Source organism: Prinia subflava, unplaced genomic scaffold (assembly GCF_021018805.1).
Source record: "Prinia subflava isolate CZ2003 ecotype Zambia unplaced genomic scaffold, Cam_Psub_1.2 scaffold_73_NEW, whole genome shotgun sequence".
In the NCBI taxonomy this organism is placed as follows: Eukaryota; Metazoa; Chordata; class Aves; order Passeriformes; family Cisticolidae; genus Prinia; species Prinia subflava.
In genome coordinates, this window is record NW_026961080.1 from 5,611 (window position 1) to 149,789 (window position 144,179).

General features: G+C 39.2%; 1 protein-coding gene across 3 annotated transcripts; it reads left to right on the top strand.

Annotated features, from left to right (window-relative positions):
• Positions 1-13,367: 13,367 nt before the first annotated feature.
• On the top strand, positions 13,368-86,192 carry LOC134546434 (solute carrier family 12 member 7-like). Of its 3 annotated transcripts, none has more exons than XM_063389237.1 (24): positions 13,368-15,868; positions 30,071-30,165; positions 32,256-32,378; positions 34,831-34,977; positions 35,827-35,881; positions 38,135-38,265; positions 41,690-41,931; positions 44,238-44,449; positions 50,666-50,833; positions 53,261-53,359; positions 54,021-54,078; positions 57,139-57,313; positions 59,195-59,313; positions 59,996-60,094; positions 61,962-62,081; positions 63,759-63,863; positions 65,960-66,128; positions 67,843-68,038; positions 72,914-73,083; positions 73,234-73,365; positions 75,498-75,605; positions 81,066-81,247; positions 84,650-84,879; positions 85,025-85,221. In XM_063389237.1, the coding sequence occupies exons 1-24, from the start codon at positions 15,757-15,759 to the stop codon at positions 85,030-85,032; spliced, it is 3,255 nt and encodes a 1,084-aa protein (XP_063245307.1). In that variant the 5' UTR covers positions 13,368-15,756; the 3' UTR covers positions 85,033-85,221. The 3 variants fall into 3 exon arrangements, with proteins under 3 accessions (XP_063245307.1, XP_063245309.1, XP_063245308.1); XM_063389238.1 differs by lacking the exon at positions 85,025-85,221 and adding an exon at positions 85,233-86,192 and having other exon boundaries at positions 13,371-15,868; positions 84,650-84,783; XM_063389239.1 differs by lacking the exon at positions 50,666-50,833.
• Positions 86,193-144,179: the final 57,987 nt, after the last annotated feature.

The window sequence follows — 144,179 nt, forward strand, 5'->3', positions numbered from 1 at the left end:
ATATTCTTCCACTACTTGTTTAAGTGATATGAAAGCACAGAGAATTTTAAATTGTATCAGTACCTCTCCTACAGAGTAAATAAGTTGTGGTTTTGATCAGATTTTCCTCTTGGCTATTGTTACTATAAAAGCAGTTGGAAGTATAGGATGTAGAACTGTGGTTCATCTGCCACTTTAACTATAGACCAAAAGAGGTACTTTTTAACTGAGCAAAATAATGGTAACAATAACCGTTGTTTTCCAGAGAGTCTCACAGGACTTACAGAAGTGAGGGATCTCGTGTACATATCTTAATTTGTGCAAAAGAACTACCTCACAAATTGGGGTAGTCTGTGCATAGGAAGGCCATATTGATTGAGATCTCTTTGTCTGAAGATCCACTGCATGTTATATCATAGGGGGGAAAAGTGTTGGGGTATTTTTAAGCCAAACAATCTCCATAAATCTCCCAAGACCTCCTTCCTCCTTTCACATGATCAAAATTATCACAAGGTTAGGGAGGTCAGGAAGTTACTTAAGGCAGGAAATTTTTGTGGTGTTTTTGTATTACAGGTGGTAACTGTCCACAAAGACATTTTCCCAGCTGTGCTTATCACATGACTCTGCAGCGAATGTGAATGTGAATGTGAATGTGAATGTGAATGTGAATGTGAATGTGAATGTGCATGTAACTTGCCCAAGCTGCAGACTGATGTCTGGGAATGTTTGCAGAAGCACAAGGCCCTGGCTTTTACAAAACAGTTAATTTGGCTATGATTTTTTCATAAGAAATGAAAATTTTGCATGGAAAACATCAAAGATGAAAAGGCTAAAAAAGTGAAACGTGTTATGGATAGAACTGTAGCCTAAACAAAAACTGTTTCAGTCCTGTGTCAAAAGAAATAAGAGGCAGGGAAGTGCTGTGTTTTTGATGATGTGAAGTGTATGCAGAAAAGTGGGACTTCCAACCCTTATCTAGTCCCATTTACATCATACTCAGGTCCCCCACTATTTCATACAACCTCATAAACCACCTTCCCCTTTCCATTCTTTGATGTAATACAGAGATATTGTTCTCTTAGTCTATAGATCACCCCTGCAAAATGTCTATAAAATGTGTTCAAAATGTCTTTTGAATTCATTTAGTCATTACTTTGGCTCTGTTTCTTGCTGTTTGTTACTGGGCTCCAAAGCCAGCTGAGGTCGTCACTGCTTCCTGTAAGGCATGTTCTCCGTTGCCTCAGGTTGTTTCTGCTGTATTAGTTCCTGTACCACACAATTCAAATCATAGTTCACAACAAATTAAAGGTATATCCATTACAATCTCCATCCCTAATCCTGTTGGGCCAGGTTATAGTGTTTAACATTGCAATGAACTCTTCCCCTTGTCCCCAGGCTGGCTAACAATGAAGGATTCCCACTAAAGTCCATTGTTAGTGTAGCCCACATCACAGCCCTGCATGGGCTGCAGGAGATAGCTGCTTCACCTTGGCCTTCATCATGGGCTGCGAGGGAATCTCTGCTGCCCCTGCTCCAATTTGGGACTGCACCCATGGGAGACAGTCCTGAAATTTCTCAAGGCTTTTGCACAGGCTCCAGTTCTTTGCAAACTGCTCCAGCAGGGCCCCCTATGAGGTCACAAAGCCTTGTCAGCAAACCTGCTCCAATCACAGCATCTCATGGGGCACAGCCTTCTTCAGGCATTCACCTACTCAAGCATTGGGTCCTCCATGGGCTGCAGGTGGGTCTGTGCTCCATCATGTACTTACTCATTTCATAGTCCATTCAGCTTAAGTTCACACTAGAATTCCACCTGTCCAGTACAGCAACACAGAAAGAGCAGCAACACCCTGGCCATCTGCCAACCCAGGCACATCACCAGGGCTGTTATCAAAATGTTCCCAGGCACAATACAGGGAGATGATAAGCAGTACAGCAAGCAGCAAAAGCAAAAAACAACCACTAATGAGCGACCACTAGACTAATATACAGCCATGGAAGGGAGCCCCATGGCAAGCATAGGAGCCTGCTGATTACTAGCTAAACAGCACTAATAGCTTTTAATTTAGCACATCCCAATCAAATCTGTCATTATCTTAAACACTTTGTGCCCTATCTTGAGTGCCAAAAAGGACTATTGTGGCTTAACCCCAGCTAGCAACCAAGCCCCACACAGCATCTCACTCACTCCCCTACCAGTGGGATCAGGGAGAGAACTGTAAAAGGGAGAGACAGGTAAAAGCTAGAAAACTCATGGGTTGACATAAAGACAGTTTAATAGGGAATGCAAAAGCCATATATGCAAGCAAAACAAAACAAGTAATTAATTCACATCTTCCCAAAGGCAGGCAGGAGTCTTGGTTTGAAAGACAGGTATCTGCTAGGAAGGGGGCAGGACCTCCCTAGAGATGGAGAATTCAAATCCCCTCCCTCCAAATTATTCCAATCCAGAAAATTAAAGGGGCTTTCAAGCAGAGGTATGGGAATAGGAATAACAGTTCTTTACTAGTATATATGACAAAACAACAAACAAACAACAACTATAGCATTAATAATAAAAAGAACCAGGAACCTTGAGGGCTTTCTTTCCCAAAAACCCAGGGCAGTTTGATCTCATGCCCCTGCAGGACTCGAGAGGCCAAGCTGGAAGGGTGGAAAGTCTCGGGCTGGTGGATGAGATGAGGAGCTCTGCACTGGTAGCTGGAGTGGCAGGGGGTGTCCCGGCAGGGCTGGGCAGTGCAGGGCTATAGAGTAGCAGGAGAGCCTCAAAGATCCGAACAACCAGCCGTGGTGGGGGCAGGGCTGGAGAAAGTGAGCTCAGGATTCCTGGATACACGAGCAGATGATGGTAGATTTCCCAGGACAAGGCAGAGTGATGGCCATGAACTCTTCCTGCAGCGAGGGACAGCTTGACTGTCCTCCTTAATGCCGATGCTGAGAGCAAGAGAGAGCAACTGCCCCCCCAGCTCTGTCTTTTACCTTTCCCAAAGCTCGCATTATCTCTCCCCTCTGAGGGGAGCTCCCTGAGACTCAAAAACAATGGGTGTAGCCTTGTGCTGCCATGTCCTTCAACTACTCCCTTTGTTCTGGTTAGGTACAGGTAGTGTCGTTAAGATTTCTTAGCAACTTATGGGAAAAAATTCTGTAAGTGAAAAAGAGGCAAATCTAACCCCCAACAGCAGGTGTTCAGCCATCTCCACGAGAGCAGGGTCCCGTCATGCATAATAGTTACTTGGGAAGACAAACATCATCACTCTAAACATCCCTCTCTCTTCCTTCACCCTCTACTTATATAATAAGCATTATGTCATATGGTCTGGAATATCCCTTTGGTCATTTTGGGTCACCTGTTCTGGTTATATCTACTCCAAATTTCCCATGCACTTCCAACTGCTTTGCCAGCATAGCAATACAAAAAGCAGAAAAGGCCTTGGACCTGTGTAAGCACTGCTAAGCAATAACAAAAACATGTCTATTATCACCATTGTATTCAGCACAAATCTAAAACATAGTCCTATACCAGACATCATGAAAAAAGTCTATCCCAGCCAAAACAGCACACAAGATGTGCTTCATAAATAAAGACATATTGCCAGCTGTGCTTATCACATGACTCTTCAGCGAATGTTAAAAGAAACTAGAGACAGGAAAGCGCTATGTTTGTAATGATATGAAGTGCGTGCGGAGAAGTGGGGTATATGTTCCAAATGATACTTTTGCAATGGAGTTAGCAGCAGGAACACAGTAGGATGCTGTCTGACCTGCCTCTGTCCCTCTCTACCCCAGCTTCTACTCTGCTAAGAAACTTGCAAACTTCTTAGCTAGCACCAAAATACCCATGATCTCCACCTGTACATTCTCCTAAATTAGGTATTTTTCTCCTGTCTTTGCATTTTAGTGTGCAATGTGGCCTGTATCTTGCTGCGCCAGGAACTGCCATGGTCATCCTGGCATCTTGGGTCAGGGTACGCAGGGTGTCTTGATCAGACTCACAGGACTAGCCTCTTTGCATGGGGCAGAGCTTGCTTGGGGGTTACTTGGTGGCCTTCTAAGACTGGGGCATAGTCCTCTTGCATGTTCTAACTTGCTACTGTTCCCATATGTTTTTAAGGTTAAGGGAACTACGTTATAGACTTCTATTATTACTGCTAATATTACACTAATTTAACAGAGTAAAATCTGTAGACAATGGTCTTGCAACAGTGTCACACACACACACACACAAATCTACACATTTCAGGAACACCAGAGGAAAGGCATAGATGCAACGCTTCTCCCTTTCTTCCCTGCCCTCACTTGGATCAATGGTACATTCATTCCCTAGCTTTTCCAGGTTTCCCAGTCTCTCAGCTAGAGAGAAAGTCATTCATTTATGTCCATTCAAGCCCAAATACATGCTATATAATTATGACAATTCGTTCCTCCCAGTCTAAATCTATGTAATCTTTCATGTGGACAGTTTATTTCATATATGCTCTTTCATCCCATTGTGAGGCTGTGTCTTCTTCACGAGTTTGTGTTTAAAGAGGGATCTAGCAGTGGTTTCTGAGTTAATTGTGCAATTTCTGGCTCCTTTCTCTGATATGACTTGTCTGTTTCCATGGGTTTGACAGGATGAACAATCAGCTCTGACTGAGGAGGTATTCCAGTCTCCTTATTCAAATCCTACAGGAATTATAACTAGATTCATATATCAGGGTGCTTATATACACACTTTACACACTTTATAAATTATATACATATATATAGGGTAATGAAGTCTACAGTGACAGTTATTTTATATATTTAAGCCCTTAATATTTAAAGGAAAAATGCATTCTTACAGGCAACAAAATGTCTAATGTGGGATTGATTTAAGACATTTTTTCTCTCCATATATAGGGTTTTTTATGTACCAGAGTGATGAACTGAAAGTTAGCACATTCTAATTCAAAATTATGCATAATTTCCTTGACTGGGGCTATTTTCTTGATTCCAAAGCAGATCATATTTCATGAAGATTTACAAGGCTTTTTTCAGCCCACAGTCTTTTCATACAGTTTCCCAAATTTCCATTTAGAAGACATCTCAAAGTATAACGCTTTACAGGATGCTGCAACTCAGATTAGGACTTTCTTTTGCATTACAGCATAACTTTTATTCCTATAAGATAAAACTTGTTAAGGTTGCAGGTTTCTCTCTAAAGAAAAGCTGAGAGAACAGGTTGTTGTAGAGATGTTGACAGTTTTTCTAAAATCAATTAGCATTTCTTAGTCAGCTTGCAGCCCACAGTCTCTAGGTAAGTGTGATCAAAGTCCGTATAGCAGGCACAACCTAATCTGTTTTCCTGGAATCCACCACGGTAGTATGTGTCTTTGAATGACAGTTAAATTTAAAAAAAAGATATCTTTTAAAGCCTGGCTCTTGTTCCTATGTTCTTTGATCACCAAAAGATGGCATTTTCCCACCAGTTGCTTCTCTGTTTCAAACCTGGGTGAAAATTTTCCATTAGTTCTTAGTTGGAAAGGTGCTATTTAAGCATGCTTTACTTCCTCAGGCTATGCTGAGAGGTACTGTGCAACTATATTCCACGAAGTGATAGTATACAACAGTATGGAGGCACTGAGGCATGACTTAAAAAAAAAAAAAAATCCAGAGATTACGTATTCCCAAATATTCTGAAAATGATGATTTTTAATAAACTAAATCTAATACAAGTTTTTACACTTATTTAGTTGAACACAATTCTACAAAGACAATAAACTTATGGTAGTTAGTATTGCAACATGACAAAGTGTATCATAATTTTAGTCAACATTCAAATTTGAAGCTGTTACAGTTTAAAGAAAGGTTAGCAGTTTTCTATTGGTTTACAAGATCATTATGTTGAATAGCTTCCCCGATACATAAAATATATTTGCTGTTGTTATTGAGAAATAATTGGTCAGAAATAGCTTGTTTGTGTAGACTTACTTCACTTCAGACAAAGCAAAGAAGGTCCTAATTTTGCTCATGTCCTCTGAGGGTCCTCATTCAGCAGACATATTAAAGAATATGTAAATTACCAGTCACCAGTCAGTTAATTAAAAACAGAAGATGAAGCCCTAGTTGTACTATAATACCATGCTATTTGGAGTACTCCAGGAAGATTCTAAGTATTTATTGGCTAAAGAGATTCAACTGTGCTGTTTGCCATGTCCCAAAATAATAATGAGTATGCAAGAAACTACTCGCCACCCTTTCTACTGAGAATGTAATACTGTCCAGCAGAGAACTCACTCTTCCAAGGAGTGCCTATCAGTGTTGCTGCTAGTGATGAGGGCTCTCTCAGGGCAGAGGGACGCCTAGCATTGAGTTGAGCATAATTTCCCTTTGGAAGAAAAGCATTGTAATTGGATTATGCAGGGTTTTTTTGCCAAGTACTCTATATCAGCAGAATAATAAAACACAGTTAAAGCAAAGTCATATTGAAACAAAAAATATTAACTTCTATAGTATCATCTGTCTTGGTTTGAGGGGAAGTGAGTTTTCCAGGAAGTTGTAGTCAAACCAATCAGTAGTCAGGTTTGAATGTTGGCACCTGGAGTGGCTACTGAGGGGTTGGACACGCCTCTGAGAACACAAGGGGTTAAAAGCAAAGACTCCCAGAGGGAATTAATTCCTCTTTTGGGTTCCGGTTTCAGCAGAGAAGCATCTTCTCCTCCTCCCCTGCCCAGCTTACAAGGCTGGGTGGGGGAGGGGAACCATGCGGCCAGGCTGAGGTAAGCCAGTGTCCCGGCGGTGGGGGGAAGAGAGTGAACGGGACTGGAGCTGAGCTGGCCCCATCCAAGATGGAGGTGTGGAGAACTGTGGAGGTGTCTTCTGTCCCATCCCCCGCCCCTCCCCCAGGAGAAAGTACCCAGCTGCGTGTGGGAGTTGCAGAGCCTGTGAGTGCCTGAGCCTGCAGCCCTGCCGGGAGCCAAGAACTGTTAACTCTTTCTGAGGCAAAAAGAAAATTTTCCCAGACATTGATTCTCGTTGCTAGTAGTTTGTAAGAAGAGAGAGACACTTGGGACTGAGATGACAAAGGAAGATGAAAAGAATCCCAGAACGAGCAGTAATGAAGAGGAGTGGCTTTTGGGCTGGACTTTTCTTGCATAATGTTAGCCATAGACTGAACTTGAGTCTCTTTGGAACGTAAACTGCATTTGGGTAGATGCAGCCGGCTCAACTTTGCTGCAGTGACTGACACTGTAAGAGTAGAGCAAACAGAGAAGAGAACATTTCTGTTCCTGGAAACCCTCAGCCCCAGGGGAAAGATGGGGAGAGCTCGGCATGCAAGTGTCCTTAAAAGAGCCCTATATGCAGCTTTGGCCCACGGACAGTGGTGAGAGCACTGGACATAGAAAAGAGAGTGTCACCACGGCAGACTTCTCTGGGTGGTGCCATTGGTGCCATGGAAACACATAAGGGGTAGACCTGTGTTTTCTAGGGTGCAGTCTGTGGTGCGAGAGAGACTCTTCTCTCCCTTGCTGAATTGAAGATTAGGGGTTTTTTGAGTAGTGATTGTTTGATTTAGAACCCAGGGGTTTGGTTTATAGAGGGTAACATGTAAGGAGTGGAAAATAGGGGGAGGAGAAGAAATATTCTAAGAGGTTTTCATTTCTGTTTTTGTGTGTTTAAGGTTTTTTTCTTTTCTATTTCTGTTCTTATGTAGTTTAATAAAGTTTTTTTGTTGTTGTTTTCAAGTTCTAGGCCTGCTCTGCTCTGTTCTTGATCACATCCCACAGTAGTTGTTAGGAAAAAACACATATTCATGGGTGCATTAGCATCTGGCCAGTGCCAACCCATGACATCATCTTACTCATTTTACAAAGTATTGTTCTTTAAGGAACTCTTTATGTTTTTTATTATGATTCTATGTTCTCACTTATTCAGCATTATGAAACTAGTTTCACAATTCATTTAAATCTTGGCAATGATTAACCTACGGTGCTTACGTTGCAAGTCAGCTCAATTGTGTCTGCTAGCAGATGCCATTGAGAGGACGGAGAGGGCATTTATTTTGTCAGAGAACAACTTCAAGAGATACAATTGTTTTCAATACTTTCATTATGTTTTCCCTCCCTCAGTTTTCCTTCCCTCACAGTCGTGGTTCAGCAGTGATGAAGAGGAACAGGTGCATGTCAAAGTCATGGTGGTGTAAGCAAACATTTTTTTTCCTACTTCAGCCTGTAGAGAGGTTTGCACTGCAGTCTTTTTTAGTCAGTAAAAGTGGTTTCTTTAATCACTTCTGTAACTAATAAAATTTGCTTCAGCTGACACAGAGACTGTGCAAGTCAGAAAAAGAGGAGATGTAAAGAGGACAAAATTGTGGAGATGTACTCTAAGAGTGCATCTCCACAGTTTTGCTATCTTTTCCACAGAACAACCTCTCTGCTCAAGGAGTAAGTGAAATGGTATGTCAAGTGGATAGAAAGGGTCAGGATGGAAAATTAAATTCTGCAAGTGATGTTGAACAATGCAACAAGAATGAACAGAAATTAGAGCTCACAGAGTTCTAAGACAGCAGTGCTGTTACAGGCACCATAACACAGGCTTAGCCTTTTTCATCGCAAGAGATGATTTTCATTCTGTTTTATCACCAGGAAACATAGAACTTGTTTTTATTAATATTCCACTAGTGTTTCCTATATTGCATAGCAAACTGCAGGAGCTAGGTTTCATGACATTCCCATTCCACAGAATACTGACACAGTGAGGCAAAAGTAGAAAAAAGGGAGCAGAAGTAGAGGCTGCAGGTAACAGATATTTTACCAAGCTTCCTAGTTTCCTTCTATTTTTCTTCTTTGTTAAAAAGCAAATTCTGTTGTACCTGGTTGGGGTGGGCTAGTGGTTGCATTTTTACAAAATCAGAAACAAGTAGTGTGTGAAGAACCTTTGGAGGTCATTTAGGGCAGCCTATTACACTAAGGGCGAACTTCAAGGGTAGAGCAAGTTATTCAGGACCTCATTCAGAAGAACATCAAGGAACACTCTGCCCTGTCTACTCCCTTTGAGAGGGAAGCCAAACCACAGTAACAAAAGCTAGTACAGTAGGAGATTTTCCAGCCACTGGTTCCAAGTGAGACAAGCAGGCCAGGCTCTGGATAACAAAGTTCAAGGTGAAGCCAAGCTGTGATGGAACTTAAGGCAAGTACATCTATACCACAGATCACATTAGGACAGAAGGTCCAGGCCTAAATTTAAAGGAAGTCCCTAGATCCAGGGACAGAGAATGTGAAGGTAGAAGTGTCTCAGGTGAGGCTGGTCAGTGCAACTTTGGCCTACTAGTACATTTAGGGTCTTTGAGAACAAGTTTTAGATATCACTAAGATGGAGAAGGATAAAAACAGTACCTTTCTTTGCTAGTTTTCTTCATAAATGAAGATACTAAATCACATAAGATTGCTCTCCAAATAGAGGAAATCCAGCTGTGCTGGAACAAATCAATCTGAAGTCACAAACTAAATTTGCCTACTATGGCCCTTTCAACAATCCTGATGGACAATTAAGCAACATCATATGGCACTCTGGAGTTAAAATATGTAATGTGGTTTCTTTGCATCTATTTTTTTCTGTAACTTCTAATCATTGATTTTTGGTACTGGTGCTTGGGACAATCTTTATCCCTTACCTTTTGAGGAGTTTGTCAGCTTATCTGTCTGCTGTCTTGCACTTTGGAAACTTCTTCTGTTGACCACTGTAAGTTACTGTCTAGAAAGGCAGAATGCCTATTCCAGGTGCCAGTGTCAGAGAAGCCTATGCTTATTGCTGTTTTGTTTATCCGTCTCATCTTTACAACAAAATAGACAATATACAGGTTTTCATAGAGTAAACTGAAGCCACAAATTTAAGAAATGCAGCTGTCACAGCACCTTTCGAGTCTACCCAACCTCATGGACTAAAAAGCACCACAAACTATCACCATGTAAACTTATGACAGGCCCAACTCAGTCTGAGGATTTCTACAAAAATCAGCCATGAGTTTTTTGCTTTAGCAAACCAATACCACTCTTGAGTTTCATTCTTTTTACAGAAGCCACAGGAACTTACTGAAAGATAAAATTGTCATGCAAAGCCTGCCCATGAGCTAACAACATTGCTCTGCTAACAATTCAAGTAAAAGCAAATATGTGCATTTAATGAAAAGTGGCTCATTAAAGGATTACGAAGCAAATTTCAATCTCATTAGAAACCTCTGTGGTGATATCACCACATGCTCTAGCATATCATTACTCAATAAACATGTGGCATTGTAAATATATGTGACACCCCTAGTTTTCTCAGCCTTTTGTTAGCAAAGAATCATATATCTGCTGAATAGAGGAATAGTTATTCAATCCAGTTGTGTTCCAAGCCCTTTATAAGTAAAACAGCTTGGCAGTAGTTTTGCAAATATTGGTCAATAATTATACATACACAGGTTTTGGTTTTGTGATGGTATCCTAACATGCTTCATACTGTAGTGGATACAACATCTTAAATAACCCATCAAAGGATTCTCCAGAGTGTTCTCTTATCAATGTGTTTGTTATTTATACAAGGAGTCAACCACACTGTGTTATTTTAGTAGCATTCCACCTTCATGTCAGTTTGTGCTCTTCTATCAGCTCGCTCTAATCCTGGAAGACTGAACCAATTTTAGTAATGGAGAGGTTATACAGTGTTTCTGGAGGTGCTCCTGGGTATTCCATATTCACCAAACTCTGTGAATACACTACTATAGTGTTGTTCAACCTGCCTAAAAAGTAACAGTTTGCTACTTGAATTGACTGTTGGCAATGACTAATTTCATTGGGTTTTCATAGAATTCTATTTCCATGTGCTCTGAATGCAAGACAAATATGCAATCTGATACTTTGCTTCAGGTGTGTCTTAATCACCATAGATATGAAAAGGCACTGCAGCATCTCTGCATGCTGTAGGCATGAACACTTGGGCAATTGACACTCTCTAGCTCTCACAAAGTTAGTCCATTGCAATGTGTTAAGATGAACTGTGTTCTGGAAGACAGAGCTAAAAGACTGTAAGGAATCAGATAATGGGAGGTTATGATATGTCTCTTCTCTCATTGAGGAGGCACAAGTAGGTAGCAAACTAAGTCTTAAAAAAGTATCACTTGGCATGGTGCACGGGACTCTGAAAAACACTTGTTAGACAGGAAATAAAAAGCACAATGCAGCTGGCTTGCATTTTAGTCATAGTAAAAGATACAAATTCCTCAAGAGTCAGGAGGATCTGGCAAAGGTAAAACTGAAAAGGTGTCAGACTCAATTTTGGTTACACTGTATCTTTTTTGGAGTTACTGCTGTATTTATGACTGCACTATAAAGTCTTTATCTTTTCAATTTAGATTACAAACATTTTCTGCCATTACTTGCTGCAATCATTGTGACCCACAGACTTTACTAGGAAATCTACATGTCTGATGGAAAGCAGGTCTGAGAAAATCCTAATCCTATTCGTCCTTGCTCTCTATCTTTTATTTTCTTTCTGCTTCTGCTAACAGCTTGAGATCTTCCAGAAAGCAGTTTTGAAATACATGGGAAGTATATGCTGTTAATTCCGTAGAAATTTGCAACAACTTTCCATTGGAACCAAATCAAATGCCTTGGCTATTTTTCATGTGGACTGTAACACTTTAACTGTTCAGATACATTATCTTGTTCCCCCAATATATACAGATGATGATCATATTTCCTCAAAACAAAATTATCTTTAAGCCAGTTAGCTCAGCTTTCCTGACCCATTCTTTTTCATCTTTTTAAGTATTAATGACTCAAAATTGACAAGGACAGTCATTCCCTCTCTTGGAATCTTCCCATTTTTCAAGATTTCTAAAGATTTAGAGGTTTCTAAAAATGCAACATTCCTGAGTCCAAGAAGTCAATAGCTAGTTTATTTTCAGTTTCACATGCCTAAACTGCATTAGTCCTGATGACTTGAAAATTTGTAATATTAGTGATTTTTTTCAGTCACATAGACTGTGAAGCATTCTTCTTTCCTTCTTTGCTATTTCTGACTTTGTTTTTTTCTGTGACAATGAATATGTTTTTTTTTTTCCTTTCTAGTGATTTACTTCTAATATCTCAATAACATCAAAGACAGTACAGGTTTTTAAGGTATTGGTGTCTTAGTGATATCATTAACTTCCTTAGACAGATGTCTTGTTTTAAATCACAACGTTATTGTTAGCATTAATTTTATCCTTTTACTATTAGTGGTATATAAACTAGTTTTCTATATGTATCTTAATATGTTCCAGTTTTTAGTTTATTTTGGGGGGGTATTGTAGAATATTCATCAAAATCCATCTTTTTTAATAAGAGGAATGACTTCTAAAGATCCATCTGGATATTTTTGTTTGAATTGGTGCTGTCTTGCTGCATTCCTATCTTTCCAAACAGATATATGGTGATGGTATAGAACTCTGTGTTTTCAGGGAATATCACAAGCTGAAAGGTTTTCCCATTTTATTTTTTTTTAACAAAACACTCTTGTAATATGATTCCATCATTGTTCTTTTTAGACACAGATCTATACAATGTCTTAATTTTATTCTATTTTGCTCTTTTTAATTTCATATGTCAAGAAGCATACCATTAGAGTAGTCTGTTGTTAGACCTGGCATGCATCACAACACTACTTATCTCATGCTATTTCAAAGAAAATTACAAATAAGTGTACGAATTGAGTTACTATGCCCAGTCAAAGGTTGTCATTGTGCAGTAACTTTTAAAGAGGTTCAAATCCCACAGTTCTTGCATTACAGGATGACCTTCTAATGGGGGACAACCTACAAGCCCATAAGAATTTATCATATTTGCTCCACTGCAAATATGATAAATTCTTATTATATTGCCTGTGCCTATTTTTCATCAGGGGGTTCTCCATGGTTATGAGAGGAAACAGAACAGAGTTGGAAGAGGAAGTTCTGCCTCCGATCACTAAAAAGTGGTTTGGCCCAAAACTCTTTCTTTGGCTCTTGGTGATTTTAAACAAAAAATAATTGTATCAGATTGGAGTAAAATGAAGGCTGCAGTCTTAATTTCTCCACACTCAACCTTTTGTGCATGCAGTATGATACAGTTTTCATCTTTATTGTACATAAGTTTCTTTTGATAACTTCTCAAGGCAGCAGACAGACATTCCTGTAAAAATGATAAGCTATTGAAAATTTCTTCTCAATGTTCATATATGATCCCATACCTAATACACTGCATACCATTGTTGTGCTTTCGGTGTCCAGGACGCACAGCGGCAAGGGGGCGCGACACTTTCCCCCTGGGGAGTTTGTGGCTCCCCACTTGGTGACTCCAATGGTCTCAGTGGTCGCTTTCTGGGGCACAGAGATGAGGCAGAGAACGAGACAGATTCTTGGGGTGAACTCAGGAGGTTTATTGAAGGTATTGACAACTGAAAAGCTAAGCTCCAAGAACTGAACTCCAAGAATGAAAAGCCCCAAGAACCCTGAGCAGGGCTCTAGCAGTGGGTTTTATAGAAGGGATGGCACAAAGCAAACAACAAATGAGGGTTCACTTAGGAAGGAGTCTAAGGCGGGGAATACAGAACTCAATCCAATGGGGATAACAAAGGGAGGGGAACAATGCAGGGCAGCAAATGATACATCAAGCAAAGGGAGATTGACAGGGAAGGATCTAGAAACAGGGGCAGGGATACAAGGAATTGACAACTGGGAAAGGAGGGGATTAGGGAAGGGATAAATGTTTGAGGGCCAATGGGGAAACTTCTAGGGAGTGGCCAGCTGACAGGCAAAGGAATTGACACATAACAGTATGCATATCAATTAGGGTACAGAACCTAAGAATAGAACAAACCGATACAAATGAAGGACTGTGCCTGTCTCAAAGAATGGGGGAGGGCAGGTTCAGGGGAGACAAACTTCATATCTAATACACAAATGAAATAAAAGGCTGGCCAAGAAACACAAACTGGAACCCACACCACCACACCTAATACACTGCAGAGCATTGTCATAGTTTAGGAATGATATTCCCAATTGAGTAGCCCCACTGTAAAGAAAACCACAAGCTGCTCCCCTCCCCTCTTCCGTGGAAGATACAAAAGGCAGAGATTACATGCTTGCTGGAAACAGCAAGGAGATAGGAAAATGAAGAGTAACAGGAACAATACTAATAACAAAAATGTACAAAGAGTGATTTACATGCAAATATGCTCATCAAACCTGGGACAATGAAAACCAGTTGTGGAGAGACCCTCCAGCCATCAAGCACACCTTCTTCTCAAAAGTGAGAATACCTTATATCTGCCCTTGGTGATGACAGTGAAGGGATAGAACAACAACCTAGGCAGGTACACATAGCTCCAGGCTCCACTCCCTCACAGTCAATGTGAAAAAATTAGCTCTGCCCTGGACAAAAATCAGTCCTTGTTTTGAAGACAAAATTATTATTCTGTGTATATGTTTCAAAATTACATTTACTATTCTAATTTATCATTGTATCTGATTCTTTCACAGTATTAATTTTGGTAATAGTCTGTACTACAAGAAAATTAACTTTAACATTAAAAGTGCCCCAAAACATCCTTTCCTCTGCAGATAACATTATTATTGGAGATGCGTTATTTTTAGCAATGAAATTTTAGCAATTCCAGTTGCTTTCTTAAGCTAGGAAAAAGGCTGAGGGAGGATGAAGACACTCCTTTTTCATGCAGCCACTATTCTCATTACTGTAGTGACAACCATGGTTTGAATGGGAAGCCCATTACTAAATACCAGAATGTTACCACGCATCTCTCTGTGTCCTTTTCTTGCTGCCCGACCATCTCCACATCTGCTGTCTCACTGCCACCTTTGAAGGCAGAATCACTTTGCCTACCTCCTTCTCTGAAGGCCTTTATGCTGTGGGGCAGACTGTAGTCTTACATAGACATCTTCCATCCCAATGAGGTATGGGACCCATAAAACCACCAGATTCCTCTTCCAAGAGACACAGATACAGACTGACACAAAAAGTCTTTCTGATTTGTTCCACCACTTTCTTGGGAAGGTAGAAAAACAGGAGACAAGAAAAATGCCCATGGCTTCTAAATCTGCTTTCTCTGCTTTGGGAGGGGAGATGCTACAACCTCCTTTGTGATGGAAGTTGGAGGTAACCACAAGCTATATCTCATCACTAGTGCTACATGATTAATATTTGACTTGATACACTGCTCATCCTCTGACTCTTTGAATCTGCTTCACTATTGATCAGAGTTTAAATGCTGACTCTAGCCTGAATCCCAGGACCTTCACCCATCCACTGCAAACCATTGCTGCTGTGTAGAAGAGCAGATTTCTGGGAGCCACCTTTATGTTCTGGTAGTCCAAAGGCACACAGTGGACTTTCTCCACTTGTCCAAAAGGTGATCATAAATCTCCTGCTTGGGCCTTCTGGATGATGTAATCCCTTCAGTGATCTGGAGGATTAAGGTCTTGCGGCCTGGCTCTGGTTTCCTTTGGAAGGCAGTTTCTGTCTGATGGGATGAGAAGAGCAGCAGCCTGGTGTTCTTAGCGCTGCAGCATAACTGTAAGGCAAAATTTGAGAAGAGGGGATGCCCTAGGGCCCGTGCCCCTCCCTTGGGATCCGCGGCCTCAGCGCCGTCAGTCGGGCGGAGCGGGGAGGTGGCGCGGTGCCGGCCGCCGCCCCCCGCTGCGTGAGGAAATGGCTCTCACGTGAGGGAGGCGGCAGCGCCCGGCTCACCCTGCCCGCTGCCCTGGGAGGAAGCGCCAGCGGGCCCGGGGCCGTCTGCACCATGCCGACCAGCTTCACCGTGGTGCCCGTGGAGGCACAGGGCGAGGAGCGGCAGCGGGACGGGCAGCAGCGAGAGGAGGAAGATGAAGGCGACGAAAGGGACCGTGGCGCTGGTGAGAGAGTGGGGAGGCGCCGGGGGTCAACTCGTGAAAAGAGCGTCGGCTCTTTGGGTGCGGAGGAGCGAGTCTGCCGCATGCGGCGGGCCGGCGGAGAGCCCCGAACACTGTGGACGGGCCGCATCGCCTCTCTGCAGCGAGCGGTGCCGGGGCTACCTGTCCAAGTCGAGAAGTGCGCTTCGGGAAAAGGCAAAAGTCTGGCGCCTGGGGTGGCTGAGAGCTTGTTTCCCTTTGTTTCCATTAGTCAGCGCCGCTGGCCGAAAGGAGGAAGTATTCATGGGCGGCTCCAGCCGCGGGAGCGAAGCAGCCCGCGGTGGGGCGCGGCGCCTCCCTGGGGCGGTGTGGGGCGGTCATTCCGCCTCCCGCCTGCGACCGGGAGCGGGTGGGAGCAGCGCCGCCCACGGCGGGTTAACAGACGGGGAAAATACGTGGGATCGATCGTTTAGGTTGGAAGAGACCTTTAAGATCAGATCATCAAGTCCAACCATTAGGCTCTCTTAAAAGCTAACTGCTGTTGGAGCTCACTAGAGAGAGGGCTAGGAGGAAAGATTCAGACTGTGGAGAAGAGCACAGTTTTACCTGCCTTGCTCCAGGTGTTTCTCCAGCCATGTGCTTTTGCGTCAGATATAGCGTTTAGGGTTAAGTAGCTGTTGCTACGAGATGCCGTCGCATTTGGAGCCTTGCTTCTTGCTAGGCCTCGCTCCTGAAGCCTCCTAGGGGAGTAGAATCAAGTCGGAGGTGGAGCTGGGCATCGTGAGGGTCTGCTCAGGACAGCCCTTTCTGCAGGGGCGCTAGTATTTCTCTACCAGCGTTGCGGGGGGAAATGAGTGATTTTTCACTTGGATGACAAGGCACTGCTGGGAAAGCAGTAATTCTTGTGGCTCTTAACACTTCCTTTTTCCGAAGAGTGTTGCAGCAGCAGCTGCAAGCATAGTGTGTGAATCACTGCTAGCACTACGAGGGCTAGGTCACATCTTGCACGTTATTTTGGATGCTCTGTTAAAACCGATATTTCTGTAAAGGTGTGGGCAAGGGGATTAAACTTCGTTAGGTGATCACAGGTCAATAGATGGGGGTTTGTAAAAGGCATCTTATTTTTGGGGTACAGATGACAGATAAACAAGGCTAATTCCATGTGAAGGTAAAGAGATAAAAACAGATATTTGACACACTTAATATATTTACACTGTTTTAGGAATCTAATATAGTAAAACACCAAGCTGATAAAGTTGGGTTATTTTCTTCCAAAGCTTTCTACACTTAAACCTTATTTAACCATAATAGATACATATTACATATGGCTGCCTTTCCCTTAGTATATTCAAACAATAAGTGTTCTAGTAACTGCCTCTTCTTTTCCAAACTAAATGCAATAGAAAAACCAAAACAATGTAAGCCGTGCCAATAGTTTCTTTCTTGTACTAGATGGTACAGTAGTGGGCTAGTAGTACAGCATTAATTGGACAAACTTTCTTTTGGCAGAAAAGCTAGTCAGTGAGGCATGGTGTATGGTGTTTACTCAAGTGGCATCTCAAAATACTGAATATACATACAGACGTAGTTAGAGAGGATTTGTTAGATGACATGTATATATGAAGCATCTGAAAGGCTTGGAACATTTTTAAGTCCTGGGAAGGTGAGAGGAAGAGTGGAACTGCTACTTTCATAGTGATTTATCACAACCCTAAAGGCCACAGATTAAAACAAACAAACAAATAAAAGCCCACACAAACTTGACGTGATTAGGTAGTGTTTTGCAGAATAGCAGTTACGGTTGCAAGATATGTTTAAATACTTTTATGGATCTGTATCAGTCAATTGGATGAATTTAAGTATGACTCTTCCTGTGTGTCTGTAAAATTTGAAGTAGAGAGGAAAACACTTGAAAAGGGAAGGCATTGATTTGTACATAAATTACAGGAGAAGAGCTCTGACTTCATGAAGAGATTAAATGCTACCGTCTTACAGAGAGTTTTGGGAAGTGAAAGAGGTACTACTTACTGTTGCTTTGGGTATTGTATGGTATTGTATTGCTACGTTAATGCTGTGTAATCAAATAATTGTTCTTGAGTTATTCTTCTGAAAACTAAAGAATTCTGAAATGTTAGTTCAGCTAAAAGCTGCTGTAGTAAAGCCCATCTAAAAGCCTACTTCTTAGAGAAGGACTCTTTGCCCTTCTCACTGCTCCAGCCTTGAAAAAAAGGCTAAGTAAATTATTTCTTTCCTTGTCCTCCTCTGCATCATTTGGTTTGCTTCCTTTTCACTGCACTTGACCGTCAGATGCTTCACTGGCCTGGTTCACCATGCTAAACCATGAGTAAAATAAACTGCTGCAGAGGTAAAAATCATGCTTCCCATGTTTTTGAGTAGAGATGAGTGCTGCAAAAAGTGAGAATGGCTAGGGTTGTGTCAAGGTGAGAGGTGGGTAAAGCTGAGAGCAGAAATGAAAATAAAAAAGAAGAGAATGGGGACTTCCTATTTGACTTAGTCTTAGCCTGTATAGCTCAGCATGTTATTTTGTTCCCATTGTTTAGAAATCTAGCATGTTATCAGTTTTTATTGAATTGTTTGTCTTAAAAATGAAGTAGTTTTTCCTTGACTGCACTAGTACCCTTTTTTTAAAAAAAACCCAACTTACCAAACACACAAAAAAACTGACAAACCTGTCCCATCAAACTCAATGCTAATTTTTTGAGAGAATCAACTGTGTAATTATTAGATCAACAGTGAAGTAGTTTTGATTCGTATTAGCAAGGCACTTATCAATTAGTGCACAGTTTTGTGCATTTATCCCCTTTCATGCATTCTTACCTGATACTCATCTGTGTAGTAAAGGAATAATGTTCTTACTCTGGGATGTTCTTACTGTATGATCATAATAATCTGAAATTCCATAGCTTTGTATTTTCTCACTATACGGTGTTTTGATGTATGTGAAGGAGGGGAAGACATTAGTGAATGGCTATGGGGCTGGAATGTAGCACTAGTCACAGTAGTACTTGGGAAGAGGCAGAATGGAAACTATTACTTCAAGTGAACAATACAGTTAAGGGTGCAGTCTGCTGACCCAAATATTCACAAAGTAGCAGGAAGCAGATATGTCTGTGTCTTTTAATGTGTTTGTAATATACTGCAAAGAAAGGGTAGTCAGGATATAGTAAATGGTTGAAAAAGAGAAGGAAATATGAGTCTGTAGGCAACAAGGTATGAAATTTTATAAGAAATTCTGGGTTTAATTTGTGTTGGGTGTTTTGTTTGTTTTTTTCACACATATTTGTAGTGACTGTCTGGATAGACCTGTCAAAATTCTGTAAAATTTATCATCTTTCTATTCCTCAGCAGCTGTGTGTATCAGGTGTTTGAAGGCATACCTAGTATTTTTAACATCCCATAGTATTATTTACCTCACCACAGCAGTTTCTTGTTTAGAAACTAATGTGAAAAATAACTCCTGCAAAATCTTTTAGAATTGAAGGCTCTCAAATACAAGGAATAGCAATAACAAACCTGATCATCTACAAAGAAGTCATAACTAATAAAGCCTGGATGGTGTGAATTTCTGTAAAATGTTATTTATTGGAAAACCAGGTAGTAGTTGACACAGGTATGTGTTTGCGTGTGTGTATATATATGTGCAATGGAGGAAGATAGATTAATCTTACTGAGAAGTCTAGTGTATTTTCAGTCAGCCTTTCAACCTTTACAGCCTTTCCACAGTTGACCATGCTTGCGACAGATGTTATGATCAGAGAAAACAGATTTTGGATGTTATTCAAAGATTTGATCCCAGGAACGAGTCTGCTTCTACCACTAACATCCACTTAATAGAATTGAAACACTTTGTAGGAAGTTGTTTAAGGTTGGTATAGAATGTGTCATACATTAATGCATAACCTAGAAAACAGGGACATATTTAATTTGAAAGAGAATGAGTAAATTCTGCTGCCAGTCTTAAAATGAAACCTTTATAATTTAAAAATACTTGTTTTTAAAATGAGCAAAATTACTAGAATTATATTTTAATGTGTTTATCTGCTACATCTTAAGTAGAATAAATGCCAACTGTTTCTACATAAAATCAATGTTTAAAAATTAACTAACTTGCTTAAGGTCTGCTAATATGTACTTGGTGCGTAAAAGAGAGTTTTTTAATAGTCGATAGGTCTTTGGAATAGGTTAATACAACTTGTTGCTAATCTCTACTGATCTGTTTAGTGGAGATATTTTAAAGTTAATTTATTTGATAGAAATAAAAATTTAAACATACTTATTATTAGATGAAGATGTGGAATGTTTCAGTGACTTGATCCTTCCTATTTCACTAAGCAGGGTGTTTATTGCTGTCGAAAATCCTTCAGCTTAATTCTCTTTAGGGAGTTCTGTGACTGTTGGGTAGTTTGTGTTCATGCTTCTTGCCGCCTGAAGTCTTAATGACTTGTTTCAGGATTAATCCAGTGCTAATAAGAAGCAGGATCTGAGGTCTTACACTAAGCTGGGAGGAAGGAACTGTCTGTTTCCTGTTTCATTTCTTGATACCTGAAGAATCAGTAGGGGAGACTGACTTAATTTTCCTTAATCATGAGTGAACAAGATTATGAAGAAAATGAGCCAAATCCAAGTGAGTCTCTTTAAAAGGCTATATTGTGGTTCTAATAACTTTCTTACTGAAATGGGAGGTTTCTGTACTTCTAGCCATATTTTAATGAATTTATAGAAGTTTTGCAGTGTTTTTATTAGAAGTGAGTTGTACTTGATTAGAATAGTAGCCTGACTAAAGAAAAGCTAAAATTTAGCAGTGTTGATAACTTGGGTGATGGATGTAATATTAGAATTATCTATTATGTAAAGAGGTTTATTTACAAGGGGCGTGCATACACTTTGTTCTGCATCTCAAGATAACATAAATTGTGCTAATCATTAATAAAAATACTGCAAGAAATTTATGATGTAGCAAATATATTTAGACATTTAATTACTAAAAAGAACCCAATAACATGAAACTTTGAATTAGATTGCACTGAATTCTTAAACCAATGTGACACAAAAATTGATGCAAGATGTGTTCAAACAAGTTTATTGTGGCCTTTTTCATAATTTGCATTATGGCAAGGTAGTGGCTTTTAAAAGCTTGACTATATTTTAGAGCTCTAAGGAGTTCATCAATATGTAGATTTAGATTAGAAGTGTTAAGACAACTTATAAGATTCTATGCCTTCTCTTTAGTTGCCTGTCAATTAAAAACTTGAGCACACAGGAAGTAAATATACATGCTAGAGAAGATACAATTACAGGTTTTGCCACAGGCAGCTTTCTTGGATGTGACGCTCATATATGTCAGTTTTATTGACTTTTAAATTTTATGTATTTTTACCTTAAAAAGTTTTGTTACATTAAGATTAAATGTTTGCTGTCTCTTGTGCAAACAGGATCTCATTTTCATATTCTCAGTTTGCAGTGATTTGTTCTTAATGTGACCAAATATTATCTGAATGAAAACGTTACCATTGTTTTTATTTAAAACTGCTACCTTTCACCTGTGTATGGCTAACTAGAACCTACCCCAAGGTCTTGATCACAGACTGTGATTAAGAGTTGCCCATTGCAAACTATGAAGAGTTAGGACTTTTCTGTGAAGGATTATTCTCCAACTGCAGCTTTAGATAACAGTATATAAAACTAGCAATTTCTAGTGGGAATCAAAGCTTTTTTAGTTTTGCACATGTACTTGTTTGGAGAACAGTTACATGTTATCATAGCTGAGCTATCTTATTTGAGGTCATGTGGTTCAAAAGTTTATATAATTCTCACTCCTTTGAACAACACCTGTATTCTTTTGCCACATGAAAGCAGTCTACTTTTATTTTTCAGATAGATGTTCTTGGGGTTGCTTTTCCCTGAGATTCACCTTGGTTTTGCTGTTCCCTGACGTATGTAGGGTTTTTGAGCTTTTCTTGCCCGAAAAGTCCCGTGCCAGAGCCAAAGAAGACAAACTGAGTTTGCCAGTCTGTGCCTCCAAGGTTGTTTATTCTTTCATTATCTCTTAGTTCTTTCTCAGCTCTGCAAGGCATCCCCAGCAGAGCAGGACACATGGCAGACTGGGCTCTGTGTGAGGCTGGCTGACCCCCTTGTACAGATCCCTGTCTGGTCTCGAAACCCTTCAGGGTGACCTGAAGGGTTTGGAGACCAAGAGGGATGTCCTGGACTCCAACAAGATGTTAAACTCTTACAGCATGTTAGGAAAAAAAGATGCTTGCTTTTTTTGGACAAAACGTATTTGAATACAAAAGTAAATAGGAGCATTAGGAGAATTACTTGGATATTAATAGTGATGGCAGACATAGTGTGGGACAGGGAGGAAGCAGTGAATCTGGAAAGGATTTAGGGGTCAGACTGGAATAGAATATCAAGAGCTTGGTTTAATGCTGTAGTAAAGAGGGCTAGCCTGATCCTTGGAGTAGAGAGGAGACGATTATACTTCTGTAAATAGCATTGACTAAGACTGGTGTTAGAAGGCTGTATTTGATTTTTAAAGTTTGAATTATTTTAGTTTTGTGTAACTTAAAACCTGTACAGAATGTTAACACAAAAGTTATTTAAAAGTTAGAAAAATGTTTTAGGAACTTAATTTTTTCAGTTTTTCAAGACATGGGTGTAGATGATTTGAATAAGTATAGTTCCCTTCTGTCATGGGTTAGCACTGCTCAGATGTTAATGCACCCATGAATATGTTTTTTCCCTAACAACTACTGTGGGATGTGATCAGGAACAGAGCAGAGCAGGCTTAAACTTTAAAGACAGAAAACTAAAACTTTATTACATTACATAAGAACAGAGATAGAAAACTCTAAACACACACAGAGACAGAAATAAAAACTTCTCAGAACATTTCTTCTCCTCCCCCCAATTTCTACCCCTCACACGTTACCCTCTATGGCACTAAAACCTTGGGTTTTAAATCAAACAATCACTACTCAAAAAAACTAATCTTCAATTCAGCAAGGGAGAGAGGAGTCTCTCCTGCATTACAGACTGCTCCTCAGGAAACGCAGGTCCACTTTTTGTGTGTTTCTATGTCACCTGTGGCACCGCCCGGAGAAGTCTGCCAGGGGACACTTTCTCTTTCTTATGTCCAGTGCTCTCACCACTGTCCATAGGCTGAAACTGCATATAGGGCTCTTTTAAGGATGCTTTCATGCCGAGCTCTCTCCATCTTTCCCCTGGGGCTGAGGGCTTTTTTTTTCTCTGCGGGCAGAGGGCGCCACCACACCCTCTCCCTTCTCTTCTCTGTTCACTGCAGCAAGTTGAGCTAGGCTACATCCACCCTAAAATGCAGTTTATGTTGAAAAGAGACTTGAGTTCAGTCTATGGCTAACATTATGCAAGAAAAGTCTAGCTCAGAAGCCATTCTTCTTCAATTCCCTGCCCATCGGGTTCTTTCTAATCGTGCTTTATCATCTCAGTCCCAGGCTGGTTTTGTCTCTCTTCTGAAACCACTAGCCATGAGAATCAATGTCTGAGAAAATAGTTTCTTTCTGCCTCAGAAAGAGTTAACAGTTTCTGGGTCCCGGCAGGGGGCTGCAGGCTCAGGCACTCCCGGGCTCAGCAACTCCCACACGGCTGGGCACTTTCTCCCAGAGGAGGGGGAGGGCGGTAGAGAGAAGACACAGAAGGCAATTCTACAGTTTTCTACCCCTCCATCGTGGATGGGCCCAGCTCAGTTCTAGTCCTGTCCACTCTCTTCTCCCCCCGGGGCCCCAGCTTACTTCAGTTCTGCCGTGTAGTTTTCTTGAGCCCGGCCATGTGGCTCCCCTCCCCCACTCAGCCTAAAGCTGAGCAGGGGAGAGGAGATGCTTCTCTGCTGAAACCAGAACCCAAAAAGAGCTTGAACCTCCCTGGAGTCCTGCTTTTAACCCCTTGTGTCGTCAGAGGCGTGTCCAAACCTCCAAGTGGCCAATTTAAGTTCCAGCACAAAACCTGATCACTGATTGGCCTGCCCACATCCCCCTAGAAAAATTTACCTCCCCCTGCAACCATGACACCTTCATAGAGAGAAAATACTGTGAGTGGTTAAATTTGGAAGCAGTTACTAGGATGTTATAGCTAGAAGTATGAAAGAGACAAATTTAAATAGAAATATGGAATATTTTGAGGTTTTTTCAGTATTAAAAAACATTAATCTTTACATAAATTAATAGGGTTTTTTCCTATTTCAGTTCTGAAAACATCAAGAGATAAACTGCTTAAATTTCAATATGATTTTTTTAAAGTTATAGAGCTTAATGCTCAAATGAAGTTCTGCAGCCTGTGGAAAGATGGAAAATCAGATTAGACAGTCAAATATTTGTCTAATCTCTCGAACAAGCATCATATGCAAATTTAGGATCACTTAAATGTTTGTTTCCTTGTCTACCTCTAGCCTTTCTCTGCTGCTTTCTCTATAACAAGACAGATGTAACATTTTTTTCATACTCTACTACTTGTGATTCAGGGGTGGAGAAGTAAGCAGAAGTGGGAGTTTAGTGTGATTGTCATGAATGCTAAGGAAATTGTTTCTCTTGGAGTAATTGCTCATCCCTACGCTGATTGTCTCTGGTGACAGCATATGCATTTATAATTAATAGTTCAATTCCTGTGCGGAACGGTATGATATGGTGAGTAATAAGAATGACAGGGGAATTGCAAAATTGTTAGGGTTTGAAGGGACTTCTGGAGATCTCAACCCCTGAATAAGAGGGCCATCTCTTAGGTGAAGCTGGGTCCACATGTTTAAGCTATACTCTTGGGTTCTGTTTTACACTGTATAAAATGGCCCAGTTTGAATCAGCTTAGAAATTTTTAACTGTTAACATACCTTAAAAGTAATCTACCTGTCAATGTTTGTGAGGATCACTACGCTGAAACTTCTGAAGAATATGAATTTGAACACCATGCTGTCTTTTGCCTCTGTAACCAACACTGAATTGTGACATGCAAAAATTTCTACATAAGTTTTGTTTGGTGTGTGGAAGTGTTAATAAGAAATCATCTGATGATGTTGTCAGAAAATTTAAGGCCAACACAGCTCTGGGATAGTTAGTGATAATTTGTGTGGGTTACATTACATTGGCATTTGGGGGACTGGTGTGTATGGGAGTGCACGTTGTGATGATCTGCATCAACACACTGAATATTACCTTGAGATGTATCTCCTACCTTCTCTTCCTGCAGCTGTATGTCTTGTTTACAAAAGAAAATGTCACTGTTGCAGCTAATTTCCATGCAAATATAAGCACCCCTCACAGTGCTTAATTATCTATAGAAATCAAGAGTAGGGCTTTTTGTATGTCTCATCAGCACAGCAAATACCCCACAGGCTTTTAGGAAAGGTACATTAGTTATGGCTTTAATTTGTCTACTGGTCCAGCAGTAAGCACAGAATTGTGCTAGGTTATATGACTATTCTGTATCAGATTAAAAACTGTGATAATAATTTTTAAAGTAGGTATGGGAGTAGAAACATAATTTTTAAAACTTAGACCTTGATGACTTATGTTGAGTGTGGAGTATGACATGAGCAGGCAAATCTTTTTTGTGTCAGAAGACAGATGAAACATACCATAAACAAACCCAAAAAAGATTGGTTTTTGTTATTCTGTGTTCTCTTTCTTATGGTCCAAAATGAAATTCTAGTCTAGATTTAACATTTTTGCCTGTAAACCCTCATAAACTGAGTTACTTTCAGAAATCAAGGAAGTATAGATTTTTGAAGCACTTTTGTTGCAGAAACCGGATTTCAGAAGAAATACAGCTTAAAGACATGTCTGAAACTACATTGGAAGTTATAATATTTATTTTATGTTTCACTCAGCTCACACTTGAGAAGAGTTTGTTGTTCACAATTTCAAAGAAACCTAAGGAAAAAGTGATTTGCTTGTCAAGCATCAAAACGAGCTGCCCAAGGAAGTTGCTGAGTCACCATATCTAGTGGTGTTTAAAATACATATAGATGTGGTGCGTAGGGACATTGTTCAGTGGTGAATTTGGCAGTGTTAGGTGAGTTGTTGGGCTCAATGGCTCTTTTCCAACCTACATGATTCTATGATTTGACTTCCTCATAGAATTCAAGGGGATAGGGTTAAGATAAACCATAGATGGCTTGAGACTTAATAGTAAAATGAAGTAGTTCTTCCTTTAATTTTCCATGTTATCTCAGAAGTAACTGAATTAGCCTTTTCTGTTGTCCACTTGATGCATGAGGGGCAAGATTTACAGCATTTATGAAGTGTTAATCCTGTCTTTATTTAGTTCCAGTTTTCTAACAAATAATTTCTTTTCTGTTGAATCTTGTTTTGAAGAAAGGATGAGCTGAAGATTGAGATAGTTTGTTTGATTAATTTCACCATAGATGTTGTCTGTATGTTGAGATTCTAAAATTAGTTCTTTCTAATGAATGATGTTATACATGTCAATTTGACTTACATGTTAATAACGCTCACTGTATATCTAAACGTATTAAATAAACATACTTCAAAAGGTCATGTTTTTTAATTTGAAATAAAGATGATTTTGTTCTCAGCAGTGATGAAAACTCAAAGGTCTTCATAGATGTTTTTATAAATATGTTAATGATAGAAAGAGGAACAAGAAAAAATCTATCCTTTATTGGATGTGAAGGGGTACATTGTAACAAAGGATGAGGAAGTCTGAGGTACCTTCTTTGCCTCAGTCTTCAGCAGAAAGATCAGTTATCCCCAGAGCTGGTAGAGAGAGATGGGGAGCAGAACTGACCCCCTATAATCTAGAAAAACTAGTCAGTGATCCATTGAGCCACTTAGACACTCACAAGTGTATGAGGCTGGATGGGACACACCAGAGTGTGCTGGGAGAGCTGGCAGAAGAGCTCGCCAAGCCATTCTCTATCATTATTGTTAGTCTTGATAAACTGGGGAGGTTCCAAACAGCTGGAGGTTAGCCACTGTGGTACATGTTAGAGGTTCAATAAAGCAAAGCACCAGGTCATGCACAACAACCCCATGCAACTCTACAGGCTGGAAGAAGAGTGACTTGAAAGCGGCTCATGAAAATAGGACCTTGGAGTGCAGGTCAAAAGCTGGTTGAACATGAGCCAGCAATATGCCCAGGTGGACAAGAAGACCAATGGCATCCTGGTCTCTATTGAAAACAGTGTGGCCAGCAGGACTAGGGAAGTGATTATTGCTCTGTACCTGGCACAGTGAAGGCCACACCTCTTTTTGGGCTCCAGTTTTGGGCCTCTCTTCAAAAAAGACATTGAGTTGCAGAGCATGTCCAGAGAAGGGCAATGAAACTGGTGAACGGTCTGAAGAACAAGTCTGATGAGAAATGACTGAGGGAGCTGGAGTCATTCAGCCTGAAGAAGAGGAAGCCCAGAAGGTACCTTATCACTCTATAACTACCTGGAAGGAGTTGTAGCAAGGTGAGGGTTGGCCTGTTCTCCCAGGCAACTGGCAATACAGCTAGAGGAAATGGTCTCAAGCTGCACCAGCAGAGGCTCAGTTTGGACAAAAGCAAGAAATTTTTTTACTGAAAAGGTGGTTAAACATTGGAATGGACTGCCCATGGATGTGGTAGAGCCACCATCCCTGGGGGTGTTCAAGAAATGAGTGGATGTTGCACTTTGTGCTATGTTAAGTAGGCATGGTAGTGTTCAGTCAAAGTTTGGACCTAATCTTAGGGCTCTTTTCCAACCTTAAAGCTTTTATGATTCTATGGTTCTAATGATTTTATGATAATTGTAGTAGTCAGCAAACTGCAGATGGCAAAGTACTTGTCAATTTGCTTTTTTGGTCACTTTCAGCATTGATTCTCTTTCAAGTGAAGCTAAAATAATATTTGACATGATCAGCATTACCTATCAAAATGCTGTGCCAAACATACACAAATACAAAAGAGAACTATATTAGAGAAACAGGACTTTATTGCAATCTGTCACTACTAGACTATTTTGAAGACTAAAGTTAGAAAGCTTTGAAATAGGCAGAATATTTGTTGTAAGCACTGAAAAAGGTTTCCTGTTCTTCAGGTCCTAAGGTTTTCCATTTGAAGCCTGTTAGGTGCATTTAACACGACATGTTTGTTAGAGATATTGTGCTCTGAGCTTTTTGTTATTGGAGCAAAGCCAAGTAACTCTTTATTTAGAAATACAAACATATAAAGAACAGCTTCATTATTCTCCTACCTACAATTTAAAATACTTACTGTGTAGTGCTGAGATACTGATTTTAATGTTCAGAACTGGTTAGACAAAAGTACAGTCTTTAACCTCAGAGTTATGAATACTGATTCACTTTAATTGTTTGCTACCCTTTTGGTGTTTAGATTGGTCTAATGATACCCACTGAAGAAGTAATTTAGTGACATTATACTCTGTATGAATGCAAAACAATAATTGAAATTTCCCTGCTCACTTTTCAAAGAGTAATCCTTTCTGAAGGGATTGGAAGTACCCTGAAAGGAGTGCTAGTTTAGTTAATAATTGCAGGTACCAGCTGTCAGTTGGTGAGAAAGTTGATAGAAGTGTGGTCTCAACAAGACTGAAATAAAGCAACCTAATTTTTATTTTAACTTTGAATGCACATTTTAATAAATGGTTTGCAGAAACAAGGGGGCAATTTCAGGAATGGCACTAAAAGAAAAACAATGTTCCAAAAACCTAGGAAAGAAAATGCAATGTCATAAGCAAGAAGTGCTAGTGCTCATATGCTCTAGCAAAATGATAAGAGGAATCAGGATGTATTTGTTTCAGGACCGAGTTGCCTTTTGTTGTCTGTGAAAAAGCTAATTGAACCTTTCTCTAAGTACAGTGGAGCCCATGAAAGGATAAATGCCAATTTCTCAGATAATTTTGTGCAAAACCAACTTTTCCATATACTGTGAAACATCTCAAGGTGTTAGTTCATGAGGGAGATTCTTATGTGTTCACAGTACTCCTTCTGCTGGCCTTGCATTAACCTTTTTTGGAGGAGAGGCACCTAACCAGGCTGTTGGAGTTGAAGTGGTGGGAGACCAAATATAAATTGTAGAGAAACAGAAAAACAAAAGTTGGAGGATATGGATAGAAGGAGATATATATTGGATGTGTGAATTCATCACCATTTCTTTTCTGGACTGAGGAATTAATTTTAGAGCCCTAATTTTTAGGACAGTTGTTACCTTCTGTGTCTCTTAGGATAGTATGTGGTTTCTGTGTCATGATACCAACAAGTATAGTGGTACTGTGGAGAGTGATAGCAAATTAGTGGTGGGAAATCCACAGTCCCTCTTATGTCTGAGGGACTGAGATCTATTTCTGTCTGGTTTACAACCAAGATATGTTGTGCTGAGACTAGTGTACTTGTTTGCGAGAGCTTTCTTCTGGGATTTCATGTGGGGATGTGTCCTATAGGGAGCAGAGAAAGGAGACAGGGGAAAAGAGTACAGCTTTTTCTCCAACTATTCTTTAGTTCTGTAGTGAAGAGATTGTGTAGGTGCTACTGCTATCTGTGAATATAAGGGCAAAAGGGCGGACAGGCAAAATGGCACAGGCAAGGATTTGAGATTATTTGGAAATGTCAATGTTGAGACGCTATCAGCATGTAACAGTTTTCGTAGTTCATGGGCTGAAAGGCAGTGAAAGTAATGCTGTATTTTTTGAGAGGTGTGCCAGAGCAGGCCAGTAGAGCTACAGGTTAATGCAATTTATATTTCAATAAGGAATAGATCAAGTATAACTGGTCATGGAAGGGTCCCCACAACCTTTGTAAAAGAATTCCTTTTGGATTGTATTTCAGAGATTCCTGCCTCAACTACTGGAGATTTTTTGAGGGAGTCAGTAAAGTAATAAAAAGGTTGGCTGGGAGGTTATTCTATAACCAAAACCTTTATGTGAAGGGCAATTATCAACTGTTTTTAGGGAAACTAGAAAGGGTGGGGAAGAAATGAGTATATGTGTTAAAGAATAAGAGTTAAGAGGTGGAACACTGTACAAAGATTAGACTGTTAAACTAAACTTAATTTCCTTAAATATTTAACATCCGTATGTCTGAGATGAAAACTGGGTTTGTAGCCACCTATGATGTTGTTTAGAACCAGTTCTTAAACCAGAGTCTTTGACTATTCCTTTTATGGTATAATGTATCTTTTTTTTTTTTCCCCTTTTATTTTTTTTCCCTCTTGTTTTTAATTGTGTTACTTTTCCACTAGGAGATGGAATTTCCAGGGAAAGTAGTCCATTTATTAGCAGTGCAGAACTGGGCAGAGGAAACATGTATGAAGGAAAGAATATGGCTCTCTTTGAGGTAAGTTAAATACTCCAAAAACATATTTTACCATCAGTGGAGATGAGCAAACACCTGCCTTCTTTCTGTCGTTAAACATAGTGAGGGAGGAAATGAGCTTTAATAACTTTTTCATAGTTTGGTTCCTGTTAACATTCCATTTCAGTGGATTTGAATGATATATAGGCAAGAAGAGTAAATATTGGTGTGGATTAATGTGAAGATATGAAGGAAGTCTTCATGCATTTAAATTTTTTGGGCTAGGATCTAAACATTGTTAGAGAAAGCTGCTGGAAATTATATCTATTTGTTATAAGAAAACAATATTAATTTTTAAAAAAATTAGCAAAATTATTTGTTCAACAGGGGAATTACAGACTTTTTGTAAAGCATGAAAGCTATAAAACAAACTTATAAACCATGACTTAGTTGTATTGTCCAACTACAGTGTAGAGCACACACCATAGCAATTTCTAATGTAAATATCTACTTTATAATGGACGTTCATACTTTTTTAATCAACTGCATGATTACAATCAGTTAGTGAAAAAAGTATATTAAGTTAGTACTTTTAAGGGCCACTTTTGCAATTAAGTAGTATTTCTAGTGAAAACCTTAGTTCTGCTCTAGCAGCATCAACTGGTCTTGCTCTGATGCTTGCTATTAATAAAAACAAGATGCTTCCAACATTGTTTAGCCACCCTACTGTTGCATTCTTCTCAATGTTTTCTTGTTGTTTTCTTACATTTCTCTCTTCTTCCTTTCAATATCTTTGCACAGAGGACATGGTCTTTCATTACACTCTGTGCATGATCCAAATAATGTATAATTCCTATTTTTCACTGTTTTAGAGAAAATTGTACTAAGGATTGAAGTAGTGTTGATCATTAATTATCTTTTTGTCATGTATGCAATATCTTAGTATTTTTTGACAGGAATGATGGTAATAAAGTTCTGTCATTGAATTTCTCTCCTTCAAGCTCTATTCCATAAAGGCATTTCAAAAACCTTATGTGGTTCAAATTAGTTGCTGTATTCCTCAGTGATGATAATTTGGCCATAGCTGCTTTTTGTCCCAAATCTGTTATTTTGAATCTTGGCTTAGATTCAGTCAGCTGATATAAATCCATTACTTTTACATATCTCAAATTACAGACATTTCTGTTACCAGTATCACATTGAAAGCCTTCTAGAGACTTTATTACCACTGGTGCTGTTGTGGTAAATCTTTTTTTTATACTATGTATGTTTCAAGTAAGTTTTCCTACAGTCTTGTTTTTCTCATGTTTTCAGATGCTAGAGTTGTATAAACTGTTAAAAAGAAGTTTGACTTTTATGGCCATTATCGTTACCTAATCTCCCAGGCAGAGATACTTTACTTCTTGTCTGTGTTTGTCTTCTTTCCAGTGTTCAATTTTTTGTATTTAATTGAATTCTCTTGGATCCACTTTTCTTGGAATTCTTGTGTTGTATATTCTTCTGGATTTTATTATCTGTTTTGGCTTTTTTTGGCAGCAGATAATTGGCTAAAGAAAGATGGGCTGACTTCTGTGTCAGGTGCTATTACATATGTGCAATTTTATGTTATGTATTATATATATAGTATATATTTTCAACAAGTTAACACTTTGGAAGTAGTATGCCTGGTGTAAGATAAAATATGTAAGGATGCAGTAGTAGACTTCAGAGAAATACTTTAATATTTTCGTACTGGAGAAATCATTTGAAGTCACTCTAAAAACAAGCAAGATGCTAGAGAAGCACCCTAATGACTCAACCCTACCAGTACAATCCACTAAAGACTGTGTTGTGATAAAAATAGTTTTGAAATTACAGTGGTCTTTTCTAGGTTTTCCTTATATTCGAGCTGTATATTGCAAGATAGTGTAAAAATATGGAAGAAATTGTGTAACATAGCCATGTAGAGTTAAACTTCTAGAAAGAATAGAACTTTCTTGTTGGTTGAAAGCTGACTGGTATTTTGTCATGCTAATTTTTTTTATTTGGCTGAATAAGGGCTGACCTGTTGAGTATGTGTTTGAAGTAGTATCATAAAATGATGACTTTAAAAAATCAGTTTAATAAATATAGTATTCTTCAAAACCCAACAGGAAGAAATGGATAGTAATCCCATGGTATCATCTCTTCTGAATAAACTAGCTAACTACACTAATCTGACTCAAGGAGTGGTGGAACATGAAGCAGATGAAGACAGCAAACGAAAGGAAGTCAAGGTATTTAGATTTCTAATAATTTATCAAGACAAAGATATAAAGCTAGCTATAAACGGTTCATTTTTCAACCTGAAAAGAGAATATATCAACACTTAAAAATGGGAGTAAGATTTGTAATACCATGTTTACAACTGAAGCATTTGCAGCAGGACTTGTGTTAATTTGATGTTCTTGTCAGCATATTTTAGCGATACTTTGCTGTAAAACCCCTAGATGAAATATATGCAAAGCTAGGATCTGAAACATGATGTATACTCAGTTTCTTCTTTCTTTCTTTACTTCTTCCTTGTGAACTTGTGCAAGCATCAGTACCTGTTACCTACCTCTAGTGAGCATACAGTGGGATTTTTTGCAAGTCTATTAATATATTTTAACTGCCTAGGTTTTTAGGTAGTTATATTAAGGCAAAATTGAGATGAAACAGGTCACTCTTTTAAATCTATAAGCATATTTGTACCTCTTAATGTGGTAGTAGGTTTTTTTTAGTAGCTGTCTTGGGTTTGTGTGTTGGAATAAGTATTTTTAAAACTTAATGGATGCGTTCCAGGAAAACACTTCATTGCAAACATCAAAAATATTTTACTTGGGAGAGAGGAAGGTATATGCTCAGCTTGGCACATTGCTAAATTCTCTTGATAGAAGTGGACTGAATTCATCAAGGGTTGTCTGTCTACTGGATACCCAAAGTGAGCATCTCTGTGTCTGTAGAAGTGGAATGTGTACAACAGTTGGAGTCTGCAGTGGCATGTTGGGTTGATCCCTCTGTGAGCAGGGGTTTTGGAAGGAGAATGCTTGGATCAAAGCATGTGACCTGACAGAGTATAAGAACTTACAGGCAAAGGAGGGTTGATGAGCTGCATGGTGACTGAAACTTAGAAAATTAAGGTAGCTGCTGGGAATGATCAATGCTGGGAGTCACCTGTCTTAATGTAGGAGAAGGAGTGCTGCTACTGAATTTATATGCTGAGCTATGAAGAAAAAAAAATGAGCATGAGAATGAGTAAAAGGAAAATTGAACACAGAGCAGAAAAGACAGAGATGAACATATTTCTGAAAATAAGCTTAGAAGGGCAGCTCATTTGACTGGAAGGGAGCTTTTGTGTGGGCGTTGGTACTCGGACAGTGGGCAAGGGTCAGGAATAAAGTCCAGCTGTTTGTTTAACTTTTTGCTTATCCAACATTTGTTCATGACTGTGCTTTCTTTGTTTGTCTAGTTGTGCTTGAGCTATATTTTTTTCATCTCATCTGAAGATAAACTTCAGATGTGAGAAAAGTAACACTGATCTTCTCACACTTTCCTTAGTGTGAACCCTGTTGTCCATTCAGCTGCTGTGTAGAGGTTTTTGTCAATGCAGCACCATATTACTGCCTCTGAAGCTGACTAGCCATATGAACATTGTGTGCTCACTTGCACTTGATCTTGTTTGTGTGCCATGTGGTGGCCTGATAACACAATTTTTATGTATGTGTCTTAATTTCATTTCTGAAATTGTGATAGTTAAATAGTAGCCTGTCAGAGTAGCATTTTTAATGGTGTGATTGAGACAGTAGTGTTGATGCTCTGCATGGATATTGCCCAAGATGCTGAAAACAAAAAATATAGTCTAAATGGCATTCTGTGTTTCCTTATAAGTACTTGGAAATTTCTTAATAATTTTGATAACTTCTAAAGCATCAATGCTTGCTTATTTATTTAAATCGGTTACCATTTTTCACAGCCCAAGCTGTGATTTAAGATCATCTTAAGTAACTGGAAAGCTACTGTGTATAACTGTTGATTCTGACTAGAGTATTTCAAAGCCTAATTTCTCTTCAGAAGTGTAGAAGGCTGAAACTTTAGTGATGAAGCCTGAATGATATTGTGTTTGTCTTGGCGTATGATGATTGTTAGTAAATAAAAAATACATAGATACTATGTTGTGACAGGTTTTACAGTTTTTGAAAAAAGAAATTGTAGTCAGCTTTGCATTACTTCTTGTTCTGTCTAAATACCTTGTCTTGTTTTTTCTAAAAATTGAAAATACTATTGAATATAATTTTTTTGTGCCAGCTGTGTGGCAATTTGTGATGAGATTTTGCAGAATATAAATGATATTTTGATTATGGCAGTAATTTATCTTCAACATGTAACATTAACCTGTAACTGGTATTTCAGAAAAAGTTTGTGAAGTGTTATAATCAACAGGCAAAGGGCATCCAATCCCTATCAAGGTTTCATCCTAATTCCTGTGAAACAAGAGAGTTTGGAACCACAAATAGTTTTCTCTCTTTTCAGGAATTTTTCTTCATAAATAGTATGTGAATATTTGCAAAGCTGGACACTCTGAAGCTACCATTCAATTTCACTTGATATTTCTTCATGTAGCATTTGTGATAAGTGTTTGAGGAATAAAGTGCTTATGGATTTATATTTTTTAGTGCAAAGGAGTTGATGTTCTCACTTTATTTCCAGGGTCCACAAATGGGCACTTTTATTGGTGTGTATCTTCCCTGTTTGCAAAACATCTTGGGAGTCATCCTTTTCCTGCGCTTAACATGGATTGTAGGAACAGCTGGAGTTCTTGAGTCTTTCATCATTGTGTTCATGTGTTGTGCTTGTGTAAGTTAAACTTATTTTACTTCTTTTTTTTACTCTTGGTCAAATCTGCTTTTGGAAGAGTACTGATACCTTCTAATATCTGAGTATCAGGGAAAAATAACCATATTTAATCACATTGGTTAAATTGTGCTGATATTTAACCAATAGGGTTGAACTGAGAGAAATGGCTTGTGTATTTAAGCAGGGAGTGTCATGTGTCAGTCTAACCTGTATGGACATTCCTTTGAGTTGATCAAAGTAAGCTTTTGTTTGAAGTATTATGTGAGTTTTATTAAATTAGCCTTTAGCAAATATTTCATTCTTTCCTTTGAAATCTGAACTTTTCTGCTTTTTACAACTTCAGACAAACAGAATAGTAAACTACAAATCAAACCACAGCATTGAATCCATAAAGTAATTTTTTAGAATGTGAGACCACTACTAAATATTATCATAACAAGAACTAGTTTTGATAAGTCTTTGGCTTTTCTAAAGAAACCTAAAGTCTTGACAAGGCAATAGTCTATATTATTCTTTAACTAAAACCTAAACTGTGTTAACCTATAACACAGTGTTACAATTAGTTTTCACTACTTTTTAATTGTAATAATGAACATACTATTTTAAGTATTGTTTAACTTGTGGTCTGTATTCTTCCAGTTCTTTTTTAAAGACTGTGTCAAATATCTAAGTTAAGTAAATCTTCTGTTGAAAAGTTGAGTACTTGAGTTGAATGGATAACCCAAATTAAACATCTTGGTTAAAAGAAAAATCATCTAGTTCCATTTGACTGCTGTTTTGCCCAGTGTTTACAAAAAAACCCTCCAAAACTCTAATATTTTACATTTCTTCTATTTCATCTTTTCACAGACTATGCTAACTGCAATTTCAATGAGTGCTATAGCAACAAATGGTGTAGTTCCAGGTAATGAATAATTTTATCTTATATGGCAAATTCTCAAATGATGGTAGTTTAAATGTGGGATAAGAAATTCTTGCAATTCTCAAATGTCAGAAGTAATGCTTTTGTGTCAAATACACATTTTTTTTAATTGATTTTATAAATAACTTTTTAATGTGAGATGCAGTATTTAACTGGGCCATCTAGGAATTACAGTCTGCAGCACATCTTTGTCATCAATCATTTGATCTGTTTTAATCAAAGATAAGATGATGTAATTTGAATTAATGGAGACTGGTCTTCACGCAAAGTGAATATCTTTACAAATAAGGCTACTACTTTTTTCTCTCCTGAATTTGCCTACATTCCATCTAAACACTGGAGTTAGTTGTCTTATCTTCTGCAAGAATAGTAACTGGTCTCATGTCAGAAATATTTTTCTGTATAAATACTCTAGGTTCTGCCTACCTTCTTAAATTTTCAGGATAGGTTGATAAATTGATTCGGCTTCATAAAGTAAGAGGATTTTTTTTAGTTGCAAAATCAGTTAGCCCTTGAAGCTCTTACCCTTTCTAGTTTCTCAGCACAATAATTGGTAGTTCTGGTGTTCAAGCATTGGTATGAAGTCTGAACAGTTTATCTAATGAACTTAAACTGAAGTTGTTGAGCAAAAGTAAAAGAATTTGTGTAGGATGTTGAATAATTGTAATTGAATTTCATGGATACAGTGCCATATATGAAATAAAAATACAATAGGCAATTTTGTTTAAAATACTTGTGTTTTGTAATAAAATGGAGTTATTCTAATCAGTGTGTGAATAACTAAAATATTCTTCTCTTTTCCCCCTCATATTTTTAAAATTCATCATAAAAGTTTTGTTTAACATCTGTCACAGACTGTGAAGCTTGCAGCTCTTACATGAGGCAGGTCTTAATTTTCACTTTGTTGTTGCTGGTGTCAGTTTCTTGGAGAAATGATACTTGTCCTGGAATATATGGAGAAGGCAGAAAGCACAGATAAGAACCTAGGATTGAAGGAGACCTGAGCAGCAGGATCCTTTCTTTTGTCTTCATATGCAAGAGCATTGTATTTAGTAAAACAATTGGTGATGCATCATAAGATCTTTGTTAGTTTCTCATTCATTCATACTAAAAACACTGAAGCCTGTGGAACAGGCTGCCTAGGCAAATGGTAATCACCATCCTTGGAAGTGTTCAAAGAACAAGTAGGTGTGGTGCCTAAGGACAGGGTGTAGTGATGGACCTGGTAGTGTTAGGTCAATGATAGGACTTAACGAATGATCTTGGAGGTCTTTTCCTACATTAATGATTCTATGAAAAACAGCTACAGACTCTGCACATTGATGTATGTTATTTAAAGTTACATACATCCTTTCTCTTGTCTTCTTCTCACAAGCAGGACAAATATAATGAATTTAAGAGTAGATGGAGAGGCAACCAGAGAGGAGTATGCCCTGAGGGAGTTGGTTGACATTCTCAAAGAAAGAGATGAGGTGCTTGAAATTTAGACCCTTATTAAAAGGCAAATAGTGCAATGGAAATAGGGTGGTGGTGGTGTAGTTTATGACTAAAAGAAAGATGATACATACATATGGGAAATAAGAGTGAGAAGAATTGAAGAACTCAGGGTCAAAGTAAAGTAATTGTAATATCAAGTAAAAGAATAGAATTCCAATAAGAAGTCACAGCATTATTTGTTAGTTTATTATGAAGTGGAAGCATCCCTTTGTATACACTGTTTGAACCCCTCTGCTAGTATATTAGTGGACAAGAAAAAGCAATCCCTACCCATTAAACTGTACTAAAAAAAATGTGATCTATAGTGAGAGTGGTAATGGTTTCATATACAGAAAATAAAAAGAATCAGTAGAAAATACTATGTTTTCTCCTTGTCTCATAAAGCAATTATTTTGGAAATTTATTGTTTGATGGGGAACAGCTTAAGGTTAGAAGCTAAAAATTCACATCTTTTTATACCTGTATATCCTTTCCTATTTTACTTCTGTTTAGCTTGTAGAATTTTTCCTCTTATTTCTTTGGTCTTCAATTTCTGTTCCACATGGGGATATTAATCTTGAGATGTACATTTTAACTGTCTGTATAGTATAGACATTGATTATAGTCTTGGCATGAGCATGTTGGTGGAGACACATCCAGTGGTTACCTTGATTATGTTGATTGAATGATTCAATTTTTTGTTCTCTGTTTGGAGGCATGGAGGTTTTGTTTTGTTTGTTTGTTTTGTTAATTTCACAGCTGGAGGCTCTTACTACATGATTTCAAGATCTTTAGGGCCAGAGTTTGGTGGAGCAGTGGGACTTTGTTTCTACTTAGGCACAACCTTTGCAGGAGCAATGTACATTCTTGGTACCATTGAAATTTTATTGGTAAGTACTAGTTTCTATTAAGACTAAATGTATTTGGGCTGTTTGGGGATATTGCTGATGAATGTTCTTAATGGTCTACAATGCATTCTAGTTTGGTGATCGTTAATGTTTTGATACTACATTTTCAGGATGTTGACATTTATTCTTGCTCTACTTGTGACTATTTGAGGAAGTTAAATTCTTATCAGTAATAGAAAAATAAATTAAACCCTATTTGATGTATATTTATTCTACATAATGTAGGCATCAAGCTGAAATCTGCTCTTTCCAAATTATAGTCTGCAAGCCTAGATCAGGCAAGCATTACCAGGGTAACTTGCTGCTGCCCAATGAAAAGTTGTGAAGAACATGAAGGGCATATCTCCGACAAGGCAATAATAATCTATCCCACTTACTCATTTCCAAACTACTGGCTTTGAATTCTCGTATATTTGCAAAGATGCTGTGGAAGGCTGTCTGTATGGCAGTGGCCTGTCTATAATGGCTTTGCTTCATCCAAAGGGGGCCAATAATTGGTTATCATATCAGAAACTGAAGATATGCACAGGAGATACTTCAGAATTCTTTCCTGTTACTTACTATGATCCATGTCATCAAATCTAGGCTTTTTAAAGTTGAAATTAGAGATGGTCTTCACTAATGCTTGCTTGTGTGATCTGATCTAGCTTGTCATCTGGTCTAGAGTAGTAACATGAACACATGTTGAATTGTGGGTTGAATTTGGTGCACTGTTCTCCCAGTTAGAGAGTCATGCTAGGTTTGTGTTGCTAATAAAAATGTACAGGGTTCAGCTACAGAATTGAAGTAAAATACTGCCCAGGGTATCTGACCTCAGAATAGACCCCTGACATAGCCACAAGGAATGAATATTGTTTTTTTTTTCCTCCACTGGAACTTGGACTGTCTAGGGAAACAGAAATCAATCATCTAGTTATGGTTTTCCCTGGCAAAGGCTGTGAACACAGGGCAACAAAATCCAAAAGAAAATCTTCTGGAGTACCTCCACAAAGAGCCTGAAACTTCTGCAATGTCAGTGTAGGGTTTTCTAACAATATATACTCTGTCTGTTATAATTTTTTAGTTTGCTTTCTTTTTCTTCCATAATGATGTGACAATTTTTATCTCTTCCAGCATTCTAGTAAATATTAATTTACTAAACCTAAATTTAATCTAAGAAAATTCTGGTAAATAATTATCTATGTCTATTTTGAATTTTGCTTATAAATGTATCATGGTAGCCTCCTGTTCAAAGTTTCTTCCTGCTTTTAGAAATGATATTATTGAAAAATAGCATTTTAGCTGGGTTTTTTTAAGGGCTAGAGTTGCCTCAAGCCCTAATATTCAAGCCCTAGTAGCTGAGCAGAGAGGAATTTTTTAAGGGTGCTAGAAGAAGGAATATAGGTATTGTTATGTAATGTAGTACACCAATGTCTCAGAAGTACAGATCAAGTTGTCTTCTCACATGCGATCATGGGTTGGCACTGGCCAGATGCTAATGCACCCATGAATATGTGTTTTTTCCTAACAACTACTGTGGGATGTGATCAAGAACAGAGCAGAGCAGGCCTAGAACTTGAAAACAGAAAAAAACTTTATTAAGACTTTATTAAACTACATAAGAACAGAAATAGAAAAGAAAAAAGAACTTAAACACACAAAACCAGAAATGAAAACCTCCCAGAACATTTCTTCTCTTACCCCCCTTTTCCACTCCTTACACCCCATAAACCAAACCCCTGGGTTCTAAATCAAACAATCACCACTCAAAAAAACCCTAATCTTCAATTCAGCAAGGGAGAGAAGAGTCTCTCTCGCACCACAGACTGCACCCTAGAAAACACAGGTCTACCCCTTATGTGTTTCCATGGCACCAATGGCACCACCCAGAGAAGTCTGCCGTGGTGACACTCTCTTTTCTATGTCCAGTGCTCTCACCACTGTCCGTGGGCCAAAGCTGCATATAGGGCTCTTTTAAGGACACTTGCATGCCGAGCTCTCCCCATCTTTCCCCTGGGGCTGAGGGTTTCCAGGAACAGAAATGTTCTCTTCTCTGTTTGCTCTACTCTTACAGTGTCAGTCACTGCAGCAAAGTTGAGCCGGCTGCATCTACCCAAATGCAGTTTATGTTCCAAAGAGACTCAAGTTCAGTCTATGGCTAACATTATGCAAGAAAAGTCCAGCCCAAAAGCCACTCCTCTTCATTACTGCTCGTTCTGGGATTCTTTTCATCTTCCTTTGTCATCTCAGTCCCAAGTGTCTCTCTCTTCTTACAAACTACTAGCAACGAGAATCAATGTCTGGGAAAATTTTCTTTTTGCCTCAGAAAGAGTTAACAGTTCTTGGCTCCCGGCAGGGCTGCAGGCTCAGGCACTCACAGGCTCTGCAACTCCCACACGCAGCTGGGTACTTTCTCCTGGGGGAGGGGTGGGGGATGGGACAGAAGACACCTCCACAGTTCTCCACACCTCCATCTTGGATGGGGCCAGCTCAGCTCCAGTCCCGTTCACTCTCTTCCCCCTACCGCTGGGGCACTGGCTTACCTCAGCCTGGCCGCATGGTTCCCCTCCCCCACCCAGCCTTGTAAGCTGGGCAGGGGAGGAAGAGAAGATGCTTCTCTGCTGAAACCAGAACCCAAAAGAGGAACTAATTCCCTCTGGGAGTCTGCTTTTAACCCCTTGTGTTCTCAGAGGCGTGTCCAACCCCTCAGTAGCCACTCCAGGTGCCAACATTCAAACCTGACTACTGATTGGTTTGACTACAACTTCCTGGAAAACTCACTTCCCCTCAAACCAAGACACATGCTTTTATCAGTATAAGTGCTATAAACTGTTTCCAACTTCTTTTCCAGTAGAACACACCAAAATTTAAGAGACATCTCTAGGAGAATTTTGTTTGAAATTGCAGTAGTTTGAAATGTTTATTTTAGCACATGACTAGGCTTTTTATACCAATCCTAAATTGTGCTGTTGCACCTTCAGATTAAAATTTTATGAAGTATAATATAGGGTCTATAATACTGAAAACATTTTTCATTTATTGTACTTCTGTTTGGTTCGTCATATTTTGTTTCAATCAATGGAAGTCTAGTTTATGGTTTGGGTTTTTTTCTTTTTGTTGTGTGCTACTTCCTTTCTCTCCCAAGTTCCTTGGCGGTTTTTCCCATTTGGCAGACATATGAATTTGAGGTGTGGAAGCTCTTTAACAGGAGAGATGAAGCCAGACCAAAGTATCCTTTTCTCAAAACCTTTTTTTCTTCACCCTCGCCTTTTTCTTTCTTTTATCTCTGCAGTTCCTAAATGCCCAAATTATATGGCTAAACTCATTTGTGAAAGCAAAACTGGTATAGATTTTGTAGTTCTAATAAATTATTTCGTATTAAAATGTTTATTATTATATGTATGATAGTTTGCCATATCTCTTGCAGACGTATATTTCTCCAAGTGCTGCTATATTTAAAGGGGCAGATATTGGTAAAGAAACAGAGGCTATGCTGAACAACATGAGAGTCTATGGAACATGTATTATCATTCTGATGGCCATAGTCGTTTTTGTGGGAGTGAAATATGTCAACAAACTTGCACTGGTCTTCCTTGCCTGTGTGATTCTTTCCATCATTGCCATATATGCTGGAGTTATTAAGACTGCTTTTGACCCACCTGACTTTCCGTAAGTGCAATATCAAAGTTGTATGGGTTATTTAAAAGAAAAAAAAATGTGGGGATGAAATAGCTACTGTAACCATTTTGTGTTTTAAGCTAAATTTCAAAACACAACCACATGGGCTTCAGTGGTAGATTTATGTCGTTTAAATACTGATGTGCTCATTTATTATTCTGAGTTACATATCTGAACCTTTCTCTCATTTTTTATAAGATATGATAACTCTAGAAAATGTTCTTTGATGCTTAAAATTACTGGCTGTTATTCACAACCAGTTACATCCACACCTAGGGAGCAAGAAGGTGGGTTTTGTTGACAGTAAATGTAACTGTTTTATTTAAAGATTTAAACTAAAAACCTATAGAATAAAGTAAAAAGGTCAAAAAACCACTGGAGCTATGAACCACAGTTATGAAAAAAACATACTTTTAAACTTTCTGTGTTATGAAGAAATTTTTTAAACTTTTATTTCTCCCTGTTTAAAATTAAAGCATTGAAGTGTTTAAATCCACTTGTGTTTGTGAAGGCTTTCCAATAAATAAAATAAAATAAAATTAAATTAAACTGAATTGAATTAAATTTTATTGTTGGTATGCCTGACACATTGCTTCTCAAGGCCCTCAGTGTACTTAATTCTTACCTCAATAACAGTTACTTCTTTATTCCAGTTATTAGTTGCATTATTTTACTTTACCCAGTTATGTGAATTGCATTGTTGTGCACCTTTTTATGGTGAAAGAGGAAACAAAATTATATTGCTTAAGACAGATCAGAATAGGCTGAACTTCAGTCTTGCATGGCACTTCATAGTAAGTTATCCTTTGCTGTATGATTGTTACAAATTCAATATTACTTTGAAGTGTTGGTAATTACATTATAAATTGAGCATTAGAGCAGTACTTGTGGACTGTTTTGTAATATGATTTTACAAGTAACATGTTAACATATTTCTGAATAAAACTCGTGTTTCTTACACTAAGTTCCAGTGGGGAAATAGTAATATCTTTTTGTCACCTGTATAGGTAAAAGAGAGTTTATGTGGATATGTAGCATAAGTAAGACTTACTACCAAGTTCCTGGAAACCTTATATGTTGCTGCTACTGTAACCTTATTATATTGGGGGGAAACATAAATACAGTTTATTTTCCACTAAATATAATGGTTTACATTTAGAGTCTTCCTCAAATTAAGAAACTCAAAGTGCGGTTTTATGTAATGGTAAGACTGATCTGATGGTGGTCATTAAAAAAACCCAATCAAAACAGCTTCCACTTAGCTGATTAGTTAGTTTGATATCAATAACCTCCATTAAGTTTGTCCACTGTATAGGTGGTAAAATAGTTTACCTCAAGATCTCCCAGTTGATTCAAACTGAAAGAAGTTTCCACTGTTTGTATCATTTGACTCTGCTGCTATTGAGTCATTAAATCAGTAGCAATTAAAAAGAAAAATAAGCAAGGCAAGTGACAAGATGATCTCTTTGCCAAAAGCTTTTTGTTAAATCTGCTCAATTTCCATGTGATGCAATACCTTGAAGCTGCACTGGTGTATCTGCCTAACCTGCATGTTTTATTTAATGTTCCTTCTTTTGTCTTCATAGATACATATCATTCCATTTTTAAGCAAGCCTGGAATCCTAAACATCTTTTGTATAGTTTAGCAAAGAAATATACTTAGATCTTTAATATTCTGTGCTGGTAGGAGTTTACTTTTGACAGCTGTTCAGACTTTTCTGTTTCATTCCTGAAAGAAATAGTTTGCTTCCCAATACAGGATTTTGTAATTTGTACTCGCATCACTGTTGTTAAATTTTGCTGTTTAACCTTCCTGGCTTATTTCCTATCCTTTGGGTTGTAATATTTTTGAGGATCATGTAAAGTTTTTAGTTGCTAGAAAAGGAAGGGCATGATTTACTTGCTTAATCTTACTTTTATATTTTCTTCATCAGACTTATCTTTTAATTAAGTTTATAAAATATTACTTTATTTTACTTCTTTCTTGTAGGACTGAATGCATCATGATTGCTGTTATTTAGTAGTCAAGCTGCTTAAATTGATTGTACTTTCTAAAGAACAAATCAGAAGGCTAAATAGGTGCCAGTTTCATAAAGTAGAAATACTTGATCCATGTTTTAAAGACTTTTGATGGTAGTGTTAGATGTAGAAACTTTATACTGTTTTAGTAGATGTAGTATAAGCCTTAAGATACATAGTGTAAATAAGAGGTTTCTGAAGAAGTCTAATGGACAAAACATGGCTTAATTCACCACGTTGTATTGAAGGAACATTGATTTTATTTTTCTTGTTTATAGTATCTGTCTCCTCGGAAACCGTACATTGTCAAAACGCAGCTTTGATGTCTGTGCCAAATTTACTGAAAACAATAATGAAACAAGGACTACACCTTTGTGGCGCCTGTTCTGTGACAGTCCTTTGCTTAATGCTACTTGTGATGACTACTTTAGTCTCAATAACGTAACAGAAATTCAAGGAATTCCAGGAATAATGAGTGGAGTTCTAACTGGTAAGTTAGAAAGCACAGTGATTTGAAAGTTTTTGAACATTATTAAATTGACTGATGGCTGGTCAATAATATAGTGGTCCAGTCTGCCACTATTTCTTCACTCCTAATCTGTGTGAAAGATTGCTACCTTGAGCATGCTTCTTCCTATAAAATTTTCATCTGGTTTTAGAATCTTAGTATCAAGTGCCTTAATTTGGAGGTAATTGGAATTTTATAGGTACTCTTCCAAAAGCTATTGTTCAACCAAAAAGGTAGTAAATTGCTTATCACGGCTTTTTTTTTTTTAATGTGTATGCCGAACACATATTTCAATAAGCCATTCAATAATACGTTTTCAAACTCTCCTGAGGGAGAATTTGTTTCCAGTTCACAGGTGGTGCTATGAGAATGAAGTTCTGTGGGTTGCCCAATATGTACAAGTTAGTGATTTAATTCAAGAAAAGCAGTCTACAAAGTGTATAGATTTTATCCTCTTTACACATCTGTATGGTTTGTGGCAGCTTGGAATTCAAATTGCATCAAGTCATAGGATTCATCTTAAATGTGTAATAATTTGGATTGCACACACACAAATAATATTTGTGCGAGTGGAAGGGATACTCTGATACCTCTCCTTTGTGTTCCCTTAAAATGAAGTTTGATTTATATAAATATGTTACATAGAGACCCTAGACAATCACTGCTGCCATAGTACTCCAGTTTAAAAAATCACATATGAACTGTACAAATAAATTAAAAGGTACAGAATGAAACATAGGCTTCTCTGAATCTAAATTTGTGGGTTTTTTAAAAAATATTTTTCTCAATGAAGAATGAAATTATTTGCTTGTTACAAGAAAAGTAACTAAGAGTTTGTCCTCTGAATTTTATAATTTACCACATGCATATCTACAATTTTTCATAAATAATTTTGCATTTCCTGCCCCAGCTCACAAGTCAGCTGTATATTATAATTTTTGCTACCCTGTAAGATTTAAATTGTTCTTTTACTTTTTGGAGGCTTCAAGCTGAGTACTATTTTTTTTCTTTTGGAAAGCTGTGCTTTTGTTCTATTCATTGTCAATGTTTCATTCAACATGCAGTCCTGTATAAAAGTATATTTTGCTAGTTTATTCTCAAATAATGGTAAGATCTCTAAAGACCATAAGTCTGCTGAAAGCTCAGTGTGAGAGACACGCTTTCCAGTAGTCACTGTTCTTTGCTTACCAGGAGTGAATTTCATCAGTTCCATTATCTTTATCACTGAATCTGATTAGTTTTGGGGGTTTGGTGGGTTGTTTGTTTGTTTGTTTGTTTTGTTTTTGTGTCAAGGGTTGGCACTGGCCAGATGTTAGTGCACCCATGAATATATGTTTTTTCTCTAACAACTCCTGTGGGATGTGATCAGGAACAGAGCAGAGCAGGCTTAAATCTTGAAAACAAAAAAAACCCACCAAAACTTTATTAATTACATAAGAACAGGGACAGAAATACTCTTAAACACACACAAAGACAGAAATAAAAACTTCTTAGAACATTTCTTCTCCCAGTTTCTACCTCCCCACCCATCACTCTTCACAGACCAACCTTTGGGTTTTAGATCAAACAATCACCACTCAAAAACAAACTAATCTTCAATTCAGCAAGGGAGAGAGGAGTCTCTCTCGCACCACAGACTGTTCCTCAGAAAACACGGGTCCACCCCTTATGTGTTTCCATGTCACCCATAGCACCGCCCGGAGAAGTCTGCTAAGGTGACACTCTCTTTTTCCTATGTCCAGCGCTCTCACCGCTGTCTCATAGGCCAAAACTGCATACAGGGCTTTTTAAGGATGCTGCATGCCAAGCTCTCCCCCTTTTCACCCAGGGGCCGGGGTTCCAGGAGCAGGTCTGCCCTGAGGGCAGAGGGCACCACCTCACCCTCCCCCTCTTTTTCTCTGCTCGCTCTAACTCTTCAACGTGCCAGTCACTGTAGCAAAAGCAAGGGGCAGCTGCATCCACCCAAAAATGCAGTTTATGTTCAAAAGAGACTCAAGTTCAGTCCATGGCTGACATTATGCAAGAAAAGTCCAGCTCCAAGGCTACTCCTCTCATTCTTCCATCGAATTCCTTCCAATCATGCTTTATCATCTCGGTCCCAGGCCGCTTCCCTCTCTCCGAAACCACCAGTCATGAGAATCAATGTCTAAGAAAAGTTTCTTTCTGCCAAGCAAGGGTTAACAGTTTCTTCTCGGCAGGGTGCTGCAGACGGAGGCACTCCCAGGCTCGGCAACCCCCCACATGGCTGAGCACCTTCTCTCGGAGTTTGAGGGGGGAGGAGGGGGGTGAGCACACACAGAAGGCACTTCCACAGTTTTCCACCCCTCCATCCTGGACGGGGCAGCTCAGTTCCAGTCCTGTCCCTTCTCTTCTCCCCCCACCCCCCGGGGCTCCGGCTTACCTGAGCCGACCACGTGTTTCCCCTCCCCCACCCAGCCTCGTGGCCAGGCGGGGGAAGGAGGCCTGAGACGTCTCTCTGCTGAAAACCCAGATCCGAAAAGAGGCCGAACCCCCCAGACTCCTGCTTTTAACTCTTTGTGTCCTCAGAGGCGTGTCCAAACCTCTGAGTGACCAATCCAGGTGCCAGCAGAAAAGCTGATTACTGATTGGACTGCCCACATCCCCCTGGAAAAATTCACCTCCCCCCCCAACCACGACATTTTGTCATGTGTTTTTTGTTTGTTTGTTTTGGTTTGGTTTTGTTGTGGTTTGGTTTGGTTTGGTTTTTGTTTTTTAAGTTCATTGCAGTTCTTTTTCCTTTTGCAACTTTGAATTGACTGAGAATTGCCAGCAGGCTCTCATCTTGGTGCTAGCTCTCACTTTTGGGCTGTTTGAGTATAATGGATAGCACTGGTTACATCCTGATGGTCATTCTTGTAGAAGCTTACGGGTGGCTCTTCTGCATTACAAAGCTGTATTTCCATTTACTTTTACCTGCTGTTCTCTGCCTTTGAACTAGTTTTTTTTATCCATGTGAGGAGATTTCATCCAATATCTGCTATAGATTCCTTGGGTAAGGATTGTTTTAAAAATGTTGGAAGTACAGATGGACTGATCCAAGCAGATTGCCTTCATTTATGTTTCCCTCAAGGAATTTGAATAATTCCGACAATTTTCTTTAACAAAAGCTGAGTTGAGGCTTCCCCAGTTTTTCAGAACTCAAGGAAAACTGTGAATAACTACTAAGTTTTGTCAGAACTCAAAGGTAACTCCCATGTTTATTGCCTCAACTGCTGTTGTTGCTATCGACTGTTCATGTACAGATGTTACTCGTGAGTCATTAGTTTCTTTGTCTCCCTGAAACACTTTTAAATGAAAGAAATGGCCTTCCATTTGTCCTTGGGTATCAATACTATTTCACATCAACCTCAGGTGTTTCAGTGCTCTTGGAGATTTCAGGCTGAGTACTGCTTTTCCTGCTTTTGAAAATATGTGCTCTGCTTCTGTTCTCTGATTAACATTTCTCTGAACATGAACTACTCCATAACAAAGCATTTCACTATCTAGTTAATCCTAGTTACACCTAATGCCAAAACTAGGTGTCTTACTTGCTGAGTGTGAGCACACATTCTGATACCTCGTGTAAGCTTCAGCTCTCGTGGCAGAGATTTCTCAAGGAGAGTTTTCTTCCATTTGATGTTTGTTCTGCATTGTGTGAAGACTTCGGAGCTGCAGGCTCTGTACATTGAAGTTTCTTGAGCTGTGGCTGGGAATATTCAGATGTCATGACTGAGTGTCTCAGGAAGTGTGCTAAGTCCTCGCACTATTTGTTGGGTTCTCATATACACTAAGTACTCATCTCTTATATACCTTCTGTGAATGTTGTCCCAACAATAATAAATCATTCTGCAAGTGGCTGACTAAATATGCCTATAACCTTAACAAAAATGATACAGTTCTGCAAATAGCTTTAATCAACATTGTTCTGATATTGGTAGCATGTTGATCTGATACATTGGACCAGTTCTTGTGTATGAATCTTAAATGTTAGCTGCTAGAGAAGCCTTAGCAATCAAGGAATGGTACTAGAAGGGCCAAACGTCTGGACTTTTCTGAGAAGTTATTCTTTTTTCTCACCCTAACTTTCAAGTCCACTTGGATTGATTACCACTTTTGGGAAAATGAGCACAGGAAAGCTCTCTGTGACAAGTTATGAAATGAGAAAGTGATTTCTATTTAACAAAATATCTAAGCTGATTTTACCCACTTGTGCTGGCATGCACAGTTCCACAGTGTCCTGGGGTGACAGGACATTTTCATGCTTTGTATCCCAAATCGTGTGTTTCTGTTCCCATGTTCTCAGTTTGTTTTGTCTATAGCTGAGCCCCTCCCCGGCTGCTTGCTTTTGGCTTGCTTGCTGCTAGCTTTAGGCTGCTTTGCTGGCTTTGCTCTCTTGCTTTCTGCTTTTTTTGCTTGCTTTTTGCCATTTTTCTGCTTTTGTCTTTCCCCTTCTTTCCTTCCTCCCTTCCCTGAAGACATCGGAACCTGCTTCGGGCCCTGATTCGGGAACGTCAAGGGAAAACCCCCCGGAGTCTGCACCTGAGAGAAGCTTTGGCACCCTCCCCAGCAGAGACTGCTCACCCTCTCTTGGACTGGTGAAAACATTTGTTGTCATCTCGGACTGTTTTTTCTTGTGTTGGGGAGTGGTTTTTTTTCGTTGTTTCTCAATAAACAAGTTTTTTCCACTTTTCCTCCGAGGAAATTCCTCCCGAACCCAGTGGTGGGGGAGGGAGTTGTGGAGATTTTCCCCTAATTTTGTCCTAAACCAGGACACACAGTGAAGTTGTGTGCATTGCAGTGCTCAGGTCATTGTCACTCCTGTGTCATACTGAATAAAGGATACAAGCTGTTGAGTGCTTATTAAGAGTTTAAGTTGCTTTTGATTGGCAATTCAAACTGATTTTTGGTTTTCCTTCTTATGTTTCATGGGGAGTAGATAGATGCTAATTTGGAGATCTAGTCTTATTTTACATCACTCATCAAATCCTGTCTAAATTTCCTGAAATTTAAAGTATTCTTGTTTCATTAACTCTTCTTATGGCTTCAGTCTTATTTCTAGATCAGTCTGTTACTCCTTTTCATTTTATTGTAGTAATACACTTAGCATTCCTTAGCAGATAATACTTATTTTTAATCTTTGTTCTGCTTTCTCTTCTGCTTCTCATGCATACTTCTGTATATGCTTACCAATTGTAAGATTTTTTTTAAAAATTCAGATATGAGTACCCTGTCTTTGGCCACTTATGCTTCATCTTCTATTGTGCTCAAGGTTACTTTTTGCTATTATAAAGGCATAGAATACTGTACTTAAATTCCCTAAAGTTATTCAGGATGTCTCAAAATTGGCTATTTGATCATCCTGATAGTTCATAGGAATTGTTTATTTCCTTGCTGTAAAATCCTTTGCCTTCTTGACAGGCTAGGAGAGTATCTACTTTATTTTCTCACATATGATAGGAAAACTTGTCTCATTTTGAAATAAGAATCAGTGTGGTCTGGTCTCACAATCTTATCACTTATATAACCAGTGTTTTCCACAAATATTAGCTCTTAAAAGTTACTGGCTCTTTGACCTATCAGTCTTCAAACAAACATGCTTAGTTTCCTTGGGAATTTGACCATATTCTGCTGGGATTTTTTGCTTGTCAGTGATCTTCTGGAGTCTGGTTACCCTGCTCTTGTCACCATATGGAAATCTTTTGCCACCATATGGAAATCTTTTGCCATGAACTGCTGAATCCTGAACTGTTATCCAGGATTTTTCTGTACAGGAGGTCTCAAAGAACCTAAATTACTGTTAAGTAGCATTTCTTTTTCATATTATTCCTCAAAATACAAGAACAAGAAGTATTAGTGTATACTAAGATTCCCTGAAACTGATGATAAGTTTCCTTATTTTTTCATACTAGTACATCTGTGTGCCTGTGCAATGTAAGTGTACATTCTACAAATATGTTAGAATTTAATTCTATATTTTCCTTTAAAAGAAGAGAAGATTTTGCAGGACATCTCACACTACTGCATTTTTACTGGCATGGACAGGAACACCTACCAGTTACAGTTGGTATTAATCATACTGGGAAATGTAATGATTTTTGTGTAAGAAAAAGGCATCTGATTCCTAGGATTATTCATTCTCACTAGTTAATATCCTGAAACAGAGAGATGACACTGACTTGTTTTTCCCCCGTCTTGTAGATAATCTCTGGAGTGCCTATTCAGAAAAAGGATCAATAGTTGAGAAAAAAGCTCAGCCATCAGTTGCTGGATCAGAAGAGTCAAAAATGAGTGGACTTCCTTATGTTTTTACAGACATCATGACCTACTTCACAATGCTTGTAGGGATTTATTTCCCATCTGTGACAGGTAGCACAACCATTTTTCTTGTGTGAGGATGTGTACTTATATCTGGAAAAAAAAAAATTCACGTGGAAATTTTTCACTTTAGCCAATCTTATAGGTGACACATGCTGTCATTCTGTGTCTGAGGTTATGTACCTAAAATCTTCTGGTGCTAGGGAGATATAGATCGTGGCTGATGACTTTTGGAGGTTATAGGACTTAAACAAGAAATCTGTTCAAGAGCCATTGCAACAGGCCATTTCTACAGGTTAAAAGATCTTAAAGGTCCAAAGACATTTTAAAGTTAGTGCAGTTATTTATTACATAAATGCATAGGTCTGAAGGCAAAAGAGTTCTGGATAAGCAGTCTTACAACAGCTACGAGCATAAAATTTCAGAAAGATGAAACACCAGGGTAAACAGTAATTTAGCACAGAATCCCAGCCTCAGAGCAAAGCAACCTCCCGCTCCAGCTCCTGTCCCCAAGCAGCGTTCCCAGCAGCAGGGCCGCAGTGGCAGGAAGGGGTCCCGGGATCCTGAGCCCTAAGCAGAGTTCTGGTGGCAAGCGCTGCAAAGGCAGAGGGGGACCCTGGGGCCCGGATCCCAAGCGGCAAAGACTGCAATAGACAACACCTTATAAATCCCAGTCTCAGCTCCCCAGCAGGGCTCTTCCCTCAGGCTGTGGATGGTAGAGGTTGGATCAATAGATTGGAAATCGATCGAATGATACCTCCACTCCCAACCCAGAGGCTTTTTATCCATAAATCATAAATGCATATTCATATTCTCATTTGTAAGCTACCCAATCCAAGTCCAGTTCTTAAAGTTCATAAAACTACGAAAAACAGTATCAAAAACTTACGCATATAGCATATCAACATAAAAAGCTCTATCTTACTAACGTAAAAAGCTCTATCTTACTAATGTAAAAACTCTATCTTATTGTGTGTAAAAAACTATCTTACTTGCATAGAAATCTAAAGTTATGAGCAGTACTCTACTATATTTTTGTTATGTCTAAAATTATATCACTAAGCCTGAAACTGAACTCTATGCTAACAGTTAGGTATTTGGAGTGTATTTTCTTAAAGTTAAAGCTTAAACCTCTGCTTTATGTATACATGGCTTAATATATTCTAATTTCTCTAAAGGCTTTAGTTCAACCCCTGCGCTCCTCTCTCTCTGTGGAGAATCCATGGAAACATGGGCTCCAACAGGCCATTTCTGTCTGCAAAGAAAGAAAAACTCTCATGTGTTACTAAATGCTTATTCAAAAAAAGGTGTATACCTTTACAACACTTTAATCTTCAAAGGCATGAGAGAACAGTTTAATATTAAAATGATTAAAATGAATCGTTAAAATGATTCTTCTGGTGTCCAATCTGCCTGGTTAACTGCCTGTGATTTGCTTACATGTCCAATATTATTTTGCCACATTAACTCTGTAGACTTTTTTGTCAAGCTTAGACTTGTTGTACTTCATTTTCCTCAGCTCACACTTGACTAAAAAAGACAGACATATTTTTCTTCAAAAGTCCCAGCTGAAGCAACTGTAATATCAAGTAACAGAATAGAACTCCAATAAGAAGTCACACCACTGTTTGTTAGTTTATTATGAAGTGGAAGCAACTCTTTGTATTCACTGTTTGAACCCCTCTGCTCCCATTTCTTTACTTCAGACTCTTATCAATATTCATCATATCTGAACCCATGGTTAATGTTTAATTCCATGGAGTTTGACAATGTTTTTGCACTGGAACATCTTGATATTAGCTTCCACATTTTTGCTTCCAGTGGTCAGATCAATTCTAGGAGAGATGGCAGAATTAGTTCTTCTAAGGGTTGCTTTCCCTCCCATCACAGTATGTGCTACAGAATAATTCTTTTCTCTTTTCAGAATCACACACATGTGTACATGTGATTTTTCTAACCATTCTTTTTCTTGCCTGATCCTTTCTTTCTTGCTTCTAAGTTTTTATTTGTTAGTTTACTGATTTGCTTGCTACATTTCTTGTTATTATGATGGTCTGTTTAGTAGAAAGTTAGTGCATTAGTTCGCAATGACTAAAATTGTTAAGTCCCTATTAATTTATAACATCCAACCCCAGCAGCAAAATTGCTACTCCTTGTATTTCTTCATTTCAAGAATGGTTCTGCGGTAGTGCTTGAAAAACATTTTTTAGATGTCTTTTTACTGACCTTTATAGGATTTGCTTATTCAAGTGGGTAGTAACACAGATTTCTGAAAAAAAAAATGAAGGTATAAATTGAGGATTTGCTTGGAATTATAATATACTTCCACAGCCTGCTCCATTGGTAATCTTCGAGTTAAATTTGGCTTTAAATTAGATATTAATTAATTAAATAGATATTAGATATTAGATATTAATTAATTAAAGTTAATATCCTGGAGTTACTGTTTTTATGACATAAATTTTGTCTCTTTTTAAGGTATTATGGCAGGTTCAAACAGATCTGGAGACCTAAAGGATGCTCAGAAATCTATTCCTACTGGAACAATATTGGCAATTTCAACTACATCTTTTATTTGTATCCTTTATATTGTGACTTTTGCTCATCTACATTCTGTAAATTCTGTAGGTGTAACCTAGGTTTTTCACTAGAACGTCATTAGACTTCCCTGAATATAAAATGAATGAAATCTAAACTGAAAAGAAATATTTTGTATTTGTCTAAAATATCAGTATTATTTATAAATATTATTAAATATGTCAAATTTTATTAACAAATATATATTCTACTAGTGCTTCAATTCCAAGATATAATTGATGTTTTTAGTCGAGTGATCCAAAGGTTTTTAGCATTAGGCTTCAGCTGGCAGATTGTTGTCATACTCATTAGAACTAGATTTTAAACCAAACAACCAGCAATAGAAGTTGTAGGTCCTTCAAAACCTAGAGTACACAAGTGCTTGTTTATTTGTATGAGAAAATACCTGTTCTGTTGCATGATATATGAACTGGCTACTTCCAATACTTAACAAATCACTATGAATCAAATACAGTCATAAAAACATAAACTAAAAAATCATAGCAGGGAAGAACTAAAAAAACCAAACAAAAAAGCAACCAGGAAACACACACACATACTTCATTGTCATGGACATCTTCATTTCATACCTTGGTGAAAAATGGTGGGGTTTCTCCTATGTGATTTTAAGAGAATATTCTTCCTTCAGTCTCAGTAACAGATCTCTCCTGTATAGTGTTGTTTGGTGCCTGTATAGAAGGTGTAATATTAAGAGATAAGTAAGTCGTATTCAACTCCTAATATTACATGGAGTATATATAATCATATGTTATATTGATAGGACTTATTAATGGCTCTTCTATGAAATATTTATGTGGTGTGTTATTTCTTTTGCTTAGTTTAAAACTGGAGGGAAAGCTTGTCTGTTAAACTGAGATGGCTGCAAAAACTGGTCAGGTTATTAGACTGCATGCCTTCATGAAGCAGAATCTAAGATAAATGTTTGAAGTTGAACCAGCCTAATAAAATGTTCTTGATTAGGAAAATCATAATTAGTATTTGCAGAACTGATGGATGGGTATAAGGGGATATTAATTTGGGAGAAGTAATAGGCTTTTGAGGAACAAATTAAAAATCCAGAGAGTTACATGACAAGGGGAGTTTATAAGACCGCAGCACACCATCAAACCTCTTATTTCCACTAGACATACGACTATTTTTTGTTTTAAAATCTCAGTAGTACATCAGGAGTCATGCCAATTTTCAACCATGTAATTACCTGACAAGTTTAAGGCCTAATATGAAGCATGAAAGGAATAAATGTGATAGACTGAATGAAGAGAATCTCCAGATTTTGATCAGTTTCTCCATTAGGAGAAGTTGGTTAATATGAAACTGTTGTCAGGTTTCACAATTGTTTTCTTGCTGGTGTCTGTTTCTCTTTTCTACTAATGCCCATGTTTGCTTATGGTGATAAAACAGTGTAATTGGGGTATTGTTTAAAAGGTGGTGAAGTTGATGCTGAGACAACTTATTTCATTAGTCTAGAAGGAAAACCGTAAGTTAAAAGCTGATTCTAATCCAACTGTTACAAAAAGTGGCGAGGGATCCATGAAAGGCTTTTGACACTATTTCTCACAGCATCCTCATAGGCAAACTCAAGAACTGTGGACAGTGAGGTGGATTGAGAAGTGGCTGACTGGCAAATCCCAGAGAGTCATGATCAGTTGCAGAGTCTAGTTGGATGCCTGTAACTAGTGGTGTCCCCCAGGGTTCTGTATTGGACCAGTGGTATGCCCTTGTGGCCAAGAAAACCAGTGTAATCCTGGTTTGAGTTAGGAGGAAAAGCATTGCCAGTAGGTCAAGGGATGTGATTCTACCCCTCTACTCAGCCCTGATGAGGCCACATTTGGACTGCTGTGAGCATTTCTGGGCTCCTCAGTACATGAGACACATGGAGCCTCTGGAGGTGCAGTGGAGGGCTATGAAGATGATAAAGGGATGGGAGCATCCCTCTAATGAGCAAAGGCTGAGGGAACTGGGCCTGTTCAGCCTTAAGAAGAGACAACTGAGAGGGGACCTTATGAATGTATTTAAGTAACTAAAGGAGGGGTGCTAAGAAGATGGACCTGGGCTCTTGTCAGTGGCCCCAACCAATAGGACAAGAAGCAATGGGCAAAAACTGATGCACAGGAAATTTCACATGAATATGAGGAAGAACTTCTTTACTGTGCAAGAGACTGTGCACTGGGACAGATTGTCCAGAGCGGTGGTGGAGTCTCCCTCACTGGAGATATTTAAGAATTGTATGGACACAATCCTGTGCAATGTGCTCTGGCATGACTCTGCATGAGCAGGGAGGTTAGATCAGATGACCCACTCTGGTTTCTTCCAACCTTACTCAGGGGTGAGGGAATTTTGTAAGCTGTTAACTATAATTAGAGCAGGTTGCATTGTGGCAAGAGCTTTGAATCCATGAACTTTCATTTACATTGCTGCTAGTTCTTATTTGGCTGAAATCCAGCAGAACAGTAAAGTGTATGGCTTTTTAGTCTGGTCTAAACACTGGGTTTTGAGGCTTTTTCATTATGATTGTCATATCTGCAATGGGAAAAAGTAGGTTGTATGTTTTTCTGTTTATTGCATCTCTTAAAGTTATTCCTATCCTGTGTTTAGTTAAAAAATAGGCATTAGAATTTGAACTAAGAATAAATATACAGTTAAAGAAATCTTGTTATAGAAGCACAATATGGGTTTTATCCTATAATTTTGAGGAGTGTGATTTATCTTTTTTTTCCATTTGGTGAAAATAGTATGTAGTCATGCATTCAGACTTGGGCATAAGCAAGAATTTGAACACTGGCTAATTATATTCACTTAATTGCTGTGTTGCTTGACTCTATTTTAAAAGCAAGTCTGAAAAGACAAAAAGCATTTTATTTTCCTCAGTTTTTATCTTCTTTCATTTCTGTAGACTTTTCCTTTTATTTGGAAAAACCTGAATGCATTGGGGAAAAATAATGGTGGTATCACAGTAGAGATAACCTTAAAATTAGTTTTGGCTGCTTACCAACAACAGTGAAATTACAAGAACCTTACTTGCCTTAAAAAAAAACCTATCAGTTCAAAGGAGGGGAGAGGGAGGAATAGCCTTTTTGTAGTTTGTTAAAGTCATGCCTAAATTAACATAAAGTTAGGTATCTAAATAAAAAAAAGTGGAGGTAGTATTGGATGGGACACTTAGGACTGTAATGAAAGCACTTCTTCCTGACTTCTACCCACTTGTTTGTGGATGTAGTAAGTTTAAAATTGCATCAGGTTACACAACAGGCAGAAGATGTGGAAAACTCAAAATGGTGGTGCCTAGTAATTTCTCTATTTACTTGTATGTCAGTGTCACACTTTTAAAAGGAAAGGCTAATACTTTTTGTGAATCTCCTGCCTATGCCCCAGGATATACTTGTATTACTAGTGGAACAGATTTCTGCAAACTAGTTCCTAGCTGTCACAAGGATCTGTAAGATTCATATGTACGTACTCCTGCTGTTGCTGTTAATTCAGAAAAGTTTGCCAAGATACCTGATAATTGCTGCATATCTGCTTAAAGGCAGCATTTAGTGTGAAGTGATTATATCTTCTTTAAAACAGCACAATAAAGAGATTGGTTGGTTGGGAAATCCTAAAGTGCATACTGTAACATGGTGTTTGTTGTTAAAAAGTGCTGTTGTCCAGAAAAATTGAAATGTGGGTGTTGAAACGATAGTAAAGCTCATTTCAATGCTTACTGACTCTTTTTTGTTTTGTTTTAATTGTTTTTGTTTCCTGTGTTCTTTCCTAAGGTTTGGAGAAGCAGTTAATGGAAATCTGGTGGTTGGTACACTGGCCTGGCCTTCTCCATGGGTTATTGTGATTGGTTCATTCTTTTCAACATGTGGTGCTGGTCTCCAGAGTCTCACTGGTGCGCCCCGGCTGTTGCAGGCCATTGCAAGAGACGGCATTGTACCATTTATTCAAGTGAGATTTTTTTGTTCTTGTTGTAATAGTACTTCCAATGTAGCTTCTATTTTAGAAAAAGAAAAATAAAAAAAAAAAAATTTAAAAAAAAAAAAAAAGGCACATTATTTCTGCTATTCCCTGTAGAGTGTAAAGAAAAGATTTGGAGCTCAGTTCTATTTGTGTAGAATAATAGAGCAGGCTACTGTAGGACAAGGTTTGAGCTTCAATATTTTTGTGCCGTGCAATTTAATGATATTTGTTTTTACACATAAAAGTTAGTGGCTCCAAACTGACAATATAGTATTCTATAAATAGAAATAAATGAACTAAGAAGCAACTAATAACTGAACTTCTAGACTTTAGGCTGTATTTACTGCTTGTATTTGTGAACAAAGTTGTTAAATCTCGCTATGGAACTACGTGAAACTTCTCATATTATGGAGATGAAATTCTAATTTTTATTCATTTTTGCAAGGTAAATGAGGTCAGCAAAGATGTAACAATAGAATTCTATCCCATGACTCCAAACATGAAGATTTGTTCCAACATCTCTGCATGTTTTGAGAAGAAATAAATCAGATTTTTCTCAAAGTAAGGGAGCTGGCAAATGGAAGATGATGAGAGATTTCTTGCTGGTCTGCTTCTGCAAAACCTAGACAACTACACTTGAGTTAAAAATAAGTAAAAGATAATAAGATAACTCCAAAAGATAATAGCATCTGGAGAGCAAAGCTGTGATCTATATGGTGAAGTTTGGAGTTTGAAATCTTACCTCAAGACTTGCGAGACTATCTGTATCTGTGACAGGAAATAAACACACTAAGTATGCTAGGGTGGAGGGACTGAGTAGTTTGATTTGTCAATGAAAAGGGGTTGTAATGCAATAAGTTGTAAGTTCTGAGTATTACAGAGAAAGAAACAAGAAAAATTTACTTTTGCCTGAAGCAAAAAATTTGGTAGAGTGAGAGTGACATTATAATGACACATCTTCAGAGTTAGACTTGAAAGGAATGAAAATCAAAAGGAAAGATTTGTGGTTTGTGAAGTGAGAGAATTGAAGAGAAGCAGGATATTTAGAGGGATTTGACACTTGAGGACGCACTTGCTGTTTTGGAGTGATATGGCTACTGCATGGACAATCAAGGAAATGCAAGGAAATTATTATAGAGAATTATATCTCAAGAGTATGAGATACTTAAGAAAAAAACCCAAAAATTCTTGAAATGTGAGTAGAAAAAAAAGGGATTTTACTATAATGGTAGGAAAATTGATGGAGGACAGGAAGCTAAAAGAAGAAGACAGCATGGAGAAGGAATGAGGACTTAATTTCTGTAACTGAATGGAAGAATATGGGGGAGAATAAATACCACTGGAACCTCAGGCAAAGCATTTTTCCATCTGTCATCAGTATAGCTGTATAGAATTCTTCACAAAGGAAATTACCACATGCAAAATGGTTTTTGGTAGGGCTTTGTGTAGGATCATAGTCTTATCTAAGTTCTCTTTAAGCATCAATATTACTTTAATAAGTACTGAATTGACACTTATTTTCTGTGTTACAAAAAGTACTGGCCTAAACTATATTAGCTTTTTACTAGGCATAAATCTCTTATGCATATGGTTTTTAATTTTCCTAAGATTATTTCAACAGCTGCCATAGAACTTTAATGTTACGTAGTCGTTGCTTACTTTAGTAAGCATACTTCATATTGAAAATGTGTGGTTTGCAATTTCAGTTTTGACTTTTCACAGTATAGATGGCATAATTTTCCTTTGTAACTAATAGCTACTTTTAGTTCCAGTAAGTACTAAATAAGTTAATTCATTATTTGCACCATAGTTTATTACTGCATAATGAACAGCTTTCCGTAATCTTACTGTAAACTTGAATTAAACTAGATATTTGGTCATGGAAAAGCAAATGGAGAACCAACTTGGGCTCTGCTCCTCACTGCTGGTATTTGTGAAATAGGAATTTTGATAGCCTCATTGGACAGTGTAGCACCAATTCTTTCCATGTAAGTATGAGTGTGGGGTTTTATGTTCTTACGTTAAATAGTATTTTCTTTTAATTAATTAGGTAATTATTTTTCTTTTTGAAATAATACATTAGACTTCGTTTTCTACCAAATTATATTCCTATTTGATCCTGGAGATAATATGAAACAATAAAATGTTTTGGCTGAACTAATTTCTAGGCACAAAAAAGTTTGTTCATGACAGAGGTCTGGAATGCTAATAAAAATACGTTCAGCTTTCAAAAAACTTGGATTTTAAAGTAACAATTACTGCTATTTTAGGTCAAGTGCATCTAACTGAGACAAAGTTCAATGTTTTAGAATACAAATAGAATTTCATTTTATTGACTTTGTCCAGAACATGATACCATCTGAGCTACTATAGAAAGAGGAGAAAATTAGCTCTGTCCCAGCCAAAAATAATACACCATTATTGTCAGTTATTTGCCACGTTTGTCTTCAAAATACTTGTTTGAGGCTCTATATTATGGTAATACTATATTTTGAGGCCTAATATTCTGTAAGCAATCTTAATGGATGTCTTGTGTTCTCTTGGCCAGTGTGAATACAGTGTACAGGAAATGGGACACCTTCCTTCCCTTTTTTTTTGATTGTGTTTACATTTTTATGCACATCTGACTAGTACATTTCTCATTAGAAAATGCTCTGCCTTTCTTAACAGGTTTTTCCTTATGTGCTATATGTTTGTAAATCTGGCTTGTGCAGTGCAGACGCTTTTGCGAACTCCCAACTGGAGACCTCGTTTCAAGTATTACCACTGGTAGGGATATTTCTTCATTCAGAAGAGTTAAAACTAACTATACAGCCCATAATTGTTGATTTTATTGCAGTGATAAAACAATATCCTTTTGACTTAAATGATTATGATTTATGCACACAATAAGAGCATCATTTGTTTTCATGTGTTTAGAATAATGCCATAATAACAGTGGTCATGAAAACATGCAGCTAATAGAGATAGTTTGGAAAGGGGTTACAGGATGACATTTTATTCTGCTTAGAAGCCAAGAGATCTTCTGTGTGAAAATGAGGATGAAAAACCATAAGATCTGCCTTATATATATACTTAAGGAGAACTGGTAAAAGTATTCAGGAAGGTTAGAATGATTTTCATTTTGGTTTAGCAAAAAATACACAAACCCAAATCTTCTGCAGAAAAAAAATCTCATTCAATATACATCAGTTGGCTCATTGATGATGTGATAAAATATGCTTTGGACGTTGCATTTGATAACTTAAGTCAACCCTTTAAAAAGTGAGTGAAGATCAATAATACAAAATGTTAAAGTGTGAGGGTTTTGTTTAGTCTTTTTTAACGGATGAAGAGTTTAAACATCTCAAACTAAGACTGTCAAACGTCTTCATTTTTTTAACTGTATATTAAAAGTACATCGTTTAATTAAAAATAATTCTGTTGAAAAATTTTACTGCTGGAATCACCTTAAATACTAGAGCACTTAGTAGATAAGCTGGCACGATTCAAGGATGTAAGAGTTACTTACGATTTTTCCTTTTTGAAGAGCTGAGTGAAAATTAAATGTTCCAGTCTTAGCTTTGAAAAAACTTGTTGAATCTGCTCAGTACTTGCATACTAGTTCGACACCTAACCCTCCAAATACATACATTTGACAACAATTCCTTTTTATATTTTTCTCAGAGATATCAGTGAGGCAGCTGACTTACTGTGTGACTACTTCTAGCCAAAGGAGGTGTTGGAATGTTCAGCTAGAATTGGGATGGCATTTTATTTTCTGAGTGAAAGTAGAGTCTTAGATTAATTCAGGCATAAAAGAGCAGCTGTTGTTCTTTTACACAAACTGCAAGACTGATGTCCTCAGAACTGATAGAAAGCATTTCCTTAGTTTAAAATTAAACTCAGTGTACTGGAGTACCAAACTAAAGGTACCAAACCAAAGTTGACTATATTGACACCCTGTCAATATAGTCAAAGTTAGCTCTAATTTGGAAATTGGGTGAAAAAGAATTTGAGAGGTTGTATGTGACTAAAAGTATACACAAAATTGTCCATTTTGAGATGATTTGCATCTATATTTGATAAGTGTGGGTAAACCAGGCATATAGACTTAGGTTTGGAAATGCTTCTGTAATTTTTTCAGCTTACAGTCATTCTTTCTTTGTAACCTTTAGAAAATTATTTTCTGTATGCTATTGACTTGCGTTATTGACCAAGAGACAGTCCACAACAGAAATGAAAAATAGAATTGATGAGTCAAATTGAATTTAAACTAATCAACTATTTTTGCTGGAAGTAACAAAGTTATTTATTACTGTTTGAATTTTCTTAGCTTAAATTCAAATCAACAGTAATAAGTGATAATGTGTTTTGAAACTGACCTTACTTGGAGGTAGTAAGGTTTCAACACTGACAAATATAATAAATCTATTGTCATATGTAATTTAGATGCATTATTTATGTCACGCAAAGGTTCTGAATGCAATTTTTTCATATAAGCTAGAATTGGGACAATGTGTTTTTTATTTTATAGTAGCTAAAAAATAGCCTTTGAAGGAGAAAGGCCTTTGTGGAAGTTAACTTAAATAAGAAATTAACTCTGTAGAACATTTGCATGCCTATTTAAAAAATGGAAAAAAATGGTTTCTTTTAGGACTCTTTCATTCCTGGGGATGAGTTTATGTCTTGCCTTGATGTTCATTTGCTCTTGGTACTATGCTTTGATTGCCATGCTAATCGCAGGATGTATTTACAAATACATAGAATATAGAGGGTAAGACCATATATCTTATTTATTCTATATTTAATATCTTTACTACTAAGCAAAAAGGTCTTTTGTATAAAATAGAAACAGCTGAAGTAATAAAGTTTAGAGTATTCTTTGAAACAAGGTAAGATCCGATCTTCGTTAAGGGTTGTAAGTTTTCAGATTTGAATTTCTCAGGAAGCTTTGTTGCAAACTTTTCAACAGCAAGAACTGACAGAAATAAGAACCCATAAGTCTGGGAAACTCTCCTTGGAACTGAGATGATGGTGTAAACTTTTGGTACTTCAGGAACATTACCTTTCAATATCAAGCAGCTGCTATTACAGAACTTTAAATTATTATTACCTTGTGCAGAAGCTCAAACTCTCCTTTTGTGTGTGTGTGGACTTGATTACTTTCTAGAATTAATCTTTGAATTGCAACATACGTTGCACTGTATGCATTTGTCAGGAGATAGTCATACCTGTAGGACATGCTGAGCAACTATGAGTCTTAAAGAGCATGCTGTGTTCATAAAAAACCTCCGAAAAACAAAACCAGCAAATAGCACAAAAAACCCCCCCAAACCAACTAAACAATATATACAAACGCTACAGGCAATTATTATCAGTAAATATGCATGCTATCCCTTTCTAAGGAAAGATATCCTTTGTTGAAAGAAAATAGTAAGATCTGGGAGCATAAAATGGAAGCTTAGCCACTTGTTTTGATGAGCGGTTAAACACAGTTCATAAGTGGATCAGTTGGTATAAACTGTTCCACCCTGTGGATTCTCAATCTTTTAATATCTCCATTTCCAGATTAGATGCTTTCCTGGATTATGACATGTCCATTTACTGGGCTACTGATAAGGAAATTATTTTCCCAATATTAGTGAGGAAGTCAGATCAGATGGTAACAGTTCTGCGTGTATGTATATATATATGTGTGTATATATATATGTATATAGGTGCATACATAAAATTATTCATAATTCCAAATTCATAAATAAGTTTACAAATGTTGGCACATATCAGAGCATTTACCTTATTGAAGGACATGCTTTACTAGAGGTAGCAAGGTTCAGAGAAAATTCATGAGTGAAGGGGGTGGGCAAGGGAGATGGACCCCTTGCCATTTTAGAATCCATTCTCCTGATCACTTTCAATCACCAATTTTCTAATATTGCAATTAAAAGGACTGGAAAATGTAGGTAGGCTGAAAATGGTCAGGAGAATAGGTGGAATTTAAGACTTCCTGAGAGAGAAGCTGGGAAGGAAAGAAAGTGGAGAAGGCTGTAGGGGTGGTGTTGTGGGCCAGACAGGTTATACTAATCCACGTGAAGTACTTTCACTTGCTAATTTTCCTACTTTAAAATAATTCCTTTTAAGTATCCTTCACTTATTCATTCTAGTGCTAAAAAGCAACATAAGTAGCTCTCACAATTACAGAAATGCTTCTGAATAAACTAGACCATTGTAAATATTTATAAATACAAGAAAAAATTACCTTGAAGGGGCCTGGAACTGCTTCACGTTGGTTAATCTTCAATCTTGATTTAAGTCTACAAGACAAGGTTTTTTTCATGCATTCATGCAAAAGAGTGATCATTTTTTACATCCATTATCCCCCACATGAGAAAAAGTATTTGATTTGTATAAATAAATGGGACCCCGTTAATTGAATCTCTTTTGTATCCTGGAGAGCGGAAAAAGAATGGGGCGATGGAATCCGAGGACTGTCCCTGAATGCAGCTCGCTATGCTTTGCTTCGTGTTGAAGATGGTCCTCCTCACACCAAGAACTGGAGGTAGAGTCCTATGTTTTTCAGGGTCACTTAATTATTGAAATATGTAAATGTATTGAGAATGCTGCTGGTAAAACAGTGAAGTAAAGTGAACTTCACCTTTAAATTAATGTTTTAACTTGGGCATGGCAATTATGTCATTACAACACTAATATTTTACTGAAATGGAATGTGACTTGTGGTCACCATCTAATCAACTTTGCTGGAGGAATGGACAAACTAACTTGAATTTAAATCCATATGGTGTTGACATGGTTCTCAAAAGCGCAGAAGAAGTTTAATGCTTGATTATTTATAGACTTTTTAGATTTAAAGAAACAGTTATCCTTGAGTCTCACTGTCTCTACGGAAGAAACACTGCAGTTCCATAAGTGCAATATTTTTTTTTTTTTGCTTTTGTGTATGTTCTCTCTGAAATACATTGTACAAATCTACAGAGGACCCTACATTTGTTTAAATTCATTTTTGTGGTATTCTTTTTTATACAGCTTCATTCAATAGTAGCACTTTCTAAATTGCTTAGATGCCATTTAAACAAAATCTCACATTTTACTGTAATGGAGTTGGGTGTCCACTACTACTTTTGCAATTTTTTTTTTTTACTTGTTAAATTTAATTTTCCTCAAAGCCAACATAAAACATTACTTAACATTTTAAAATGAAGGACATTTGCACATTGTCACTTCTGATGAATGCAATGTGATACTTTAATTCTAGTCACTGCTCAGTGATAGTATCATGGGGTGCATGCACATGCAGTGTTCTGTTGTCCTTCAGTACAATGGCATAATTTTACCATTTTTCCTGGGACTGGTGAATTTGGCATCTTAGAGACACCAATGTCATGTAGTGTTGACTATCCTGTCAAATGTTTGACTGCTTCAGTTCCAAATGAGGTGTCTGTTATTGTTTCAATGTAATTGCTAGAACTGAAACATCTTGTTACATCTTAAACTGGGCTAGTTCTGAGGTAGAAAGGATGATCCAACTTGACATCAGTCTTTTGAATTTGTAGCAATGATAGGAAAAGTATAAAATGTTGATTTGGAAAACGTAAATAGATTGAATATTGGTTAAAGGAAGTAGAGTGCATCCTCATCTAGTATGCAGTTGAAACTGAACTTTGGGTACTCTTGGTATGATTAAGGGGTTGACTATCGTTTTGTATGGACCTACGCAGGTAGAGGGATGGGTCGTTAAGAACATCATGAAAATCCAGAAGGATAACTGCAAGTTCAGTACCTGGCACAAGCATATTCAGAGCAGTGGTACAAGACTGGGAAGGTGCTCTGGTAAAAAGGACCTGTAGTTCCCAGTAGATAGTAACCCAGCAGTGGCATGCTGGACAGTATTGACAGGAGGATAGATAGTACATTGAGAAGTAAATGTATTGGGAAATATTTCTTTTTGTTTAGCACTCATTAGAATACATTTAGAATATTTCTTCCATGTTTATGTACCAAGATGTAGGAGTGACATAAACTCAAGTAGATACGACCGCAGATGATGGTTGGAGCATAAGAGCATCTCTCCTCTGGGGAGAGGCTAAGGGGAGCTATGCTTATTTAGCTTGGAGGAGGCTGAAGAGAACCCTAAAAGCTGTTGTAACTAACTTACGAACATGCAGAACCTAAAAGAAGATTACTAAGAAGATGGAGTAGTATTTCTTACAGCAGATTAGGATAGGATACTAAGAGAACATGATAAAATAATTATGCATTGAAGAGGTGACCCAGAGGTCTGCTTTTGAGGTTTTCCAAATCCAACTGAATGGAGCAGTAAACAATGTGATGTGCATTCAGTATTAAGTCATTTCAAGCAGCAGGTTGCACCAGATGACATTGGAAGAGTGATTTTATAATTTTCTAGGTAAAATTGGTCTTTAAGGGAGCTTTTCAAAATGACATTGTGGTGGTTTATGTATTCTGTACCTGAACTGTTATTACCATTGCAAATTATTGCTTACCTACTTAGGAGTTGGCTGTTTTCCATTGAATCAAGCAATTAATCTGCATTTTATTAATTGTTAATTTTAATTTTCCAGTTCTTCCTAATGAACGTGTGTGTGTGCACTAAACTTTTTTTTCCTTTTTTGGCAGACCTCAACTTTTGGTCTTGTTAAACTTGGATAACGAGCAGTTAGTGAAACACCCTAGATTGCTTTCTTTCACCTCTCAACTGAAGGCTGGTAAAGGACTGACTATTGTGGGTTCTGTGCTTCAGGGAATCTACTTAGATAAATGTACAGAAACTCAGAAAGCTGAAGAGGTATGTAAAAGAGAGCTTGCAAATACTTGTAATTTCCATTAGTATTTAAATGTTGAATGTGGATCTGGATAACTCATACACTGAATGATAACAGACTGTTGGATAAATATTGGATAAAACATCTATTTTTGCTGTCAGCATGATCAGTGTTTATATAAAAAGAATGGATTGGTATATGTAGCAAAATGTTTTATAAAATTTTATAATAGGGTAAGGCGATACTGATACTTCCTAGCCTTTTCTTTAGTATTGAGAGCCCTAGGGTTACAATCAAGTCACATTAAAAAAAGAATTAACCCCCTAAACCAAAACAAAAATCCCACACAAAAAAACCAAGCCCCCACACACAACCTCCCCCCCACAAAACCACAACCTCCCCAACCAATCATCAACTTTTAACAAATTATCTTATAAAGAGAACAGCATATATTTAACAAAAAATTTAATGTTAGACTAACAAATGCAAATGTTTGGCACAATATGATCCTCATGATATGATTTTCTACATCTGTCTAGAAATACATAGCAGAATTAGGATTAGGAATAGTCTTTGCTGGGAAAATGTGAACAGAATCCTTCTTGAAATCCTTTATTTTATTTTTCTATTTACTACTTTATTTATTTTTCTATTTTCTACTGCAGAGACAGTAGAATAGGTAGGAAAAAAATCGTAAGTTGTCTTATAATTTAGAATTACATTCAACTATGCTTACAAACACTAGTGAATTTAGATTCAGTATTTCTTTAATAATAATACTTGCATTTACTTGCCTATGCAAACTCTCCTACTCCTCTCTTCATAGGATGAGGAAATGTTTGGAGAAAGTATCATGTTTCCTGTATTTTATTGAAATATCCAAAAGTAGGTTTTGATTGCCATTGTATCTTCCATATCGGTCAATTTCTGCAGTGTTGTTCAAAAGAGTGCCAGTTGATACATTTACTATTTTGATCCAAGTAGTCTTCAAAGCTGTGTAAAAATCCCTGTGGTTTTTTCAGACCTGGTATCTCTTAAATAGATGAACATTTAAAATCTTGAAGTGGACTAGCTAACATAGCTAACTGCCCATTTTGTCACAGTTTTCTTTTTTCTTCCTCTTGGTATTCAGGCTTATCCATAGTGCTTTTTAAAATAACAAAGTATAAAGATAGATTACATATTTGATATCACATGAAAAGGTTCCAAGACACCAATTAACTTGAAAACAAGTTGAAAAGTCCAGCTATGCTATATTGTGAAAGTAGTTGTTACTAACCTGTTGCTATCAACGTGTATGAGTAGAAAACAAGAATAATACAAACCAAGCCTATGAAATAAAACAGAAAAAAACCCTTTAAACAGAAATTGTTTGCCCACAAGAATTTGAAATGCTATTTGTAGATGGCCTAACTCAGCTGTTTTTCTGAGAGATGGAAAATGAATGAGTTTAGGGGAAGCCTAATCCATGGCCTAGAATCCTTTCTCTAGAAAGTCAGACCTGGTGTTAAGATTCAGGAAACTATTGCTTTTAAAATGGAAATGAAGATGAATTCTAAAAGTTTCAGCATCTGCAGGCCTCATTGGTTCTGGAAAATTTAAACTAAATAGTGTTTCTAGGAGACCTAAGAAATAAAGATTTCTTCTGTCTGTCTTTAACAATTCCCATCTGTTTAAACTGATAAACCCTCAGTGTTGATAATTTGTATTTCCTTCTGTGTAATTTTCCTGTTGCAGAATGTTAAGGCCTTAATGAGTGTAGAAAAGACTAAAGGATTTTGCCAGATTGTGGTTTCTCCTAACTTCAGAGATGGAATATCCTATTTGATTCAGTCAGCTGGTCTAGGAGGGATGAAGCACAACACGGTCCTGATGGCATGGCCACAGTCGTGGAAGCAGACAGAAAATCGTTTCTCATGGAAAAATTTTGTTGGTATGTGTTTATTGACTTTCTCATTTGCATTTGCAATTCAGCTGTGTAACTAATGTATTTGATGCATGGAGAAAATGTGCTACTGAACATCTGGTGGACAACTGAATATTTATCTGTATCTGATTTCATCTGTAGTGGGTTTTCTCAGCCCTCTTCAACCATAGGTTTGCTTTTTCTTCTTCTAAGCAGGTTGTCACTAAAATCAGTGTCATGGTTTATAAATGTTACTCAGCAATTTAGTGCTCCTGATGAGACTTTCCAAACCACACTGCTGCTTGCTTGCCCCTCTTCCTCCTCCCCCACCCCTCTTGGGCTGGGTTAGAAAAATTGGAGGCACAAAAGGTAAAGATCACAGATTGAGATAAGAACAATTTACTGGAAACAGCAATGGAATAACAAAATGAGCAGTAAGAGCAACAGTGTTAATAACAAAAAGTGTACAAAAGAGTGATTCACAGGCAAAAATTTCCACAATGGAGCTTGACCCCAACACAGCCATGCCATACCAACCACTCCCTCTTAGTCAGAACATGTGCCACTCAGCCACTCCTTCTGGCTTTGAACTGGCCCCATGCTTATTCAACCAGAAGAAACCCCTTCTCCTTGGAAGAGATTCTCTTACCGGTGTCCCTGGCAATGACCTGAGATGGTATAGAATAACCTCTGGGTCCTAGCCATGCCCCCTCCTGGCTGTTGCAAAAATTAACCCTGTCCTGGCCAGAACCAAAACATTATCCACCCCATATTCTATACCATTTATGTCATGCCCAGATCCTACGCCTTCCAACTTTTATACACACACACATATATACATATATATACATATACACACAAGTCATCATTTCCACAGTCAATATCCATTCCTCCAAGATGTCTCTGGAGTTAATTTAGTCTATGACTGCAAGTTCTAAGTGTCTTCTGAAGCAGGAGGGCTGGTTGCAAGCTGCATCAGGACCTCACAACTAGTGCATCTGTCGTAGCCCATGCTCATTGTCCATAGTTAAGTCCAATTCTTGATCACAAGCCAATCAGTAGGTTGCATCTCTTCCCTGATGACCCAAGATATCATTGGCCCACTGAGCCAGAAATAATTCAGCCTATGTTGTCAGTCCATATCCACTTGAGAGACTTCATTCTTGGCTGCCTAATGCATTTGTCCATTGTTGCAATGTACTTCAATAACCTGACTTTTGGGTATGTGTGCACCTATGTGGGATGCTTTTACAGCCAACTTCTCTACCCAGGCAGCGATGTCTTGCCGCATTTCAGCAGCCCAGGTGGCTTTACCTCTGTGCTGCCAATAGTCTTTTTCCACAGTTCCAGCCATCCCCACAGAGCATTTGCTACTATCCATGAGTCACTGTACAGCTAGAGCATTGCCCATTTCTATTGTTCAGTGATACTTAAAGCTGGCTGGATAGCATTCAGCTCTGCAACCTGATTTGATCTATTTTGTCCCTCAATAGCTTCTGTAACTCACCACATAGGACTCCATAGCAGCTTTCCATTTTCCATGTATCACTACAATATGACAGGAACTATCAATAAAGAGAGCATAACACTTTTCTTTCTCAGGTAGCTGATTATATTGTAGGGCATCCTCAGCATGTCTCACTTTTTCCTCCTCTGATGTTAGTACAAAATTTTCAGCCTTGGGCTAGTTTGTGATTACTTCCAAGATTCCTGTGTAACTGAGGTTTCGGGTTCAAGCTTGCTGTGTGATCAGCATGACCCACATACTCCACATAACATCAGCGGCATGATGTGTGGAAGAGATTTTCCCTTTGAACCTCCAGCCCACCACTGGCAGTCGAGATGCCAGGAGGAGCTGTGCTTTGGTGCCAATCACTTCAGAAGAAGCTTGAACCCCTTTATAATATTCAGTTATCATGCCAGTAGCCCTTTTTCAATATGAGTGTAACAGGCTTCGGATCCTTTGTATCCCAGATTCCTGAACCCTGGGAATCATCATTAAGTCTCCCCAAGTACTGTTTGCTCCGGGAAGAACTAATTTCCCTAGCTGCAGTGTAGACCCTATTTTTCACATCTTGTCCTGTCCTGACTGGCCAAGGGCTACTGCATGAACACTCTTCTGTTTTATTTGTTCAAAAGCCTTTTGTTGTTCAGGACTGCGCTTAAAATCATTCTCCTTCCAAGTCATATGATAGAGAGAAGTTATGATTTCACTGTATCCTCGAATATGCATCTTCCAAAACTCCACACTGCCAAGGAAAGTCTGTGCTTGCTTCTTGCTGGTTGGTGAGGACATAGCTGCTGTTTTGTTGACCACACCTGTGGCAATCTGATGATTTCCATCTTGCCATTTTATTCCTAAAATCTGGGTTTCCTGGGCAGGCCTCTTGATCTTACTTTGCTTTATGGCAAAACTGGCCTCCAAGATGATTTGGGTTATCTTCTCCCCTTTCTCAAAAACTTCTGCTGTGTTGCCCCATAAGATAATGTAATCAATGTATTCCAAGTGTTCTTGAGCCTCACTCTTTTCCAGTGCAGTTGTGTTTCTTAGCAAGTCAGTTATTGCTTGCTTCTTAGAGCTTGCTTGCTTGCAGCAACTCTGGTCCATATTAGCAGGGCATGGGACATCTCATCTCTAACTTGCTTGGGCTTTTCTAATCTGTCTGCAGCAAGGACAGCCAAGACACAGGTCATTAGGGAGGGAAAACGATGATCTTCATATTGTTGGAGTCAGATAGTGGCTTGAAACACTGTTTCTTTTCCTTTCATTGACATCGATGTCAATGAGTTGGCATACAATGATGGTGCGTGCTGTACAAATTTCTCCCACATGGATTGTGTACAATGGACCTCATCTGGATCTACAGGGGGACTGTTTGTTATTTGAATCCCTATAGATTGCCTTCAGCACAGCTAATTCTCTCATGTACTGAATACCATTCTCCATGATGTTCCACCTGCTTGGCTGCAGTACTAAAGTCATCCTTGAGAAAATACCATTCCTTCATGCTTGACAGGAGTTGCCTCCAGAGGCTGAGAGTTTCTGTCTTCTTCCCAATCCCCTTGCCAATGCTGACGTTCCAAGACAGGGATCTCAGTTGCTTGGCTTCACTACCATCTAGTTTCATATCACAGGCAGCAACATCCCAGCATCAGAGCAACTAAGTCACTAGGGGCTCACCTGCCTGGTGGCTGAAATTTTTTTTGCATATCTCACAGCTCATCTGGAGACAGGGATTGGGTGATTATCTCTGTTCCTGCCTGTTCATCCTGTTGTGGGAGCTCTCCTTCCTCTTCATCCTTCACTAAGTGAACTGACTCTGTCTTTGATTTCTTTTTCTATATAGGGGCTACTGCTACTGGCACAGGTTGTTCCTCTGCTTCTGCTGCAGTTTGAGTGGCCACAGTTCTTGTCAGTCTGCTTTCCTTCTCTTCCCTTGGAGACTGCTGTCTAGTATTGCAGAATGTCCAATAAATAGTAGCCAAGGCCCAATATGTTGCAAAACTTCACACCTCCCTGGAATTGCCACAGCATTTTTCTGTCAAGTATTCCGTTACTTTACCAGGATCCTGTGGTTGTTCAGGAGTGAAGTTCCAAACCACTGGAGCAGAATAATCCTTCAAAAGCTGGCCCATTTTCTGCCACCTTCCATGTCACTCATGACTATATACCAGGACAGATCTCTGAATAACCTCTCTAGAAAACTCCTTCACTAAATGTGATATAGACTGAGAAGGCCTGGCAGGTTTAGCAGCATCAAGAATATGATTTCCTTAACTTTCAAATGGAATTCAGAATTCTCAGAATGTAACAAGCCAAAGAGAGTGGAAAAGGCCAGGAAAAGGGAGTGAAAAGCTGGGGAAATTTTTTCTCCTCCATTCCCCCCACAGAGTGTGTAGATTAGTAAACATGCAAAGGTAGTGCCCGAGGTAAGAGTAGGAGAGCAACAGTCTATATACATCCCAAGTGATCATCATTGCCGTTGATATTACTATGTCATAAACTGACATCCCTCAGTATATCAGCAAAGAAATCCTGATCCCTCTTCCTACTCTGAAATAGATCATAAAAAGCACATACAGGAATATATACAGGATTAGGTACCACTCTGACATGAACAGACCATGCAAAATTGTGACCAGTGGCTCCATACCTAAACAAAACCAAATCTAAAACAAAAAATGCTTAGATCAAATTTGTTTCCAAGCTGCTCTGGGCAGTCTGTTATCTCAACCCATTGTGCCTCACATCAGACACCAAATAAAGCTTGTTGTGGTTTAGAAATAGTACTCCCTAATTTAATGTTCCCACCAACGCACTCCAAGTCATGCTGCTACTCAATCACTTTTCTTCATCCCCTGTGTTTGTTTGGAGACTGGAATTGGAGGCACAAAAGGTAAAGATCACAGTTTAAGAACAATTTACTGGAAACAGCAACAATATTAATAACAAGAAGTGTACAAAAGAGAGAATGATGCACGTGCAAAAATGCTCACCATGAAGCTCCACCTGATCACAGCCATGCCACCCCAGCCTCTCCCTCTGCCTTGGAACTGGTGCCACCCAACCACTCCCTGCAGCTCGGAACTAGCACCATGCTTACTCAACCAGAAGGAACTCCTTCTCTTCAGAAGATACTTCCCCCTGTTTTTGGCAATGGCATGAAGTAGTGTTGAGTAATCTCTGGGTCCTAGCCACACCCATCTTTGCTATTGCAACAATTAACCTTGTCCCAGCCAGGACCAAGAGACCCAGGATATTCCTCTTTTGCCAAGACACCTAGGATATTTGTCTTCTGCAACAGAATCTGAGAGGGTTTAAACTTTTGAATTTAAAGCAAAAGCAAAGTTTGTGTACGAAAACTAGAAGTTCTTGATTAAATGTCTTGTTTTCCCTTACAGATACTGTACGAGAAACAACTGCAGCTCAACAAGCGCTTTTGGTGGCTAAAAACATCGACTTATTTCCAACAAATCAAGAACGTTTTACTGAAGGAAATATAGATGTGTGGTGGATTGTCCATGATGGTGGTATGCTGATGTTGCTGCCTTTTCTCCTCCGTCAGCACAAGGCAAGGACAACAGAAAATGGCTGGGGTTTAATTTTCTTGCACTGAATGGTTCTAAGCATGTCTGGTTAAATACTCCTTCACCGTGTTCAAATTATGCATGGTAATAGCAATCACAGTGTTACAAACTGTTATAATGTATCTTTTTGGTAGGTTTGGAGAAAATGTAAAATGCGTATCTTCACTGTCGCTCAAATGGATGATAATAGCATTCAAATGAAGAAGGATCTTCAGATGTTCTTATACCACCTTAGACTGAATGCTCAAGTGGAAGTTGTTGAAATGGTTTGTTACTATGTATTTTTAAGTTGCAACTGGGACTAAACTTGGGAAAGCAGATTTAGCTTTTTTCAAATAAAGGGATATTAGCCCAAATATAGAAATTGAAAGATTGCAGTTCCACAAAGAACAAGAAGTTAAGCATCATTATCTTACCATGTTACAATGCTAGTGTATGTGGTGTTTAATGGATTTATCGAGTAGAGTTTGAGATGTTTTACGTGTTAATTCTTTATTTATAAGGGCTAATCCATAGATATGGTTCATTCAGGAAGGAAAAAGCTTGAATTTTTAGCAAGCAGTGAAATGGAAGGCTGAATGTGCTTAATCTAATAAACTATGACATACGGTATGAGCCAGGATGTACTTGTGTATGTCTCCAACTGCTGTAACAATACCTCTCTGGAGTAAGGAATCCCTAGGGTCAAATGAGAGCTGTTCTTGGCATCACCAGCCTCAGCCAGCACTGAACAACAGGACAGTATAGCTACAGTTTCACAAGTCAAGGTAGTGACAAAATTAATTTTGTAAGTTTTTTCCTTTTTTAAATATGGGTCATAAACTCTTTTGGAGAATGGACAAAAGCTATACTCTGTGTAAGCCCACTTTGGAAACTAAGGGTGTAATTTCCAGCACTAAAAGATGACTAGAATAATGTCCAAAGTAAGACTCATAGGGGAAAAAAAACCCAACCAAAACTTTTACTCATTCTGAAGCAGGATGAAGATGAGTAAACTGGTTCAAAACTTCTACCACCACTAGTTTTCAGAATCACCAGAACTTATTAAAAGGTTTATCATGCTAATCAATCATAAAACAATTTTAAGAATTGTTCTAATTGCTTAGGAAAAAAAATTACTTGTGAAAAATTTACTGTTCTTTGCTTAGACTACTAAACATTAAAGTCTCAAATGCGATGGCATGTACAGTTGAAAAAACACAGAGTACCATGAAAAGGCTCAGCCTTGGTTGAATTTTGAGCAGAAGACAGTATAGAAGGTTGTGCTTGTTTCAGCTGGGGTAGAATTAATTTTCTTCATGGTGGCTAGTATGGGGCTGTGTTTTGATTTGTGCTGAGCACAGGGTTGATAAAATTGAGATGTTGTTATTGTGAAGCAGGGCTTACACAGAGCCAAGATCTTTTCTGGTTTTCATACTGCCACACTGGCAAGGAAGTTGGGGGAGGGTGGGAGGAGACACAGTTGGGACAGGTGTCCCAAACTGACAAAAGGGATATTTCAGACCATATGACATCATGCTCAGTATATAAGTTGGTGAGAAGAGGGAAGAAGGGGGGAAATGTTTGGAGTGATGTCATTTGTCTTCCCAAGTAACCATTATGCATGATGGGGACCTGCCCATGGGGAGCAGTGAATAATTTCCTTGTTTTGCTTTGCTTGTGTGCACAATTTTCACTTTTCCTATTAAACTGTCTTTATCTCAACCCATGAATTCTCTAGCTTTTATCCTTCTGGTTCTCTCCCAAATCCACTTGTGGGGGAGTGAGAATCTGCATGGGCCTTGGTTGCTGGCTGGGATTAAACCACTACAGAAATACAATTTTTTATTTTCTTCTGTGGGTAATATTAAATTCTGAGAACCTTCCAGAGGACAAGAGATATGTTAGAAGTCAGTGACAACGCAGGTGACTGCTATAGATTTTTATGTTGTATTTTAGTTTTGAGCCAATATGAGAACATGTGCCAGAATTTCTTGCTAATGGCTTCTGTTTATGAACATTTCTCACTGATGAGAGGATGATGTATTACTTGTGCTTAACAGTTACAGTTTTGAAGAAAACAAGTGTACACATATGCTCAGGTAGTATAAGTGCATTCAACTCTCACTTCTCCTCATTGGAACAGAATAGTGGGAAGTCTGTTCCAAGTGCCTAAAATGTAGATAAAACCACAATAATATTGTTACAGTAGGCTAGTTCACAGTATGAAATTGCTGATTGAAGATTAGGTTTTAAGAATGAGGACAGAAGTGATTGAACAATTACATGCTTAGAATTAATGCCGTGAATACAATCAGGACCACCAAATGAATACAGGTATGAGAGATACACTGTCTAAATGTTTTTCTTCCGAAGAGTACTTTTCTTCTGGTGTTTCTAATGCCAGTTTCTTTTGCAGTTTGAAAATGATATTTCTGCATTCACATATGAGAAGACACTTATGATGGAACAGCGATCTCAGATGCTAAAACAGATGCAGCTATCAAAGAATGAAAGAGAAAGGGAGGTAGGAACTTTGACTTGACAGGATGTTCTGTGAAAAATCTGAAAGTCCTATCTTTGGGCTGTGGCTTCCAAACAGTTTCTAACAAGTCAAAAACTTTCATAACTGCATTGTGTTTCTCTACAATCAGTTTAACATGCAAGGTTAAAGTTATGTGGGGAAAGAAAAAAATTTTTATTTAAATAGTAGATTTTAAGAGTTTTCCTGTTTTTGTAGAGTACAAATGTTGATTAGCAAAACATTTGAGCATCAGTCTGGAACGTATTCAGAGCTTTTTGAAACTTGACATTAGTAGCTAAGGTTCATGTTTATGCAGCTAGACTGATTATGTTTGATTGTGATTTGGTCTTAGGATCATAGAATCATTTAGGTTGAAAAAGACATTTAAGTCATGTCAGACCACTAACCTAATGCTGCCAAGTCCACCACTAAACCATGTCCCTAAGTGCCATATCTACATATTGTTTAAATACCTCCAGGCACTCAACTTCAGCAACCTCCCTGAACAGCCCATTCAAATGCTTGATAACCCTATCTGTGAAGAAATTTTTCCTAATGTCCAATCTAAACATCCTCTGGTACTACTTAAGGCCATTTTCTCTTGTCCTGTCATTTGTTATTGGGGAAAAGAGACCAACCCCCACCTTAGTAAAACTGTCTTCCAGGTAGCTGAATACAGTGAGAAAGTCCTTCCTGAGCCTCCTTTTCTCCATGTTACCGAGCCCTACCTCCTTCAGCTACTCTTCATATGACTTACAAATACACCATATTACACAATATAATACAAATTTGTTAAAATCACACTGGCTGTGTTTTAGTTTCTGCATTATTTTGAATGTTTTATGGATCAACTAATTTTGTTTTGGAACCAAAATTAGGCCAACAAACAATAGTTCTATAATATCAAGATGGAAATGCAGGTTTTGCTGCTACCCTATCCTTACTATTGTGCATATTGTAGCAACAAGCTTCATTCAGCTGTATTTTTATGAATATTTGTAATGTATAAGTCCTTTCCTTTTGGCTTGTGCCTCTACCCCCTCATTTATTCTGCCAACTCTTTCAGTATTATCAAGACTTTTTAGTGATATAGAAGATAGTGAATGCTCTGACTTTGCCATCACATAAATGATTTCCATCCCATGGCAAACAAGAGAACTCTACTAATAATTTTAATAGCTTATTTGTAAAAGCTTTTATTCTTGTGGCTTTTCTTTTTGGTGTTAATCATACAAGTCCAAACAGTTTGGGAGTTTTATGATGTTTTTCCTTTTATTTTTCCTCTCCTCTCTACTCATTTTTTCACCTCATAAGATTTTTTAAAGGATCCTAAAGATGATACTATTGTTATAGTTTATTGCTGTAATCCACTTTCTTATACATGTCATTGTAGTTTTCTTTGAATTTGAGCCTGCCTAACATCTTTCCAGTAAAACCCCAAACTTTTCTGTACATCTTATTCAGTCTTACTGTTTCTTTACTGAACAGTAGTATTTTTCTAGCAGAGTTTGAGTGATTTATCTGTTGTAGATTCTGAAGGATTTAACTTTCACATAATCAGTAGGAGCTAGTGCTCTGTATTCTATAGCACATAAATTGCAGAGGAGATGAAAAAATTTTCTGTCAGCTCTGAGCTGGTTGGAATCTGGACTATACTTCAGGTTATTGCTTGCTAGGAAGTTTTTATTTCTTTCTGCTCCCTCCATATAATTTTCTTTCTTTATTACTCACTTTTATCTGAACTTTACCATCACCATTATAGCATCAATTTCTTCCTTCTTATCAGGCAGGGTAAAACCTGAGACATTCAAAACACCACTGAATTTATTTCAGGGTCTGAAGTAAAATCCTTGATAATTCCAAGAACCTCTAGTACTTACTGTCTTGTCCAAAAATAAAAGTCATATCCGTTTATTGTTTCTGATTCTGATAGCTAAATCTACCTTCTTCTTTTGTAGTTTCATAGGAAAGTGTGGTTTATTTATGTCTTCACTTGCTCTGGAGCTACAGGATTAGTATATGCACTCAGTGTGCCCACCTCATTCTTACTTTGATCATCTTTTCTTAAATAAGCTGAGCCATTCTTTTCAATTTTTTGCTGACATCCAAAACATTTCTTTGATTAATTTCACTAGTTCAAATTAGCATTGCTTTTCTTTTTAATATCTGCCTGCAGGCATTCAAATATAACCTGATATTCCAGCTTTGAATAATGAGTGTAATTTGGTTTCCTGTTACCACCAAGGTTAGTACTTTAAACTCACTCCAGTGCATGTACACCTTCAAATGAGGCTCAGACCTTCCCAAAGAGGAGAATTTGGTTTTGTACAGTGATCAGTTGCTGTTTCTGTCATAGGAATGCTTTTATCCCTGAGCAATCAGTCTCACCCTCCCTTCTCCTGTCACATTTTTAAAACAGAACTGATTTGATCTTGCCTCTGGGTTTTCTTCTAGAAGTAGAGATTGAGAACTCACCAGATTTTTGTTTACTTTTTCAGCAAATTTGGTCAATTTGCTTCTATTTGAGTGTAAATATAGTATGTGTCTGCCAAGCATAACAAAGGCAACTTAAGTGTAACGGGCAAACATTTATTTATTTGACTTAGTTAATTGTGCTGCAAAAGGGAAAGAAACTGTGGAGCCTCATTCACTTTCTTGCTTCCCTTTTTGTTGGTTGGCTTCTTTCTCTGGTTAATCTTCACCAAGGACTCTTGGGCAAGGCAGTGATAATGAGACCTGTGAGAAAGCAATAATCCTTTCCACCAACAAATTGTGTTGCGTTGTGCTCCTAGGTAAGATTGGCAGAAATTTGGGTGCATGCAGGTGAGGAGCACAATTATAATTTGTGAATTATTAGATGTTTAGGTTTTTACAGTTGACAAGTAGCTTTCTCACCTGCTTTAAATTTTTCATGCTTTTGATTGCAATTGAGTGAAAAAATTCACCTGAATATACACATATATGAAAGGATGTGACCTTCTAAAACAAGTGAGTGTTTGAGCTTCTCATAGAGACTGAAGGACTCAATTGGTTTCATGTTTTCACAAATATCTGTAAAGGGACTTCATAACTAACTACTAAACATTTTTAAAAGAGCCTTACAAGCTGATACCACATCTCATCTATTAAAATGAAGAATAATATATCTGCTTTTTTCTGTAGACTTTTTTTTGTCATTGGTAACCTTTTTGTCCCAGATTCAGAGCATCACAGATGAGTCTCGAGGCTCAATTAGAAGAAAAAGCTATTCCAGTCCATTGTCTATTGTCCAAGATGCTCAGGCACTGATGACTAATGATTATCAAGTGGAAGAGGTAGTTGGACATAGTACTGACCATGACTAGACATACTTTCCATTGCAACACTTCAAGTACCACTATTGCAAACTGAGCTACACATGAATAACTTAATAATTCATTGTCATAAAACAGTTTTAATAATTTTTTCTAAATTAATTATCTTACCCTGTATTTCTTGTCTCTAGGTGATGCTTCTGTGACATGAACTATATTCTCTTTCTGACAATATTTTCTGTAAAGGAAACACATTTCTGAGACTGCCTGTTTTCTTAAGAGCCAGAAGCAGGGTGTTACATTAATAAATGTATTTCATGCTTTCATAAACTATTCACTTTCTTTATATTTCCTCTGTTGCAATACTGAAGATTCTCGGAGACCATATTGATAGGTCTTTTAAGGAGCGCAAACCATTACTAAGCCATATATGTCATTACTGAGTTCTGTATGGTGACATTGAAAGGAAGTGCACTGATGTAATCAATGAGTTTAGTGTACACTTGAAGTGTTGCTCATATGTAAAATGTGTAGCCTAGTTTGTAGAAGTGCTGTATAACTTTGTATTCCCTTTCATCATGGAGTGAGAGAGCAATGTGTTGTGTTTCATTAATTGAATTTAGTATCAAAATAGCTCTAACAAAAATGTGCTTTTGTGTTTGCATTTTTATAAACATGTATTATAGGTCCAGAATTTCTCTTGGTCTCACTGTCTCTCTAAAAATGGTAAATTTTCTTCCATTGAAGCATGGTTGTACTGAACTCATCTTACAGTTGTTCCTTTGACATTTTACTTCATTGGATACTGCTGCATGGTATTTACAATATTGGCATGTATTTGTTAGCCTTTTTAGTTCTCGTGATAGAACTGTATTCACAGTAACTTCTGATTTGTAGTCTTGACTCATCATTTAATCATACTAAGAGATGTTTATGTGAACCTCAGAACTGAACTCCAGAATCTGAGAATCCTGAAGGATAGGGACTAGGAAATAATTTAGGGAATATACCAAAGCTCAAAGGCATTTAAAACCACCAGCAATTACACTTTATGAACCACTAGAGGAATTGCTGTTCTGAGAACGAAAGTAGTATTCTCATCTGCTTGGATTTTATTCATGCTTTTTATTGACCTGCAGGAAATTCTTAATTACCAGGTGTATGGAGGGCCCATGACCGTGTCTAACATGTGAATAACTGACGTTCCCATATGGAACAGGAGCTTTAACTCATGATTTAACAAGTCTCTGAATAGCTTTCAGAACTGTTAAATATCTTAAACAAAAAGGAAACAAACAATTTCAGGAAAAAAGAAGTACCACCTCTAAAACAGAAAACTCCAAAGTACAAAGAGAATCCTACCCCCAAATACCAATTCACTTATAATTCTCAGAGTCTAAGGTACTGAATTTATGTTGCATTTGATGGAAATAGAGAAGCCTATGGGCAAAATATTATGAGGGAAAGTAAGTAAATAATGTGTTAAATATTTAATCTCTTTTTTCTTTCAAAGAAGCAAGGGGAATGGAAAATAGAAAACACATTTTCTTCCCACATGCATATGCGCTTTTATGTTCTTGAAGTTGATTTGAATTTCTACTGTTAAAAGGGAAGAGAAGGCCTCTTCATGGCTAGATTGGTTGAATTTGTTATGTAATATGCTCTTGCAGACATAAATAATCTAATATAATAATACAAATCTACAGCTAGCCTTCAATTAAGCCAGTCCCATAGTGGTGGCATCGTGAGAGTCATGTCATAGTTCAGCTAAAGGCATGTGAAATGGACAATGTTTACAACAATATCTGAGAAAATAATGTAAATCGTCAACAATGAGATAATTTGCTTTCAAGTTTTTCATTGTCAAAACACCCTGATGTTAATAAAGTTCTCTCTGGTGGAATTCAACTTCACTTTAGTTCATTACAAAAGTAATGTTCCAGGCAAGATGTAGTATTGCAAATATAAACAAATAAAAACATTTTTACAAGTAATTTCACTTTATTCTGAAGTCACAATAGTCTCATATTTGTTCTCAAAGTAAGGTGCATTTTTCTTTAGCTTCTTGGGTTGTACCACTGTGAAACTCCTTTTGAAAATTTTAGTAACATACAGTTTACAAATACCGGTTTTGGCTGAATCTTGGGGTGATTATTTATTTTGTGACCAGGCCCAGCTTATCCATGATAAAAACACTGCCTCACGATCTGCTCCAGCAATTGAAGCAAATGTGGCTGCTGCTGTGCCAGAGAAAGTGCAAATGACCTGGACTAAAGAAAAGTTTGTAGCAGAAAAGCATAAAAACAAGGATTCAAGTGTGTCTGGCTTTAAAGATATTTTCAACATGAAGCCGTAAGTGTGTATTTCATTGTGTGTATTTTAATGTGGGGATGTTTGGTTGGTTGTTTTATCTGGTTTTTTAAAGAGATTTTGCTTTATTTAAAATTGAATACAAAAATAGTCTTTTCATGCACTTAACTTAAATGGCATCCTTGTAAAAATAGCATGGACTTGGGTGGAATGATTGTAAGGAGTCACTCACAAGAATGTTGTGAGTGAAGTTTAAATATGTCAAACTTCAAGCTGTAAACTCAACTTCTGGATTCTAACAGAAAGCATATAGGTTCAAGAGCTCAATGATAACTTTTTCTTTCTTCGTGTGGGTGAAAAATTAATGTATATGTCCCTGTATTTTTATTGTGTTTAGTATTAGAGGGAGTACCAAAGAAGCAGATTGTCTTTCAAGAAGTTTAGCTTATGTTTTTGATTTGTGTGCATCTTTTTTGGGTGTGGGGGTGTTTTATTGGGAAGAGAGGGTTTTTTTTTTTTGCTTGTTTGGTTTTTTTAATTCTCATTCAGCTCTCATCCTGAATATTAAAGAAATATAAAGCTTGTGTAAATATATATGTCTTGCTACATTATTTCCTGTTTAAATATTCCTTAATGTCTTTTTCTTAAATAGGTAAGAGCTTACTCCCTTGTGTCAAACCAATGTAGTAGACACAAAAACAATGACAAAGGGAAATCAGCTTGTTTGTTTCCTCATGTTGTGATTTTAAGCACTCACATGCATCTTTTCTTAGTTCTGGAAGAATGTGCTTAGGAGCACAGCTGAAATTATTTTCTGCACATGACCAAAATTGGATACCAAGGGAAATTGTAATATCTAAATGAAACACATCTTAAATCTAGGACTTGTAGGCAATGCAGTTAGAAAGCATATTTAAAATTAGTACCTTGAAGTCCTAAGTTGTTTCGTGGATTTGCTTTGAGCTCTTTAGACACTGTTTGCCTTTTGCACATTCCAAAAATTGTTGTGCTCGTGCTCTAAAGCATTGTCCTAAGCTGCATTACACTCTAATGATATAGGGGTTTTAAAATTTATATATTTGAAACATTTCTTATTACTGCTTTGAAATTGTGCAAGACACTGCTTTCAGATATTATTTTAAGACTACTGTGTGTAGTTGGGTAGAAATTGCAGTTCAGACTTGGTGTGCCTGTACAGTATATTAATATTGTTGGCTTAAAAATGTACCTGATGCCATAATTTTTTTTTCCTATGCATTTGCTTCCCTTTCACATAGAGAATGGGGAAATCTGTAAGTCTAAATTTCACTTCACTTAAACAACATAGACTAGGTTCTCTGGTTCTTGTGATCTTGTACATCGTATGCATGCTTTTAAATCGTAATTTGCAATGCATGTACGCTTTTGTTCCTTGTTTAATATACTGTGATTTAGCACGTCACTGAAAAAATATTCATCATTGTGACTTGTTAATGTTCTCTTAAATATGGTCAACTTTCTATTCAAGGTAAGTCACAAAACGTGTTATAGTTTCTGTAAGAATAAAAAACTTGGCAGTACTTCTCTGCACTAGCGTAATATTTAGTGCCCTAATTAACTACATTAAAAGACTAATATATTTTTATTCTGGAAGAGTAGCCTCCTATTGTGTTATAACAACTTGGACAATAGGGAATATATGTTCAGAAAGAGAACTTTAATCAGAAGTCAGTTCTCGCCTGTCTTCCACCAACTCATGCATGTGTAGAAATAACGTAAGTTAGGACATACATTGGGTATGACAGCACACAAAATGGAATACTACATTTCTTGAGTGGAACTCACTTGACTGCTCTGCTTTTTTTCAGAGTTCAGCATTTTCTTAATTTTATCTGCTTAACAAATTGATCTTCTTAGGAAAATGTTGGAAGTTTACTTGTCTACTATTTCTATCTATCTATCTGTCTACTATTTCATTTCTGTCAATACTTAAGGATAAGTGATGTCAGCTTCAGTTCACATTTTACACAACATGAGCCTTTATTTTAGTGCTGAATTTTTGCCCACTCTGTCACAAAGTTACACCCTGCATTTTATTTTTAGTTTAACAATGTTTCAGTTTCAATATTTATACATCTCAGTTATGCAATCTTGCCTCTTCATAGTTCTTACTTTGTCTTCTCAAAATGCAGTTCTGCTTCTAAAAAATGGAGCTTCAAGCATTCCTTTGTTCCATATATAGTTTTTGTACAGTTGATTCTTAGGATAGATGGCCACTGTGATAAAAAATCCCCCAGGAGGGACTGATAAACTCAATTTTAGAAATGTCGTTCTCTTGTAGGGGGAAGATAGGAGGTGGCAGAGCATGAAGAATCAGTTTAATTGATAGGACTCGTTTCCACTGGCCACTAAATTTCAGGCTAAATGCCTTTTAATTATTTAATTTTTTAGAAAACACCCTACTTTTAGGCAGCAAATCTTTTGGATAAATGGACTAAGGTAGAGTTTGAATATTTTGGTCACACTGTAGCATATGACTCATTTCCACCTTTGGCTCACGTTACACAGATAGCTGTTTCTCAGGAACTGTAAGGAAACTGGTTTTTTATTTTGTTCTGAAAAATCACTAAACCATACAAGAGAGATACTATAATAAGGACATTTTAAAAATCCTAGAGGTTGGTGGGGTTTTTTGGTGGGTTGGTTTTATTGTGGTTTTTTTGGTTGGTTGGTTGGTTTGTTTTGTTTTGTGTTGGTTGGTTGGTTTGTTGTTTTTGGTTTTTTGGGGTGTTTTTTTGTGTGGTTGGTTTTGTACACAAATCTACAACAATTACATTTGTACATGCAACAAGGAAAATAGTAGGAAATTTTGATAATGTAAAGGGGTAAGCTCAATTTCACTGCTTACTGTCTTACTGTTACAAAATGAGAAGCTAGCAGTTTTTCCAAAATTCTATGTTGTTTCTGAATTTTCTTCACTGGCTTACAGATTTTTGTAATGTTTCCAAAGGACCATGAGAAAAACCTTATACTGTGCAACGTAAATAGTGTGATCTTTCCATTGCATTCCTGTAATTTCATTGTTTGGAAATTCTTGTAGAAATCCAGTTACTTTTTAATAGAAGTCATTGTCCTGGTTTAGGGCAAATTTGGAATAAATGGGATTCTTAGTGGTTCTTGTCTGACCTATAATATCTATTGAAACCAAGGTTTTGATTGATGATGATAAAAGATAACTGACAACTGAAAGACTTTTGTCTTCTGACAATTTTATTTAGAACTACTTGAATTTCAGAGTTAAATGTTCTTGCCAAAGGTATTGCATTTTATTTGTTTTTAATATGTACAAACAATAGTGTCTATGAAAATAGCTTGTTTTACATACTTATAATTTCAAATAAATAATGTATTATTCAATTAGATAAGTATTATGACAATGCTTAAAAATGTTTCTTTGCATGTTAGGAATCAGTCAAATGTGAGAAGAATGCACACTGCTGTGAAGCTCAACGGAGTAGTGCTTAATAAATCACAGCATGCTCAGCTAGTTCTCCTGAATATGCCTGGACCTCCTAAAAACAGAAAAGGGGATGAAAACTGTATCCTCTACTGTATTGATTCCATATTTCTTGAAACTGAGAGTTTCATTTTTGTGATTCTGCCATTATCTGTTTGGATAACCATTATAAAGTATGGTAAGCATAAGTATGCCTTTAAGAAAATGACACAGAGTTAAAAAATAAAATATAAAATCTTGATAAATGGGGGAGGTGTTATTAATTTAAAGGGTTTCTTAACTTCAACTAATTTAAAAATTTCCTATACTTATCTTTTTTGTAGGTGAGTAGGGCAAAACTAGGAAATTCCCCAAGTCAGGCCTCACTTCTACTTGAATAACCAGGTAACAGGACAGTAAAGGGTGACACAGAAAAAATCTTTGATGAAATTTTTGAACTCTTATTTTTGCATTATATGTCAGACTTTTTGAGAGATTCCTAGATATTTTTTTTCTCTTCTGAATAAATTCCTTGACCAAATGGTATTTCAGACATGGAATTTCTGGAAGTTCTAACAGAAGGTCTAGATAGAGTTCTCCTAGTCCGAGGCAGTGGACGTGAAGTGATCACCATTTATTCTTAATCTGTTTGCATGTGTTTTTCAAACACAACACACCTCCATCATAAGAAAACCAAGTTTTTTGCCATAATTTGAGCAGCTTCATTGTGTTCTGGTGCATTGAAAATTAGCTGCAAGCTGAATTTTCTGATGATGTGTTCTTTTTTTCCTAGTAAGATGTTATATTTAAATATTTTAAGCACATTTTTGTAGAAAATTATTAAAGGGTGAATTAATAAATGATGAATGGCTTAGGATATTTATATGTAGCATATTCTGACACTTAAGCTGTGGTAAAACAAAAAATTGGTGATGCAATTGTACTTCTAAAGATATAGAAATGTAAGCAACTTTTGATTTTTTAAATCTTTATTCTATATCTAAATAAAAGGGAAGGGGTTTAGGAAAGGGTGTCTTTTTTTCTTACCAAAATGCTGCTATGTTGCTTCTGTTGGAATTAGTCACGGTTCAAGAACCTTTCTTTAGAGATGTATACAGCCCATCAAATTTGGCTATGATGTCCATTAGGTGTTTCCTGAAAATTTGTTATTTGCCACATCTGTTAAAAATAACATCTCTGTATTCAAAATACTAAGGTAGCTGAAACCTTCAGGTGATAGTAAACAGACAACCTGTGTGGATTCTTTTCTATGAGATGCTGGCAATTACCATTATTTTGCAGGATTATACCAATGATGAAACATGAGAGCATCCAACTCATAGGACAGCTATGGTGCATAAACTCCACCTGGTTCCAAATATAATTTAACAGTTGATAAACCACAGCAAAGTGGCTAATGAAATGCAGTCTCTTGTTTTCAGATATGTATATTTTGAAAATGTTGTATGTGTATGCTGCTGTTTGAAATAAAATCTGCTTTTCTGAACCAAACGAGCGCGTAGGTATTTTTCATTTGTAATAGAAACTTTTTGCTTCTGTTACAATTCTGTTTCTTTTTAGGCACTTTTTAGTTTTGTTAATGTTGTTTAAGACCCAAAGTGTATCAGAAGACTGTTCTGCTCTAAAAATAATAGGTCTGTTTAAACATATAAACCATTATTTTGGGTTTTCTTCTTTTTATTCCTTTATAATACAATCAAGATGTCTGTTGCTCAGACTAGAACAGCAGTGATGAAGTGCCCAAGTCCCTGGCTGGGCTCAAGGCCAGTGTTTTTATCATAACACTCTCAAGTGAAGTCAAAGCTATAAAAAGCAAAAGCTGAAAGTAGCCATTAGTTAGCTGTTGGCAAAAGCCATTAGCAGCCACTAGAAAGACAACCATTCTGTCCCTGTATTTGGATGCACAGGAACAGAGGAAATAAAAAGGTAATCAGGTGGCCCAGTGAACTCTTGATGAGTCAAAAACACTGCTGGGATACATCAAAAGGCGCTTGGAAAGGCATGCTGCACAGCAGAATGCCGCCATATACCACTAGGTGTGACTGCAGCTGTATGCCTTGGGTTAGGAATAGGTTTATGCTTAGGCACTAAGAGGTACCTTGGGGGTGCACTGAAGACATTCCAGGGCTTCTTAAGTACAGTGAAAGGCACAGAGAGGCCCTGTGGACAGATCAGAAGGCATCTGAAGATTCTAGATTTGCACAGTATATCAATTGAACTAAAAAACATTCTCAGACCAGTGAGAAGAAAAACATCAGCAGGTGTCCCTACTGGACTTCAGAGGGCTCTAAGCTTTTCATGGGACATATTAAAAGGCACTCCATGGGCCGTGGTACAGGGGCATCAGCAGGCATTTATAGACAACTACAGATAGCTCATAGTAAAAGGAATGATAAAAATTTAATTTAGAGATAGAGATAATTTCAGAGGCATCTGGGATCTACCAAAAAACGTCTGTGAGTTCCCTTAGACGCAAGGCAAGACTGACAGAGGTTTCTGTGGCCATTTGATAAACTTGAGGAAGTGGTAGAAAACAAACCTTCAAGCTGGAAAATACAAAACATCAACTTAGACAGGAAGCTTTTGAAGATCCAACAGCAAATGGGCTTCTGAGACCTTATATGTGCTTGTGTTTTACAGGGACCACCCATGCTGTGGTGGAGATGGATGTACAAACACATGTTGGCTTCATTTTTTAAAAATTTGCTTGTAGGTGCACAATATTAAGAATTGTGGGCTATAAGTTATCAAACACGGTTTAAATTGGTGGATAGATGAATTCACATCCAAGACTGGTCAGGCCAAAATGCCATTGAGGCCTTATATCTAGGGATAGTTTGTTATATCTTCTAATGATCTCATAAGAAAGAGCTACTGGAAAATTTTCCACTTATCCTCGCCAACAAATTACTGTCTCCTGTGGTCTTTAAATATTTTAGGAAGTGAGGTAAGAATGCATTAACTATGGCAGTAAAAATGGATCACGGATCTGACAGCTGCTGAACTCCTGAAGCTTTCATGCTTTTTGGTGTCAGGTAGTAAATGCACCATGATGGAGGAGGAAGTATAAGCTCACTCATCTGCTGGGTACATAATTCTTTTGGATTTTGGTCATAGTTGCACAGTATTAAACCTTACATTGAGACACTAATTTTGAAGATTTTAGAAAAGCTAAGGTTGTAGTTAACAATAGATATTGCTGATTTAGCTGAAATTAATAGATAAGCTTTGCCGAAATCAGTTAAATTTAGAGGATGGTTAAAAGAACACAGATTTAAGATAAGCTATCCTGGATCTATTAACTCATTGCTTATCAACTTTATGAAAACAGAGAAACTAATCAATAGACACAAGACAATTGCAAACCTCCCATTTCCAGAAACCCATGGAAGTAGTCTTGGAAAACAGGAAACAAGGTGTTCTACCATGCATCGATCACATCTGCATTGAAAAGGTTGAAAGTTTATGTTAGAAATGAGACGCTTGACAAGGCCAATATATCAAGCAGCAATTCAATTTAATAATTAATTAATTAGCATGGTTAAGTGTGAGCAAAGACAGTGTGCTGGGTACAGTGGAAGGATTTTCCCTTCCGACTGTACACTGATTGCTGGACTTGGTGGTATTTTATTTGCTATATTCATACAAATTCATAAGCTTTTCTCAGCAGTTTCTATTTCCAATTTTTAATGTCATTATTCAATAACTATTGTAGTCCATTTTAGATTTCAATATTACAGGATGTACATCCAGGATATTTATTCCAGGTGGTGGGGTCCAGCTCCCAGATGTGGGGGTCCAGCTTGTATTTTCCAGGTCTATCAGTCTTTGATAGTGATGTTTAGTTTTCCTTTTTCAGGAACCATAAATCAGCGAGCTGAAATCTTTTCTTCCGTATCCAGGATTTTTTTTTTTTAACTAGTCTGTGAGAAAGCCTTTTTACATTCTAAAACTACAGTTTAAAATTCTGTAATACAAAATATGCTTCTAAAGTTATAATTCAAAGACACTTAGTACAGAATTGCTTGAGATATTATAATAGGCAATTGCAAGCAAAGTTTGTTCAAAAAAACCCCTTCTTCCATGCTTTCCTAAGTTGTTTATTAGAACTCATTTTTGTAACTGTCCCATGGCCGTGTTCTACAATTACAATTACACAGATTGTTTTTATTTCCCTGACATGAAACACAACTTTGTATTTCACATTTAAAAAGAGGAAGACTGGTTTTACTTTCTCCTTTTGGTGACCACTCCTCACAAAAGGACCACCGTCCCATTTCAGGGAACAAACTACACAAGCTTAATAACCTTGTTGTCAATTAGCATACAAAGCAGGGAGGAGGAAGTGACAGGGGTATGAATACACATTTCTATTTTGTGTCTTCAACATTTTTGTAAATAAGAGTGATTTATTAAAATACGAATATCGATCTAATATCAATATTCAGCTGTGACTGACAAAAGACTCTCTAACAGTTAAAGTTAGAAAGTGTATGTTTATTGGGACCAGGGCAGCGCATGGGATAGTTCCCTAATGCCCACTGCAAAGATCACAGGTAATTACAAAGCCTTTTATTTACAAAAATGTTGAAGACACAAAATACAAATGCATATTCATACCCTTGTCAGGGCCTCACGGCATGGCTGTGGCTGTCTGGCGGCTGGTGTTCTAGAGATGTAGCCCTGCCCCCCTCCTTCATACCCACTGGGAATTTTTGAGCCCTCATACCCACTGGGAATCCATTCATAACAGAGAGAGAGTGAAAGACTAGTTGGAGGAAGGATAGAGGAGTTGCCTGCTGGCTGGACTTCAATTAGAGCCATGGAACTGAACTCTATATGTAATTCATCCCTTCAAACCATGAGAAAGACATGAATTTGGGGAGATGATTGTTTATTTGTAGATTTTTGAGCACTGATGTTGTGATAGACTGTGATATTGATCTTATGAGCTGCTTGAACAGAGAGAAATGAGAAGCCTTGTGCCAGTGGAGAAGTGAAGATACCTCTGTGTTCCCTGTGATGAGGAATCCCTTGTCTCTGGAGTTGTGAATCTTTCAAAGGTGACACCCCAATATGCCTGAGTTCACATGACCTATGGGAGGCTTGGGAAACTGCTCATGTTAAGAAGGGTTGGAGTAGTCGCGGAAGCAATGTTTTTTCCCTGTGACAGTTAAAACCCTCACAAGAACTGTTTTGTCAGTGCAATCCACTACTCTAAAGAGACTCCTCTCCTAAAGAAGGAATGAAAGACTATTTTCCAAATGATGAAACTGACTGAAAATCATAAGTTGTCTCTCTATGTTGCTTGTGGGAAAGTGAAGAGTTTGTGGGGCTAGGGGAAAAGTTTTGAAAGATTCATATTTTCCTTTTTTTTTTTCCCTTATTTTAGTGTGTGGTAATGAATCTATCTTTGTAAGCTTTAAGGTGAGTCTGTTTTGTCTTTTTCCTCCCAAAGTCAATATCACAGAAGTAAAAAGGAGTAAACACAGAAACCACCATAAATTTAGTGCACATTAAAATTGGTTAATGTGAAACTGCTCCCCAATTTTGAATACAACCAGAACACTGGATCTGGGACCCTCTCTGGGCCCACATCCATAATTTTCTTGGAAGAGGGCTACCGCAGCCCTGCTGACACCCCAGGGTAATTACCAGGACCTGCCAAAACTGTAGACAAAACATATGTTTAATAAATATTGGAAATGGGTACATTTGACTACAGGCAGCTTATAAGTCATAAGAGATGTCTTATGCAAAGCAGAGGCCTGATTGGGTTTTGTAAGCTCCTCGGAGTCTGGTATTTGTGGTTTGCGTTTCAGGTGGTGCTGGTTACAGCACCAGGAGCTTGTAGTCTGAGGTATGGCAGTGGTGGCAGCAAGATCGCCAGTTTTGCTGTATTCTGGGAGCACTAGTGTGGAGTGGTATTTTGACAAGGAACTGGTGATTCCTGGCTGCAGAGGAGTGCAGGATGATGTGAGGCTGGGGTTGGCCCCCCCGCTTCCCTCTTGCGGAGGGATTTGTGCTGTGTCTCCGCTTGAGTCCTTTGGCTTACGGTGAGACTTTGTTAAAATTTTTGGTTGGGTGTGTATGTTTGAGATTGTTGATATCTGGCCAAAGCCCAGCTGTTATTTTGCAAGTATCCCGTCTGTACTCTGATTATGGCTTGACAAGAATTGCGTTGGGTTTTAACTGTACTCCTGCTGCAATATGTGTAAAACTTCTTGCATTTTTTGGGGCATTTTAGCTGCAATATAGCCAGTGCAAGGTATGACAGAGGCCTTGATTTGTAATCAGCAGTTTAAGCAAGGAAAAGGGGACAAGTGTGTGTGTGTAGTCAATTTGTTTGATAGTTGTTTCCTTTTAGATTAAAATAAAAAGGAGGTTTTCCCCTCTCATGATGTGGGATTGCTTTTAAACCCTGCTTCTTTCTTCAGTAAAAGTATATGCCTAGGAGCAGGAGATATCAGGAAGCCAGTGGAAATCTTTAGGGTGGAGAGTGCCCAGTATGTCTTTGTACCAGAGGAATCTTAAAAATGAAAGCAAGTGAAAGTCAAGAGATTCCTAAAGGTAGTCCTCTGGGATGTATTTTAATACATTGGAAAGAATTGGTGGGCTATGGGGTTACAGAAACCAAAAGGAAGCTTGGTAAGTTTTGTACACAGTGGTGGCCACTGTATAGGCTGGAAGAGAGGGTGAGATGGCCGGCAAATGGTACACTTCACTATGAAACTTTTGCTCTTCTTACGCTGTGAAAAAAAGTGGTAGGAAGTAGCTTACGCTGATATGGTTTTCTTTACTCTTAGGGATCACCCTGAGTGTCAAAGGGATTGTGGAATGAGGCCACCATCTGATCGTTTAGTATTGGCCCTTGAAAAGGACAATAAAGTTACTAAAGGAAAGCCCAAACGGTGTTGTAGTACCTGCTCGATAAATCAGAGGTGCATATATCTTGACAAGGTATACCAAGCAGAGGCTTTGGAACAAGAGACAGAAGACATAGTTAAACCACCCCCTAAAAGGCAGGAAAGGAGGAGGGTGGTGGGGGATGCAGATTCAGAACCATCATTAACTCCAACCTCCCCCGCTTCACCTCTAGCTGCATCTTCCTTTGGAAGGACAGCAGCTGAGGTAGGGGTTTCTCCACCCACTTCTGAACCCAGGGATCCACCACTGCCTAGCAGTGACAGTGAGTGGGATGAACCTGAACCTCCCCCACCAGCTCCCAAACTTCCCCTTTGAGACCCGGGTTGAGATCCTAATAATGATGAGGAGCTGGGACGGTTAAAGAGATACCAGGAATTGATAGTAAAAGGGCTGGAAAGAGCAATCCCCAAAATCATAAACTGGCCAGCCTTACATGCTATCAAACAGGGCCCCTCTCAAACACCTTCTGAATTTCTAGATCACCTGGGAGATGCAATACGCTGACACACCACCCTGGATCCTGGATTTGATGAAGGGGCACAACAATATATAAATTTATTTTTAAGACAGTCTACAGGAGACATCAGGCAGAAACTCTAGAAGATCCAGGGTCCAAACAGCTGGAATTTAGAAGCTTTACTGGATGAGGCCTGGAGAGTTTTAGTCACTGGGAAGAAGGATATAAACAAAGGATGAAGAAATTAGTAGCAGTAGTAAAAGAGTGAGAAAAAGGGAAATGTGGGCAAGGTCCACCGAAACAGGGACAACCCTGACTGGGAAAAGATGAATGTGCATTTTGCAAAAAAACTTGCTCACTGGAAAAACCAGTGCCCAGAATAAAGAAGAGGTGATGAACATGGAAAAGGTGCTCAGAAAGGGGAAAGAGTGATTGCTCTTGTAAAAGAGGACTGAGGCAGACCCTAGAGGACTTCTGGTTATAGTCAAACTGGGGAACAAAGAGAAAGAGGTGGAATTTTCAATAGACACAGGGGCAACAATTTCATTGTTGAATTAAGCCCTAATACCTGTAACCAATTACTATTGTGGTAAAAGGGGCCACTGGCCAATCTGAAAGAGCTTATTTTTGCAAACCATTGAAGTATAAATTGGGGAAACAGTAGGGAATTCACCAATTTGTATACATGCCTAAAGCTCCATCTGAATTTTGGGCAGAGATCTTCTAGAGCAGTTGGAGGCAAAAATAATACTTAAGAATGGGGAAATTATTTTGGAGGTAAAATACCAACAGTGGAACTGTTAAGTTTAATGATGATAACCAAAGAAATTGAAGTTGCAAATAAAGAGGAAAATTTCAGGAAAATAATAGATCAGGTATTTCCTGGAGTATGGGTGTCTGATTTACCAGGAAGGGCGAAGAATGCACTACCAGTACAGATTAAACTTAAAGAATGAGGACAGTCAGTAAGGGTTAAACAATATCCCCTAAAGAAAGAAGATACAGAAGGCATTAGTCCAGTTATTAAAAACTTTTTGAATATAGGACTACTGAGGGAGTGTCAGTCTGATTTCAACACTCCTATTTTGCCAGTGAAAAAGCCCAATGTGTTATACAGATTGGTCCAAGGTAACTGAGGACTTGTACCCGGTAGTTGTTGGAGTCTAGAACATCCCTCTGGCCACCCTGGAGGGTTTGGAGACCAGACAGGGGGGTCTGGGATCTGTACAGGGGGGTCAGTTAGACCCACACAGATCCCAGAAGGACACTGACTCTGATTCCTGTCCATGGGAGTGAACACTCACATGCAGGAAGAATCACAAATCCTAAGAATTTAAAATAAGTAGTGGATGGTTTATTATAGAATATAAATATAGAAATTAGGATTCTTAGTATATGGGGCTGAAGAGGCAAGATGGAGGAATTGGGGAGTGGCCCCTGTCCTCCTTGTTCTTGCTCTCGTCCCCCATCTTGTGCTGAGTTGGGTTTTAGAGATTGGCTTAGAGTAGAACTGACATGTTAGTATAGGTAGTAGGTATTGGTAAAATTTTGTAAATAAAAAATATGTCTCAGACAGTGGTTGGGTCAGGGGTACCATACATAAGGTGCGGGGCTCTCTGATCCACCCAGTCTGCCACATCCTGCTCTGCTGGGGAATGCCTCACAGAGCTGAGAAAGAACTAAGATAAGGTACCCTGCTCAGCGGAGATACTTTGCAGAGCTGAAAAAGGACTGAGATAATGAAGAATAAACAACCTTGAAAATGTGCACCGGCGGACTCAGCTTGTCGTCTCTACCTCTGGTGTGTAACACTTAGGGCAAAGAGAAGACTGAAAACCTTATTACTTCTGGGAACAGCAACCCAGAGGAAACTCCCAGGGAACAGCAACCCTGGGGGAAAACCTTATTACCTAGGGGACCAGCAACTCCAAGGAGAATCTCAGGGAAACAATAACCCTGTGAGGTAGTTGCCAATCCTTACACCCTGTTAACCCATTTAACACCTGAATTAACCTGGTTTACCATTTTAGATTTGAAAGATGCTTTCTTTTGCCTACCTCTCCATGAAGCCAGCCAGAAAATTTTTGCATTCGAGTGGGAAAGCCCTAGGTCTGGACATAAAACTCGGCTCAAAGGGTGCATATTACAGCAGGGGTATAAGAACTTGCCCACTATATTTGGGGAGAAGCTTGCAAAGGATTTGGTGTCCTGGGAACCTCCTCCAAGAGGACAGCTCCTCCAGTATGTGGATGACCTCTTAATAGCCATCCAGACTCAGGAAACATGCGTGGACTGGACGGTAAGCCTCTAAACTTTCTGTGACTGCAAAAGTATCAAGTACCCCCAAAGAAGCCTCAGCTGGTAAAGCAGTTATTTACCTAGGCTATGAAGGAAGTGTTGGACAAAGAACCTTGGGACAAGATAGGAAGGAGGAAATAAGCCAGACCCCAAAGCCTCAGACAGCGAAAGAGCTGAGGACCTTTCTAGGTCCACAGGGTGGTGCAGACTGTGGATTTAAACTTATGGATTGCTTGTTAAACCTCTGTATGCCTTGATCACGGAAGGGAGCAAGAGATCGTCCATGGAGAAAAGAAGCAACTCGAGCCTTTGACCAGCTAAAGAAGGCCCTCATGTCAGCACCAGCCTTGGGACTTCCAGACGTGGGTAAGCTGTTCTTTTTGTTTTCTCATGAGAAGCAAGGAATCACTTTAGAAATACTAGCACAAAATCTGGGCCCATACCAAAAGGTAATTGCCTACCTCTCCATACAGCTGCATATGGCAGCTAAGGTGTGGCCGGGGTGTCTCAGAGCCATTGCAGCAGTAGCAGTGAACATCCAAGAGGCACACAGGTTCACCCTGGGCCAGAAGACAAGAGTGCTAGTGTCCCACACAAAGTCTAGAGTCCTGGAAGCGTCATTGGCTCTCCCCACAGAGACTGCTGAAGTACCAGGCTATACTGGTACTAGGTGCTTAGTATGACATCAGGAACATGGGGATCTGGATTAAATCTTCATGGACTTGGAGAAGGTTGACGCCCAGCATCAAGTCCGTGGCCAGGCACATAGTGAGGAATCCAACGGTGGCCCTTTTCCATGTGAAACCCACATGAGCTCCCCATGTACATGCAGAAACATACTCTGTTTAAAAGGCGGCCGCACTGCAGAAACTTTGCAGCCTTTTACATTACTGGCTTACATTATCTAGTATTTCGAGTTTTCCATATCTGCAGAGCATCAGCAATGAACTTTCTACCTAATATTCTTGATTTCCATGTAAGAGCTATGTAGAACACAAAGCTTTGCTTTCTAGAGAGAAAAGTGAATTCTACTTTGGTTGCTGGGTCTTGCTTTCCGGGGTTGATCAAAAATGCTATCAGGTTTGGTTGTCTATTGCCAACAAGCAATGAAGCTGCTGCAGACATTTTAAACATTTCCCAAAACTACCTTCCTTTTGCAAAATGTTTTCCACGTTGGAAGAGCAAGAGCAATGCTGTTACGCACTAATATGCTTGATTTCCTTTTAAGAGCAATGTGTTCCACGTAGAACACAAAGCTTTGTTTTTCAGCATGAGCAGTGAAGTCTGCTTTTGGTTGCTGTGCTTTGCTTTCTGGGGTTGCTCCAAACACAAGACTTTTTGGTTGTCTGTGTTACCAGCACGCAAGAAGTTTTTGCAGACAGTCTACGTCCCTTCTGATTATAGGCTTACCACATGCAAACCTTGGTGTTTTCCATGTCAGCAGAGCGAGGGCGAAGCTCACACTACTTAAGCTGATTCATTTCTATGTGGGAGCTATGTAGAACAAAAAGCTTAGCTTTTCAACGTGAGCAGTGACGTCTGCTTTTGGTTGCTGCGTCTTGCTTTCTGGGGTTGCTCCAAAGACAGCTCTTGTAGGTTGTCTGTGTTGCCAGCAAGCAAAAGAGCTTTCTTTCAATGTAAGAGCTATATAGAACAAAAAGCTTTAGGTTACTGTGTCCGGCTTTCTGTGGTTGATCAAAATTCAAGCCGTGTTTGTTCTCTGTGTTGCCAGCAAGCAAAGAAGCTGCTGAAAACACTTTCCTGCCTTTTCCAACACCCGATTCACTCTGTACCAGTTGGTGTTTCCCATGTCAGCAGAGCAAAAGCAAAGCTGTTGTCTTACTACATTGCTTTCTTTCCATGCAAGAGCTCTGTAGAACACAAAGCTTTGCTTTTCAAAATGAACAGTGAAGTCCGCTATTTGTTTCTATGTCTTGCTTTCTGGGACTGATCACGAAAGAAGCCTTGTTGATGGTCTGTGCTCCTTGCAAGCAAATAAGTTGCTGCAGACACTTGCCTGCCTTTTCCAGTACTGGCTTACGCTCTGCTCCTGCAAATGCTTTCCATGTCTGCAGAGAAGAGCAAAGCTGTAACACACCAACATGCTTGATTTCCACGTAAGAGCTATATAGAACACAAAGTTTTGCTTTTCAAAATGAACAGTGAAGTCTGCCTTTGGTTGCTGTGCTTTGCTTTCTGGGGTTGCTCCAAACACAAATCTCCTTGGCTGTCTGTGTTGCCAGCAAGCAAGAAGTTCCTGCAGACAGTCTACATCCTTTCTGATTATTGGCTTACCACATGCAACGCTTGATGTTTTCCATGTCAGCAGAGCGAGGGCGAAGCTCACACTACTTAAGCTGGTTCATTTCTATGTGGGAGCTATGTAGAACAAAAAGCTTTGTTTTTCAACGTGAGCAGTGACGTCTGCTTCTGGTTGCTGCGTCTTGCTTTCTGGGGTTGCTCCAAAGACAGGTCTTGTTGCTTGTCTGTGTGGCAATCAAGCAAAAGAGCTGCTGCAGACACTTCCTTACTTTTCCAGTCCTAACTTGCATTATGCAGTAGTTGTTGTATTCATATCTGCAGAGCAAGAGCAAAACTCTCACTGCCTAATTTGCTAGATGTCTATGAAAGAGCTCTGTAACAAAAAGCTTGTCTTTTCAGAGTGAACATGAAATCTGCTTTTGGTTTCTACGTCTTGCTTCTTAGGGTGGATCAGAACACAAGTCTTGTTGCTTGTCTGTGTTCCTTGGAAGCAAGGAAGCTGCTGCAAGGTCTTTCTTGCCTTTTGCAGTACCGGTTCACTCTCTGCACCAGCAAGTGTTTTTCATGTGTGCAGAGGAAGAGCAAAGGTGTTACTGCTCAATTAACTTGATTTCCATGTAGCAGCTCTGTACAAGGCAAAGCTTTGCTTTTCCGAGGAAACTGATATGTCTCTTATGTCTCTGTGCAGTGTCTTCGGTTCTGAGTTTGCGCTAAACACCAATCTTGTTGGTTTTCTGTGTTGCCAGCAAGCAGAGAAGCTGCTGAAAACACTTTCCTGCCTTTTCCAACACCCGATTCACTCTGTACCAGTTGGTGTTTCCCATGTCAGCAGAGCAAAAGCAAAGCTGTTGTCTTACTACATTGTATTCTTTCCATGCAAGAGCTCTGTAGAACACAAAGCTTTGCTTTTCAAAATGAACAGTGAAGTCTGCTTTTGGCTGCTGTGTTTTGCTTTCTGGGACTGATCACGAAAGAAGCCTTGTTGATGGTCTGTGCTCCTTGCAAGCAAATAAGTTGCTGCAGACACTTGCCTGCCTTTTCCAGTACTGGCTTAACGCTCTGCTCCTGCAAATGCTTTCCATGTCTGCAGAGAAGAGCAAAGCTGTAACACACCAACATGCTTGATTTCCACGTAAGAGCTATATAGAACACAAAGTTTTGCTTTTCAAAATGAACAGTGAAGTCTGCTTTTGGTTGCTGTGCTTTGCTTTCTGGGGTTGCTCCAAACACAAATCTCCTTGGCTGTCTGTGTTGCCAGCAAGCAAGAAGTTCCTGCAGACAGTCTACATCCTTTCTGATTATTGGCTTACCACATGCAACGCTTGATGTTTTCCATGTCAGCAGAGCGAGGGCGAAGCTCACACTACTTAAGCTGGTTCATTTCTATGTGGGAGCTATGTAGAACAAAAAGCTTTGTTTTTCAACGTGAGCAGTGACGTCTGCTTCTGGTTGCTGCGTCTTGCTTTCTGGGGTTGCTCCAAAGACAGGTCTTGTTGCTTGTCTGTGTGGCAATCAAGCAAAAGAGCTGCTGCAGACACTTCCTTACTTTTCCAGTCCTAACTTGCATTATGCAGTAGTTGTTGTATTCATATCTGCAGAGCAAGAGCAAAACTCTCACTGCCTAATTTGCTAGATGTCTATGAAAGAGCTCTGTAACAAAAAGCTTGTCTTTTCAGAGTGAACATGAAATCTGCTTTTGGTTTCTACGTCTTGCTTCTTAGGGTGGATCAGAACACAAGTCTTGTTGCTTGTCTGTGTTCCTTGGAAGCAAAGAAGCTGCTGCAAGGTCTTTCTTGCCTTTTGCAGTACCGGTTCACTCTCTGCACCAGCAAGTGTTTTTCATGTGTGCAGAGGAAGAGCAAAGGTGTTACTGCTCAATTAACTTGATTTCCATGTAGCAGCTCTGTACAAGGCAAAGCTTTGCTTTTCCGAGGAAACTGATATGTCTCTTATGTCTCTGTGCAGTGTCTTCGGTTCTGAGTTTGCGCTAAACACCAATCTTGTTGGTTTTCTGTGTTGCCAGCAAGCAGAGAAGCTGCTGAAAACACTTTCCTGCCTTTTCCAACACCCGATTCACTCTGTACCAGTTGGTGTTTCCCATGTCAGCAGAGCAAAAGCAAAGCTGTTGTCTTACTACATTGCTTTCTTTCCATGCAAGAGCTCTGTAGAACACAAAGCTTTGCTTTTCAAAATGAACAGTGAAGTCCGCTATTTGTTTCTATGTCTTGCTTTCTGGGACTGATCACGAAAGAAGCCTTGTTGATGGTCTGTGCTCCTTGCAAGCAAATAAGTTGCTGCAGACACTTGCCTGCCTTTTCCAGTACTGGCTTAACGCTCTGCTCCTGCAAATGCTTTCCATGTCTGCAGAGAAGAGCAAAGCTGTAACACACCAACATGCTTGATTTCCACGTAAGAGCTATATAGAACACAAAGTTTTGCTTTTCAAAATGAACAGTGAAGTCTGCTTTTGGCTGCTGTGTTTTGCTTTCTGGGGTTGCTCCAAACACAAATCTCCTTGGTTGTCTGTGTTGCCAGCAAGCAAGAAGTTCCTGCAGACAGTCTACATCCTTTCTGATTATTGGCTTACCACATGCAACGCTTGATGTTTTCCATGTCAGCAGAGCGAGGGCGAAGCTCACACTACTTAAGCTGGTTCATTTCTATGTGGGAGCTATGTAGAACAAAAAGCTTTGTTTTTCAACGTGAGCAGTGACGTCTGCTTCTGGTTGCTGCGTCTTGCTTTCTGGGGTTGCTCCAAAGACAAGTCTTGTTGCTTGTCTGTGTGGCAATCAAGCAAAAGAGCTGCTGCAGACACTTCCTTACTTTTCCAGTCCTAACTTGCATTATGCAGTAGTTGTTGTATTCATATCTGCAGAGCAAGAGCAAAACTCTCACTGCCTAATTTGCTAGATGTCTATGAAAGAGCTCTGTAACAAAAAGCTTGTCTTTTCAGAGTGGACAGTGATCTCTGCTTTTGGTTTCCATGGCTTGCTTTCTGGAGTTGATGAAAACACAAGTCATGTTAGTTCTTTGTGCTGCCAACCAGCAGAGAAGCTGCTGCAGACCCTCTCTTGCCTTATCCATTACTGGCTTTTACGCTGCACCGGATGGTGTCTTTCATGTCCATAGGAGGAGAACTAAAGCTGTTACTGCCTAATTTACCAAGTTTCTGTGATAGAGCTATGTAACATAAAGATTTGTTTTACAGAGTGAACAGTGATCTCTGCTTTTGGTTTCCATGGCTTGCTTTCTGGAGTTGATGAAAACACAAGTCATGTTAGTTGTTTGTGCTGCCAACCAGCAGAGAAGCTGCTGCAGACCCTCTCTTGCCTTATCCATTACTGGCTTTTACGCTGCACCTGTTGGTGTTTTTCATGTCCATAGGAGGAGAACTAAAGCTGTTACTGCCTAATTTACTAAGTTTCTGTGATAGAGCTATGTAACATAAAGATTTGCTTTACAGAGTGAACAGTGATCTCTGCTTTTGGTTTCTATAGTTTGCTTTCTGGAGTTGATCAAAACACAAGTCTTGTTAGTTGCTTGTGTTGCCAACCACCAGAGAAGCTGCTGCAGACACTTTCATGCCTTATGCTTTACTTGCTTACACTCTGTACCAGTTAGTGTTTCCCATGTCTATAGAGCAAGACCAAAGCTGGTATTGCCTAATTTGGTAGAGTTCCATGTAAGAGCTATGTAACATAAAGATTTGCTTTACAGAATGAACAGTGATCTCTGCTTTTGGTTTCCAGGGCTTGCTTTCTGGAGTTGATCAAAACACAAGTCTTGTTAGTTGCTTGTGTTGCCAACCAGCAGAGAAGCTGCTGCAGACACTTTCATGCCTTATCCTTTACTTGCTTACACTCTGTACCAGTTAGTGTTTCCCATGTCTATAGAGCAAGACCAAAGCTGGTATTGCCTAATTTGGTAGAGTTCCATGTAAGAGCTATGTAACATAAAGATTTGCTTTTCAGAGTGAACAGTGATCTCTGCTTTTGGTTTCCATGGCTTGCTTTCTGGAGTTGATGAAAACACAAGTCATGTTAGTTGCTTGTGCTGCCAACCAGCAGAGAGGCTGCTGCAGACACTCCCTTACTTTATCCATTACTGGCTTTTACGCTGCACCGGTTGGTGTCTTTCATGTCCATAGGAGGAGAACTAAAGCTGTTACTGCCTAATTTACTAAGTTTCTGTGATAGAGCTATGTAACATAAAGATTTGCTTTTCAGAGTGAACAGTGATCTCTGCTTTTGGTTTCCATGGCTTGCTTTCTGGAGTTGATGAAAACACAAGTCATGTTAGTTGTTTGTGCTGCCAACCAGCAGAGAAGCTGCTGCAGACCCTCTCTTGCCTTATCCATTACTTGCTTTTACGCTGCACCTTTGGTGTCTTTCATGTCCATAGGAGGAGAACTAAAGCTGTTACTGCCTAATTTACTAAGTTTCTGTGATAGAGCTATGTAACATAAAGATTTGCTTTACAGAGTGAACAGTGATCTCTGCTTTTGGTTTCTATGGTTTGCTTTCTGGAGTTGATCAAAACACAAGTCTTGTCTGTTGTTTGTGTTCCCACGAAATAGAGAAGCTGCTGAAGGCGCTTTCCTGCCTTTTGCAGTACCGGTTTACACTTTGCACATGTATGTGTTTTGCTTGTCACCAGATTACGAATAAAGGTGGGTACTTCCTAATTTGCTTGATTTCCATGAAAGAGCCATGTAACAGAAACCTTTCCTTTGACACTCCACCGGTTGATGTTTCTCATGTCTATAGAGCAAGACCAAAGCTGTTACTGCCTAATTTGCAAAGTTTCCATGAAAGAGCACTGTAACATAAAGCTTTGCTTTTCCGAGTGAACAGTGGTTTCTGCTTTTGGTTTCCATGGCTTGCTTTCTGGAGTTGATGAAAACACAAGTCATGTTAGTTGTTTGTGCTGCCAACCAGCAGAGAAGCTGCTGCAGACCCTCTCTTGCTTTATCCATTACTGGCTTTTACGCTGCACCGGTTGGTGTCTTTCATGTCCATAGAAGGAGAACTAAAGCTGTTACTGCCTAATTTACTAAGTTTCTGTGATAGAGCTATGTAACATACAGATTTGCTTTACAGAGTGAACAGTGATCTCTGCTTTTGGTTTCTATAGTTTGCTTTCTGGAGTTGATCAAAACACAAGTCTTGTTAGTTGCTTGTGTTGCCAACCACCAGAGAAGCTGCTGCAGACACTTTCATGCCTTATGCTTTCTTTGCTTACACTCTGTACCAGTTAGTGTTTCCCATGTCTATAGAGCAAGACCAAAGCTGGTATTGCCTAATTTGGTAGAGTTCCATGTAAGAGCTATGTAACATAAAGATTTGCTTTACAGAGTGAACTGTGATCTCTGCTTTTGGTTTCCAGGGCTTGCTTTCTGGAGTTGATCAAAACACAAGTCTTGTTAGTTGCTTGTGTTGCCAACCAGCAGAGAAGCTGCTGCAGACACTTTCATGCCTTATCCTTTACTTGCTTACACTCTGTACCAGTTAGTGTTTCCCATGTCTATAGAGCAAGACCAAAGCTGGTATTGCCTAATTTGGTAGAGTTCCATGTAAGAGCTATGTAACATAAAGATTTGCTTTTCAGAGTGAACAGTGATCTCTGCTTTTGGTTTCCATGGCTTGCTTTCTGGAGCTGATGAAAACACAAGTCATGTTAGTTCTTTGTGCTGCCAACCAGCAGAGAAGCTGCTGCAGACCCTCTCTTGCCTTATCCATTACTGGCTTTTACGCTGCACCGGTTGGTGTCTTTCATGTCCATAGGAGGAGAACTAAAGCTGTTACTGCCTAATTTACCAAGTTTCTGTGATAGAGCTATGTAACATAAAGATTTGTTTTACAGAATGAACAGTGATCTCTGCTTTTGGTTTCCATGGCTTGCTTTCTGGAGTTGATGAAAACACAAGTCATGTTAGTTGTTTGTGCTGCCAACCAGCAGAGAAGCTGCTGCAGACCCTCTCTTGCTTTATCCATTACTGGCTTTTACGCTGCACCTTTGGTGTCTTTCATGTCCATAGGAGGAGAACTAAAGCTGTTACTGCCTAATTTACTAAGTTTCTGTGATAGAGCTATGTAACATAAAGATTTGCTTTACAGAGTGAACTGTGACCTCTGCTTTTGGTTTCTATAGTTTGCTTTCTGGAGTTGATTAAAACACAAGTCTTGTTAGTTGCTTGTGTTGCCAACCACCAGAGAAGCTGCTGCAGACACTTTCATGCCTTATGCTTTCCTTGCTTACACTCTGTATCAGTTAGTGTTTCCCATGTCTATAGAGCAAGACCAAAGCTGGTATTGCCTAATTTGGTAGAGTTCCATGTAAGAGCTATGTAACATAAAGATTTGCTTTTCAGAGTGAACAGTGATCTCTGCTTTTGGTTTCCATGGCTTGCTTTCTGGAGTTGATGAAAACACAAGTCATGTTAGTTGTTTGTGCTGCCAACCAGCAGAGAAGCTGCTGCAGACCCTCTCTTGCCTTATCCATTACTTGCTTTTACGCTGCACCTTTGGTGTCTTTCATGTCCATAGAAGGAGAACTAAAGCTGTTACTGCCTAATTTACTAAGTTTCTGTGATAGAGCTATGTAACATAAAGATTTGCTTTACAGAGTGAACAGTGATCTCTGCTTTTGGTTTCTATGGTTTGCTTTCTGGAGTTGATCAAAACACAAGTCTTGTCTGTTGTTTGTGTTCCCACGAAATAGAGAAGCTGCTGAAGGCGCTTTCCTGCCTTTTGCAGTACCGGTTTACACTTTGCACATGTATGTGTTTTGCTTGTCACCAGATTACGAATAAAGGTGGGTACTTCCTAATTTGCTTGATTTCCATGAAAGAGCCATGTAACAGAAACCTTTCCTTTGACACTCCACCGGTTGATGTTTCTCATGTCTATAGAGCAAGACCAAAGCTGTTACTGCCTAATTTGCAAAGTTTCCATGAAAGAGCACTGTAACATAAAGCTTTGCTTTTCCGAGTGAACAGTGGTTTCTGCTTTTGGTTTCCATGGCTTGCTTTCTGGAGTTGATGAAAACACAAGTCATGTTAGTTGTTTGTGCTGCCAACCAGCAGAGAAGCTGCTGCAGACCCTCTCTTGCTTTATCCATTACTGGCTTTTACGCTGCACCGGTTGGTGTCTTTCATGTCCATAGAAGGAGAACTAAAGCTGTTACTGCCTAATTTACTAAGTTTCTGTGATAGAGCTATGTAACATACAGATTTGCTTTACAGAGTGAACAGTGATCTCTGCTTTTGGTTTCTATAGTTTGCTTTCTGGAGTTGATCAAAACACAAGTCTTGTTAGTTGCTTGTGTTGGCAACCAGCAGAGAAGCTGCTGCAGACACTTTCATGCCTTATGCTTTCTTTGCTTACACTCTGTACCAGTTAGTGTTTCCCATGTCTATAGAGCAAGACCAAAGCTGGTATTGCCTAATTTGGTAGAGTTCCATGTAAGAGCTATGTAACATAAAGATTTGCTTTACAGAGTGAACTGTGATCTCTGCTTTTGGTTTCCAGGGCTTGCTTTCTGGAGTTGATCAAAACACAAGTCTTGTTAGTTGCTTGTGTTGCCAACCAGCAGAGAAGCTGCTGCAGACACTTTCATGCCTTATCCTTTACTTGCTTACACTCTGTACCAGTTAGTGTTTCCCATGTCTATAGAGCAAGACCAAAGCTGGTATTGCCTAATTTGGTAGAGTTCCATGTAAGAGCTATGTAACATAAAGATTTGCTTTTCAGAGTGAACAGTGATCTCTGCTTTTGGTTTCCATGGCTTGCTTTCTGGAGTTGATGAAAACACAAGTCATATTAGTTCTTTGTGCTGCCAACCAGCAGAGAAGCTGCTGCAGACCCTCTCTTGCCTTATCCATTACTGGCTTTTACGCTGCACCGGTTGGTGTCTTTCATGTCCATAGGAGGAGAACTAAAGCTGTTACTGCCTAATTTACCAAGTTTCTGTGATAGAGCTATGTAACATAAAGATTTGTTTTACAGAATGAACAGTGATCTCTGCTTTTGGTTTCCATGGCTTGCTTTCTGGAGTTGATGAAAACACAAGTCATGTTAGTTGTTTGTGCTGCCAACCAGCAGAGAAGCTGCTGCAGACCCTCTCTTGCTTTATCCATTACTGGCTTTTACGCTGCACCTTTGGTGTTTTTCATGTCCATAGGAGGAGAACTAAAGCTGTTACTGCCTAATTTACTAAGTTTCTGTGATAGAGCTATGTAACATAAAGATTTGCTTTACAGAGTGAACTGTGATCTCTGCTTTTGGTTTCTATAGTTTGCTTTCTGGAGTTGATCAAAACACAAGTCTTGTTAGTTGCTTGTGTTGCCAACCACCAGAGAAGCTGCTGCAGACACTTTCATGCCTTATGCTTTACTTGCTTACACTCTGTACCAGTTAGTGTTTCCCATGTCTATAGAGCAAGACCAAAGCTGGTATTGCCTAATTTGGTAGAGTTCCATGTAAGAGCTATGTAACATAAAGATTTGCTTTACAGAATGAACAGTGATCTCTACTTTTGGTTTCCAGGGCTTGCTTTCTGGAGTTGATCAAAACACAAGTCTTGTTAGTTGCTTGTGTTGCCAACCACCAGAGAAGCTGCTGCAGACACTTTCATGCCTTATGCTTTACTTGCTTACACTCTGTACCAGTTAGTGTTTCCCATGTCTATAGAGCAAGACCAAAGCTGGTATTGCCTAATTTGGTAGAGTTCCATGTAAGAGCTATGTAACATAAAGATTTGCTTTTCAGAGTGAACAGTGATCTCTGCTTTTGGTTTCCATGGCTTGCTTTCTGGAGTTGATGAAAACACAAGTCATGTTAGTTGCTTGTGCTGCCAACCAGCAGAGAAGCTGCTGCAGACACTCCCTTGCTTTATCCATTACTGGCTTTTACGCTGCACCGGTTGGTGTCTTTCATGTCCATAGGAGGAGAACTAAAGCTGTTACTGCCTAATTTACTAAGTTTCTGTGATAGAGCTATGTAACATAAAGATTTGCTTTACAGAGTGAACAGTGATCTCTGCTTTTGGTTTCCATGGCTTGCTTTATGGAGTTGATGAAAACACAAGTCATGTTAGTTGTTTGTGCTGCCAACTAGCAGAGAAGCTGCTGCAGAAACTCTCTTGCTTTATCCATTACTGGCTTTTACGCTGCACCTTTGGTGTCTTTCATGTCCATAGGAGGAGAACTAAAGCTGTTACTGCCTAATTTACTAAGTTTCTGTGATAGAGCTATGTAACATAAAGATTTGTTCTACAGAGTGAACAGTGATCTCTGCTTTTGGTTTCTATGGTTTGCTTTCTGGAGTTGATTAAAACACAAGTCTTGTTAGTTGCTTGTGTTGCCAACCAGCAGAGAATCTGCTGCAGACACTTTCATGCCTTATGCTTTACTTGCTTACACTCTGTACCAGTTAGTGTTTCCCATGTCTATAGAGCAAGACCAAAGCTGCTATTGCCTAATTTGGTAGAGTTCCATGTAAGAGCTATGTAACATAAAGATTTGCTTTTCAGAGTGAACAGTGATCTCTGCTTTTGGTTTCCATGGCTTGCTTTCTGGAGTTGATGAAAACACAAGTCATGTTAGTTGCTTGTGCTGCCAACCAGCAGAGAAGCTGCTGCAGACACTCCCTTGCTTTATCCATTACTGGCTTTTACGCTGCACCGGTTGGTGTCTTTCATGTCCATAGGAGGAGAACTAAAGCTGTTACTGCCTAATTTACTAAGTTTCTGTGATAGGGCTATGTAACATAAAGATTTGCTTTACAGAGTGAACAGTGATCTCTGCTTTTGGTTTCTATAGTTTGCTTTCTGGAGTTGATCAAAACACAAGTCTTGTCTGTTGTTTGTGTTCCCAAGAAATAGAGAAGCTGCTGAAGGCGCTTTCCTGCTGTTTGCAGTACCAGTTTACACTTTGCACATGTATGTGTTTTGGTTGTCACCAGACCACGAATAAAGGTGGGTACTTCCTAATTTGCTTGATTTCCATGAAAGAGCCATGTAACAGAAACCTTTCCTTTGACACTCCACCGGTTGATGTTTCTCATGTCTATAGAGCAAGACCAAAGCTGTTACTGCCTAATTTGCTAAGTTTCCATGAAAGAGCACTGTAACATAAAGCTTTGCTTTTCCGAGTGAACAGTGGTTTCTGCTTTTGGTTTCCATGGCTTGCTTTCTGGAGTTGATGAAAACACAAGTCATGTTAGTTGTTTGTGCTGCCAACCAGCAGAGAAGCTGCTGCAGACCCTCTCTTGCTTTATCCATTACTGGCTTTTACGCTGCACCGGTTGGTGTTTTTCATGTCCATAGAAGGAGAACTAAAGCTGTTACTGCCTAATTTACTAAGTTTCTGTGATAGAGCTATGTAACATACAGATTTGCTTTACAGAGTGAACAGTGATCTCTGCTTTTGGTTTCTATAGTTTGCTTTCTGGAGTTGATCAAAACACAAGTCTTGTTAGTTGCTTGTGTTGCCAACCACCAGAGAAGCTGCTGCAGACACTTTCATGCCTTATGCTTTCTTTGCTTACACTCTGTACCAGTTAGTGTTTCCCATGTCTATAGAGCAAGACCAAAGCTGGTATTGCCTAATTTGGTAGAGTTCCATGTAAGAGCTATGTAACATAAAGATTTGCTTTACAGAGTGAACTGTGATCTCTGCTTTTGGTTTCCAGGGCTTGCTTTCTGGAGTTGATCAAAACACAAGTCTTGTTAGTTGCTTGTGTTGCCAACCAGCAGAGAAGCTGCTGCAGACACTTTCATGCCTTATGCTTTCTTTGCTTACACTCTGTACCAGTTAGTGTTTCCCATGTCTATAGAGCAAGACCAAAGCTGGTATTGCCTAATTTGGTAGAGTTCCATGTAAGAGCTATGTAACATAAAGATTTGCTTTTCAGAGTGAACAGTGATCTCTGCTTTTGGTTTCCATGGCTTGCTTTCTGGAGTTGATGAAAACACAAGTCATGTTAGTTGTTTGTGCTGCCAACCAGCAGAGAAGCTGCTGCAGACCCTCTCTTGCCTTATCCATTACTGGCTTTTACGCTGCACCGGTTGGTGTCTTTCATGTCCATAGGAGGATGACTAAAGCTGTTACTGCCTAATTTACTAAGTTTCTGTGATAGAGCTATGTAACATAAAGATTTGCTTTACAGAGTGAACAGTGATCTCTGCTTTTGGTTTCCAGGGCTTGCTTTCTGGAGTTGATCAAAACACAAGTCTTGGTAGTTGCTTATGTTGCCAACCAGCAGAGAAGCTGCTGCAGACACTTTCATGCCTTATGCTTTCTTTGCTTACACTCTGTACCAGTTAGTGTTTCCCATGTCTATAGAGCAAGACCAAAGCTGGTATTGCCTAATTTGATAGAGTTCCATGTAAGAGCTATGTAACATTAAGATTTGCTTTTCAGAGTGAACAGTGATCTCTGCTTTTGGTTTCCATGGCTTGCTTTCTGGAGTTGATGAAAACACAAGTCATCTTAGTTGTTTGTGCTGCCAAGCAGCAGAGAAGCTGCTGCAGACCCTCTCTTGCCTTATCCATTACTTGCTTTTACGCTGCACCGGTTGGTGTCTTTCATGTCCATAGGAGGAGAACTAAAGCTGTTACTGCCTAATTTACTAAGTTTCTGTAATAGAGCTATGTAACATAAAGATTTGCTTTACAGAGTGAACAGTGATCTCTGCTTTTGGTTTCTATAGTTTGCTTTCTGGAGTTGATCAAAACACAAGTCTTGTTAGTTGCTTGTGTTGCCAACCAGCAGAGAAGCTGCTGCAGACACTTTCATGCCTTATGCTTTCTTTGCTTACACTCTGTACCAGTTAGTGTTTCCCATGTCTATAGAGCAAGACCAAAGCTGGTATTGCCTAATTTGGTAGAGTTCCATGTAAGAGCTATGTAACATAAAGATTTGCTTTTCAGAGTGAACTGTGACCTCTGGTTTTGGTTTCTATGGTTTGCTTTCTGGAGTTGATCAAAACACAAGTCTTGTTAGTTGCTTGTGTTGCCAACCACCAGAGAAGCTGCTGCAGACACTTTCATGCCTTATGCTTTCTTTGCTTACACTCTCTACCAGTTAGTGTTTCCCATGTCTATAGAGCAAGACCAAAGCTGGTATTGCCTAATTTGATAGAGTTCCATGTAAGAGCTATGTAACATAAAGATTTGCTTTTCAGAGTGAACAGTCATCTCTGCTTTTGGTTTCCATGGTTTGCTTTCTGGAGTTGATCAAAACACAAGTCTTGTTAGTTGCTTGTGCTGCCAACCAGCAGAGAAGCTGCTGCAGACCCTCTCTTGCCTTATCCATTACTTGCTTTTACGCTGCACCTTTGGTGTCTTTCATGTCCATAGAAGGAGAACTAAAGCTGTTACTGCCTAATTTACTAAGTTTCTGTGATAGAGCTATGTAACATAAAGATTTGCTTTTCAGAGTGAACAGTGATCTCTGCTTTTGGTTTCTATAGTTTGCTTTCTGGAGTTGATCAAAACACAAGTCTTGTCTGTTGTTTGTGTTCCCAAGAAATAGAGAAGCTGCTGAAGGCGCTTTCCTGCCTTTTGCAGTACTGGTTTACACTTTGCACATGTATGTGTTTTGCTTTTCACCAGACCACGAATAAAGGTGGGTACTTCCTAATTTGCTTGATTTCCATGAAAGAGCCATGTAACAGAAACCTTTCCTTTGACACTCCACCGGTTGATGTTTCTCATGTCTATAGAGCAAGACCAAAGCTGTTACTGCCTAATTTGCAAAGTTTCCATGAAAGAGCACTGTAACATAAAGCTTTGCTTTTCCGAGTGAACAGTGGTTTCTGCTTTTGGTTTCCATGGTTTGCTTTCTGGAGTTGATGAAAACACAAGTCATGTTAGTTGTTTGTGCTGCCAACCAGCAGAGAATCTGCTGCAGACACTCCCTTGCTTAATCCATTACTGGCTTTTACGCTGCACCGGTTGGTGTTTTTCATGTCCATAGAAGGAGAACTAAAGCTGTTACTGCCTAATTTACTAAGTTTCTGTGATAGAGCTATGTAACATACAGATTTGCTTTACAGAGTGAACAGTGATCTCTGCTTTTGGTTTCTATAGTTTGCTTTCTGGAGTTGATCAAAACACAAGTCTTGTTAGTTGCTTGTGTTGCCAACCAGCAGAGAAGCTGCTGCAGACACTTTCATGCCTTATGCTTTCTTTGCTTACACTCTGTACCAGTTAGTGTTTCCCATGTCTATAGAGCAAGACCAAAGCTGGTATTGCCTAATTTGGTAGAGTTCCATGTAAGAGCTATGTAACATAAAGATTTGCTTTACAGAGTGAACTGTGATCTCTGCTTTTGGTTTCCAGGGCTTGCTTTCTGGAGTTGATCAAAACACAAGTCTTGTTAGTTGCTTGTGTTGCCAACCAGCAGAGAAGCTGCTGCAGACACTTTCATGCCTTATGCTTTCTTTGCTTACACTCTGTACCAGTTAGTGTTTCCCATGTCTATAGAGCAAGACCAAAGCTGGTATTGCCTAATTTGGTAGAGTTCCATGTAAGAGCTATGTAACATAAAGATTTGCTTTACAGAGTGAACAGTGATCTCTGCTTTTGGTTTCCATGGCTTGCTTTCTGGAGTTGATGAAAACACAAGTCATGTTAGTTCTTTGTGCTGCCAACCAGCAGAGAAGCTGCTGCAGACCCTCTCTTGCCTTATCCATTACTGGCTTTTACGCTGCACCTGTTGGTGTTTTTCATGTCCATAGGAGGAGAACTAAAGCTGTTACTGCCTAATTTACTAAGTTTCTGTGATAGAGCTATGTAACATAAAGATTTGCTTTACAGAGTGAACTGTGACCTCTGCTTTTGGTTTCTATAGTTTGCTTTCTGGAGTTGATCAAAACACAAGTCTTGTTAGTTGCTTGTGTTGCCAACCAGCAGAGAAGCTGCTGCAGACACTTTCATGCCTTATGCTTTACTTGCTTACACTCTGTACCAGTTAGTGTTTCCCATGTCTATAGAGAAAGACAAAAGCTGGTATTGCCTCATTTGGTAGAGTTCCATGTAAGAGCTATGTAACATAAGGATTTGCTTTACAGAATGAACAGTGATCTCTGCTTTTGGTTTCCAGGGCTTGCTTTCTGGAGTTGATCAAAACACAAGTCTTGTTAGTTGCTTGTGTTGCCAACCAGCAGAGAAGCTGCTGCAGACACTTTCATGCCTTATGCTTTACTTGCTTACACTCTGTACCAGTTAGTGTTTCCCATGTCTATAGAGCAAGACCAAAGCTGGTATTGCCTAATTTGGTAGAGTTCCATGTAAGAGCTATGTAACATAAAGATTTGCTTTTCAGAGTGAACAGTGATCTCTGCTTTTGGTTTCCATGGCTTGCTTTCTGGAGTTGATGAAAACACAAGTCATGTTAGTTGCTTGTGCTGCCAACCAGCAGAGAAGCTGCTGCAGACACTCCCTTACTTTATCCATTACTGGCTTTTACGCTGCACCGGTTGGTGTCTTTCATGTCCATAGGAGGAGAATTAAAGCTGTTACTGCCTAATTTACTAAGTTTCTGTGATAGAGCTATGTAACATAAAGATTTGCTTTACAGAGTGAACTGTGACCTCTGCTTTTGGTTTCTATAGTTTGCTTTCTGGAGTTGATTAAAACACAAGTCTTGGTAGTTGCTTGTGTTGCCAACCACCAGAGAAGCTGCTGCAGACACTTTCATGCCTTATGCTTTCTTTGCTTACACTCTGTACCAGTTAGTGTTTCCCATGTCTATAGAGCAAGACCAAAGCTGGTATTGCCTAATTTGGTAGAGTTCCATGTAAGAGCTATGTAACATAAAGATTTGCTTTACAGAGTGAACTGTGATCTCTGCTTTTGGTTTCCATGGTTTGCTTTCTGGAGTTGATGAAAACACAAGTCTTGTTAGTTGCTTGTGCTGCCAACCAGCAGAGAAGCTGCTGCAGACCCTCTCTTGCCTTATCCATTACTTGCTTTTACGCTGCACCTTTGGTGTCTTTCATGTCCATAGAAGGAGAACTAAAGCTGTTACTGCCTAATTTACTAAGTTTCTGTGATAGAGCTATGTAACATAAAGATTTGCTTTACAGAGTGAACTGTGATCTCTGCTTTTGGTTTCTATAGTTTGCTTTCTGGAGTTGATCAAAACACAAGTCTTGTCTGTTGTTTGTGTTCCCAAGAAATAGAGAAGCTGCTGAAGGCGCTTTCCTGCCTTTTGCAGTACCGGTTTACACTTTGCACATGTATGTGTTTTGCTTTTCACCAGACCACGAATAAAGGTGGGTACTTCCTAATTTGCTTGATTTCCATGAAAGAGCCATGTAACAGAAACCTTTCCTTTGACACTCCACCGGTTGATGTTTCTCATGTCTATAGAGCAAGACCAAAGCTGTTACTGCCTAATTTGCAAAGTTTCCATGAAAGAGCACTGTAACATAAAGCTTTGCTTTTCCGAGTGAACAGTGGTTTCTGCTTTTGGTTTCCATGGCTTGCTTTCTGGAGTTGATGAAAACACAAGTCATGTTAGTTGTTTGTGCTGCCAACCAGCAGAGAATCTGCTGCAGACACTCCCTTGCTTAATCCATTACTGGCTTTTACGCTGCACCGGTTGGTGTTTTTCATGTCCATAGAAGGAGAACTAAAGCTGTTACTGCCTAATTTACTAAGTTTCTGTGATAGAGCTATGTAACATACAGATTTGCTTTACAGAGTGAACAGTGATCTCTGCTTTTGGTTTCTATAGTTTGCTTTCTGGAGTTGATCAAAACACAAGTCTTGTTAGTTGCTTGTGTTGCCAACCACCAGAGAAGCTGCTGCAGACACTTTCATGCCTTATGCTTTCTTTGCTTACACTCTGTACCAGTTAGTGTTTCCCATGTCTATAGAGCAAGACCAAAGCTGGTATTGCCTAATTTGGTAGAGTTCCATGTAAGAGCTATGTAACATAAAGATTTGCTTTACAGAGTGAACTGTGATCTCTGCTTTTGGTTTCCAGGGCTTGCTTTCTGGAGTTGATCAAAACACAAGTCTTGTTAGTTGCTTGTGTTGCCAACCAGCAGAGAAGCTGCTGCAGACACTTTCATGCCTTATCCTTTACTTGCTTACACTCTGTACCAGTTAGTGTTTCCCATGTCTATAGAGCAAGACCAAAGCTGGTATTGCCTAATTTGGTAGAGTTCCATGTAAGAGCTATGTAACATAAAGATTTGCTTTTCAGAGTGAACAGTGATCTCTGCTTTTGGTTTCCATGGCTTGCTTTCTGGAGTTGATGAAAACACAAGTCATGTTAGTTGTTTGTGCTGCCAACCAGCAGAGAAGCTGCTGCAGACCCTCTCTTGCCTTATCCATTACTGGCTTTTACGCTGCACCGGTTGGTGTCTTTCATGTCCATAGGAGGAGAACTAAAGCTGTTACTGCCTAATTTACTAAGTTTCTGTGATAGAGCTATGTAACATAAAGATTTGTTCTACAGAGTGAACAGTGATCTCTGCTTTTGGTTTCCATGGCTTGCTTTCTGGAGTTGATGAAAACACAAGTCATGTTAGTTCTTTGTGCTGCCAACCAGCAGAGAAGCTGCTGCAGACCCTCTCTTGCCTTATCCATTACTGGCTTTTACGCTGCACCTGTTGGTGTTTTTCATGTCCATAGGAGGAGAACTAAAGCTGTTACTGCCTAATTTACTAAGTTTCTGTGATAGAGCTATGTAACATAAAGATTTGCTTTACAGAGTGAACTGTGACCTCTGGTTTTGGTTTCTATAGTTTGCTTTCTGGAGTTGATCAAAACACAAGTCTTGTTAGTTGCTTGTGTTGCCAACCAGCAGAGAAGCTGCTGCAGACACTTTCATGCCTTATGCTTTACTTGCTTACACTCTGTACCAGTTAGTGTTTCCCATGTCTATAGAGCAAGACAAAAGCTGGTATTGCCTCATTTGGTAGAGTTCCATGTAAGAGCTATGTAACATAAAGATTTGCTTTACAGAATGAACAGTGATCTCTGCTTTTGGTTTCCAGGGCTTGCTTTCTGGAGTTGATCAAAACACAAGTCTTGTTAGTTGCTTGTGTTGCCAACCACCAGAGAAGCTGCTGCAGACACTTTCATGCCTTATGCTTTACTTGCTTACACTCTGTACCAGTTAGTGTTTCCCATGTCTATAGAGCAAGACCAAAGCTGGTATTGCCTAATTTGGTAGAGTTCCATGTAAGAGCTATGTAACATAAAGATTTGCTTTTCAGAGTGAACAGTGATCTCTGCTTTTGGTTTCCATGGCTTGCTTTCTGGAGTTGATGAAAACACAAGTCATGTTAGTTGCTTGTGCTGCCAACCAGCAGAGAAGCTGCTGCAGACACTCCCTTGCTTTATCCATTACTGGCTTTTACGCTGCACCGGTTGGTGTCTTTCATGTCCATAGGAGGAGAACTAAAGCTGTTACTGCCTAATTTACTAAGTTTCTGTGATAGAGCTATGTAACATAAAGATTTGCTTTACAGAGTGAACAGTGATCTCTGCTTTTGGTTTCTATGGTTTGCTTTCTGGAGTTGATTAAAACACAAGTCTTGGTAGTTGCTTGTGTTGCCAACCAGCAGAGAAGCTGCTGCAGACACTTTCATGCCTTATGCTTTCTTTGCTTACACTCTGTACCAGTTAGTGTTTCCCATGTCTATAGAGCAAGACCAAAGCTGGTATTGCCTAGTTTGGTAGAGTTCCATGTAAGAGCTATGTAACATAAAGATTTGCTTTTCAGAGTGAACAGTGATCTCTGCTTTTGGTTTCCATGGCTTGCTTTCTGGAGTTGATGAAAACACAAGTCATGTTAGTTGCTTGTGCTGCCAACCAGCAGAGAAGCTGCTGCAGACACTCCCTTGCTTTATCCATTACTGGCTTTTACGCTGCACCTTTGGTGTCTTTCATGTCCATAGGAGGAGAACTAAAGCTGTTACTGCCTAATTTACTAAGTTTCTGTGATAGAGCTATGTAACATAAAGATTTGCTTTACAGAGTGAACAGTGATCTCTGCTTTTGGTTTCTATGGTTTGCTTTCTGGAGTTGATTAAAACACAAGTCTTGTTAGTTGCTTGTGTTGCCAACCACCAGAGAAGCTGCTGCAGACACTTTCATGCCTTATGCTTTCTTTGCTTACACTCTGTACCAGTTAGTGTTTCCCATGTCTATAGAGCAAGACCAAAGCTGGTATTGCCTAATTTGGTAGAGTTCCATGTAAGAGCTATGTAACATAAAGATTTGCTTTTCAGAGTGAACAGTGATCTCTGCTTTTGGTTTCCATGGCTTGCTTTCTGGAGTTGATGAAAACACAAGTCATGTTAGTTCTTTGTGCTGCCAATCAGCAGAGAAGCTGCTGCAGACCCTCTCTTGCCTTATCCATTACTGGCTTTTTCGCTGCACCGGTTGGTGTCTTTCATGTCCATAGAAGGAGAACTAAAGCTGTTACTGCCTAATTTACTAAGTTTCTGTGATAGAGCTATGTAACATAAAGATTTGCTTTACAGAGTGAACTGTGACCTCTGCTTTTGGTTTCTATAGTTTGCTTTCTGGAGTTGATTAAAACACAAGTCTTGGTAGTTGCTTGTGTTGCCAACCACCAGAGAAGCTGCTGCAGACACTTTCATGCCTTATGCTTTCTTTGCTTACACTCTGTACCAGTTAGTGTTTCCCATGTCTATAGAGCAAGACCAAAGCTGGTATTGCCTAATTTGGTAGAGTTCCATGTAAGAGCTATGTAACATAAAGATTTGCTTTACAGAGTGAACTGTGATCTCTGCTTTTGGTTTCCATGGTTTGCTTTCTGGAGTTGATCAAAACACAAGTCTTGTTAGTTGCTTGTGCTGCCAACCAGCAGAGAAGCTGCTGCAGACCCTCTCTTGCCTTATCCATTACTTGCTTTTACGCTGCACCTTTGGTGTCTTTCATGTCCATAGAAGGAGAACTAAAGCTGTTACTGCCTAATTTACTAAGTTTCTGTGATAGAGCTATGTAACATAAAGATTTGCTTTACAGAGTGAACTGTGATCTCTGCTTTTGGTTTCTATAGTTTGCTTTCTGGAGTTGATCAAAACACAAGTCTTGTCTGTTGTTTGTGTTCCCAAGAAATAGAGAAGCTGCTGAAGGCGCTTTCCTGCCTTTTGCAGTACCGGTTTACACTTTGCACATGTATGTGTTTTGCTTTTCACCAGACCACGAATAAAGGTGGGTACTTCCTAATTTGCTTGATTTCCATGAAAGAGCCATGTAACAGAAACCTTTCCTTTGACACTCCACCGGTTGATGTTTCTCATGTCTATAGAGCAAGACCAAAGCTGTTACTGCCTAATTTGCAAAGTTTCCATGAAAGAGCACTGTAACATAAAGCTTTGCTTTTCCGAGTGAACAGTGGTTTCTGCTTTTGGTTTCCATGGTTTGCTTTCTGGAGTTGATGAAAACACAAGTCATGTTAGTTGTTTGTGCTGCCAACCAGCAGAGAATCTGCTGCAGACACTCCCTTGCTTAATCCATTACTGGCTTTTACGCTGCACCGGTTGGTGTTTTTCATGTCCATAGAAGGAGAACTAAAGCTGTTACTGCCTAATTTACTAAGTTTCTGTGATAGAGCTATGTAACATACAGATTTGCTTTACAGAGTGAACAGTGATCTCTGCTTTTGGTTTCTATAGTTTGCTTTCTGGAGTTGATCAAAACACAAGTCTTGTTAGTTGCTTGTGTTGCCAACCACCAGAGAAGCTGCTGCAGACACTTTCATGCCTTATGCTTTACTTGCTTACACTCTGTACCAGTTAGTGTTTCCCATGTCTATAGAGCAAGACCAAAGCTGGTATTGCCTAATTTGGTAGAGTTCCATGTAAGAGCTATGTAACATAAAGATTTGCTTTTCAGAGTGAACAGTGATCTCTGCTTTTGGTTTCCATGGCTTGCTTTCTGGAGTTGATGAAAACACAAGTCATGTTAGTTGTTTGTGCTGCCAACCAGCAGAGAAGCTGCTGCAGACCCTCTCTTGCTTTATCCATTACTGGCTTTTACGCTGCACCGGTTGGTGTCTTTCATGTCCATAGGAGGAGAACTAAAGCTGTTACTGCCTAATTTACTAAGTTTCTGTGATAGAGCTATGTAACATAAAGATTTGTTCTACAGAGTGAACAGTGATCTCTGCTTTTGGTTTCCATGGCTTGCTTTCTGGAGTTGATGAAAACACAAGTCATGTTAGTTCTTTGTGCTGCCAACCAGCAGAGAAGCTGCTGCAGACCCTCTCTTGCCTTATCCATTACTGGCTTTTACGCTGCACCTGTTGGTGTTTTTCATGTCCATAGGAGGAGAACTAAAGCTGTTACTGCCTAATTTACTAAGTTTCTGTGATAGAGCTATGTAACATAAAGATTTGCTTTACAGAGTGAACTGTGACCTCTGGTTTTGGTTTCTATAGTTTGCTTTCTGGAGTTGATCAAAACACAAGTCTTGTTAGTTGCTTGTGTTGCCAACCACCAGAGAAGCTGCTGCAGACACTTTCATGCCTTATGCTTTACTTGCTTACACTCTGTACCAGTTAGTGTTTCCCATGTCTATAGAGCAAGACAAAAGCTGGTATTGCCTCATTTGGTAGAGTTCCATGTAAGAGCTATGTAACATAAAGATTTGCTTTACAGAATGAACAGTGATCTCTGCTTTTGGTTTCCAGGGCTTGCTTTCTGGAGTTGATCAAAACACAAGTCTTGTTAGTTGCTTGTGTTGCCAACCACCAGAGAAGCTGCTGCAGACACTTTCATGCCTTATGCTTTACTTGCTTACACTCTGTACCAGTTAGTGTTTCCCATGTCTATAGAGCAAGACCAAAGCTGGTATTGCCTAATTTGGTAGAGTTCCATGTAAGAGCTATGTAACATAAAGATTTGCTTTTCAGAGTGAACAGTGATCTCTGCTTTTGGTTTCCATGGCTTGCTTTCTGGAGTTGATGAAAACACAAGTCATGTTAGTTCTTTGTGCTGCCAATCAGCAGAGAATCTGCTGCAGACCCTCTCTTGCCTTATCCATTACTGGCTTTTTCGCTGCACCGGTTGGTGTCTTTCATGTCCATAGAAGGAGAAGTAAAGCTGTTACTGCCTAATTTACTAAGTTTCTGTGATAGAGCTATGTAACATAAAGATTTGCTTTACAGAGTGAACTGTGACCTCTGCTTTTGGTTTCTATAGTTTGCTTTCTGGAGTTGATTAAAACACAAGTCTTGGTAGTTGCTTGTGTTGCCAACCACCAGAGAAGCTGCTGCAGACACTTTCATGCCTTATGCTTTCTTTGCTTACACTCTGTACCAGTTAGTGTTTCCCATGTCTATAGAGCAAGACCAAAGCTGGTATTGCCTAATTTGGTAGAGTTCCATGTAAGAGCTATGTAACATAAAGATTTGCTTTACAGAGTGAACTGTGATCTCTGCTTTTGGTTTCCATGGTTTGCTTTCTGGAGTTGATCAAAACACAAGTCTTGTTAGTTGCTTGTGCTGCCAACCAGCAGAGAAGCTGCTGCAGACCCTCTCTTGCCTTATCCATTACTTGCTTTTACGCTGCACCTTTGGTGTCTTTCATGTCCATAGAAGGAGAACTAAAGCTGTTACTGCCTAATTTACTAAGTTTCTGTGATAGAGCTATGTAACATAAAGATTTGCTTTACAGAGTGAACTGTGATCTCTGCTTTTGGTTTCTATAGTTTGCTTTCTGGAGTTGATCAAAACACAAGTCTTGTCTGTTGTTTGTGTTCCCAAGAAATAGAGAAGCTGCTGAAGGCGCTTTCCTGCCTTTTGCAGTACCGGTTTACACTTTGCACATGTATGTGTTTTGCTTTTCACCAGACCACGAATAAAGGTGGGTACTTCCTAATTTGCTTGATTTCCATGAAAGAGCCATGTAACAGAAACCTTTCCTTTGACACTCCACCGGTTGATGTTTCTCATGTCTATAGAGCAAGACCAAAGCTGTTACTGCCTAATTTGCAAAGTTTCCATGAAAGAGCACTGTAACATAAAGCTTTGCTTTTCCGAGTGAACAGTGGTTTCTGCTTTTGGTTTCCATGGTTTGCTTTCTGGAGTTGATGAAAACACAAGTCATGTTAGTTGTTTGTGCTGCCAACCAGCAGAGAAGCTGCTGCAGACACTCCCTTGCTTAATCCATTACTGGCTTTTACGCTGCACCGGTTGGTGTTTTTCATGTCCATAGAAGGAGAACTAAAGCTGTTACTGCCTAATTTACTAAGTTTCTGTGATAGAGCTATGTAACATACAGATTTGCTTTACAGAGTGAACAGTGATCTCTGCTTTTGGTTTCTATAGTTTGCTTTCTGGAGTTGATCAAAACACAAGTCTTGTTAGTTGCTTGTGTTGCCAACCAGCAGAGAAGCTGCTGCAGACACTTTCATGCCTTATGCTTTCTTTGCTTACACTCTGTACCAGTTAGTGTTTCCCATGTCTATAGAGCAAGACCAAAGCTGGTATTGCCTAATTTGGTAGAGTTCCATGTAAGAGCTATGTAACATAAAGATTTGCTTTACAGAGTGAACTGTGATCTCTGCTTTTGGTTTCCATGGCTTGCTTTCTGGAGTTGATGAAAACACAAGTCCTGTTAGTTGTTTGTGCTGCCAACCAGCAGAGAAGCTGCTGCAGACCCTCTCTTGCCTTATCCATTACTGGCTTTTACGCTGCACCGGTTGGTGTCTTTCATGTCCATAGGAGGAGAACTAAAGCTGTTACTGCCTAATTTACTAAGTTTCTGTGATAGAGCTATGTAACATAAAGATTTGTTCTACAGAATGAACAGTGATCTCTGCTTTTGGTTTCCATGGCTTGCTTTCTGGAGTTGATGAAAACACAAGTCATGTTAGTTCTTTGTGCTGCCAACCAGCAGAGAAGCTGCTGCAGACCCTCTCTTGCCTTATCCATTACTGGTTTTTACGCTGCACCTGTTGGTGTTTTTCATGTCCATAGGAGGAGAACTAAAGCTGTTACTGCCTAATTTACTAAGTTTCTGTGATAGAGCTATGTAACATAAAGATTTGCTTTACAGAGTGAACAGTGATCTCTGCTTTTGGTTTCTATGGTTTGCTTTCTGGAGTTGATTAAAACACAAGTCTTGGTAGTTGCTTGTGTTGCCAACCACCAGAGAAGCTGCTGCAGACACTTTCATGCCTTATGCTTTCTTTGCTTACACTCTCTACCAGTTAGTGTTTCCCATGTCTATAGAGGAAGACCAAAGCTGGTATTGCCTAATTTGGTAGAGTTCCATGTAAGAGCTATGTAACATAAAGATTTGCTTTTCAGAGTGAACAGTGATCTCTGCTTTTGGTTTCCATGGCTTGCTTTCTGGAGTTGATGAAAACACAAGTCATGTTAGTTCTTTGTGCTGCCAATCAGCAGAGAAGCTGCTGCAGACCCTCTCTTGCCTTATCCATTACTGGCTTTTTCGCTGCACCGGTTGGTGTCTTTCATGTCCATAGAAGGAGAACTAAAGCTGTTACTGCCTAATTTACTAAGTTTCTGTGATAGAGCTATGTAACATAAAGATTTGCTTTACAGAGTGAACTGTGACCTCTGCTTTTGGTTTCTATAGTTTGCTTTCTGGAGTTGATTAAAACACAAGTCTTGGTAGTTGCTTGTGTTGCCAACCACCAGAGAAGCTGCTGCAGACACTTTCATGCCTTATGCTTTCTTTGCTTACACTCTGTACCAGTTAGTGTTTCCCATGTCTATAGAGCAAGACCAAAGCTGGTATTGCCTAATTTGGTAGAGTTCCATGTAAGAGCTATGTAACATAAAGATTTGCTTTACAGAGTGAACTGTGATCTCTGCTTTTGGTTTCCATGGTTTGCTTTCTGGAGTTGATCAAAACACAAGTCTTGTTAGTTGCTTGTGCTGCCAACCAGCAGAGAAGCTGCTGCAGACCCTCTCTTGCCTTATCCATTACTTGCTTTTACGCTGCACCTTTGGTGTCTTTCATGTCCATAGAAGGAGAACTAAAGCTGTTACTGCCTAATTTACTAAGTTTCTGTGATAGAGCTATGTAACATAAAGATTTGCTTTACAGAGTGAACTGTGATCTCTGCTTTTGGTTTCTATAGTTTGCTTTCTGGAGTTGATCAAAACACAAGTCTTGTCTGTTGTTTGTGTTCCCAAGAAATAGAGAAGCTGCTGAAGGCGCTTTCCTGCCTTTTGCAGTACCGGTTTACACTTTGCACATGTATGTGTTTTGCTTTTCACCAGACCACGAATAAAGGTGGGTACTTCCTAATTTGCTTGATTTCCATGAAAGAGCCATGTAACAGAAACCTTTCCTTTGACACTCCACCGGTTGATGTTTCTCATGTCTATAGAGCAAGACCAAAGCTGTTACTGCCTAATTTGCAAAGTTTCCATGAAAGAGCACTGTAACATAAAGCTTTGCTTTTCCGAGTGAACAGTGGTTTCTGCTTTTGGTTTCCATGGCTTGCTTTCTGGAGTTGATGAAAACACAAGTCATGTTAGTTGTTTGTGCTGCCAACCAGCAGAGAAGCTGCTGCAGACACTCCCTTGCTTAATCCATTACTGGCTTTTACGCTGCACCGGTTGGTGTCTTTCATGTCCATAGGAGGAGAACTAAAGCTGTTACTGCCTAATTTACTAAGTTTCTGTGATAGAGCTATGTAACATACAGATTTGCTTTACAGAGTGAACAGTGATCTCTGCTTTTGGTTTCTATAGTTTGCTTTCTGGAGTTGATCAAAACACAAGTCTTGTTAGTTGCTTGTGTTGCCAACCACCAGAGAAGCTGCTGCAGACACTTTCATGCCTTATGCTTTCTTTGCTTACACTCTGTACCAGTTAGTGTTTCCCATGTCTATAGAGCAAGACCAAAGCTGGTATTGCCTAATTTGGTAGAGTTCCATGTAAGAGCTATGTAACATAAAGATTTGCTTTACAGAGTGAACTGTGATCTCTGCTTTTGGTTTCCAGGGCTTGCTTTCTGGAGTTGATCAAAACACAAGTCTTGTTAGTTGCTTGTGTTGCCAACCAGCAGAGAAGCTGCTGCAGACACTTTCATGCCTTATCCTTTACTTGCTTACACTCTGTACCAGTTAGTGTTTCCCATGTCTATAGAGCAAGACCAAAGCTGGTATTGCCTAATTTGGTAGAGTTCCATGTAAGAGCTATGTAACATAAAGATTTGCTTTTCAGAGTGAACAGTGATCTCTGCTTTTGGTTTCCATGGCTTGCTTTCTGGAGTTGATGAAAACACAAGTCATGTTAGTTGTTTGTGCTGCCAACCAGCAGAGAAGCTGCTGCAGACCCTCTCTTGCCTTATCCATTACTGGCTTTTACGCTGCACCGGTTGGTGTCTTTCATGTCCATAGGAGGAGAACTAAAGCTGTTACTGCCTAATTTACTAAGTTTCTGTGATAGAGCTATGTAACATAAAGATTTGTTCTACAGAGTGAACAGTGATCTCTGCTTTTGGTTTCCATGGCTTGCTTTCTGGAGTTGATGAAAACACAAGTCATGTTAGTTCTTTGTGCTGCCAACCAGCAGAGAAGCTGCTGCAGACCCTCTCTTGCCTTATCCATTACTGGCTTTTACGCTGCACCTGTTGGTGTTTTTCATGTCCATAGGAGGAGAACTAAAGCTGTTACTGCCTAATTTACTAAGTTTCTGTGATAGAGCTATGTAACATAAAGATTTGCTTTACAGAGTGAACTGTGACCTCTGCTTTTGGTTTCTATAGTTTGCTTTCTGGAGTTGATCAAAACACAAGTCTTGTTAGTTGCTTTTCTTGCCAACCACTAGAGAAGCTGCTGCAGACACTTTCATGCCTTATGCTTTACTTGCTTACACTCTGTACCAGTTAGTGTTTCCCATGTCTATAGAGCAAGACAAAAGCTGGTATTGCCTCATTTGGTAGAGTTCCATGTAAGAGCTATGTAACATAAAGATTTGCTTTTCAGAGTGAACAGTGATCTCTGCTTTTGGTTTCCAGGGCTTGCTTTCTGGAGTTGATCAAAACACAAGTCTTGTTAGTTGCTTGTGTTGCCAACCAGCAGAGAAGCTGCTGCAGACACTTTCATGCCTTATGCTTTACTTGCTTACACTCTGTACCAGTTAGTGTTTCCCATGTCTATAGAGCAAGACCAAAGCTGGTATTGCCTAATTTGGTAGAGTTCCATGTAAGAGCTATGTAACATAAAGATTTGCTTTTCAGAGTGAACAGTGATCTCTGCTTTTGGTTTCCATGGCTTGCTTTCTGGAGTTGATGAAAACACAAGTCATGTTAGTTGCTTGTGCTGCCAACCAGCAGAGAAGCTGCTGCAGACACTCCCTTGCTTTATCCATTACTGGCTTTTACGCTGCACCGGTTGGTGTCTTTCATGTCCATAGGAGGAGACCTTAAGCTGTTACTGCCTAATTTACTAAGTTTCTGTGATAGAGCTATGTAACATAAAGATTTGCTTTACAGAGTGAACAGTGATCTCTGCTTTTGGTTTCTATGGTTTGCTTTCTGGAGTTGATTAAAACACAAGTCTTGGTAGTTGCTTGTGTTGCCAAACACCAGAGAAGCTGCTACAGACACTTTCATGCGTTATGCTTTCTTTGCTTACACTCTGTACCAGTTAGTGTTTCCCATGTCTATAGAGCAAGACCAAAGCTGGTATTGCCTAATTTGGTAGAGTTCCATGTAAGAGCTATGTAACATAAAGATTTGCTTTTCAGAGTGAACAGTGATCTCTGCTTTTGGTTTCCATGGCTTGCTTTCTGGAGTTGATGAAAACACAAGTCATGTTAGTTCTTTGTGCTGCCAATCAGCAGAGAAGCTGCTGCAGACCCTCTCTTGCCTTATCCATTACTGGCTTTTTCGCTGCACCGGTTGGTGTCTTTCATGTCCATAGAAGGAGAACTAAAGCTGTTACTGCCTAATTTACTAAGTTTCTGTGATAGAGCTATGTAACATAAAGATTTGCTTTACAGAGTGAACTGTGACCTCTGCTTTTGGTTTCTATAGTTTGCTTTCTGGAGTTGATTAAAACACAAGTCTTGGTAGTTGCTTGTGTTGCCAACCACCAGAGAAGCTGCTGCAGACACTTTCATGCCTTATGCTTTCTTTGCTTACACTCTGTACCAGTTAGTGTTTCCCATGTCTATAGAGCAAGACCAAAGCTGGTATTGCCTAATTTGGTAGAGTTCCATGTAAGAGCTATGTAACATAAAGATTTGCTTTACAGAGTGAACTGTGATCTCTGCTTTTGGTTTCCATGGTTTGCTTTCTGGAGTTGATCAAAACACAAGTCTTGTTAGTTGCTTGTGCTGCCAACCAGCAGAGAAGCTGCTGCAGACCCTCTCTTGCCTTATCCATTACTTGCTTTTACGCTGCACCTTTGGTGTCTTTCATGTCCATAGAAGGAGAACTAAAGCTGTTACTGCCTAATTTACTAAGTTTCTGTGATAGAGCTATGTAACATAAAGATTTGCTTTACAGAGTGAACTGTGATCTCTGCTTTTGGTTTCTATAGTTTGCTTTCTGGAGTTGATCAAAACACAAGTCTTGTCTGTTGTTTGTGTTCCCAAGAAATAGAGAAGCTGCTGAAGGCGCTTTCCTGCCTTTTGCAGTACCGGTTTACACTTTGCACATGTATGTGTTTTGCTTTTCACCAGACCACGAATAAAGGTGGGTACTTCCTAATTTGCTTGATTTCCATGAAAGAGCCATGTAACAGAAACCTTTCCTTTGACACTCCACCGGTTGATGTTTCTCATGTCTATAGAGCAAGACCAAAGCTGTTACTGCCTAATTTGCAAAGTTTCCATGAAAGAGCACTGTAACATAAAGCTTTGCTTTTCCGAGTGAACAGTGGTTTCTGCTTTTGGTTTCCATGGTTTGCTTTCTGGAGTTGATGAAAACACAAGTCATGTTAGTTGTTTGTGCTGCCAACCAGCAGAGAAGCTGCTGCAGACACTCCCTTGCTTAATCCATTACTGGCTTTTACGCTGCACCGGTTGGTGTTTTTCATGTCCATAGAAGGAGAACTAAAGCTGTTACTGCCTAATTTACTAAGTTTCTGTGATAGAGCTATGTAACATACAGATTTGCTTTACAGAGTGAACAGTGATCTCTGCTTTTGGTTTCTATAGTTTGCTTTCTGGAGTTGATCAAAACACAAGTCTTGTTAGTTGCTTGTGTTGCCAACCACCAGAGAAGCTGCTGCAGACACTTTCATGCCTTATGCTTTCTTTGCTTACACTCTGTACCAGTTAGTGTTTCCCATGTCTATAGAGCAAGACCAAAGCTGGTATTGCCTAATTTGGTAGAGTTCCATGTAAGAGCTATGTAACATAAAGATTTGCTTTACAGAGTGAACTGTGATCTCTGCTTTTGGTTTCCAGGGCTTGCTTTCTGGAGTTGATCAAAACACAAGTCTTGTTAGTTGCTTGTGTTGCCAACCAGCAGAGAAGCTGCTGCAGACACTTTCATGCCTTATCCTTTACTTGCTTACACTCTGTACCAGTTAGTGTTTCCCATGTCTATAGAGCAAGACCAAAGCTGGTATTGCCTAATTTGGTAGAGTTCCATGTAAGAGCTATGTAACATAAAGATTTGCTTTTCAGAGTGAACAGTGATCTCTGCTTTTGGTTTCCATGGCTTGCTTTCTGGAGTTGATGAAAACACAAGTCATGTTAGTTGTTTGTGCTGCCAACCAGCAGAGAAGCTGCTGCAGACCCTCTCTTGCCTTATCCATTACTGGCTTTTACGCTGCACCGGTTGGTGTCTTTCATGTCCATAGGAGGAGAACTAAAGCTGTTACTGCCTAATTTACTAAGTTTCTGTGATAGAGCTATGTAACATAAAGATTTGTTCTACAGAGTGAACAGTGATCTCTGCTTTTGGTTTCTATAGTTTGCTTTCTGGAGTTGATCAAAACACAAGTCATGTTAGTTCTTTGTGCTGCCAACCAGCAGAGAAGCTGCTGCAGACCCTCTCTTGCCTTATCCATTACTGGCTTTTACGCTGCACCTGTTGGTGTTTTTCATGTCCATAGGAGGAGAACTAAAGCTGTTACTGCCTAATTTACTAAGTTTCTGTGATAGAGCTATGTAACATAAAGATTTGCTTTACAGAGTGAACTGTGACCTCTGGTTTTGGTTTCTATAGTTTGCTTTCTGGAGTTGATCAAAACACAAGTCTTGTTAGTTGCTTGTGTTGCCAACCACCAGAGAAGCTGCTGCAGACACTTTCATGCCTTATGCTTTACTTGCTTACACTCTGTACCAGTTAGTGTTTCCCATGTCTATAGAGCAAGACAAAAGCTGGTATTGCCTCATTTGGTAGAGTTCCATGTAAGAGCTATGTAACATAAAGATTTGCTTTACAGAATGAACAGTGATCTCTGCTTTTGGTTTCCAGGGCTTGCTTTCTGGAGTTGATCAAAACACAAGTCTTGTTAGTTGCTTGTGTTGCCAACCAGCAGAGAAGCTGCTGCAGACACTTTCATGCCTTATGCTTTACTTGCTTACACTCTGTACCAGTTAGTGTTTCCCATGTCTATAGAGCAAGACCAAAGCTGGTATTGCCTAATTTGGTAGAGTTCCATGTAAGAGCTATGTAACATAAAGATTTGCTTTTCAGAGTGAACAGTGATCTCTGCTTTTGGTTTCCATGGCTTGCTTTCTGGAGTTGATGAAAACACAAGTCATGTTAGTTGCCTGTGCTGCCAACCAGCAGAGAAGCTGCTGCAGACACTCCCTTGCTTTATCCATTACTGGCTTTTACGCTGCACCGGTTGGTGTCTTTCATGTCCATAGGAGGAGAACTAAAGCTGTTACTGCCTAATTTACTAAGTTTCTGTGATAGAGCTATGTAACATAAAGATTTGCTTTACAGAGTGAACAGTGATCTCTGCTTTTGGTTTCTATGGTTTGCTTTCTGGAGTTGATTAAAACACAAGTCTTGGTAGTTGCTTGTGTTGCCAACCACCAGAGAAGCTGCTGCAGACACTTTCATGCCTTATGCTTTCTTTGCTTACACTCTGTACCAGTTAGTGTTTCCCATGTCTATAGAGCAAGACCAAAGCTGGTATTGCCTAATTTGGTAGAGTTCCATGTAAGAGCTATGTAACATAAAGATTTGCTTTTCAGAGTGAACAGTGATCTCTGCTTTTGGTTTCCATGGCTTGCTTTCTGGAGTTGATGAAAACACAAGTCATGTTAGTTCTTTGTGCTGCCAATCAGCAGAGAAGCTGCTGCAGACCATCTCTTGCCTTATCCATTACTGGCTTTTTCGCTGCACCGGTTGGTGTCTTTCATGTCCATAGAAGGAGAACTAAAGCTGTTACTGCCTAATTTACTAAGTTTCTGTGATAGAGCTATGTAACATAAAGATTTGCTTTACAGAGTGAACAGTGATCTCTGCTTTTGGTTTCTATAGTTTGCTTTCTGGAGTTGATCAAAACACAAGTCTTGTTAGTTGCTTGTGTTGCCAACCAGCAGAGAAGCTGCTGCAGACACTTTCATGCCTTATGCTTTCTTTGCTTACACTCTGTACCTGTTAGTGTTTCCCATGTCTATAGAGCAAGACCAAAGCTGGTATTGCCTAATTTGGTAGAGTTCCATGTAAGAGCTATGTAACATAAAGATTTGCTTTACAGAGTGAACTGTGATCTCTGCTTTTGGTTTCTATGGTTTGCTTTCTGGAGTTGATCAAAACACAAGTCTTGTTAGTTGCTTGTGTTGCCAACCAGCAGAGAAGCTGCTGCAGACACTTTCATGCCTTATCCTTTACTTGCTTACACTCTGTACCAGTTAGTGTTTCCCATGTCTATAGAGCAAGACCAAAGCTGGTATTGCCTAATTTGGTAGAGTTCCATGTAAGAGCTATGTAACGTAAAGATTTGCTTTTCAGAGTGAACAGTGATCTCTGCTTTTGGTTTCCATGGCTTGCTTTCTGGAGTTGATGAAAACACAAGTCATGTTAGTTGTTTGTGCTGCCAATCAGCAGAGAAGCTGCTGCAGACCTTCTCTTGCCTTATCCATTACTGGCTTTTACGCTGCACCGGTTGGTGTTTTTCATGTCCATAGAAGGAGAACTAAAGCTGTTACTGCCTAATTTACTAAGTTTCTGTGATAGAGCTATGTAACATACAGATTTGCTTTACAGAGTGAACAGTGATCTCTGCTTTTGGTTTCTATAGTTTGCTTTCTGGAGTTGATCAAAACACAAGTCTTGTTAGTTGCTTGTGTTGCCAACCAGCAGAGAAGCTGCTGCAGACACTTTCATGCCTTATGCTTTCTTTGCTTACACTCTGTACCAGTTAGTGTTTCCCATGTCTATAGAGCAAGACCAAAGCTGGTATTGCCTAATTTGGTAGAGTTCCATGTAAGAGCTATGTAACATAAAGATTTGCTTTACAGAGTGAACTGTGATCTCTGCTTTTGGTTTCTATGGTTTGCTTTCTGGAGTTGATCAAAACACAAGTCTTGTTAGTTGCTTGTGTTGCCAACCACCAGAGAAGCTGCTGCAGACACTTTCATGCCTTATGCTTTCTTTGCTTGCACTCTCTACCAGTTAGTGTTTCCCATGTCTATAGAGCAAGACCAAAGCTGGTATTGCCTAATTTGATAGAGTTCCATGTAAGAGCTATGTAACATAAAGATTTGCTTTTCAGAGTGAACAGTCATCTCTGCTTTTGGTTTCCATGGCTTGCTTTCTGGAGTTGATGAAAACACAAGTCATGTTAGTTGCTTGTGCTGCCAACCAGCAGAGAAGCTGCTGCAGACCCTCTCTTGCCTTATCCATTACTTGCTTTTACGCTGCACCTTTGGTGTCTTTCATGTCCATAGAAGGAGAACTAAAGCTGTTACTGCCTAATTTACTAAGTTTCTGTGATAGAGCTATGTAACATAAAGATTTGCTTTTCAGAGTGAACAGTGATCTCTGCTTTTGGTTTCTATAGTTTGCTTTCTGGAGTTGATCAAAACACAAGTCTTGTTAGTTGCTTGTGTTGCCAACCACCAGAGAAGCTGCTGCAGACACTTTCATGCCTTATCCTTTCTTTGCTTACACTCTGTACCAGTTAGTGTTTCCCATGTCTATAGAGCAAGACCAAAGCTGGTATTGCCTCATTTGGTAGAGTTCCATGTAAGAGCTATGTAACATAAAGAGTTGCTTTACAGAATGAACAGTGATCTCTGCTTTTGGTTTCTATGGTTTGCTTTCTGGAGTTGATCAAAACACAAGTCTTGTTAGTTGCTGCTGTTGCCAACCACCAGAGAAGCTGCTGCAGACACTTTCATGCCTTATGCTTTACTTGCTTACACTCTGTACCAGTTAGTGTTTCCCATGTCTATAGAGCAAGACCAAAGCTGGTATTGCCTAATTTGGTAGAGTTCCATGTAAGAGCTATGTAACATAAAGATTTGCTTTACAGAGTGAACAGTGATCTCTGCTTTTGGTTTCCATGGCTTGCTTTCTGGAGTTGATCAAAACACAAGTCTTGTTAGTTGCTTGTGTTGCCAACCACCATCAAAGCTTCTGTCGACACTTTCATGCCTTATGCTTTACTTGCTTACACTCTGTACCAGTTAGTGTTTCCCATGTCTATAGAGCAAGACCAAAGCTGGTATTGCCTAATTTGGTAGAGTTCCATGTAAGAGCTATGTAACATAAAGATTTGCTTTTCAGAGTGAACAGTGATCTCTGCTTTTGGTTTCCATGGCTTGCTTTCTGGAGTTGATGAAAACACAAGTCATGTTAGTTGCTTGTGCTGCCAACCAGCAGAGAAGCTGCTGCAGACACTCCCTTGCTTTATCCATTACTGGCTTTTACGCTGCACCGGTTGGTGTCTTTCATGTCCATAGGAGGAGAACTAAAGCTGTTACTGCCTAATTTACTAAGTTTCTGTGACAGAGCTATGTAACATAAAGATTTGCTTTACAGAGTGAACAGTGATCTCTGCTTTTGGTTTCCAGGGCTTGCTTTCTGGAGTTGATTAAAACACAAGTCTTGGTAGTTGCTTGTGTTGCCAACCACCAGAGAAGCTGCTGCAGACACTTTCATGCCTTATGCTTTCTTTGCTTACACTCTGTACCAGTTAGTGTTTCCCATGTCTATAGAGCAAGACCAAAGCTGGTATTGCCTAATTTGGTAGAGTTCCATGTAAGAGCTATGTAACATAAAGATTTGCTTTTCAGAGTGAACAGTGATCTCTGCTTTTGGTTTCCATGGCTTGCTTTCTGGAGTTGATGAAAACACAAGTCATGTTAGTTCTTTGTGCTGCCAATCAGCAGAGAAGCTGCTGCAGACCCTCTCTTGCCTTATCCATTACTGGCTTTTTCGCTGCACCGGTTGGTGTCTTTCATGTCCATAGAAGGAGAACTAAAGCTGTTACTGCCTAATTTACTAAGTTTCTGTGATAGAGCTATGTAACATAAAGATTTGCTTTACAGAGTGAACTGTGACCTCTGCTTTTGGTTTCTATAGTTTGCTTTCTGGAGTTGATTAAAACACAAGTCTTGGTAGTTGCTTGTGTTGCCAACCACCAGAGAAGCTGCTGCAGACACTTTCATGCCTTATGCTTTCTTTGCTTACACTCTGTACCAGTTAGTGTTTCCCATGTCTATAGAGCAAGACCAAAGCTGGTATTGCCTAATTTGGTAGAGTTCCATGTAAGAGCTATGTAACATAAAGATTTGCTTTACAGAGTGAACTGTGATCTCTGCTTTTGGTTTCCATGGTTTGCTTTCTGGAGTTGATCAAAACACAAGTCTTGTTAGTTGCTTGTGCTGCCAACCAGCAGAGAAGCTGCTGCAGACCCTCTCTTGCCTTATCCATTACTTGCTTTTACGCTGCACCTTTGGTGTCTTTCATGTCCATAGAAGGAGAACTAAAGCTGTTACTGCCTAATTTACTAAGTTTCTGTGATAGAGCTATGTAACATAAAGATTTGCTTTACAGAGTGAACTGTGATCTCTGCTTTTGGTTTCTATAGTTTGCTTTCTGGAGTTGATCAAAACACAAGTCTTGTCTGTTGTTTGTGTTCCCAAGAAATAGAGAAGCTGCTGAAGGCGCTTTCCTGCCTTTTGCAGTACCGGTTTACACTTTGCACATGTATGTGTTTTGCTTTTCACCAGACCACGAATAAAGGTGGGTACTTCCTAATTTGCTTGATTTCCATGAAAGAGCCATGTAACAGAAACCTTTCCTTTGACACTCCACCGGTTGATGTTTCTCATGTCTATAGAGCAAGACCAAAGCTGTTACTGCCTAATTTGCAAAGTTTCCATGAAAGAGCACTGTAACATAAAGCTTTGCTTTTCCGAGTGAACAGTGGTTTCTGCTTTTGGTTTCCATGGCTTGCTTTCTGGAGTTGATGAAAACACAAGTCATGTTAGTTGTTTGTGCTGCCAACCAGCAGAGAAGCTGCTGCAGACACTCCCTTGCTTAATCCATTACTGGCTTTTACGCTGCACCGGTTGGTGTTTTTCATGTCCATAGAAGGAGAACTAAAGCTGTTACTGCCTAATTTACTAAGTTTCTGTGATAGAGCTATGTAACATAAAGATTTGCTTTACAGAGTGAACAGTGATCTCTGCTTTTGGTTTCTATAGTTTGCTTTCTGGAGTTGATCAAAACACAAGTCTTGTTAGTTGCTTGTGTTGCCAACCAGCAGAGAAGCTGCTGCAGACACTTTCATGCCTTATGCTTTCTTTGCTTACACTCTGTACCAGTTAGTGTTTCCCATGTCTATAGAGCAAGACCAAAGCTGGTATTGCCTAATTTGGTAGAGTTCCATGTAAGAGCTATGTAACATAAAGATTTGCTTTACAGAGTGAACAGTGATCTCTGCTTTTGGTTTCCAGGGCTTGCTTTCTGGAGTTGATCAAAACACAAGTCTTGTTAGTTGCTTGTGTTGCCAACCAGCAGAGAAGCTGCTGCAGACACTTTCATGCCTTATCCTTTACTTGCTTACACTCTGTACCAGTTAGTGTTTCCCATGTCTATAGAGCAAGACCAAAGCTGGTATTGCCTAATTTGGTAGAGTTCCATGTAAGAGCTATGTAACATAAAGATTTGCTTTACAGAGTGAACAGTGATCTCTGCTTTTGGTTTCCATGGCTTGCTTTCTGGAGTTGATGAAAACACAAGTCATGTTAGTTGTTTGTGCTGCCAACCAGCAGAGAAGCTGCTGCAGACCCTCTCTTGCCTTATCCATTACTGGCTTTTACGCTGCACCGGTTGGTGTCTTTCATGTCCATAGGAGGAGAACTAAAGCTGTTACTGCCTAATTTACTAAGTTTCTGTGATAGAGCTATGTAACATAAAGATTTGTTCTACAGAGTGAACAGTGATCTCTGCTTTTGGTTTCCATGGCTTGCTTTCTGGAGTTGATGAAAACACAAGTCATGTTAGTTCTTTGTGCTGCCAACCAGCAGAGAAGCTGCTGCAGACCCTCTCTTGCCTTATCCATTACTGGCTTTTACGCTGCACCTGTTGGTGTTTTTCATGTCCATAGGAGGAGAACTAAAGCTGTTACTGCCTAATTTACTAAGTTTCTGTGATAGAGCTATGTAACATAAAGATTTGCTTTACAGAGTGAACTGTGACCTCTGGTTTTGGTTTCTATAGTTTGCTTTCTGGAGTTGATCAAAACACAAGTCTTGTTAGTTGCTTGTGTTGCCAACCAGCAGAGAAGCTGCTGCAGACACTTTCATGCCTTATGCTTTACTTGCTTACACTCTGTACCAGTTAGTGTTTCCCATGTCTATAGAGCAAGACAAAAGCTGGTATTGCCTCATTTGGTAGAGTTCCATGTAAGAGCTATGTAACATAAAGATTTGCTTTACAGAATGAACAGTGATCTCTGCTTTTGGTTTCCAGGGCTTGCTTTCTGGAGTTGATCAAAACACAAGTCTTGTTAGTTGCTTGTGTTGCCAACCAGCAGAGAAGCTGCTGCAGACACTTTCATGCCTTATGCTTTACTTGCTTACACTCTGTACCAGTTAGTGTTTCCCATGTCTATAGAGCAAGACCAAAGCTGGTATTGCCTAATTTGGTAGAGTTCCATGTAAGAGCTATGTAACATAAAGATTTGCTTTTCAGAGTGAACAGTGATCTCTGCTTTTGGTTTCCATGGCTTGCTTTCTGGAGTTGATGAAAACACAAGTCATGTTAGTTGCTTGTGCTGCCAACCAGCAGAGAAGCTGCTGCAGACACTCCCTTGCTTTATCCATTACTGGCTTTTACGCTGCACCGGTTGGTGTCTTTCATGTCCATAGGAGGAGAACTAAAGCTGTTACTGCCTAATTTACTAAGTTTCTGTGATAGAGCTATGTAACATAAAGATTTGCTTTACAGAGTGAACAGTGATCTCTGCTTTTGGTTTCTATGGTTTGCTTTCTGGAGTTGATTAAAACACAAGTCTTGGTAGTTGCTTGTGTTGCCAACCAGCAGAGAAGCTGCTGCAGACACTTTCATGCCTTATGCTTTCTTTGCTTACACTCTCTACCAGTTAGTGTTTCCCATGTCTATAGAGCAAGACCAAAGCTGGTATTGCCTAATTTGGTAGAGTTCCATGTAAGAGCTATGTAACATAAAGATTTGCTTTTCAGAGTGAACAGTGATCTCTGCTTTTGGTTTCCATGGCTTGCTTTCTGGAGTTGATGAAAACACAAGTCATGTTAGTTGCTTGTGCTGCCAACCAGCAGAGAAGCTGCTGCAGACACTCCCTTGCTTTATCCATTACTGGCTTTTACGCTGCACCGGTTGGTGTCTTTCATGTCCATAGGAGGAGAACTAAAGCTGTTACTGCCTAATTTACTAAGTTTCTGTGATAGAGCTATGTAACATAAAGATTTGCTTTACAGAGTGAACAGTGATCTCTGCTTTTGGTTTCTATGGTTTGCTTTCTGGAGTTGATTAAAACACAAGTCTTGTTAGTTGCTTGTGTTGCCAACCACCAGAGAAGCTGCTGCAGACACTTTCATGCCTTATGCTTTCTTTGCTTACACTCTGTACCAGTTAGTGTTTCCCATGTCTATAGAGCAAGACCAAAGCTGGTATTGCCTAATTTGGTAGAGTTCCATGTAAGAGCTATGTAACATAAAGATTTGCTTTACAGAGTGAACAGTGATCTCTGCTTTTGGTTTCCATGGCTTGCTTTCTGGAGTTGATGAAAACACAAGTCATGTTAGTTCTTTGTGCTGCCAATCAGCAGAGAAGCTGCTGCAGACCCTCTCTTGCCTTATCCATTACTGGCTTTTTCGCTGCACCGGTTGGTGTCTTTCATGTCCATAGAAGGAGAACTAAAGCTGTTACTGCCTAATTTACTAAGTTTCTGTGATAGAGCTATGTAACATAAAGATTTGCTTTACAGAGTGAACTGTGACCTCTGCTTTTGGTTTCTATAGTTTGCTTTCTGGAGTTGATTAAAACACAAGTCTTGGTAGTTGCTTGTGTTGCCAACCACCAGAGAAGCTGCTGCAGACACTTTCATGCCTTATGCTTTCTTTGCTTACACTCTGTACCAGTTAGTGTTTCCCATGTCTATAGAGCAAGACCAAAGCTGGTATTGCCTAATTTGGTAGAGTTCCATGTAAGAGCTATGTAACATAAAGATTTGCTTTACAGAGTGAACTGTGATCTCTGCTTTTGGTTTCCATGGTTTGCTTTCTGGAGTTGATCAAAACACAAGTCTTGTTAGTTGCTTGTGCTGCCAACCAGCAGAGAAGCTGCTGCAGACCCTCTCTTGCCTTATCCATTACTTGCTTTTACGCTGCACCTTTGGTGTCTTTCATGTCCATAGAAGGAGAACTAAAGCTGTTACTGCCTAATTTACTAAGTTTCTGTGATAGAGCTATGTAACATAAAGATTTGCTTTACAGAGTGAACTGTGATCTCTGCTTTTGGTTTCTATAGTTTGCTTTCTGGAGTTGATCAAAACACAAGTCTTGTCTGTTGTTTGTGTTCCCAAGAAATAGAGAAGCTGCTGAAGGCGCTTTCCTGCCTTTTGCAGTACCGGTTTACACTTTGCACATGTATGTGTTTTGCTTTTCACCAGACCACGAATAAAGGTGGGTACTTCCTAATTTGCTTGATTTCCATGAAAGAGCCATGTAACAGAAACCTTTCCTTTGACACTCCACCGGTTGATGTTTCTCATGTCTATAGAGCAAGACCAAAGCTGTTACTGCCTAATTTGCAAAGTTTCCATGAAAGAGCACTGTAACATAAAGCTTTGCTTTTCCGAGTGAACAGTGGTTTCTGCTTTTGGTTTCCATGGTTTGCTTTCTGGAGTTGATGAAAACACAAGTCATGTTAGTTGTTTGTGCTGCCAACCAGCAGAGAATCTGCTGCAGACACTCCCTTGCTTAATCCATTACTGGCTTTTACGCTGCACCGGTTGGTGTTTTTCATGTCCATAGAAGGAGAACTAAAGCTGTTACTGCCTAATTTACTAAGTTTCTGTGATAGAGCTATGTAACATAAAGATTTGCTTTACAGAATGAACAGTGATCTCTGCTTTTGGTTTCCAGGGCTTGCTTTCTGGAGTTGATCAAAACACAAGTCTTGTTAGTTGCTTGTGTTGCCAACCAGCAGAGAAGCTGCTGCAGACACTTTCATGCCTTATGCTTTACTTGCTTACACTCTGTACCAGTTAGTGTTTCCCATGTCTATAGAGCAAGACCAAAGCTGGTATTGCCTAATTTGGTAGAGTTCCATGTAAGAGCTATGTAACATAAAGATTTGCTTTTCAGAGTGAACAGTGATCTCTGCTTTTGGTTTCCATGGCTTGCTTTCTGGAGTTGATGAAAACACAAGTCATGTTAGTTGCTTGTGCTGCCAACCAGCAGAGAAGCTGCTGCAGACACTCCCTTGCTTTATCCATTACTGGCTTTTACGCTGCACCGGTTGGTGTCTTTCATGTCCATAGGAGGAGAACTAAAGCTGTTACTGCCTAATTTACTAAGTTTCTGTGATAGAGCTATGTAACATAAAGATTTGCTTTACAGAGTGAACAGTGATCTCTGCTTTTGGTTTCTATGGTTTGCTTTCTGGAGTTGATTAAAACACAAGTCTTGGTAGTTGCTTGTGTTGCCAACCAGCAGAGAAGCTGCTGCAGACACTTTCATGCCTTATGCTTTCTTTGCTTACACTCTCTACCAGTTAGTGTTTCCCATGTCTATAGAGCAAGACCAAAGCTGGTATTGCCTAATTTGGTAGAGTTCCATGTAAGAGCTATGTAACATAAAGATTTGCTTTTCAGAGTGAACAGTGATCTCTGCTTTTGGTTTCCATGGCTTGCTTTCTGGAGTTGATGAAAACACAAGTCATGTTAGTTGCTTGTGCTGCCAACCAGCAGAGAAGCTGCTGCAGACACTCCCTTGCTTTATCCATTACTGGCTTTTACGCTGCACCGGTTGGTGTCTTTCATGTCCATAGGAGGAGAACTAAAGCTGTTACTGCCTAATTTACTAAGTTTCTGTGATAGAGCTATGTAACATAAAGATTTGCTTTACAGAGTGAACAGTGATCTCTGCTTTTGGTTTCCATGGCTTGCTTTCTGGAGTTGATTAAAACACAAGTCTTGTTAGTTGCTTGTGTTGCCAACCACCAGAGAAGCTGCTGCAGACACTTTCATGCCTTATGCTTTCTTTGCTTACACTCTGTACCAGTTAGTGTTTCCCATGTCTATAGAGCAAGACCAAAGCTGGTATTGCCTAATTTGGTAGAGTTCCATGTAAGAGCTATGTAACATAAAGATTTGCTTTACAGAGTGAACAGTGATCTCTGCTTTTGGTTTCCATGGCTTGCTTTCTGGAGTTGATGAAAACACAAGTCATGTTAGTTCTTTGTGCTGCCAATCAGCAGAGAAGCTGCTGCAGACCCTCTCTTGCCTTATCCATTACTGGCTTTTTCGCTGCACCGGTTGGTGTCTTTCATGTCCATAGAAGGAGAACTAAAGCTGTTACTGCCTAATTTACTAAGTTTCTGTGATAGAGCTATGTAACATAAAGATTTGCTTTACAGAGTGAACTGTGACCTCTGCTTTTGGTTTCTATAGTTTGCTTTCTGGAGTTGATTAAAACACAAGTCTTGGTAGTTGCTTGTGTTGCCAACCACCAGAGAAGCTGCTGCAGACACTTTCATGCCTTATGCTTTCTTTGCTTACACTCTGTACCAGTTAGTGTTTCCCATGTCTATAGAGCAAGACCAAAGCTGGTATTGCCTAATTTGGTAGAGTTCCATGTAAGAGCTATGTAACATAAAGATTTGCTTTACAGAGTGAACTGTGATCTCTGCTTTTGGTTTCCATGGTTTGCTTTCTGGAGTTGATCAAAACACAAGTCTTGTTAGTTGCTTGTGCTGCCAACCAGCAGAGAAGCTGCTGCAGACCCTCTCTTGCCTTATCCATTACTTGCTTTTACGCTGCACCTTTGGTGTCTTTCATGTCCATAGAAGGAGAACTAAAGCTGTTACTGCCTAATTTACTAAGTTTCTGTGATAGAGCTATGTAACATAAAGATTTGCTTTACAGAGTGAACTGTGATCTCTGCTTTTGGTTTCTATAGTTTGCTTTCTGGAGTTGATCAAAACACAAGTCTTGTCTGTTGTTTGTGTTCCCAAGAAATAGAGAAGCTGCTGAAGGCGCTTTCCTGCCTTTTGCAGTACCGGTTTACACTTTGCACATGTATGTGTTTTGCTTTTCACCAGACCACGAATAAAGGTGGGTACTTCCTAATTTGCTTGATTTCCATGAAAGAGCCATGTAACAGAAACCTTTCCTTTGACACTCCACCGGTTGATGTTTCTCATGTCTATAGAGCAAGACCAAAGCTGTTACTGCCTAATTTGCAAAGTTTCCATGAAAGAGCACTGTAACATAAAGCTTTGCTTTTCCGAGTGAACAGTGGTTTCTGCTTTTGGTTTCCATGGTTTGCTTTCTGGAGTTGATGAAAACACAAGTCATGTTAGTTGTTTGTGCTGCCAACCAGCAGAGAAGCTGCTGCAGACACTCCCTTGCTTAATCCATTACTGGCTTTTACGCTGCACCGGTTGGTGTTTTTCATGTCCATAGAAGGAGAACTAAAGCTGTTACTGCCTAATTTACTAAGTTTCTGTGATAGAGCTATGTAACATACAGATTTGCTTTACAGAGTGAACAGTGATCTCTGCTTTTGGTTTCTATAGTTTGCTTTCTGGAGTTGATCAAAACACAAGTCTTGTTAGTTGCTTGTGTTGCCAACCACCAGAGAAGCTGCTGCAGACACTTTCATGCCTTATGCTTTCTTTGCTTACACTCTGTACCAGTTAGTGTTTCCCATGTCTATAGAGCAAGACCAAAGCTGGTATTGCCTAATTTGGTAGAGTTCCATGTAAGAGCTATGTAACATAAAGATTTGCTTTACAGAGTGAACTGTGATCTCTGCTTTTGGTTTCCAGGGCTTGCTTTCTGGAGTTGATCAAAACACAAGTCTTGTTAGTTGCTTGTGTTGCCAACCAGCAGAGAAGCTGCTGCAGACACTTTCATGCCTTATCCTTTACTTGCTTACACTCTGTACCAGTTAGTGTTTCCCATGTCTATAGAGCAAGACCAAAGCTGGTATTGCCTAATTTGGTAGAGTTCCATGTAAGAGCTATGTAACATAAAGATTTGCTTTTCAGAGTGAACAGTGATCTCTGCTTTTGGTTTCCATGGCTTGCTTTCTGGAGTTGATGAAAACACAAGTCATGTTAGTTGTTTGTGCTGCCAACCAGCAGAGAAGCTGCTGCAGACCCTCTCTTGCCTTATCCATTACTGGCTTTTACGCTGCACCGGTTGGTGTCTTTCATGTCCATAGGAGGAGAACTAAAGCTGTTACTGCCTAATTTACTAAGTTTCTGTGATAGAGCTATGTAACATAAAGATTTGTTCTACAGAGTGAACAGTGATCTCTGCTTTTGGTTTCCATGGCTTGCTTTCTGGAGTTGATGAAAACACAAGTCATGTTAGTTCTTTGTGCTGCCAACCAGCAGAGAAGCTGCTGCAGACCCTCTCTTGCCTTATCCATTACTGGCTTTTACGCTGCACCGGTTGGTGTTTTTCATGTCCATAGGAGGAGAACTAAAGCTGTTACTGCCTAATTTACTAAGTTTCTGTGATAGAGCTATGTAACATAAAGATTTGCTTTACAGAGTGAACTGTGACCTCTGGTTTTGGTTTCTATAGTTTGCTTTCTGGAGTTGATCAAAACACAAGTCTTGTTAGTTGCTTGTGTTGCCAACCAGCAGAGAAGCTGCTGCAGACACTTTCATGCCTTATGCTTTACTTGCTTACACTCTGTACCAGTTAGTGTTTCCCATGTCTATAGAGCAAGACAAAAGCTGGTATTGCCTCATTTGGTAGAGTTCCATGTAAGAGCTATGTAACATAAAGATTTGCTTTACAGAATGAACAGTGATCTCTGCTTTTGGTTTCCAGGGCTTGCTTTCTGGAGTTGATCAAAACACAAGTCTTGTTAGTTGCTTGTGTTGCCAACCACCAGAGAAGCTGCTGCAGACACTTTCATGCCTTATGCTTTACTTGCTTACACTCTGTACCAGTTAGTGTTTCCCATGTCTATAGAGCAAGACCAAAGCTGGTATTGCCTAATTTGGTAGAGTTCCATGTAAGAGCTATGTAACATAAAGATTTGCTTTTCAGAGTGAACAGTGATCTCTGCTTTTGGTTTCCATGGCTTGCTTTCTGGAGTTGATGAAAACACAAGTCATGTTAGTTGCTTGTGCTGCCAACCAGCAGAGAAGCTGCTGCAGACACTCCCTTGCTTTATCCATTACTGGCTTTTACGCTGCACCGGTTGGTGTCTTTCATGTCCATAGGAGGAGAACTAAAGCTGTTACTGCCTAATTTACTAAGTTTCTGTGATAGAGCTATGTAACATAAAGATTTGCTTTACAGAGTGAACAGTGATCTCTGCTTTTGGTTTCTATGGTTTGCTTTCTGGAGTTGATTAAAACACAAGTCTTGGTAGTTGCTTGTGTTGCCAACCACCAGAGAAGCTGCTGCAGACACTTTCATGCCTTATGCTTTCTTTGCTTACACTCTGTACCAGTTAGTGTTTCCCATGTCTATAGAGCAAGACCAAAGCTGGTATTGCCTAATTTGGTAGAGTTCCATGTAAGAGCTATGTAACATAAAGATTTGCTTTTCAGAGTGAACAGTGATCTCTGCTTTTGGTTTCCATGGCTTGCTTTCTGGAGTTGATGAAAACACAAGTCATGTTAGTTGCTTGTGCTGCCAACCAGCAGAGAAGCTGCTGCAGACACTCCCTTGCTTTATCCATTACTGGCTTTTACGCTGCACCGGTTGGTGTCTTTCATGTCCATAGGAGGAGAACTAAAGCTGTTACTGCCTAATTTACTAAGTTTCTGTGATAGAGCTATGTAACATAAAGATTTGCTTTACAGAGTGAACAGTGATCTCTGCTTTTGGTTTCTATGGTTTGCTTTCTGGAGTTGATTAAAACACAAGTCTTGGTAGTTGCTTGTGTTGCCAACCACCAGAGAAGCTGCTGCAGACACTTTCATGCCTTATGCTTTCTTTGCTTACACTCTGTACCAGTTAGTGTTTCCCATGTCTATAGAGCAAGACCAAAGCTGGTATTGCCTAATTTGGTAGAGTTCCATGTAAGAGCTATGTAACATAAAGATTTGCTTTTCAGAGTGAACAGTGATCTCTGCTTTTGGTTTCCATGGCTTGCTTTCTGGAGTTGATGAAAACACAAGTCATGTTAGTTCTTTGTGCTGCCAATCAGCAGAGAAGCTGCTGCAGACCCTCTCTTGCCTTATCCATTACTGGCTTTTTCGCTGCACCGGTTGGTGTCTTTCATGTCCATAGAAGGAGAACTAAAGCTGTTACTGCCTAATTTACTAAGTTTCTGTGATAGAGCTATGTAACATAAAGATTTGCTTTACAGAGTGAACTGTGACCTCTGGTTTTGGTTTCTATAGTTTGCTTTCTGGAGTTGATTAAAACACAAGTCTTGGTAGTTGCTTGTGTTGCCAACCACCAGAGAAGCTGCTGCAGACACTTTCATGCCTTATGCTTTCTTTGCTTACACTCTGTACCAGTTAGTGTTTCCCATGTCTATAGAGCAAGACCAAAGCTGGTATTGCCTAATTTGGTAGAGTTCCATGTAAGAGCTATGTAACATAAAGATTTGCTTTACAGAGTGAACTGTGATCTCTGCTTTTGGTTTCCATGGTTTGCTTTCTGGAGTTTATCAAAACACAAGTCTTGTTAGTTGCTTGTGCTGCCAACCAGCAGAGAAGCTGCTGCAGACCCTCTCTTGCCTTATCCATTACTTGCTTTTACGCTGCACCTTTGGTGTCTTTCATGTCCATAGAAGGAGAACTAAAGCTGTTACTGCCTAATTTACTAAGTTTCTGTGATAGAGCTATGTAACATAAAGATTTGCTTTACAGAGTGAACTGTGATCTCTGCTTTTGGTTTCTATAGTTTGCTTTCTGGAGTTGATCAAAACACAAGTCTTGTCTGTTGTTTGTGTTCCCAAGAAATAGAGAAGCTGCTGAAGGCGCTTTCCTGCCTTTTGCAGTACCGGTTTACACTTTGCACATGTATGTGTTTTGCTTTTCACCAGACCACGAATAAAGGTGGGTACTTCCTAATTTGCTTGATTTCCATGAAAGAGCCATGTAACAGAAACCTTTCCTTTGACACTCCACCGGTTGATGTTTCTCATGTCTATAGAGCAAGACCAAAGCTGTTACTGCCTAATTTGCAAAGTTTCCATGAAAGAGCACTGTAACATAAAGCTTTGCTTTTCCGAGTGAACAGTGGTTTCTGCTTTTGGTTTCCATGGTTTGCTTTCTGGAGTTGATGAAAACACAAGTCATGTTAGTTGTTTGTGCTGCCAACCAGCAGAGAAGCTGCTGCAGACACTCCCTTGCTTAATCCATTACTGGCTTTTATGCTGCACCGGTTGGTGTTTTTCATGTCCATAGAAGGAGAACTAAAGCTGTTACTGCCTAATTTACTAAGTTTCTGTGATAGAGCTATGTAACATACAGATTTGCTTTACAGAGGTGAACAGTGATCTCTGCTTTTGGTTTCTATAGTTTGCTTTCTGGAGTTGATCAAAACACAAGTCTTGTTAGTTGCTTGTGTTGCCAACCACCAGAGAAGCTGCTGCAGACACTTTCATGCCTTATGCTTTCTTTGCTTACACTCTGTACCAGTTAGTGTTTCCCATGTCTATAGAGCAAGACCAAAGCTGGTATTGCCTAATTTGGTAGAGTTCCATGTAAGAGCTATGTAACATAAAGATTTGCTTTACAGAGTGAACTGTGATCTCTGCTTTTGGTTTCCAGGGCTTGCTTTCTGGAGTTGATCAAAACACAAGTCTTGTTAGTTGCTTGTGTTGCCAACCAGCAGAGAAGCTGCTGCAGACACTTTCATGCCTTATCCTTTACTTGCTTACACTCTGTACCAGTTAGTGTTTCCCATGTCTATAGAGCAAGACCAAAGCTGGTATTGCCTAATTTGGTAGAGTTCCATGTAAGAGCTATGTAACATAAAGATTTGCTTTTCAGAGTGAACAGTGATCTCTGCTTTTGGTTTCCATGGCTTGCTTTCTGGAGTTGATGAAAACACAAGTCATGTTAGTTGTTTGTGCTGCCAACCAGCAGAGAAGCTGCTGCAGACCCTCTCTTGCTTTATCCATTACTGGCTTTTACGCTGCACCGGTTGGTGTCTTTCATGTCCATAGGAGGAGAACTAAAGCTGTTACTGCCTAATTTACTAAATTTCTGTGATAGAGCTATGTAACATAAAGATTTGTTCTACAGAGTGAACAGTGATCTCTGCTTTTGGTTTCCATGGCTTGCTTTCTGGAGTTGATGAAAACACAAGTCATGTTAGTTCTTTGTGCTGCCAACCAGCAGAGAAGCTGCTGCAGACCCTCTCTTGCCTTATCCATTACTGGCTTTTACGCTGCACCTGTTGGTGTTTTTCATGTCCATAGGAGGAGAACTAAAGCTGTTACTGCCTAATTTACTAAGTTTCTGTGATAGAGCTATGTAACATAAAGATTTGCTTTACAGAGTGAACTGTGACCTCTGGTTTTGGTTTCTATAGTTTGCTTTCTGGAGTTGATCAAAACACAAGTCTTGTTAGTTGCTTGTGTTGCCAACCACCAGAGAAGCTGCTGCAGACACTTTCATGCCTTATGCTTTACTTGCTTACACTCTGTACCAGTTAGTGTTTCCCATGTCTATAGAGCAAGACAAAAGCTGGTATTGCCTCATTTGGTAGAGTTCCATGTAAGAGCTATGTAACATAAAGATTTGCTTTACAGAATGAACAGTGATCTCTGCTTTTGGTTTCCAGGGCTTGCTTTCTGGAGTTGATCAAAACACAAGTCTTGTTAGTTGCTTGTGTTGCCAACCACCAGAGAAGCTGCTGCAGACACTTTCATGCCTTATGCTTTCTTTGCTTACACTCTCTACCAGTTAGTGTTTCCCATGTCTATAGAGCAAGACCAAAGCTGGTATTGCCTAATTTGGTAGAGTTCCATGTAAGAGCTATGTAACATAAAGATTTGCTTTTCAGAGTGAACAGTGATCTCTGCTTTTGGTTTCCATGGCTTGCTTTCTGGAGTTGATGAAAACACAAGTCATGTTAGTTCTTTGTGCTGCCAATCAGCAGAGAAGCTGCTGCAGACCCTCTCTTGCCTTATCCATTACTGGCTTTTTCGCTGCACCGGTTGGTGTCTTTCATGTCCATAGAAGGAGAACTAAAGCTGTTACTGCCTAATTTACTAAGTTTCTGTGATAGAGCTATGTAACATAAAGATTTGCTTTACAGAGTGAACTGTGACCTCTGCTTTTGGTTTCTATAGTTTGCTTTCTGGAGTTGATTAAAACACAAGTCTTGGTAGTTGCTTGTGTTGCCAACCACCAGAGAAGCTGCTGCAGACACTTTCATGCCTTATGCTTTCTTTGCTTACACTCTGTACCAGTTAGTGTTTCCCATGTCTATAGAGCAAGACCAAAGCTGGTATTGCCTAATTTGGTAGAGTTCCATGTAAGAGCTATGTAACATAAAGATTTGCTTTACAGAGTGAACTGTGATCTCTGCTTTTGGTTTCCATGGTTTGCTTTCTGGAGTTGATCAAAACACAAGTCTTGTTAGTTGCTTGTGCTGCCAACCAGCAGAGAAGCTGCTGCAGACCCTCTCTTGCCTTATCCATTACTTGCTTTTACGCTGCACCTTTGGTGTCTTTCATGTCCATAGAAGGAGAACTAAAGCTGTTACTGCCTAATTTACTAAGTTTCTGTGATAGAGCTATGTAACATAAAGATTTGCTTTACAGAGTGAACTGTGATCTCTGCTTTTGGTTTCTATAGTTTGCTTTCTGGAGTTGATCAAAACACAAGTCTTGTCTGTTGTTTGTGTTCCCAAGAAATAGAGAAGCTGCTGAAGGCGCTTTCCTGCCTTTTGCAGTACCGGTTTACAGTTTGCACATGTATGTGTTT

What these genes read in the sequence shown, in the direction of transcription:
- LOC134546434 (XM_063389237.1), top strand. Translation starts at nt 15,757, where the DNA reads ATGCCGACCAGCTTCACCGTGGTGCCCGTGGAGGCACAGGGCGAGGAG. An exon ending in TTTGACCCACCTGACTTTCC is followed by an intron (nt 41,932 to 44,237) that starts GTAAGTGCAATA and finishes TCTTGTTTATAG; the next exon opens with TATCTGTCTCCTCGGAAACC. An exon ending in AAGTGGAAGTTGTTGAAATG is followed by an intron (nt 73,366 to 75,497) that starts GTTTGTTACTAT and finishes TTTCTTTTGCAG; the next exon opens with TTTGAAAATGATATTTCTGC.